The sequence below is a fragment of the Muscardinus avellanarius genome (genome assembly GCF_963383645.1).
Source record: "Muscardinus avellanarius genome assembly, chromosome: 12".
Taxonomy (NCBI): domain Eukaryota; kingdom Metazoa; phylum Chordata; class Mammalia; order Rodentia; family Gliridae; genus Muscardinus; species Muscardinus avellanarius.
In genome coordinates, this window is record NC_137798.1 from 80,748,137 (window position 1) to 80,890,516 (window position 142,380).

General features: G+C 50.1%; 1 protein-coding gene across 2 annotated transcripts; it reads left to right on the top strand.

Annotated features, from left to right (window-relative positions):
• Positions 1-5,053: 5,053 nt before the first annotated feature.
• Positions 5,054-114,661, top strand: ESRRB (estrogen related receptor beta; the record flags this gene model as incomplete). Of its 2 annotated transcripts, XM_080706889.1 has the most annotated exons (7): positions 5,054-5,136; positions 61,928-62,337; positions 85,644-85,760; positions 101,222-101,332; positions 101,783-101,944; positions 111,081-111,350; positions 114,417-114,661. In XM_080706889.1, 7 exons carry the CDS (start codon positions 5,087-5,089, stop codon positions 114,659-114,661), a joined length of 1,365 nt encoding a protein of 454 aa, XP_080563015.1. The 2 variants fall into 2 exon arrangements, with proteins under 2 accessions (XP_080563015.1, XP_080563014.1); XM_080706888.1 differs by lacking the exons at positions 5,054-5,136; positions 85,644-85,760 and having other exon boundaries at positions 61,941-62,337.
• Positions 114,662-142,380: the final 27,719 nt, after the last annotated feature.

A 142,380-nucleotide genomic window follows, 5' to 3' on the forward strand; every position in this document is an offset into this window, starting at 1 on the left:
CAAGTTAGGCTCACTGACTGGGCCAGGCCCACCTTAGTCATCGTGGACCGTCAATGGATGCCCTTCCTGGTCTCGCCTTCCCCGGCCCTCACAGCGGGGTGGAACAGAAACGAGCTTGGCGTAAGATTCAGACAATTCCACGGAGGCATCCTGCCCTCCCTGGGCCAGCGGTAAGAGTAGCCGCACACCTGGGGTATTTCCGAGGGCGTCCTCCTCCTCACCTGGACCTGGTTTCAGGGGAGGGGGGTATGAGGGAAGGACAGGGTGGCCTAATCAAACCGTGTTTCCATGTCTGCCAGACCTGGGGAGCAGAGAGGATGCCCCTAAAATTCCTGGTGTGTCTTATCATTTAGTGATGAGGCCAGCAAGTCCCCTCCTGGGGATCAAACTGGGCTCACCAGCTCCTGCTGAGCTGTCTGGCTTGAAAGATGTAGAAGGCCTCCTCTTATTGTCAGTCCTAGAGTCGAACATGGAAGGATGGAATTTGAGGACCTGAGGGACAGTGCTTGCTGCTGCCTTATTTGTGCAAAAGTGGCGGGTGGGAGGGGAGGTACAACCAGGAGCAGTCTCTGTGAAGAACAGAAGTTTTCACTGGACCTCTGGCAAGGGGTCATGGAGAGACCACTCTGGATCCAGGTGCAGGCACTAGGACTTTCGCTCTGAGGACTCGACCAGCCCGCTCTGGGAAATAGCCAGGGGTTGGTTAGTGTGTTGACCCGTGACCTACTTGGTGTTTTGTCTCTAGGAAAATACAGTGTGAGCTGTGCTGCCTGAGATTGCGCTCATGGCTGAACAACAGGTCATGAAATCGGTCTTTACCAGCTGGCACATCCTCTGCCTTCCTGAGACCATTTGGGGAGGGTGGGGCCACAGAAGCCTATGTCTGTGCTGTCCCCGTGGCGGCGTGCCTGGAGAAGGTAATGACACTGGGGCTGTTCTTGTTTAGCTTCATAGTCTTTAGAAAGGTGCTTGAACTCAGGGAAGAAGGAGGTAGGAAAAGGGCAGAGACCTGTCTACAGAGACTTGGAAGTTGAGTATGTAGGAATTCAGAGAATCCCACAGATGGCACACTTTGCTGGTTACTCTCTGAGTGACCTTGGTAGGACACTTGACCACACAGGGAAATGTACAAGTGTCTTGGTTTGTTAAACTTGATGACAATTCTAAATATAGATGCTGCTGGGCATGGTGGCGCATGCTTGTAATCCCAGCATTTGGGAGGCTGAGACAGGAGGATCATAGTTCAAGGACAGCCTCAGCCACTTAGTGAGGACCTTTGCAATTCAGTGAGATCCTGTTTCAAAATAAAGAATAAAAAAAAAAAAAATAGGGCAGGCATGTAGCTTGGAGGTAGAATGCCCCTGGGTTCCATCCCCAGTCTCTCTCTCTCTCTCTCTCTCTCTCTCTCTCTCTCTCTCTCTCTCTCTCTCACACACACACACACACACACACACACACACACACACACACACACAGCTGCTGGTCAGTTCACATCCCCATAAGCCTGTCATCAGTTTACAATGTTGAATACACCTAGCCTACTCAACCTCACAGCTCAGCAGCAGCACGCTGTGGGCTATGGTTTCCCCTCAGGAACCCATGGCCACCTGGGAGCTGCGGCCACATGCCACAGCCTGGCATCTCCGGGGAGTACTGTACTGCAACTCCCTAGCCCAGGAAAATCCAAATTCAAAATCTGAAGTAGGGTTTCTCTTCAGAATTTGTCTGCCTTTCACACCATCATAAAGTTGAAAATAAAAAGGCATGTTAGCTGAAGACCATCTATAAGTTCCCGAGCTCCTCCTAGCTATGAGGTTCTCGTTTAAAATATCTATTTAAATGAGTTTGTCACAAAAACAAAGTGAGTTGCTGTCACCTTGCATGCCTGGCAGATACTGTGCCCAATGACTTTTGTGGGCTGCCTTGCCCACCTGGGGCGCCAGTATTAGGGTGGAGGGTGGCAAAGGGGTGGCTTGGAGCTGTTGCTGGGGCTGGGTTACCAGCGGCGCCTGTTGTAGGTGAACAGAACACTTAGGAAACCACAATGGTTGGATGCAGGTCAGGCTTGCAAGAAGCCAAGCACTCTGCCCACCCACACTACCCTCCACGCTGCCTTTGTTTTCTGGATAAGAGATGACCTTGTCGAGGTTACACGGTAGAGTCAGGACCAGATCCCAGAGTCCTCTGCACAAGTCCACGCTGCAGCCTCGCCAGCCAGAGGCATGGGACCCAGCCTGGCGTGGGGAAGGGATCCAGGCCTCTGCGAGCTGGCTGAGGACCGGGCGGGGAGAGGCTGGTCCTGCGCGCACAGTATGACCCAGCCAGGTTTGCCTAGAGTGTCACAGGAGAAGCCGGGGCCTGCCAAATTACATCATGTCACCAGGGTGTCCCAGCCCGCTGGCCTGCATCTCTCCTCTAGCAGAGGGTTGAGGCTCACTCTTGCCTGGGAGGGAAAAGAGAAAGGCCTGGTGCCTGTGGCCGCAGGGGAGGAAGCTGGCCAGGCCACTGTGGGATCTCAAGGACCTCCTTGCTGACATGCAGGGCATGAGCTCACTCCCAGAGGCAAAGCCTTCAGGCCTGGGGGGCTAGGACACCTGTGTCACCCGCCCTTCTGCCTCATTTGCTCCTGGTGTGTGGGAATGCACTGTTCCTGCTGAGCTTCCATTCTGCTTTTCATGCTCTGGAGGGGCCTTAATCTCCCCTCTGTCGCCAGTTAAAAATGAGGCTCTGAACAATGCTTGGAGCCATCTGACTCACACAACCTGTCAGCCCCTTCCAGGGCAGCAACTGGCTGTGGCCCCAATTCCAAACTGCTACAGTTACGCAGTTCATTCAGCAGATTCCTTACTGAGCAACTGCTACACACCAGGCACTGTTAGGTGCTGGGGCTCTTCCTACAAATGGAATAGACAGGGTCCCTCCCTTCATGAGGCTTGCACGTCTAGTGAGGTAGGGATATCATGGCTCATGCCAGATCACTTGTGTGTGATTGCAAACTGCAACCAGCAACCTGAATCAAAGCGAACAAGAGAAGGTTCTAGGTGGCAGGTGCAAAGGAGAGTGAGACGGGAATAGAAGGATGCAGAGGGACCCACAGAAACTTTTCATGTGTGGACTTCCTTGTCCTCCAAAGGCTGCAGTTTTGTTCCTGATAGCAACAAGGGGATATTGGATGTGTAGTTTATAAAACACTGTCTGGCTGCTGTGTACGTGGACAACAGACTTCCAGGAGGCAGAAAGGACTCAGATAAACTATTCACTGACGTCTGGGCAAGAGACAGGGATTGTACAGAAGCCGGGCTGGAGGAAGGAAGGAATCTCTGCGTCCCTCTTTGTCTTTAACAAAGTACCTATGTGATTAAAAAAAAAAAAAAAAAAAAAAAAAAAAAAAAAGCTGAGGCTGCTGGGGGTCCACCACCGGAGCAGACGTCTTCATCCATCTCGCAGTAAGATGCCTTCCTGTGCCTCGAGCTCGGAGAATCCCACGCGTTCCTCCACTTCAGCACACATGAAAAATCTCAGCCCCGTCCCAGCCCGCGAGTGTGCATTTATCCAAGTCGAGCATCATCTGACACCGCTGCCCATTTCCCCAGCCCCTCCCCAGGAGCAAGAGCGCCCCTCCTGGGGCTTCCCACGCCCTCCCTCCGCGCTTTATTCCTGAAATGCCTGACACTGCCTGCAGTTACATTCCATTTAGACATTATTTTGATGATAAAATTATGTCTTCCCCCCTACTGCTCATTGTCTACTGTAGAATATAGGAGAATAAGGTGGTGGTCTCTCCTGAGGGGCTTTTTTCCCCCTTTTAAATAATTCTCTACCTACTTCCCTCCCCACACTCATTTGAATCATCAAATTGATTATTATCCCTGTGGCGGGCACATCTCAAAAGATAAAAAGCCCCACAAGAAGGGCAGGGGCTTGACTTACAGCTCATTTTGGTACAGTGGCAGCCCATAATATTCTGGCTCATGGAGGGAACGGCGGAGGGGGATGCAGGTGTGTTCCTAGCTGGGGATTCAGGTGTGTATTTGAGCATCTACTTGTGCCTCTGAGTGGATATGGCAGGTAAGGGGGGGGGGGTTGCCACAATCGAATTTTCCTGAGCTAAGATAGGAATTTATGTGCCCGATGCCTGTGTCCTGGGTACATCGCTGAGAGTTGCCAATGGCAGAGCCTCACTTTATTACCCATCTAGAGAGTATTTTATGGATGTACACTCTGCATCCAGCTATAGGCCAGTGGTTCCCAGCTGACGGGCTCAGGTGACAGCCAGGAAGGGAACCTGTTTCTCTTCTGCTTTCTGTGCCTCACCTGTTGGCCTGACCCGACCCTTGGCACATTTGGGCACCAGACCCAAGGTGTGAAGCTGTGAATTCCAGTGGTGCTGGCTGCTTCTCCTTGGTGCATGGGTGGAAAAATGCATGATTTTTAATTTGAAAAAAAATTACGAAAGGCTGAGAGGTGAGTTTGCTATGCCTGCCAGTCACAAGATGGGGGTGAGAGATATATAAGCAAAAAAAACAAAAACAAAAAAACAAAAAACTCCTCCCAGTCCCACCAGGCAGTTGATGGATACTCCCCCCCCCCCTTAACTTTGAGAGGGCAAAGCTTCGGGCTCTAAAACCCTGTCCTCCTACTCCTCGGGAGATGCGGACCTCGCGTCTGCCTGAGCGTCTTATTCCATTGAAGTCTCTCTGACTTGCCCCCCTCCCCCCACCCGGGCTCGATTCTGTCACTTTAAGTCCAGCCCCTGAGAGATAGCCAATAGGAGCCAAACCATACATCAGTCTCTCGGCCTTAAAGCTACAGTAGGGTTAGTGGGCTCCAAGTCCCAAGTCCCGGGTGCCCCGGCCTCCTCCACCGCTTCGCATCCCCTCTGCCCGCTCGGAGCGTGCGGATGAGCGGAGCGCGGGGCTGCGCCGCACGGCTCCCCGCCTCGCTGTCCGCCGCGGCTTCCTCCCCTCTCGTCTCCCGCTCATTGTGCCCCTGCCCGGACTCGCACCTCGCCGGTGCCCTTCACTCGTCTTCCGCGTGATTTCCCCGCCGCCTTTCTCGACCTACTGGGAATGCTAAAGCGGGACTGATGGACGTGTCCGAACTCTGCATCCCGGACCCCCTCGGCTACCACAACCAGTAGGTGCCCGGCTTTTCGGTCTGTCTGTCCGTCCGTCCGTCCGTCCACTCGCCCGTCCGGCTGTCCGTGTCCTGGGTGTCGCAGCTCCTCTTGGATACATTCGTGGAGTGACAGGGACCTGGGGTGCGCTCGGGGACGGGGGCGCAGGAGGGGGAAGCCGCACACTTTCTGGGTTTCTTGCTCCGGCTTACACCCGCCGCTAACTTTTCCCGCACCCCTCTTTAGAAAACCGTACTTTTGGCAGGAGTAGCGCTCTCTCGTCCACTCTGCGAGCTCGCTCCGTGCGGCGGCGGCGGAAGCCGGGAACAGGTGCAGGGAACGTGGCCCGAGGATGTTCTGTCCCGTCCGCGGAAGCCTCCCCGCCGGCGCTTGGAATTCATTTTACCCCCCCCCCCATCCCGTTTATCCAAAATGACTTCGGAAAAGAGAGAAAATCGGGCGGGCGGGCGGGGAGGCCTGGGCCCGGGTGCGCTCCCAGGGCGGCGGCGCGCCCCGCTCTGCACCGCCCGGCCTGCGCGGGGAGCCCTATCCCGGCTCCGCGCGGCGGCGGAGGGAAGTTAGCCGGAGGTGTGGGGCACGCGGGACCGGGGGTCAGGCCCCCAAGGCTCTCCCGTGCCACCAGCCCGGGTGGCCCGAGTAGTGTGGACGGCGGTCTCAGCGGCGGGGTGCGACTCCCACCAACTCGGGCCCCCCGGCCGCGTGGGAAGCGACCCCGGAGCGCGGAGGCCGCCGCGCCCCGCTGGGCTCCCGCCGCCCGCACCTGCGCCCCGCGCGCCCCAGGGCTCCCTCGCTCGTTTCCACGTAGAGATAAAAGCAATGCACCGGAACTCGAGATGCCCGCGAACAGCTTTCCCGCGAAACTTTGTGCCCTTCCTCCTTTGCCTCCCCTTTCCTTCCAGAAGCAAACTAAACTATCAAAGTCAGTGTTTCTCTCGTACCACCATCCTTTCATTTTTGCCCACTTGTCACCTCTCCCTCTCTCCCCACCCCGCTAAAGAACTACAGACAGCATCTCTTTGAAAAATACTCTGGACCTTGTAGGGTGCTAAGAGGCGCCAGTCCCCCCAACCTGGCAGAACAGGCTGCTTCCACGCCGGCAGGCCACCCGTGAGAGGACGCAGTTTCACAGCGGCCGCTGCGCCGATGACCGGACTGTCCCGGCCCCCACGCCCACCTTTGTGGCGCTAGTTTTAGGATTTCTACACGCAGAGGGCCCTTCCAGTGCCGCTAGAATTTTGACAGTGTCCGGGAAGAAGGGCTGGGACACGAGGGAATCCTTAACTAACATGGATTCCAATGTCCATCAGCTTGAAGAGTGGCTTTTCATTCTCTTTAAAGATTAAGATGGTCCTGTCTTGTCCAGCGTGTGTGTGTGTGTGTGTGTGTGTGTGTGTGTGTGTGTGTGTGTGTGTGTGAAGGAGGTTGTGCCTTGCAAAACTCCATCCTTAAAGAATGGGAGATGCCACCAAAACCTGGGGGGGGAGAGGGTGAGTCTGTGGACAATGTTTGATGTGTAGGGGGCATTTCCTCACATAAAATTACCAAGTATGACAAATATTGGACATTTAAATTATTTAGGTCTCCTCTCTCCAGAGGTGACTTCTTTAGTTGAGCTTGAAATATCTATGTGTTTGTCCCCGGCTCGAGTCTTAGTAAATCAATATGAAAATTTGTATGGGTGGGTTTGGGGTCTGGGAGACGGAGGGTTTAGCAAGAGGTACTTCCTGAAGTTGACAGAAACCTGGCTTGAGTTTGAGGAGAAATATGGGCAGAAGAGAGAACGCCCGGGAGGCTGCACTGGAGAAGAGGGTGCGGAGGTGCTGAGTGTCTGGGCAAGGTTGGAAGTATAGTCATTTATGAACTGCTCCAAATGATTTGAATTCCCCGCCCTTCCTGGTTTCTTTGCAAAATAATTAATAATAATAATAATAATAATAATAATAAGCTTCTCACTCCACGAGGCATAGGAAAAGTAAAAAATAGACCTGCTGCCTCCACTGAGAAGAGAAGCATCCCTGTGAGATGCGGTTTCTCAAAGCCCAGGACCTGCTGAGCCTGAGCCCCAGCCCCAGCCAGCCGGGCCCATGTACAGACGTGGGCCTCCCACGAAGACTTGGGTTTTCTATGGTATGGAGGTGCACCATTACCAAGGATGGGCTGCGAAGGTCAGAGCTGGCATCTGGGGGGGCATCTTTCTGACCTCCACCCCAGTGCTTCGTGGCAGGTAGCTTTAGAGCCATTAGTATCGAAGGAACAAACCAGGGGCCCCCATTCTTTGGTTTGTGAGAAAGACAGTAGGGTGAATACATTGATTATGGTGCAGCTGTTTCTCAGGGAAATTACACACGAGAAGGTGCATGTGCTCCATACATGCAGTTTGCCACAGGCAGATCGGTTGACATTCCCCTACTTGAGAAAACCCAAGGGCACGGCGACCAGAGTTCAGAGAGAAAGAACCCTGCGGCCCTCCTCTCTCCTGCTAACACACAGAGCACGTTTTGGAATGCTCTGACATCCTGCTCACCTTTCCAGGTGAGCAAAGAAGATGCACACACACCTTCCTGCCTTTCTCTCCGTCGTTTCATTTGCCCGTAGCCAGTCCTGTAGGTGACTCCGTTACCCTTTCTAATCAATATTTTATGTACATGTATAATCAGCCAGCGTGGGAGTGAGTGTGCTTGTCTGTGCGTGCCTGTGTACAGATGTGTCCGTGATGGGACGGGCTGGTGACTTGGGGCACAAAACCCCCAGGGGTGGGGGGGCTCACCGCCATCTGATGACCACTTTGCTGTTGTTAAGGAAACAAAGAACAAACTGTCCTGCAGGTAAAATATGTGGGTTCACACATAGGAAAAATGCCACATGGTAATTCAGAATCAGTGACCCAGGGAAAAACAAAGGGGGAAATTAATTTTTAATGGTACATTTAAAAATAAATCAGAGTAAGGACATTAGTCTTGGTTTCCAAGGGAAGGGCTCTAGGAAATAAACCTTTACATGCCTGCCACCCTTCTGGAGGAGTGGGCTTCTCTGGGAGGGGTGGGAGGCGGGAGCTGCTTAGCCGCAGGGCATTACATGGAGAAAACACTAGGCCAACATGGCAGGGCCAGCCCGTCCCCACCAAGGCCCTTTCCAGTTCAGTGAGATCCTGACATCCCTGGAAATTTCCTCTTGGACCTGATTATTTCCCCAACTCTTTTCATTTTAGAAACAATCCTCTATTTTATTAATGATTAGGATAAGTGAAAAGATGTTTCTTTACAAGAAAAAGTGGAAGGAGAAATAATCTGACCCACCAAACAGGAACCTTTCCATTCTATTGATTTGGAGTAATCAATAAATATTCCATTTAGTCCAAGAGAAAAGGAACAGAGGGGACTTTCGGAGAAAGCACTTGGAGGGAGGAGGCTGTGTTAGAGGCTCCGTGTGGGGGCCCTGCCTTCCCAGAGCCCCTGGCCCCGGCTCACGGGCTTTCGTGAACTTTGTCTCACATGCCCTATTCATGTTCCTCTAATCGGGAATTTTTTGGCAAATGATTTTTGGGGGGAAGATTTAAAGAAGTTTATTAAAAAGATAGAAATACAGAAGACAGTTACAGCCTCATGTACCCAAAGGTAACATGAGGGGGTGGTTCGAATAAATTCACCCTTGGCAAATGATTTTTTTAAAGATAATCTAAACTCATTGAAAAAGTTGCTCTCCTTCCGTGGTCCTCTGCAAAATGCCTTGCTTCTTTTGAGGAAAGGCCTGCATAACTCCAGCAGGCTAAAGGGAGCACGTCTGAGAGAGCCGGTGAGAGAGGGCGCAACTGAGGGGCAGGTGAGCACCACGTGCAGCATAGCTACAGAAGGAGAGCGAATTCGGCAGACAGACCCGAAACAGGATGCTCTGGACCTGGCTCCCCAGCCCCTCTTCCTAGGACTTGTCTCTCCAGGTACTTGAAGGAGTTTCCTCAAAATAATTAAAATTCTTTGTGGTTCCAAATTTAAGAGAAGAAACGGCAGAGACTTAGATTTACTTCCTCAAAGTTAAGTCCCACCCGTCGTGCCCTGAACACCCACCCTCTCGACAGGATTCCCTCAGAGTGCTTTTCCTTGGTGACCAGGGCGCCCGCAGGCCTCACAGGCCCCAGCGGCTTCTTGTGTTGGAGTCCGGTGGCCCTCGTGCCGCTGGAACGCTCAACCTCTGATGTCCTCCACAGTCACCGTGGACCCTAGAGGGTGCGTGAGCCTAAGCGGTGGGGTGAGTCAGGGTCTGTGGAATGTTCCACGGAAGCCGCGGAGGGCACCAGTTGAAGAAGGGCTGGAACCAGACAGATCTCAGCTTATAGGCTTCCTGAGCATGCTGCCTGCTTGCCCGGGAGGCCACTTGCTGATTTCTAGGGATCAATCAAAGATCTTTTTAGCATGTGCGTACCAGTGACCCCTGCCAGAGCTTGGCCTCTGGCGGGTTTCCCCTTTCTCAGTCCTGGCAAACTCAGGCCATTCCTTAGAGCAGGGGCTCGTAGCTTCTGCTGGCCCTGGCGTCAGGAGGTGCAGCGGGGGTGGCCTGGGGCGGGAGTGCGTCTGGTTGTCCCCTTGGCTGGTACGGCCTGGTCCCTGTACAGGGAGGTTGTGGTGTTTATAATTGCAAATGTAATTAGCAGACCAGCCATGGGGGACTGGGACGCTCAACTTCTCTGCACATCACGGTGACCCCTGTGATGGCTGGCCCTGAAGATTAACCCTCACAGGACCAGCCTGCCTCCTGCTGCAGGTGTGGCCGCTGACCTTTCCCTGAATGGCTGACCTGAGCTGGGACCTGACACCTTCCTGGAGTAACTGGGAGTGGTGGGGAGTCATGGTGGAGGGGGACTTCTTTCTTCCCTAGGGCATTGGGCAGTGACACTCACCTCTTTGACAGCATGACCTTAAGTAGCAGGCTCTGCTGGGGGATTTCCTCCCTCTCTTCCCCAGCCACACTGGGGAGACATGACCGGGAGACTCTGGGTGGCTGGGGCTCGGTTCTGTGGCTCTGGGGGTCCTGGTGGAGGACAGAGGATTTCAAAGGAGGCACGTGGTGATTTCTGCCTCATGCTCCTGGGGCTCAGTGGGCAGTGGCTTGTATTCACCCATCTCATCAGCCTCTTCCCAGAGCTAGCTTGTGTGTGTGTGTGTGTGTGTGTGTGTGTGTGTGTGTGTGTGTGTGTTGGGGGGAGGAGTGCTTGTGATGCCTGGACTCTGAGCCTCGTGTGTGGAGCCAGACAGCTTCGGGTGGTCCTTCTGGGAGATTTGCCGGGAGGCGGGAGAGCTCAGGCTCTGTTTCTGGGAGTAGAGATCCCAACTAACGATCCAGCAAAAAGATCTGAAATGCCAGGCAAGTGGGGACACACAGAGCCACAGGGTCTTTATTTCTCTTCCTCTGAGTACACCTGTATCTCTTTTGGGTACCTTTCTGTAACTGATGGGGATTAAAATCAGAAAGGCTCTTAACAGGACCTTTATTTATAAGCAATGGCTTAAAGGAGTGCCACACCTTTTCATGACACCAGGAAAGCCCCTGTTGTAAAGGATGTTTCTGAAACCTTGAACATCAAAAGCTATGTCAGTCCTTCTGAGGATCCCCCCCCCCCCGAGGGCCTGTGTGCCCCGGTGTGTGAGAGTGTGTTCCGTGGCTATTTCCCTTAGGAGAGGTGGCAGGGAGCAGAGGGCACTGCTCTTCTATGGTCTCTGCTGCCTGCTGGCCCCCTTGCCTGGCTGAGGTCAGGCTTAGCCTCATTCCAGGAGGGGCTGCTGGCCTCTGGGGTTCGCTGGACCACAGCATCAGAGGGAACGCTTAGGGACCTGATGGCTGGGTGTCCCCGCAACTTGGAGGATTTCAGTCGTATTAAAAGGATCTCTCGCTTCGGTTTTCTGGGCTGAGTAGGGCTGGGGCAGACCCCAGAGAAGGAGAAAAGAGAGTCCTGCCCTTCTGTGGAATGGCAAATGGCTTAAAGGAGCTTGGGGCCATTCTGATGCAGGCCCTCCACTTACCGTACTTTCCCTGGAAATAGCCACGGCCAGTTTGCAGTTTAAAGGGTCAAATGTTTTCTTAAATCAAGGAAAATCATACTGGCTAATCGGCCTGTGGGACTTTGGGTGTAGAATCAGATGAAGTGGGAGGTGGGAAATTACCAGTGAAATGTCTTAAAATCAGAATTGTGTGAGTTTGAGGTAAATTGATACACACCTAAAACTAGAGTTTCCCTGAGGGTTACAAAGGTAATTTTTTTTCATGTTCATTTCACTGTTTTTTTTTTTTAAACCTGTACATATTTTGGTCCTGAAAAAAAAAAACAACATTGGTTTTCTTTTCTTTTTAGAACATCTCCCCTCTGTTACTTAGGACTTTAAAATATTCTATTCGATATTGTCATTCAGCATTGCACAGGACTGAGCCTTTTTCTGGGAATGGTTTTCTGGAAAATGTTATTTTATTCCTCAATGTCATTTCATCCAGAGGTCAAAAGGCAGTTAAACAAACTCCGACAAGCTTTTGTTTTTATCTTCTGCTTTCAAACGTGATCAATTTTCATTTAAAACTGTATCAGGGTCCTCTCCGCCAATTACAGCTGTAGCCAGCCTGTGGCTGACCATCGGTGTTTACTAAAACACTGCATTTAAAACAGTATGCATGAGACGCCGATGAGAACGGGCTCTCCCAACACGAGAACTATGAGTTTCAAGCCTCAAATGCGGAGCGTGATTCTACCTTGGATCTTGTCATTTCAGTTGCTCGAATTAACTCAAGGTCATAAGTTAGTGGGGTTGGTTGGTTTGTCTGTTCATTTTATTCTTTTTGTTGATCCATGGTTTTGGTTTATTCACCTGGTTTGTGCTTTTAAAAAGATATCTGGAAAAGGTTTCTCACCATCACCAGCTTCTTCCTTTGCTCTCAGTTTCTGAAGGGCAGAGGACAAGGAGCAGCGGTCCTGAGGAAGAGCTGGGTGGGGGTGGAGGGAGGGAGGCTGGTGTTTTAGACGGGATTCTTTGCGTGTCTTACAATTCAGCGCTGCATTTTTTCATTTATTTCCCTTCCAACTTGCTGCTGTTCGCCCTTGTCCTATTATTCCTCCTCAATTTTATGTTTTCGAGAAATACATGTAGGTGTGTGGGTTTTCGTGTGTTTACAGGCATGCTTGTGTGTACATTAGTGTGTCAGAGCTGTTCGGAAGCGCTGAGCACAGTTAAAATAGGTGAAGTCCCAAGCTGGGTGTGTTGGCTCGCACCTATAACTCCAGTACTTGGGAGACTGAGACTGGAGGATCACAAGTTCAGAACCAGCCTCAGCAATATAGTGAGCCTCTCAGCAACCTAGAGAGAGACCCGCTTTAAAACAAAAAAATAAAAACAAAAAAATTAAAATGGCTGTGCTGTGGGTGTAGCTCGGAGGTTAAATTCAAACCAGAGGAACACACACATTAAAAAAAAAAAAAAAAAGATAAAGTCCCAAAGCCGAATGCCCAGGACTGTCTACCTGATTCGGATTCAACCACCCATGCCTTTATCCACTGTACTGACCCGCTCACATGTTTTGGTGGAGATAATAAGAAGAGTTAACGATCTATTGTTTACAGGCAAATTCCAGTTTGGCTGTGTCTGTTACTGGGGAAGGAGGTGACAGGGTTAGGGTGGGGGTAGCAGGAAGCCCTAAACTCTTTTCAAAACTAGTGTGTGTGTGTTGGGGGGGTGGGGTGCTGGGTGTTAAACCCCTGGGCATTCTACCTCTGAGCTCCACCCTCAGCCCTATTTGCATACTTTATTTTGAAACAGGGTCTTGTGAAGTTGCTGAGGCTGGCTTCAAACCTGTGAGCCTCCTGTGTCAGCCTCCTAAACACTGGGATTGCAGATGTCTGCCATCACGCCCAGCTCAAAACCAATTTTAAATCTTTTGCCCCATCCCACTGCCTAGTTCTGAGAGCCCGAGTTTGGGATCTCGGTGATTCCAAGTAAACCAACCAGCGTATGTTTTCAGTTTTGCCTTCCCAGTGATCAGCAGCAAACATCCTCTTGCTGGTGAAACAGCCCCTTCCACACGCAGAGTACAGTACCTGTCCTCTTCCCTTGAGCCTCACTCTTTGCCCTCTGTCCCTTGGTCGAGTTGACATTGTCCACCTAAACAGTCACGCTAACAAGCTTTGGCAGAAATAACACCACTTTTATACACATCATAGCAATAATGTGATGGTTATAATAATTATGGAAACAGTAATAGTTTGTATCTCCCCCCCCCAAAAAAATGTGAAAACATATGTGAAGCAATTCTCTTTGCTCATAGTAACTGATTTAGGGTGGCTGTGTCTTGCCTCCAAGTGTAAACACTCTTCGTGCAAGTGTAAACACACTGAAGCCTTAGTTTTCCACGGCTCTGTTCATCCAAGAACAAAAACTGCCTGGCCTCTGAATACAGCGGACAGACAGGTGGAAGAGAATACAGTGCGAGCCCCGTGGCCCCTCTGAGAAATGTTTCGCTAAAACGTTTCCACTACGTTTAGGGGAGAAGCGTTTCCACTAAAGGAGCTGGGTGAAGCATGACCCTGGGACCGCGAGCTGCCCGTGAGACATTCTGCCTGGCAGGTTCCTCTGTCCCTTGGGCTGTGTGCCTTCCTAGCAGAGTTTTGCAGACCAAAGGCACAGAGAGGCCGAGGGGGTTAGGACTGGCACGTAGGCGTCTCTGGGACGAGAGCTGTGTGGAGAGAAAGGCAAAGTCCCCTCTCCACCCTTGGCCATCTTCTTGGCCACTCAGCTCCCGTGAGGTCCCTGAGTAGCTGGACCTACAGTGGAGGCAGAGGCTAGAGGGAGGCCACCAGGCAGCCGGCCCCTCTGGATCCACGCGGCCCCTCCTCCTTGTAGCTCACACCTGGCGGTGCCTTTGGTAATCCCTCCCGGCTCCCTTTCCAGGTGCGAGGGCCTTGGAAACAGGAGGCTGCTCTGCTTCACCTCATGTCCCAGGGTCCCGTGGCTGTCTCTGCATTTTTTTTTAACACCTTAATATTCTTACTCATGTTCTTACTCAATTTTTTTTCCCTTGGGGGGGAAAAAAAGCTCAACGCTTTGGATTATTAATTGATTATTAACTGATTTAACAAACAAAACATTCCACCGAGGAATGCAAGCGAGAGTTTTGGCTGCGCGGCTCAGGTGGGGATCTGCCTTTTTCCTCCATTGGTGAGAAATTTTATAGCTTCAATTCCCCTGTTGGACCCAGAGTAAAAAATTAATTCATGAATAATAAAAACCAATCAGTCTTGTTGCATTTAAGAAGGATTAGGAGAAGGATGTTTTTTTTCTTACCGAGAACACTGGGCCTCCGTGTGTCGTTGTCCCCGAGTGGAGTGTTCAGGGGATGGCCTGAGCATGCCTTTATTCACGGCAAACGAGCTGTTCATTATCCCGGGGTGAAACACGTCTTCCCCAGTGGCAAGGCTGACTGCCTGAAGACTGTTAGGGGTTTCCCATCACTCGCCTCCCACAATCCCGCACAAGCCAAGCCAGTGATGATTCATTGATATGAAGGGTGTCCTGTGTATGTGGCACAGCCCAAAAGCCACAGAACTGCCATTGCATCTGGTGTGGGGGGTGGGTCCTGGGGATTGAACCCAGGGGTATTCTACCTCCGAGTTACATCCTCAGCCCTATTTTATTTTTTATTTTTTTATTATTACTTTTTTATTTTTTATTTTTTTTGGTGGTGGTGGTGGTGGTGCTGGGGGTTCCTATAAACCCTTCTACCTCCTGGCTATACTCCCAGACCTATTTTTATACTTTTTATTTGCAAACAGGGTCTCTTAAGCCAGCGAGGCTGGCTTCGAACCTGCGTGATCCTCCTGTCTCCGCCTCCCAAGCGCAGGGATTACAAGCGTGCGCCACCACGCCCAGCTTACTTTTTATTTTGAAATAGGGTCTCACTAAGTTCTGGAAGGCCTCACTAAATCGCTGAAGCTGGCTGTGAATCTGCCATCCTCCTGTCTCAGCCTCCCAAGTACTGGGATTTACAGGCCTGTGTTTGCTATTGCAGACTCTTTCTTTCACAGACAGTAATTAGTCAGAAAATGATATACCTTTGCAAGAACTATAGAAATTAGATTTGTAGATTTCTACAGAAATCAGATTCTTCCACAAATAAATTATATTTACCTCTCAGGTTTGTTATAAAGATAAAATGAAGCCAGGTGTGGTGGGGCACTCCTACAATACCAGCACTTCGGAGGCTGAGACAGGAGGAGCACAGGCTCAGAACTAGCCTCAGCAATGTAAGGAGGCGCTCAGCGACCTAATGAGACCCTTTTTCAAAAAAAAAAATAAATAAAAACAAAAGCCGGGCATGGTGCCAGACGCTTGTAATCCCCGTGCTTGGGAGGCAGAGACAGGAGGATGGTGCAGGTTCGAAGCCAGCCTCAGCTACTTGGTGAGGTGCTCAGTAACTTAATAAGACCCTGTTTCCAAATAAAATATAAAATAGGGCTGGGAGGATAGCCCGGAGGTAGAAAGCCTCTGGGTTCAACCCCCAGCACCACCAAAATAAATAAATAAATAAATAAAATAGGCTAGGAGTATAACTCAGAGGTAGAATGCCCCTGTGTTCAATCCCCAGTACAAAATATACACAAATAAATAAATAAATAACTCACAAGTGCCAGGCACACAGTAGATACACACTAAATGACCAGTGTCATTAATATTTTTTGATGTTTTCTTTCGGAAGTTGTTTTTTATGCCTCTGCCATAATGTTACAATGAACGTCCTCTCCAGCAGTGTGACTGGGGTACATGAACTGATTACTCTGTTTAATGCGATCAGTGTGGCTTGGGTTTCCATGTGTAACACAAGGGGATTAGAAAAGGAATTACAGTTTGGGATGGGGAAGATGAATAGGAAATTTTCCTCTGAATGAATTCTTGTGTTCTCAGGCTCCTGGGCAGAGTTGTCTGATGAAATACAGATGAACAATGAATAACTTAGTATAAGTAAATCCCACGCAATACTTGCTAAATCTGGTACCCGTATCTGTGACCATTTTTCTTAAATTGGTCTGCTTAAGAAGTATATTTCCTCTTTTATTTTTTCTTTTTGGTGGTACTGAGTAGTGAACCTGGGGGCTCTAAGCTATAATCCCAGTCCTATTTTATTTTTTATTTTTGAAACAGGATCTCACTAAGTTGCTGAGACTAGTCTTGAAACTGCAATCCTCCTGTCTCATCCTCCCAAGTACTGGTATTACAGGCAGGCACCACCATGATACCTAGCTTCCCTTCCTTTTCTCCACAAAGCCCAAAAGAAAAATGATACATTTACTTTAGTTTTGCAAATTATTTAAAAAATGTTCATCTTTAACTTTTTGCCAATGTTTACTTATTAGGCTGGTCATGTCCTTAGAAGTTAGTGGGTAAGCTGAGCGTGGTGGCTCATGCTTGTAATCCCAGCTCTTGGGAGGCTGAGACAGGAGGATTGCGTGGGTTCGAAGCCAGCCCCAGCTACTTAGTGAGGCTCTCAGCAACTTAGCGAGACCCTGTTTCCAAATAAATTATAAAACCAGGGGTGGGTGGGGGTGTAGTCCGGATGTAGAAAGCCTCTGGCTCCATCCCCAGTACCAAAAAAAAAAAAAAAAAAAAAAAAGCCGGGCGTGGTGGCGCATGCTTGTAATCTCCATGCTTGGGAGGCTGAGACAGGAGGATCGCACGGGTTCGAAGCCAGCCTCAGCTACTTAGTGAGGCTTTCAGCAACTTAGTGAGACCTGTTTCCAAATAAAATATACAAAAGGTTTGGGAGTATAGCCTGGAGGTAGAAAGCCTCTGGGTTCCACCCCCAGTACCACCAAATAAATAAATAAATAAATAAATAAATAAATAAAGTTATTGGGTAGAAGTGATTTCTGTCTTCCAGATAGATTGATGGAGCTGTAATTATAATCCATGGAAGGTCTCACAGCAGAGCACTCAGGACTACTGAACTGTGCCTTAGAGGGGTTCAGAGAGCCAGGTCTTTGGGGGAACCTCTCTGCATGGTGTTTCCCTGAGAAGCAGGTCAGAGGGCTAGACTCTGGGAAACTGAGGCTCAGCATTTGGAGGGTCCTCTTGCTCCACCTGGGAAGTCAAAGCATGGCTTTCCCTGCCTCCTTGGACAGAGGGCAGGAGGCTGACCCTGGAGGGTCTTAGGTGGTGGAGCGCAGAGAACCCGGGACCCAAGCTTGAAACAGAGGCAGCTGGGAGCATGAGTGAGCTGGGTCACAGGACGGGGGGGGGGGGGGGCAGCGATCCCCAGCTTCTCAACTCACCTTCCTCAGGGCGCATAGCCTCAGCAGTCCTGGGAAACACAGCCATTGTTTTAAGCGGAGACCCTCGCAGCCAGGGTGTGGGGAATGGAAGGGCTCTAGAGCCCCCTACAGGCTGTCTCTGGCACTGCACCCCTGGGTGCCGGTTCTGCAGGGGAGCCCTCCCACGCTGACAAGGACTGTTCAGAGCTTCAGAATCACAGCATCCAGGGGGAGTGAGCTCAGGCCTGGACTTCAGAAAGCAGCTCTGCTGTCAGATCCGCCCCTCGCTCCGGGCTCCGCAGCACCCTCCTGACGTAGGATGCCTCTCCCAACACAATCGCACACACACAATTCCCTGCCTCCGAAGCTGGCCGGACAGGCTGGAGGGGCGCAGGCCTCGATTGGTCTGAGGATGCCCCCCACCTCACCCCTGCTGCAGAACGGGCAGAAGCAACACAGCCTGCAACATATTCCAGATCCTGATTTCAGTTTCACATTCTTTCCAACAATGACAATAACAGACTAGAAGGTGAGACTATAATGTACCAATAAAAGTATAAAAAATTAGCTGAAAGGCTGAAAGTGGACGATGGTAATAAAAACAGTGCTCTTTGCAGCCACTGGCATTCCCTTGCTATGTGCTGGGCATCGTGCTAAGAACATCTCATGTCCTAACTCCTTGCATCTTCATAACAACCCTGGGAAGTGGGTACCGTTACCACCCCCATTTCACAGAGTCTTAGGATAATCTGGGCGTGTGTTAGTCAGAGGGCTGGCCCCAGAGAAAGGCCACTGGCCTTCGTGGGAAGGAGCTGCTTTCCTTTGGTGGTTAGCGTGTTAGAGCTGGCACTTGGGGCTGTGGTCAGTGCCTCGGAGGGAGCTCCAGAGGCCAGCGTCCTGTGTGTGCTCTGGGTACAGTGGAGAGGGAGTCGCCTTGGCCTGTATGGTGCCATGGCCGATAGCTAGCAGGCCTGGGTTTGGGTTTGGGTTTTTCTCTTCCTATGTCTTTTTAGCTCACTCAGCTCCATGCTTGACCAGCAGGGCAGTCCCAAGAGGAGACTCTGTAGGCTCGATGTGGGGCAACATTTGGGGACCTGATTGGTTCTCCCTAGACATCCCCCCCCCAGGGTTAGTAAGCTCCCATCATCCAGGGAAGTGCCCCCACCTTGGATCCAGGAGACACTTTTATGGGCAGGCTTGGCCATTGGCTCCTCCCAAGTCTTTGGTCCAGGCCAGCCACTTCTGCATGGTACTAATACTAATAAAAGTAATTATTACAGCCGTGCGTGGTGGCGCAGGCCCGTAATCCCAGTATTTGGAGACTAAAACAAGAGGATTGCAGGGTTGAGGACAGCATCAGCAACACAGTGACAGAGACTTTCAGCAACCTAGGGAGACTTGTTTCAGAACAAAAAATAAGAAATAGGGCTGGCTGAGGTTGTAGATTAGAGGTAAAATGCCTTGGGTTCAATCCTTAGTACCACAAAGAAGGAGGAGGAGGAGGAGGAGGAGGAGGAGGAGGAGGAGGAGGAGGAAGAGAAGGAGGAGGAGGAGAAGGAGGAGGAGAAGGAGAAGGAGAAGAAGAAGAAGAAGAAGAAGAAGAAGAAGAAGAAGAAGAAGAGAGATTATACAATGGATCTCTTTGTTTGGTCTATGAATGTACTTATCTAAAAAAATTTATATTTTATGTCATAGAAACATTGCATAAAATGCCTCTATTTAAAAAAGAATGTTACCTGGGATCAGAGCAGTCACTGGCAATCCGGAGCCCTGGCAGCCTTGCATGTCAACCCTCCATTCCCAGATTGAGGGCGTGGCCAGGCACGCAGCTGCTGATGGGGTCTTCCACAGTTTTTCCAGCAGGGGGCTGGGCCTGCAGTGGTGCAAATGTACCAAAGGCGTCAGTCCACTGGAATCCAAGGCCTGTCATTGAGAGTCGGAGCACCCAGGCTGCCCAGACAGACTCAGATAAGGGATTCCATGGTTGCAATCTTCTCAAAATCCTCTGGATTCTACTTTCCTCACTTATTCCAGCTCCGGGCTGCACAAACCAGCCCAGACATTGTACCCATGGCCGGCGGCCTTGGCCACCCCAGGATAAAGGAGCTTCTCTCTGATTCTGGGATTTCCCATCATCCTTTCCCTCTAGCCCTGCATTTCTGTCTCTTTTGTTCTCTGCCCATTTCACGATATGCTCTTCTTTCCTGCTGCTAACAACATCAGTAACAGCTGCTAACATCTGCCGAGTGCCTGCCATAAGCCAGGCGCTGTGCGCTGTGCTTACGGTGGCCACTCCTGCTGGGCCTTCTGTTCTGAAGACCCAGCTGGCATCCCGGGCCCCTGCACAGCTGGTAGGTGGACTTTCCAAAGGCAGAAAGCAGACCCTTGGGCTGGAGAGGACCTGCAAGGCTCATGGGCCCCAGCACCCTCAGTTTATACATAGAAGACTGAGGCCCTGAGCTGATGACAGTTCTGCAGCCCAGACCCTGCCTCTGGGGTCTGACCCAGACATTCCCTGTCTCTCTGGATGTAAATCCTACCTGCTCTCAGCTGCCGCGGGCCTCTTTAACCTGGTGATTCTGCGGGGGGTGTGGACAGTGGGTGCGACACGCATGCCAGGATCACACTGTCCCCACACCATGCTGGGCAAGGAGACTGCAGGCGCCGGACAGCCAGAGAAGGGCAGTACAGACTGACACAAACTACTCTCACTTAGGGAAATAACATGAGCAAAAAAAAGTTTTAATAAATCCCAATACTAGGGAGGCTAAGCCAAGGAGGGTCACAGGTTTGAGGCCAGCCTCAGCAACTTAGTGAGAGCCTGTTCAAAATAAAGAATAAAATAGGAGCTGGGCATGGTTGTAATCCCAGCATTTGGGAGGCTGAGACTGGAGGATCACAGTTTGTGAAGAGCCTTAGCTACTTAGTGAGGCCCTCTGCAAAATAAAAAATAAAAAACAGGGCAGGGGGTGTAGCTCAGAGGTCAAATGCTCCTGGGTTCCACCCCCAGACCTGAAAAAAAAAAAAAAAAGAATAATATAGGGCTGGAGACATAGCTCCACCCTGAGTTCAATCTCTAGTCTTGGGAGGGCTTGCGCACGCGCGCGCACACACACACACACACACACACACACACACGCGCACACACGCACATGCACACGCACACACACGTTTTAATAGATGGAAGCTGAGGAGTGGAAGATGAACTGTAACCCGGCCAGGCGGCCTCTCCGAGGGTTCCTCTGCCATCCAGTCCCTCTGGGTCGGCCTCACCTCCTCTCCCGGAGACCTCTGGCTCCATCTTGGTGGCCTGCCTCCTTTCTGGGTGTAAGGGGCTGGGGAGGAGCTAGGCCCAGGAGAATAAAGACCGTGTTCTTTGCCTGCCTCATGGCGGCCTTACTAGTACCTCATCCCTGCAGCTGGCACGGAAGTGGAACACGTCATCCCTGCTGCCAGCACCGAGACTGCTCCAGGCAGCATTGCGGTCACTGCAGCCCAGGTCCAAGGTCAGCGCCTAATGGCCATCCCAGGCCTGAGATCAGCATCAGGGTCAGCGGTATTTCCCTGTGTGGACCACAGCTGGCTGAGCTGGGATGCTTTGGAAGGGCTCTGTGGAGAAAGGAGCCTCCTGACCCACCACTGACGCTGGCGGGCTTTGCGAACTAGATGACCTGCCTGGTGTGGTAGAGAGGGTCAGACAGCTGTGCATTTGGCTGGCAACTCTGTCCCTTGATGTGAGGCCTTGGGCCAGTCCCCTAGCCCTCCTGAGCCAAACTAGCCTCAGCTGAAAAACAGGAATAACAAATAACACTCTTCTTTTCTGGGATCAAAGAAGATTTAATAAAATAATGCCTTTAAAATGCACACAGGAAGCTGGGCATGTTGGTGCACACCTGTAATCCCAGCATTTGGGAAGCTGAGACAGGAAGATAAGGGTTTGCGGCCAGCCTCAGCTACTTAGTGAGGCCCTCCGCAATTCAGTGAGACCCTGTTTCAAAATAAAGAATAAAAAATAAGGCTGGGGATATAGCCCAGAGGTAGAATAACCCCGGGTTCCATCCCTAGTACCGAAACACACACACACACACACACACACACACACACGCTATAGCCAGGCCTCAACAAATCAAACAGGACCTGAGTATCCACTCTAAACATGGCTGTGGTCACTAAAAAGAAAAACGGCAAGTCTTAAAGGACTACTGAGTTAAGAGTTTGTTATGCATTTTTTCCAACTAAGGAAGATCCAGTAGGTCCAGATTGTGGCATGCGGGATAAAAAGGTGTTTGGGCTGGGTGCAGGGATGTAAATCCCAGAACTCGAGAGGTTAAGTTAAGAGGATCACAGGTTTGAGGAAATCCTCAATACCTTAGTGAGATTCTATTTCAAAATAAAAATAAGAAGCGCTTGGGCTGTAACTAGAATGCCCAATACAAAAGAAAAAAAAAAAAAAAGGAGGCTGAGCAGCATCTCTGGTAAAGTCACATTTATAGTTTCTTCAGCTCTGAATGCTGGAAACTTCTAGAAAGAAATACAGAAAACTTACCTGTGTGGGCTTGGGAATCCTGGTGTTTGGGTGAGAGGTTCTAACTTTACCCCTTTGACCACACATGAGTAGGTGTTCTGCAATGAAAACCATTTTATTTTATTTTATTGCTGGTCTGGGGATGGAACCCAGAGGCTACACCCCCTGCCCTATTTTTTATTCTTTATTTTGAAACCGGGTCTCACTGAGTTGCAGAGGACCTCACTAAGTAGCTGAGGCTGTCCGCGAACCGCCATCCTCCAGGTCTCAGCCTCCCGAATGCTGGGATTACAAGAGTGCGCCACCACGCCCGGCTTGAAAACCATTTTAGTTTATAAGTTAAGGAAGCCAAGTATATTCAAGGCAGCAAGCAAGCCCTTCTAAGAAAAGCAAGGAAATAGTAGGAATCCTCATATGAACTTGGAATCAGTACCCCAGGCAAAGGGACCCCAGGGGCCGGGCTCTGTCCTCGCTCACGCGCTCTGCCCCCTGCTCCTGTCCTCTCTCCGAGTCTGGCTGCTAGTAGCAGCTACGCTCCTGATAGGGGCTTAGCCCGAAGGCTCAGCTCTTGGGGACAGTGTCACACTGGCCCGGCTCTGCCTGGAGGGCGAGGGCCGGCCTCTCTACAGAGCTCTTTCTACACTCCACGCCTCACAGAGCCAGCCAGGCCCAGGCAGCCGCAGAAGACGGAGGACAGAGACTGGCAGAGGGGGCGGCCGCTCACCTGCCTGGGAACCCATTAATCTTGTGTCTCCACGGGCTCTGTCCTCCTACGCCAGCCGCCCTGGCACGACTAACACAGGAAAGGACATGAAAGGGGCCCTGGGCTGCTCTCCACGGTGGACCATGACCCTGGAAAATGCCATCTGGCTTTTGTGTGTGTCTTCTGACACCAATTCCCCAGGCCGGGACACATCAGAGAGAGCTGTGCCTGGCAAATTTCTCACTGTTATTCCTTTGGCAGGACCTTGGGAGTCAAGGTCACAGACACACACCTCCTGCACCCCTGGAGGCTGCCTGTGGGGCTCAAGTCCTGTGGATGCCTGCCAGGGGGCAGAAGGTGACCCGGGACCGCCTAGAGGCCAACACCTCGCTCACTGTACCCCGCAGGCCGGTCCCTGCTTGTCTCGATTCCCTTCTCTGCAGCTCGACACCCTACACACGCACCACAGCCCTAGCGCCAGGCGCTCAGTCCAGGTATCAAGTTTGACCTTGACCCGAGGAATCTCGACTTTAGCCACAGATCTTTTAAATGAAAAAGGCTGGGTTTGCCAGCTTTTGGAGTAACTCCAAGGTAGAGAGTTATTGGGACAAAATAAACTGGGTGTTTGGTGCTCAAAATGGTCTGTCTGCTGAGGAATGAGTGAGTCACCCATCCACAGAGAGAGGTGAATGGCAAGGGGACCTGTCTGGGACGTCACTGAGAAAGGCCACACCAGCACCCGCCCAGCACATTCGCACCCTTAGAACAAGCCGCCTCGTTTTCTTTGGATGCGGAGCCCGTGGTGGGACCGTGCAGGGTCCCCTGGGACAGTCTCACTTCCCCTTCTGATCTTGCAAACACAGAGCAGCACCTCCCGAGCCGGAGTGCGCTTGTCGGATAATTGGTTCAATAACTAATGGGCAGCACGTGTCTAAAATTTACTACGTGCCAGCTACATTGCTCACGCTTTGCCTGCTGTCTCTTTTTGAGTCTCACGACTGCAGCAGTGTGGATGTACACATTTCCCTCTTGCAGATGACAAGGAGGGGTGGGGTGGTCAGAGAGATTAAGCGATGTCTCCAAAGACACGGAGCAACTTAAAAATCAGAGCTGAAGCCGGGCGTGGTGGCGCACACTTGCAATCCCAGCGCTGGGGAGGCTGAGACAAGAGGATCGCACAGGTTCGAAGCCAGCCTCAGCTACTTAGTGAGGCTCTCAGCAACTTAGTGAGACCCTGTTTCCAAATAAAGTATAAAATAGGTCTGGGAGTATAGCCCGGAGGTAGAAAAGCCCCTGGGTTCTACCCCCAGTACAAAAAAAAAAAAAAAAAATCAGAGCTTGGGCATGGTGGTATATGCTTGTAATACCAGTACTTGGGAGGCTGAGCAGCCAGCCTCAACTAAGGCTCTCCACAACTTAGTGAGACCCTGCTTCAAAATAAAGAAAAAAAAATAGGGCTGGGGGTGTAGCTTGGAGGTAGAATGCCCCTGGGTTCCATCCTCAGTACCACCAAAAAAAAAAAAAAAATCAAAGCTGGGATTTGAACACAGTTTTGCCTCCAGAGCCCTCTGTGCCAGAGGCTCCTGTGAATGGCACACGGTCCCCATATTCTTCCCTCTCTCTGTTGGGAGCCATTGGATTCTCCTTTGTGTCATATTTACCCCATTAGAGGCCGAAGGCAGTCAGGAACCCGGGTGCTCTCTGCTTCGCTGCTTATGGCCTTGTCCCATCTCACTAGTGTCCTAGAGCAGGGAGCAGTGCCCTTTCTTGGAAGGGTCTAGAGGGTGGGAGGTGGGGAGAAGGTAGGACTTTAAAAGAAGTGGTCAGCCAGGCATAGTGGCACATGTCTTTAATCCCAGTACTTGGGAGGCTGAGACAGGAGGATCACAGGTTCAAGACCAGCCTCAGCAACTTAGTGAGGCTCTCAGCAGCTTAGCGAGACCTTCTTTCATAATAAAACATAAAATAGGGCTAGGGTTTAGTTCAGAGGCAGAAGGCCCCTGGGTTCTGCCCCAGTACCAAAAGAAAAGAAAAGAAAAGAAAAAAGAAGAGAAAGAAAAGAAAATAAAAAAAGAAGAAAAATAAAAAGAAAAAAGGAGTCAGCCAGGTTGGTGGCACATGGTTGTAATTCTAGTACTTGGGAGGCTGAGACAGGAAGATCATAAGTTCAAGAGCAGCCTTAGCAACTTAGTGAGACCCTGCTTTAAAATAAGAAATAAATTAGGACTGGGGAGGGAGCTCAGAGACAAAATGCCCCTGGGTTCGATCCCCAATACCACAAAAAGGAAACACAGCAAAGAAGGGGACCTGAGTCTGACTCAGGCCTGGGTCTGTCTGAGTCTAGGTGCCAACGACGGCTGTGTCCATTTCAGTCAAGTCAGCCTCTGCTCTTTGTGAAGCAGAACTTGCGGGGAAAGGAAGGGTGCAGCATAGGAGGGTTGGGAATTACCTGACTTTCATTTTCTAGATGCAGACCCTAAGACCCGGGAGTCTTGTTGAAGTCAGCAAGGACACCAGACTCCCTGTGTCCCTGGCTTCAGTCCCTTTTTGCCGATGATCTAAAGAGCGGATGCTAACCCCTTGGGAGGGAATGGTTGCCGTGGCTCTGTGTAAAGGGAGGAGACAGGGGGTTGTTGGTGGGCGGGTGGTTCTTTAAATCAGTGCGCAGATTTGTTTTATGTATGTATGTATTTATTATTTATTTATTCATTCATTCAGTACTGGAGATGGAACCCAGGGGCATTCTACCTCTGAGCTACACCCCCAGCCTTATTATTTATTCTTTATTTTGGAACAGGGTCTCACTGAGTTGCAAAGGGCCTCGCTAAGTAGCTGAAGCTGTTTGTGAACCTCAATCCTCCTGTCTCAGCCTCCTAAATGCTGGGATTACAAGCATGCGCCACCATGCCTGGCTTTATTTGTTTGTTTGTTTGTTTATTTATTTATTTATTATTTACTATTTACTTACTTAGTTTATACTTGGTACTGGGGATTGAACCTATAGGCCTCTGAGCTATAACCCCAGCCCAATTTTATTTCTTATTTGAAACCTGTGGTCTCACTAGGTTGCTGAGAGCCTCGGTAAGTTGCTGAAGCTCTTTTTAACCCGCAATCCTTCTGTCTCAGACTCCCAAGTACTGAGATTACATGTGTGTGCCACCATACCCAACCAGGTCTTTATTTCTTTTTTCTTTTCTTTTCTTTCTTTCTTTCTTTTTTTTTTTTTCAATCCTAGGGATGGAACCCAGAGGCATTCTACCTCTGAGCTACACCCCAGCCCTGTTTTTTTATTTTTTATTTTGAAACAGGATCTCACTGAATTGCAAAGGTCCTCACTAAGTGGCTGAGGCTGTCCACGAACCTGGATCCTCCTGTCTCAGCCTCCCAAATACTGGGATTACAAGTGTGCACCACCACGCCCTGCCAGGTCTTTATTTAAACAGATGCATGTTTTGGCAATCCAACAGGAAGCTCCCATGGTGCAGTCTGAGGCCCTTCTGGTAGCTCTGTGATCTTAGGTCACTTACCTCTGACCCTTTGTGTCTCTTGGGCACAATGAGCACAATAGGACCCAGGGGGGAAAAGCCGGGCCAGGTGAGAGGCAGCACCCCCCAGGTGAGGTGTGCAGCGATGCCCTGTGGCCCCTCCTCACGTGGCCCCCGGGGGTCTGCAGCCTCTTTCTGAACGTGCTCGCTGGTGGTGAGGCGCTTGCTTTGGGGTTTAATTTTTAATGCAGCCAAGGTCATCTGGAGACAAGTCTTGGGAATTAGCTGGATGACTAAGCTGAGCAAAGCAATTTTTGATTACAAAGAAAATGAGGATGGGACTCTGTTTCTCAGATAATCTGGCTCCAAAGTCAATTCCCCAAAGGAGCTCCAGAAATGCTTTGACTAAAGGCAGCATGGCTGAGAACTGGGAAGGGATGGCCAAGGTGACCATGGTGGCGGGGACACCACTCTCTGGTGTATAAATATCAGTCGGTCACAATGGGTCTCCTGACTGCACAGTCACACCCGGCTGCTCCCGACCAGCTGTCCCTGCTTCATGGAGCAACCTGGTGGGAGTTCACGTAGGTGTCCGGGGGAACTTGGGTAATTGTGGCGGCCACCGGTCGGGCTCAGTCCCTGCTCCGTGCAGAATCAGTAATGGCCCAGCACGATGCCTATAACTTTCTCATCTTACCAGCCAAGCCTGCAAATTACCCCGCAGAACCCACGCTGGTTTGGCCCCAAAGAGCCAGAGCTGGCAAGAGTCTAGCTGGGGGCAGTCAGGAAGGACACGGACAGCCCCTCTGTGCCGGGCACATCATTTGTTCTCGAGAATTAACCTGGCCGTGGGAGTCCTAAGAGTGGGCAGATTATTCCCCTTTTCTGCTGGTTTCCTTCTGGAAAAACTTCTAGAGAGAGCATCTGGGAGAGACAGAGACTTAGAAGTTTTGAATAAGCACACAGCAAGAGCAGAACGTAACAGGATAAGGAGCAGGGGGCTGAGAACCGGGATGGTGGCCGATGGCCTCAAATGCCCTCCGAAGATTCCAGATGAGAACAGAAGGAGCAGCGCTGAGAACCTCCCAGAACTCACTTCTGTTAAAGAGTGCTCTTCCGTCAGAGATGGCGATGCTCCTCTTTCTGGGCATACACCTGGCCTTTCCTTTATGGGGTGCACTGGGCATCTTGTTTGCTTTCTCATGCTCTTCCTTGACAGGGATAGCCCTGTACTGGGTGATAGCGAGATGGGACGGGGTGTGTCCTGTGAGATTCAAAGACGGGGAACACCTGGCCTAGATCCAGAAACTAGAAGCCAGACATCCTCAAGCAAACCTCAAGGCTCTGTAGGGAACCTGGGGACAGAAAGCCAAGACGCAGCCGGGCGTGGTGGCACACGCTTGTGATCCCAGCATTCGGGAGGCTGAGGCCAGAGGATCATGGTTCACGGACAGCCTCAGCTATTTAGTGAGGCCCTCTGCAACTTAGTGAGACCCTGTTTCAAAATAAAGAATAAAAAAATAGGGCAGGGGGTATAGCTCAGAGGTCAAATGCCTCTGGGTTCAATCTCCAAACCTGCAAATAAATAAATAAATAAATAAATAAATAAATAAATAAATAAAAGAAAAGAAAGCCAAGACACAGAAATCGGTGTTTGTATTTGGTGCCCTTCAAGGGGCAGGCTCCTCTGGTGCAGCTCCCTCCAGCCCAGAACTTCTCCCTTTCCTGGGGTCTGCTCTTCTGCTCCCCACATGACATGACTCTTAAGTCCTGGAGATAGACCTCTAGTTTGGAGCATCACTGAACATGGTCCTGATCTATCCGGGTTCAGCACTGAGCTCTGGCTGCCTGCAGGGGGCCACCAGACACTTTGTGAAGGGGGAGAAAGGCCCTTTACCCTCCATCCCCATCACAGCTGGGGCCAGGCTTGGCTGATCCCAGTATTGCACAGCAGTATGCAGGTGGAGGGTGGAGAGGAAAAAGGTTCAAAGTCCTTGTTGTCACAGGATGGGGGAAACAAGCCAGGTGAGCACACTTGTAATCCCATTATTTGGGAAGTTGAGACAGGAGGACTGCGTGTTCAAGTCCAGCCTAGGAATTTAGTGAGGCTCTCTGCAACTTAGTGAGACCTTGTTTCAAAATCAAAGATAAAATAGGGCTGGGGGTGTAGCTCAGAAGTTGAATGTCTTGGTGTTCAATTCCTAGTACTGGGAGGGAAGGCAGGCAGGCAGGCAGGCAGGAGTGGTGGTGCACGCCTGAAATCCTAGTACTTGGTTGGCCGAAACAGGAGGATTGCAGGTTCACAGCCAGCCTCAGCTACTTGGTGAGACCTGTTTTTTTTTTTTTTCTCCTTCTTCTTTTTTTCTTTTTTGGCACTGGAGATGGAACCCAGGGGCATTCTACCTCCAAGCGATAGCCCCAGCCCTATTTTTTATTCTTTATTTAGAAACAGGGTCTCACTGATTTGCAAAGGGCCTCACTAAGTAGCCGAGGCGGTCTGCAAACCTGGATTCTCCTATCTCAGCCTCCCACATGCTGGGATTACAAGTGTGTGCCACCATACCCAGCGAAACCCTGTTTTAGAATAAAGAATAAAAGCCAGGTGTGGTGGTGCAGGCTTGTAATTCCAAACTTGGGAGGCGGAGACAGGAGAATGGCAGGTTCGAAGCCAGCCTCGGCTACTTAGGCCCTCTGCAACTTAGTGAGACCCTGTTTCAAAAATAAAGAACAAAAAGAACCGGGCTGGGGGTGTAGCTCAGAGGTAGAATGCCCCTGGGTTCAATCTCCAGAACCCTAGAGCAGATGGGACTGTCCTTTACAAAGAGCTTGGCTTCCTCCTCCCAGCCCTTCTTCTGAATCTGGAAGCTATCAGATGAAAGGGGCTTGGTGGGCAGGGACTGCAGGGATTGGTCTCCACAGGGAGCGACTTGGGTCTAAACTGGGGAGGGAGGCAAACAGGGACCTCAGCCCCTTGGGCCCCACCCAACTGCAGGCTCCTGGAAGCATTCATGGAACTTCAGCCCGCGGGGTGCTCTTCTGAGAAGAGGAGTTCTGTGGAGTTCTCCAGAGGAACAGACCAGCAGGAGGGATACAGATAGAGATGGAGATTCAGATGTGAGTGTTGTTGTATTTATTCATTTCATATCTTTACATAATAAGGAGATTTATTATAAGAAATTGGCTCACACGATCATGGAGGCTGACAGTTCCCAAGATCTGCATCGTGAGTCGGCAAGCTGGAGCCCTTGAAGAGCCGAGGCACAAGTTGTAGTCCAAACGCCGGTGGCTTGAGACCCAGGAAGAACCCATGCCTGGTTTAGGTCTGGCCGGGAGTGGTGATGACCCTGTGATCTCAGTACTCAGCCTGTGAGGCTGAGACAGGTGGAAGAGTCTGAAGGCAGAACAAAGCTGATGTTTCAGTGTGAAGGTGACTGGGCAAGAGAATTCTCTCTCTTGGGGGAAGGGCCACTTTTGCTTTTTTGTTCTATTCAAGCCTCCCACTGGTTGGATGAGGCCCACCCACATTAAGGAGGGCATTCTGCATGGGTTTGACAATTTAAATGTTAATCATATTCAATAAAGGTGGTGCATCCCCGTATCTCTGTAGGGTTGAGAGTGGGAGACTGAGACAGGAGGATTGTGGGTTTGAGGACAGCCTCATCAAGTAGTGAGACTCTCATCAACCTAGCAAGATCCTTCTTCAAACTAAAAATAAAATGGTGTTGGGAGGCAGGAATGGTGATACACACTTGTAATCCCAGTACTTGGGAGGCTGAGACAGGAGGATCCTGTAGGTTCAAAGCTAGCCTCAGCTTTTAGTGGGGCTCTTAGCAACTTAGTGAGACACTGTTTCTAAATAAAATATAAAACAGGTTGGATGTGTATCCCAGAGGTAGAAGGCCCCTGGGTTCCATCCCCAGTACCCCCCCATACACACTCAAATAGGGCTTGGGATTTATCTTGGAGGTAGAATGTCCCTGGGTTCAATACCTAGTACCACACACAAAATAATAATAATAATTAATAATAATAATAATAATAATAATAATAATAATTTCATCTTCATAAAATGTCCCAAATAATGTTTGGCCTAATATCTGGACCCAATCAAGATGGCAGATAAAATTAAACATCACACAGTAATCCAGTGAGTTTGGGAGCAAGGAGTGGTGGCGCATCCTGTAATCCCAGTAATCAAGCTGAAATAGGAGGATCACAGGGTCAAGGACAGCCTCAGCAACATAGAGAGACTCTGTTTCAAAACAAACAAAAAAAAAAAACCAGAAAGGATTGGGTTGTAGCTCAGAGGTAGAATGCCCCCTGAGTTCAATCCCTAGTACCCCCCCCAAAAAAAAAAAGTGTACTATAGCCTTCTCTTGAGCCTTACAGGGCCTATTATTATGTTAAAAGGTTCTGAGAAGTCCTACAGTAAAGAAATGTCTTTGACTTGCTCACCCAAATTTTTTATTTATTTGATCATACTTTTTGGAGAAAGGGGCATGATACTTGTTTCAAATCACATGAACCTGGATTCCAGGGAATAAGCCTTGGGAAAAACTGGCCACTCTGCTGAAAGCCTCCACCCCTGCACACACTTGGTTTTGGCCTTTTGGGCCTCTCTCCGCACTGCCCGCTGAGCTCGGGGCCAGTCCACGACCCAGACCAAGGGCAGGTGAGGATTCCACACACCGTCACAGTTAAGCAGGGAAAGCTTCCTGCGCATGCGTTCTTGCTTCTGCTGTCTATCACGCATGTGCGATGTCATTTCATCTTCCTAGCCAGCCTTTGAGTTGGGAACCAGTATGTCATTTTGCAGATACACAGGCACTGAGTGTGTGACTTCCTAGCAAGCGGAAAGTCAGGATTTGCACCGGGTCTGTGTGGCCCCAGAGCAGTGAGCGTCCCTAACCCTGTCCCGTCCTGAGTTCCGCTGTGTGGTTGGGAAACCTGGAGGGCTCTCCAAGCTTGTCATTTGCAATCCATCAGTTTATCCGAAAGCCCTAGCTGGCAGGATGCCTCTTGATGGCAGAGAGGAATTGGAGAGGTTAGGGAATGGGGGAACATAGCGCTGTGGGGTAGAGATCAGGCATATTGGCCAGATCTTCCCACTTCCGGAGGGAAGGCAGAAGAACTTGGGCTCAGGATATCCCCAGCCATCTTCTGCCTGCGTGACAGACAGAGCCTGCTCAGCCATTTCACCTGCCACGCCAGGGGCAGGGGTCCCTGCGAGTGCCAGACAGCTGGGCGTGATGCCAGGCAGCAAGACCTGGCTAATTGGGAGCAGGACCTGCTGATCCAGTGCTTAGTGTGACTTGGACAGGTGTGGGTGTTCTCAAATACCCAGCATGCTCTCTGCCTGTCTGCAAAGTGAACATGGTCACTGGATCCTAGGTTGCCTTAGGCTTTCTATAAAGGAAAACGTGTGTGTGTACATGGGAGTGCGCAGGGATTATGAGTGTGTGCCCCATCACTCCAGATAACCCTCAGCTCTGCCCTCTCATCGTTCAAGACTCTTCTCAAACAGCACCAGCACCAGAGTTAAAATGGTGCCTGTCCAATTCCAGATGTTGTACTGTTTAGAAGCCAATAATGCCTGGCGTAGTGGCACCTGCCTGTAATCCCAATACTTAGGAGGCTGAGACAGGAGGATCAAAAGTTTGAAGCCAGCCTCAGCAACTTAATGAGACTCTGTTTCAAAATAAAAAATAAGCCGGGCGTGGTGGCACACGCTTGTAATCCCAGCATTTGGGAGGCTGAGACCGGAGGATCCTGGTTTGTGGACAGCCTCAGCTACCTATTGAGGCCCTTCACAACTCAGTAAGACCCGGTTTCAAAATAAAGAATAAAAAATAGAAGCTGGGCATGGTGGCGCACACTTGCAATCCTAGAATTCAGGAGGCTGCCACTGGAGAATCGGAGAATCGTGGTTCAAGGCCAGCCTCAGCTATTTAGTGAGGCCCTCTGTAACTTAGTGAGACCCTGTTTCAAAATAAATAATACAAAATAGGGCAGGGAGTGTAGCTCAGAGGTCTAATGCCCCTGGGTTCCATCCCCAGTACTGCAAATAAATAAGTAAATAAATAAGCCAGTTGTGGTGGCACACATTTGTAATCCCAGTATTTGGGAGACTGAGACAGGAGGATCGTGGTTCGCAGACAGCCTCAGTTACTACTTAGTGAGGCCCTTTGCAACTCAGTGAGACCCTATTTCAAAAAATAAAGAATAAAAAATAGGGCTGGGGGTGTAGCTCAGAGGTACAATGCCGTGGGTTCCATCCCCAGTACTGCAAAATAAATAAATAAATAAATAAATAAATATTAAAAATAGGGTTGGGGGGTGTAGTTCAGAGGTAAAATGTCCCTGGGTTCAATTCCTAGCACCACAAACAAACAAAGCCATTAATTCTATATAGACAGATAAGCAGGCTAAGAAAATAGAGTGTTTTCTGTTATTTATTAGTGTGTTTCTTGCCAGCCACGCAGGCTCCTTAGTGCAAAAGCTGGGTCCTGTTGGGCCAGCAGGGCTGCGTGGCTGGTGCACACTCAGCCTGAAGCCCTCACCAGTGGGCACTGATGCTGTCTTGCAGGAGTGGGCCTGGAGGGCAGAGGTTCCACATCACTGCCTGATGACCTCGGGAGGGGGGTAGAGTTGCCAGCACTGAATCCCCAGTGGTTAAAGCCAGCTAAATCCACATGGGTGGAGGCAGCCAACTCTCTCGCTTTCCCCAGCAAAATCCATCTGCTGTGCCAAGTAGCCTGTAAATTCCTCTGGTCTGGGTACTGGATGGGTATCTCTTGGCACCGGACTGCAGGGGCCAGCATCCCAGTCCTTAGATAAACACTACAGGACGACCCAGCTTAAGGAAGACCGAGTGGGTAAATGACAGGGACCTCCATGGGACAGACTTGGGGTGGGGTTAAGTCTGAAGAAGTTGAGGCTGGCTCCTGGAATAGGGGTGCCATTGGCTGGCAGTGAACACTTGGCTGTGCCCCCACACTTCTCTGAGAGGAGGGACACCCTGGGGACAGGCTTCTGCCTTAATACAGTGTGTGCATTTTATCTCTGCAGACTTCTCGCAGAGTCGGTCTAAAGAGCCTAGCTCAATACCATTAGTGTGTATCTGCAGAGGGCCCTTTGGAAAATTGATTAGAAAGTGGGTTTTTGCATCGGGGCGGGGGTGGGGTGAGCCTAATCGGATTTGAGCATGAGATGGTATCTAATTCCCTGCATCTAGGAACTGGCGTGGGGACCTCCCTGGGAGGCAGGGCCCCCCTAATTTGGTTTGCGAATACATTAGCCAAAGAAGCTGAGGGGGCCTATTGGGGAGAGGGTTTGGGGGATGGGGCAGGGAGATAGAGGGGAGGCTGGGGACCTGAAGAAGATTAGCAGTTCTGCACAGGGCATGAGCACAGAGTGGGCACCACCCGGCCGGGGCATGTGTTCTGCTGCTTGCGTCCGACAGGAGAACGGAGCAGGCTCGTAAGGCAGCTTCTAACTGTATTGCTTGCCATTGATGGAGACCCTGCGTGCATATTTTTGCTTTTTTTTCAGTCTTTTTTCTTTCTTTTTTTTTCTTTCTTTGCGGGTCTGAGGATGGAACCCAGAGGCATTTGACCTCCTAACTACACCCCCTGCCCAATTTTTTTTTTTTTATTCTTTATTTTGAAACAGAGTTTCACTGAGTTGCAGAGAGCCTCACTAAGCAGCTGAGGCTGTCCGCGAACTGCCATCCTCTGGTCTCAGCCTCCCGAATGTTGGGATTACAAGCGTGTGCCACCACTCCCGGCTAGTCTTTTTTCTTAAGTGATACATTCACATGTCTAATAAAAAGTCAAGCCCAGGAGAGTGCAGGCAATGAGTTCGTCATCCTTTCTCCCCTAACCCCTGCTCCCCGCACAGCCTACCCAAGGGAGTCCCCGTTACCAAGTTTTGTGCAGAACCTGTCAGTTTTCCACGGGTTTTCCCTGTGCGTTCCTGCAGGGCTTTCTGTCTCTCCGGGAAGCCTGCAGGGGAAGCCGGTGTCCCCATTTTCTGGATGGAGAATTCTTATTTGACTCCAAGGTTCGTGAGGAGCCAGTTGGCTAGTGGCAGGGCCAGGAACCAAACTGTGGATGGGCTGACCTTAGACCCCGGGGTCTTTCTGTGGAATCACGTGCCCTCCCCAGAAAGAGAGAGGGTGCACACAGCCTGGCTGGAAACACTTGTGTTTTCCCTTCTACCCTTCCTGTCGGTGCATTTGCTATCATCTGTCCACTGATACGCAAGCATCCCGAATGTGGGGTACAGACTAGCGAGGGCCTCTTTCTTAGGGCCTCCTCCAGTTGGTCACCCTTTATGAGGGCGAGGGATGAGTGAGTCCTGCCTGCTCCATCTGGACCTCGTGGAGAACCCACAAGTCCTTTCCCTCCTGGGTACCGTGTGTGCGGAGGATGGCGTGGAGGGCTGGGGCGCGTGCTGGTGGCTGTGTCTGCTGGAAGAGGTCGTGACGTCAGAGCTCAGCATCCAGCCTCGCTCAGGACAATAACAGGCCCAACCTCCGAAGGTCCTTGGGAGTCTAAATGGCATGGCGGCCTAGTGCACCTCAATTTATATTAGTGCTTATCAGAACAGTTAGCTAGACAGCCTTTAATACAGTACTCATCCACCCTGAGCAAGTGGCTTCTACCAGGATAGAATTGTTCTTTCTTAGACAGGTATGGTGGCACATGCTTGTAATTCTAGTACTTGGGAAGCCGAGACAGGAGGATTACAGGTTTGAGGCCAACCTCAGCTCAATAAGAACATCAGCAACTTAGTGAAACTCTATTTTCAAATAAAAATTAAAATAGGGCTGGAGTGCAACCCAGGGCCCTAGACAAGCAAATAGTCAAATAGAGGAGACTGGCCAGCAGGGGGGCGTGTGGATTGCAGGCCGAGGGATGAAGTGGGTGGGAATGGGCGTGCCAGTGGGGACAGATTTTGTAGTTTCAGATTCTCCAGTGTCTCAGTTTCCCAGTTTGAGGAGTAGAGCTGTCTCCCTCTCTTGTTCCTAGTTATCTGGAAGATATAGAACAAGCAGGTGATGTGAATTAATTAATTAGTTAATGAATAGGGTATTCTATCTCTGAGCTACACTCCCAATTCATATATTTTTAATTTTTAAATATTATTTTTTAAATAAAAATATTTTTTTTATTTTGAAACAAGTTCTCACTAAGTTGCTGAGGCTGGCTTCGAACCTTGGATCCTCCTATCTCAGCATCCCAAGTACCAGGATTACAGGTGTGCACTAGCACACCTGGCCAGTGTGGTTTTAGTTCTGCCAGAGCATGAGGGCTGAGTTTCTTCCCTCTCACTCCCAAGCCATGAGGCTGGCTCATCTTCAGGGAGGCAGGAACAGAGCGTCCAGCCCCTCCTCCTGCAGGGCCTTCCACCCCACAGTGCCCCCAGCCCCTGTCACCCCTCCCCCTAAGGCCGCACCTTTTCACTCGACCTTTATCCCAACCCTGTCCTCCTCCGCAAAGAAGGTTTTGTAGGGACCAGAATATCTCAGCCCGATGCTATACTGTAAAACCGGAATTACATAACAGCTGGATTATGGGGCGATTATTAGCTTTACTTAAAGATTTTCCATTTATGCAAGGATTAGCTGTGGGGTTCCTTTAAATAGTTGGCTTTGCTAATGTGTTTGTATTGCAAAGAAAGGGTGGGTGGGAGAAAAAAAGGGCCAGACCTGTGAGACAGGAGGCCTGGACTGGGAGCCAGCTGTGTGAGCTCAGTTTCCCCGGTGGGGGCAGCGCACAGGCACCTTGTAGAGGGCATGTGTGTGCCGCAGCCTGGCCTGCAGAGGTGCCATGTCCAATCCCTGACTGGCCCGCCTGCCCTGCCACATACATCCCTCTGTCCAGACCGCCCGTAGCTCCCGTGCCCCTGGACTGCCTTCCTGCCTCTGTGGCTTGCACATGGCTGGTCCTGCTTCCCCAGATGCCATTCCCTCCTTCCCTTCCTTCCTTCCTTCCTTCCTTCCTTCCTTCCTTCCTTCCTTCCTTCCCAGAGGGGCTCTACCACTGAGTTACACCCCAGCCCTTTTTATTTTCAGACACGGTCTTACTAAGTTGCCCAGGCTGTCCTAGGACTTGCAATCCTCCTGCCTCGGCCTCCTGAGCTCTGCGGAGGGAGCCACTGGCCACCCTCTCCCCTTCTTGGCCAGCCTAACAACTACTTGTCAAGCTAGCCCAGACCTCTGCCTCCTCCAGGAAGCCTTTCTTGACTCAGTTCTCCTAAGGAGGGTTGCACAGCCCTGCTCAGTGCCCCAGGGGTCCTGTGTGCACACGTCTGTGTGTGAGCCCTTCAGAGCACATTGGGACACTTTCCTGCCTCTGGTCACATATTTATATCTGCCGTAGCACAGCACCTGGCCGGGAGCTTCTGAGCTGAGTAGCGGGGTTCCTGCCTTTGACTCGATAAATATGTGGTACATGAAATTAAATAGACAAACGGCCACTGACTCTGGAGGCTGAGGCAGGAGGGTTGCAAGTCTGAGGCCAGCCTGGGCGATTTGGAGACACCCTGTCTCAAAAAAAATAGAAAGGAGCCGGACGTGGTGGTGCACACTTGTAATCCCAGCGCTTGGGAGGCTGAGACAGGAGGATCGTGCAGGTTCGAAGCCAGCCTCAGCCACTTAGTGAGGCTCTCAGTAACTTAGTGAGACCCTGTTTCCAAGTAAAATATAAAATAGGTCAGGGTATATCCCAGAGGTAGAAGGCCCCTGAGTTCCATCCCTAGTACCACAAAAAATAAATAAATAAAATAGGGCTTGGGTGTGGCTCAGAGGTAGAACACCCTGGGTTCAATCCCCAGTACAAAAAAATAAAAAATTAGACAGGAAGCTGGGTGTGGTGGCACAGACCTGGAATCCCAGTATTTGGGAGGCTGGGACAGGAGGATTGCAGGATCAAGACCAGCCTCAGCAACTTAGCAAGACCCTCAGCAACCTAGAGAGACCCTGTTTCCAAATCTCTTGTGCTTCCATGTATGAAATAGGGTCAGGAGGGTCCTGAGTTACTGGGCTGCTGGGTTGGCAGGCACCATGGGGGTCGTGTGTACAGCCGCTCAGGACCTGGGCACTTCAGCGGGCTCTGGGCTCTGGGCTCTGGGCTCTGGTCTCTGGGCTCTGGGCTCTGGGCTCTGGGCTCAGCTCTGGGCTCAGCTCTGGGCTTGGCTCTGGGCTCTGGGCTCTGGGCTCAGCTCTGGGCTCTGGGCTCTGGGCTCTGGTCTCTGGGCTCTGGGCTCTGGGCTCGGCGCTCTGGGCTCTGGGCTCTGGGCTCTGGGCTCTGGGCTCTGGGCTCAGCTCTGGGCTCTGGGCTCTGGGCTCTGGGCTCTGGGCTCTGGGCTCAGCTCTGGGCTCTGGGCTCTGGGCTCAGCTCTGGGCTCTGGGCTCTGGGCTCTGGGCTCTGGGCTCAGCTCTGGGCTCTGGGCTCTGGGCTCTGGGCTCAGCTCTGGGCTCGGCTCTGGGCTCTGGGCTCTGGTCTCTGGGCTCTGGGCTCGGCGCTCTGGGCTCTGGGCTCTGGGCTCTGGGCTCTGGGCTCAGCTCTGGGCTCTGGGCTCTGGGCTCTGGGCTCAGCTCTGGGCTCTGGGCTCTGGGCTCTGGGCTCTGGGCCCTGGGCTCTGGGCTCTGGGCTCGGCCCTGGGCTCTGGACTGCCTGCAGAGCTCGGAGCTTGCTGTTCCCCTCCTCCCTCGCCCCACTGAACTCTCTCCCATTCACGCCAGCGAGTCAGTCAGCACAGAAATAATCCAATTTTACTTGATTATTAGTCATTACTTTCTGTTGTTGTTTTTATTTGTTCTTTTTAAACATTCTATATTTAATTGAGTTGATTGATCAGCACAATAACTGATCGGAGGCAGGTGCTTGGTAACCCTCCCCTCCCCAGCTTCCTCCTAGAGAGGCCCGAGCTGCCCGCAGCGCCGGGCTCAGCCTCCCTGGCCTGTGCCTCTACCCCAGCTGCCCGCAACACAGGGCTCAGCCTTCTTGGCCTCTGCCTCCACCCCGGCTACCCACAGCGTCGGGCTTGGCCTCCCTGACATGTGCTCCAGAGCTGCAGGGCTGGACTCCACGGGCTGGGGCCAGGTGCCCACCTTCCCTGACTTGGTGACTGGCGGCGAGTCCCGAGTCCTTGGCCTTCTCAGAGCCTCATCCACACAAAAGGGAACTGACCTAAAGGAGCAGTTACCCTGGTTACTTCCAGCCCTGAAATTCTCTGATGAGTCTACAGCTAACCTCCCCTCTCTTGGCTTATGAATCATTTATCTATCCCACCTCGAATCCACGCTGCGCCCAGAGCTTAGCCAGGTGTTATGGGACCTAGATGTGCCAGCCAGGCCAGCGCCATCCTAGGAGCCAGTGGGGCTGGCTTCGTGAGCGGGCCTCGGACTCTGGAAAGCCGTGTGTGTGTGTGTGTGTGTGTGTGTGTGTGTGTGTGGTGTGGGCATTTAGGTTCAGGCCAAAACAACCCTCAACAGACTGGAGGGTGGGGGTGATCTTTATGGAGGGACCTCTAGCACTGAGTACTGTAAGCACTCCTCTCTCTCTCTCTCTCTCTCTCTCTCTCTCTCTCTCTCTCTCTGCAGTACTGGGAATGGAACCCAGGGGCATTCTACCTCTGAGCTACACCCCCGGCCCTATTTTTATTCTTTATTTTGAAACAGAGTCTCACTGAGTTGCAAAGGGCCTCACTAAGTAGCTGAGGCTGGCTGTGAACCCCAACCTCCTGTCTCAGCCTCCCAAATGCTAGGATTGCAAGTGTGCGCCACCACGCCTGGCTTCCCTCTTCTCATTTCTAATACAGTGACCTTCTGAATAAAGGGCTGTGCTATCGTTTCACAGAGGAACACCTAAAGCCCAGAGAGGCCAGGCAGCTTGCTACCATCACACAGCAAGTGAACAAAAGAGGTACACTTTAACTGATGGTGGAATGATGCCAAACCTTGCCCTCTTTTTAAAATAATTACATTTTAATTTGTTTGTTTGTTGGTTGGTGCAAAGGGTTGAACCCAAGGGAAGTCTACCTCTGAGCTACACTCCCAGCCCTATTTTCTAATTTTTGTGTGTGTGGTACTGGGGGTGGAACCCAGGGGCTCTTCTACCTCCAGGCTATACTCCCAGACCTATTTTGTATTTGTTTTTTTGTTTTTTTTGGTGATACTGGGGGTGGAACCCAGAGGCTTTCTACCTCCAGGCTATACTCCCAGACCCTTTTTAAAAAATATTTTATTTAGAAACAGGATCTCACTAAGTTGCTGAGAGCCTCACTAAGTAGCTGAGGCTGGCTTCGAACCTGCGCGATCCTCCTATCTCAGCCTCCCAAGCACGGGGATTACAAGCGTGCGCCACCATACCTGGCTTATTCTTTATCTTGAGACAGGGTTTCATTAAGTTGCAGAGGGCCTGACTAAGTAGCTGAGGTGGGCTGTGAACCTGTGATCCTCCTGTCTCAGCCTCCCAAGTACTGGGATTACAAGCATGTGCCTGTCCTCTTTCTGCAGGGTGTCACTAAGCTGCTGAGGTCACCATACCTGTGATCCTCCTGTTTCAGCCTCCCACATACTGGGATTACAGGCGTGCACCACTGTGGTGATGAGGCTAATACTTTTCAAAGCTTTTGAAGATAATATCCCAATTTGATCCTCACAATAAAGCCATGGTGTAGTAAAATGGACTGGCCCTATTCTACAGATGGAAAAAACCAGGCTCAGAGTTTGAGAACCTGCTGAAGTTCGTGGAGGGAGGAAGGGGAGACCCAGGCGTCCGACCTGGGCCGGGGGTGCAGTATTGCTTTGATGGGCAGGTGCGTTGGGGGAAGAGTCTGGAGAGTTATGGATCCCCCTCTACATGTCATATTGACCTCAAGCCATTGCATGACAGCTAGTGGTTCATTTTGTAATGTGCATTTTCTCCCCTTTGAGTGCTTTCGTTTTTAACCCTTGAGTTACCTGTGAAACCAGCATGCGCCAATGAGCGAGAAGCCCAAGCCTGGCATCCAGGTCCCAGCGGCCATCCCTCCTGCGCGGTGCCCTCCTGGCCTCTCCAGCAGGTGGTCAGCACTGCCTCTGTCTTCTAGAAAGGGAAGCAGGATGGCAGCCCCGACAGGGGGAGTGCCTGCGTCCAGGACACACAGCCCTGGAGCCGGAGCCCAAGCCAGGTCAGCCTCTATGCTCGCTCCACCAGGCAGAGTTAGCACTCAGGAGAAAACTTGTTCTCTTTATCAATATACATACATACATACATACATACATACATACATACACACACACACACATACATACATGTACTGGGGATGGAACCCAGTAGCATTCTACTTCTAAGCTATACTCCTAGCCCTTTTTATTTTGAAATAGGGCCTTGCTAGTGATAGGTCAGGTCCCCTCACAGGACCCTGCAGCTGGGACAGGAGACCCCAGAGCTGGGGGAGCCAGAAGCAGAGACATGGCAGACCCCAGAAGTGGCCAGAGGACCGGCGTTCTCCCGCCTCTCCAGCCCCCACCCCCAGGCCCCGGCGACCTAAATGCTCACTCCCACTCTTGGGTGTGACTCCGCTGACCCATAGGCTGCTTGGTCGACAGACCTCACCCGGGAGCGCAGCGGAGTGCCTGGTTCCACGCTCCTTTGTTGGATTTTACCTCCCTTGTGACCCCCAGCTCAATTTCAGTGTTAAAGCTAGGTTGGAGAGTCTTGCTAAGCTGCCGAGGCTGTTTTTGAACCTGTGATCTTCCTCCCAAGTACTGGGATTACAGGTATGCGCCACCACATCCTGCTCAGTGACGTCCCTTCTGCCTGTCCTCTTTCACCAAGGTGTGCCCAGGCTGCCAGACTCTAAGGCCCGGGTCATCTGCACAGCAGCTCTTCCTTCGCCTGGGTCTTTGGACCCCATGGCTGGCCTTGGATACCTGTGGCTGTGGCTGTGCTTGGGTGGGCCAGGGAAGAGTCAGTCCTGGCCTCATCACTGGCTCTCTGGAGCCTCCACCCGCCAGGAGGAGGACCAAGGCCACTCTCTGCCCTCCTGTAAATTCCAGGAAAGCCTGGCAGGAGAGGGAAGGAGGATGGATGCTTCTCCAGAGATTACACCCATGAACATCAGTGCCAGGGTATTCTGGAGTTCAAGCCTCTGCCCTTCAGCGAGACACAGAAGCCATGTGGCCCACACGACATAACATCTGGGCACCTCTAGTTTTCCCATCTGTAACACAGAGTAGAAGCCGGGCGCAGTAGGACATGCTGGTAATCCTAGTACTTGGGGACTGAGGCAGGAGGATAGCAGGTTTGAGGCCAGCCTCAGCAATGTTGCTATTTATTTGTTTGTTTGTTTGTTTATGGTACTAGGGGTGGAACCCAGGGGCTTTTCTACCTCCAGGCTATACTCCCAGACCTATTTTATACTTTATTTGGAAAGTAAACTAAGTTGCTAAGAGCCTCACTCAGTAGCTGAGGCTGGCTTTGAGCCTGTGCGATCCTCCTGTCTCAGGCTCCAAAGCGCTGGGATTACAAGTGTACGCCACCATGCCCGGCTTGTAGCTATTTATTTTGAAATATTAAAACCCTATTTTTGAAATAAAAGATGAAAAGAGCTGGGGTGTGGCCTGGGTGTGGTCCTACATGCCTATAATCCCAGTACTTGGAATTCTGAGACAGGAGGATCCCAGGTTCATGACCAACTTCAGCAAGATAGCAAAGACTCTCAGCAACCTAGTGAGACCCTGTTTCTAAACAAACAAACAAACAAACAAACAAACAAATAAATAAACAAAGGCTGGGGGTGTAGCTTGGAGGTAGAATGCCCCAGGGTTCAATTCCTAGTACCCAAACAAACACCTCAAGGTAGAAACCCCAGGTCCTTATGAGGATGGTAGGCTTGTAAGTACTTATGAGAAGGGGAGCTTAGCATCTTTATTCGACTTCATTGCACAGCAGCATTTATTTTCTTTCTAAGAGCTTCCGGGTCCCTGTTCTCACAACAGCCCAGCGTAGTTTCCTTGGGTCCACTACAGATGAAGCAGCCTAGAGGCTGTGATGTGTGCCGACATCTCCAGGTCACTCAGCCAGGCAGGAAGGTGCTGGGGCTTGGTGCCCTGGTCCCAGGAGATCCCAGGAGGTCCTAGGTCGGCCTAGGCTTGACTATCCCAATACACCCGCATGCACCTGCAGCTGCAGGCCCTCGGGCAGGCAGGGCTCAGCTGGGAAGCCTGCGCCCCCAGTCCTCCCCTCCTCCTCCCTCCATCCCCAGCCGTGCCAGTGTGCCCTGTGGGGTCCTGACTTGGGTGGGCCGATCCCTCGGGAGCTGGTAGAGTGAGGCCCCACCTCCCCAGCCAGCGCAGGACTGGTGCCATGGCCAGCAGCATCTGGGCGGGATGAAGGTTGCATTAGTGAACAGTAATTGAAATGCAAAATCACATTTTAATCGAACTGGCCACCTGTTTATTTATCAGATCAATAGTCAAAACACTCTATCTAGAGATGTCCAAGGGCAACCCTTGCAACTCCAGTCCCCTTACCCAAAGGCCTAGATTAGGGGAGGCGGAGGGGCCTGGGAGGAGCCCCGCCTCCGCTACCCTTGAGGTGGTCCTTGCTGGGGCTGACAGGACCTTCACCCACAAGAACGGAGCGCGCATAACTGCTTGAGTTTATTGAGCACCTACTGTATGCAGGTGCCACAGTTGATATGTTCCATCTATTGTGCCATTTAATACTCAGAAAAATTCTATGAGTTGGATATTTTTATTCTACCTATTTTGCAAATGAGGCACAGAGAGGTTGAGCAACGGATTGGGTTTTGGCCCTATTGGACCTTTCAAGGGCGGGGAGCAGAAGTTTCACTTACACAGGGCTCTAGGGTCAGGCAACCTTTTTTCAGCCCCACTTCTCAAGGGTTTCATAAATCACATTGATTTTGGAGTTAATTTTTATAGCATATTTTTTTTTGGGGGGAGTACTGGGGATCAAACCCAAAGCATTCTACCTCCACCCCATCCCTTTTTATTTTCCCTTTTTTGAAACAGGGTCCTGCTCGGTTGCTGAGAATCTTGCTACACTGATGAGGCTGTCCTGGAACCTGCAATTCCCCTGTCTCTGCCTCTTGAGTACTGGGATTACCCGGAGTGTTTCACCAAACTGGCTTTTTTTTTTTTCTTTCTTTCTTTTCTTTCAGCATTTTGAGCTGGGCATGGCGGCCCACTCTTGTAATCCTTGTACTTGGGAGGATCACGGGTTCTTGGCCAAACTCAGTAACTTAGTGAGGCAATCCACAACTTATTGAGACCCTGTTTCAAAATAAAGAGTAAAGTAGAGGTGGGGTGTAGTTTGGAGGCAAAATACCCCTAGGTTCCATCCCTAGCAACACACACACACACACACACACACACACACACACAAGCTTTTTTTTTTTTTTTTTTTTTTTTTGCTGTTGGCAATTGAACCCAGAGACATTCTACCTCTGAGCTACACCCCCAGCCCTATTTTTTATTCTTTATTTTGAAACAAGGTTTCACTGAGTTGCAGAGGGCTTCACTAAGTAGAAGAGGCTGGCCATGAACCTGAGATCCTCTTGTCTCAGCCTCCCAAGTACTGAGATTACAAACTTGGCTCCCCCAAAGCATTTTTTTTTTCTTTTTGTGGCGCTGGGGATTGAACCCAGGGGCATTCCTCCTCAGAGCTAAACTCCCAGCCCTATTTTTCATTCTTTATTTTGAAACAGGGTCTCACTAAGTTGCAGAAGCCTCCCTCACTAAATAGTTGAGGCTGGTGGTGAACCTGCCATCCTCCTGTCTCAGCCTCCCCAAGCAAGTACTGGGATTACAAGCGTGTGCCACCATGTCTGGCTACAAAAAGCATTTTAAGACCAAATTTTCCCATAAGTCGTTCTTAGACTCTAGGCTTTCCGTGTTATTCACCAAACACATGGCATGGTTTGGGTGCTTTAAGAAAAAGAAAGAAGCCAGGTGTGGACCACCACACGCTGCGCACCACAGGCCTATAATCCCAGTACTTGGGAGGCTGAGGCGGTAGGATTACAGGTTCAAAGACAGCCTCAGCAAGTACTGAGACTCACCAACCTATCAAGACCCTCTTTTAAAATGAAAATAAAATAGGGCTGGGGGTGTAGCTCAGAGGTAGAAGGCTCCTGGTTTAATTTCCAATACCGCCCAAATAAAAACAAAGAAGGAAAAGATGGGAAGGCTTAGCTGGGCATGGATGTACATGCCTGTAATAAATCCCAGTACTTGAGAGGCTGAGACAAGAGGATTATAGGCTTGAGGCCAGCCTCAGCAACTTGGTGAGACCCTGTTTCCAAATAAAAAATAACAAAGGGCTGAGGTTGTAGCTAAGAGGTAGAATGTTCCTGAGTTCAGTTTCCAGGACCACAAAAAGAAAGGAAGAAGGAAGGAAGGAGAAGCCCAGTAACTAAGAAAAATTTATATATATCCTTCATAAGATATTTAAAGGAGGATTATTGGAATTCAGTGGTGGTTGATCACAAGGTCAATCCCGAAGGGGTACTTTCATGGGACATTTGAACCTGGCTCTCTGTGGGTTCTGCTACTGGGATGCTTCTGGCTGTCTTTCCCAGATCCTGGCCCTGTCCTGTTCCTCGGGCTGTGATTGTCATATCCTGAAAGGGTGTAGGCCTTGAGGGGTGTATGCCACAGGTTTGTACAGTGTTACCTTATAAGCTCCTAATTCATGTCTTCATTCAAGACTTACAGAGCATCTACTGTTATCCTGCTTGTGTTCTAGATACTGGTATAGAGAAGAGAAACTAGATTGAGCCCCTATGCCAGACAGAGACAGACAGACAGGGGGACACTTACACTTAACCTAGAGACGTGCGCCTAGTTCCCGTGCTCCTGTTTAGACAGAGCAGGTGCCGTATTCTCAGTGGTCCTGGGATGTCAGCCCTGGTGAGCAGGGTCCTCCCGGGAGCTGAAAGCTGTCTTCAGCCATCTAGAGGTCTGTGGAAAGGGGTTGGACTTCTTCTGTGGGTCACAAGGGATGGAGTTGCATAAACTAATCAGAAGTTTAGAGACGCTGAGCGTGGTGGCGCATGCCTGTAATCCCAATACTTGGGAGGCTGAGACGGGATCACAGGTTAGCAGACGGCCTCAACAATGTTGTGAGACTCTCAGTAACCTGGGAAGGCCTTGTTTCAGAACAAAAAATAAAAAAGGCTAGGGATGAAGCCCAGAGGTAGAATGGCCCTGGGTTCAATACTCAATTAAAAATAAATAAATAAAGAGCTGGGCGTGGTGGTGCACGCTTGTAATCCCCTCTCTTGGGAGGCTGAGAGAGGAGGATCGCATGGGTTCAAAGCCAGCCTCAGCTACTTAGTGAGGCTCTCAGCAACTTAGTGAGACCCTGTTTCCAAAAAAAAAAAAAAAAATATATATATATATATATGTGTGTGTGTGTGTGTGTGTGTGTGTGTGTGTGTGTGTGTCTGGGAGTATAGCCCAGAGGTAGAAAGCCTCTGGGTTCCACCCCCAGTACCACTAAAAATAAATAAATAAATAAATAAGAAAGAAGAAATACTTTAACTCTTTATAAAGTACTTTATTTTTTTAATTTTTATTTTTTGCAGCATCAGGAATTGAACCCAGGCATGCTAGGCAAATACTCTCTCTGCCACTGAGCTACATCCTCAGCCCACAAAGCACTTGAAAACAAACCCCAACAACCCAAGTGGTCGGAAGCTGTGGACAGCTGCTTCCTAACCAGTAAAGTGCAGCCTGGGGCCTTTCGGAGGCAGGAGCCACCTCCTGGGTGCAGTGACAGGGACTGGAGCAGGGGGGAAGATGGCTCCGAGGCCTGGAGGCCCCAGGCTGCATCGCCTGCCCACCTGCCCACCCTCTCCTTCCTCTCCCTGTCAGTGAACAGGCCCCTGTGCAAGGCTCTTCCCTCCTTGGCCAGGCCCTGCATACCTGCAGCTCCTCAGGCCTCCCTGTGGCCATTAGGGTCTCTCCCTGTTTCTCCGTGGCGTTCATCACTAGCAGAATTTATACTACTTGGTGTCTTACCTGTCACAGCCACTGTTCCATCTTCAGTGGCTTAGCACACTCTTAGCTCATCTTGGTCACATTACCTTTGTTTTTTTGGAAGGGGTACTGGGGCTTAAACTGAGGAGCATTCTACCTCCAAGCTTACACTGCCAGCCCTATTTGTGTGTGTGTGTGGGGGGGGTCTGGGAATGGAACCCAGGGGCATTCGACCTCCGAGATACACCCCCTGTCCTATTTTTTATTCTTTATTTTGAAACTGGGTCTCACTGAGTTGCAAAGGGCCTCACTAAGTAACTGAGGCTGGCCTCCAACCCAGATCCTCCTGTCTCAGCCTCCCAAGTACTGGGATTACAAGCGTGTACTCCCACACCTAGCTTTTTTTGACTCTAGACTGCATTTCTGTTCTCACATTTTGTCATCTTGACCCTCAAAATGCATCTGAAATTGGTGGCATGTCATAGTTTAATTAGTAGCTCCAAAAATAATGATGTCTTACAATAAACGAAGGGGTAAATTCAATGAAAAATGACCAGTAAGTGTAGCTGAGACAGCAGTGAATTGACCAAAGCCATTTTCTTCTCTTGCTAGACACCAGGGATACTGCATTTTCCAGGCAGCCTTGCAGTTACTGGACCATGTGACTGGGTTTTGGCCAATGGAATGTAGGCAGGGGGATTTTAAGCTGGTCCGTAAACATCTCCCATAGCACCCCTGCTCCTCCTCCTGTCCCTGTGTCCCCTTCTACCTCCTTTACCTCCTCCTACCCATCTGCAGAACCAGAAAGGAGACTCCAAGACAAATTCAAGGCCATCCTCAGCAATTTAGTGAGGCCCTCTACCACTTAGTAAGACCCTGTTTCCAAATAAAAAATGAAATAGGACTGGGTTTAACCCTGGGTTCAATCTCCAATGTCACACACATCAATACCTACACACACAGACACACACACACACAGACACACACACACACACACACACACACACACACACACACACGAGTCAATGAAATATGGTATCATCTCAAAAGCGGGGCGTGGTGGTGCACACTTGTAATCCCAGCATTTGGGAGGCTGAGGCAAAAGGATCAGGGTTCAAGGGCAGCCTTAGGTACTTAGCGAGGCCCTTTGCAACTCAGGGAGATCCTGTTTCAAAATAAATAATAATAAAAAATATAGGGCTGGAGGTATAGCTTGGAGGTAGAACGCCCCTGGGTTCCAATCCCAGTGCTGGGGGAAAAAGAAAGAAAGAAAGGAAGGAAGAAAGGAAGGAAGGAAGGAAGGAAGGAAGGAAGGAAAGAAAGAAAGAAAGAAAGAAAGAAAGAAAGAAAGAAAGTATCATTTCTCCCTGAAGGCCAGGACTTGTCCGCTCTGCTCCCCATGAATCCCCAGAGTTAGAATGGTGTGTGGGGTACAGGAGCTGTTCGCAGAATAGTAGCTGAGTGAATGACGGGAGCCTGAGGCATGCCCTTGGCTGGGTGTCAGAGGCCCCTGCTGTGAGCTAAGGCGTCAGGGAACCGGACCGTGCCCGCGCGGGCATCTGAGCACTGGTGGACTGTGGTGGCTGGGGCTCCCAGGGCGCTCTGACCCGCGCTGCCAGCCTGGTGTTCTTCTCTCTCACTGCACACTGGTGGGCATGGCCTTGCTCAGCGCTCCAGCTCTCTCTCTGTCTTGTTGCCTGGGTCCCTGGAGAGGCAGCCCTGTCACCTAAAGTCGCGTGGGGAGTCAGCGGGGCCAGGGAAGGGATGGCTGGAGGACGGGCAGTACCTGTGGGGGCTTCCTGCCCATTCATGCATCTAAGCAGAGGGATTGAATGCATGAATGGGCAGGTGCAGGGATGGATGGATGAGAGGACCAGAGACAGCCTTGCATGCTGCAAAACTGAACTTTTTTTTGGGGGGGGGTTTTGGGATACTGGGAATGAAACCCAGGAGCATTCTACCTCCAAGCTACACCCCCAGCCCTTTTTTAAAATTTTTATTTTTATACTTTTGGTGGTACTGGGGATGGAACCCAGGGGCCTTCTACCTCCAGGCTACACTCCCAGACCTATTTTTTATTTTATTTGGAAATAGGGTCTCTTAAGCCAGTGAGGCTGGCTTCGAACCTGCGCGATCCTCCTGTCTCCGCGAGGATTACAAGCGTGCGCCACCACGCCGGCTTTTTTTTTTTTTTTTTTTTTTTTTTTTGTACTGGGAATGAAACCCAGGGCTTTCCATCTCTGGGCTACACTCCCAGACCTATTTCATTTTATATTTTATTTGGAAACAAGGTCTCACTAGGGTGCTGACAGCCTCACTAAGTAGTTGAGGCTGGCTTCGAACCTGTGCAATCCTGTCTCAGCCTCCCAAATACTGGGATTACAAATGTGCACCACCACGCCCGCTAGGGAACTTTTTAGAAACTAAGCAGAAGCCGTGTGGGATGCTGGAAACAACTGTTAATATTTATCGAGTACTTCCTGTATCCTAGGTGCTATGCTAGGTTCTTTTCTGTGTTAACTCGCTAATCCTCAAGATCACCTCGTGAGATAAGTTTTAGAATTCTCACCCCCATTTACAGATGTGGAAACTGAGGAGCCTACCGGTTAAATAACCCAGTGTCAGTGCATAAGGGCTGGATCTGGCATCAGGCTGGGCATTCCAGCCCTAACACCGAGCTCTGCGGCCCTGCGCCATGGCTCTTATGAGACTCACACAACTCAGTGAGAGCCTGTTTCAAAAATAAAGAATAAAAAATAGGGAGCCCGGTGTGGTGGCACAGGCCTGTAATCGCAGTACTTGGGAGGCTGAGACAGAAGGATCGCAGGTTGGAGAACAGCCTCGGCAAGCAATGAGACTCTCATTAACCTAGTGAGACCCTGTTTCCAAATAAGAAAGTAAAATTAGGCTGGGGATGTGTAGCTTGAAGGTAGAATGCCTCTGGGTTCAATCCCTAGTACCACCACCACCAAACAGACACACACACACAAAAGCCAGCAGTGGTCATCAGCAGTTCCTAGACCGGGCCCTCCTGGGAGACACCCCAGCTCCGCGATCTCCTCCCGCTTCTGCGGAGCCTCTCTCTGCTCATGATGGATGCAGCCTGGAGAATCATGGATAAGAAGCTCTGATTGAAAGACGCTAATTACCCGTCATTATTTTCCGTGCCGTAATTTGTGTGGAACGAGATATCCATCAGTTGTCTGAGATCAGCCTGGTTTTTTTTTTTTTTGACTAATCTTCCTAATGACGAGATGCTTAATTACAGATTTTTGCCTGAGCTTCAGCGTGGGCAGAGGGCGACAGGCTCTCACTGAAGCCACAGTGCTGTTGGGTCATTTCGCAGCCTTGGGTACCAGCGGGCTGGGGTGGGGGTGGGGGTGGGAAGAAGGCATGTTAGGAAGAGAGTTCCAGGGCTGGGGTGGAGCTCCGTGGTTGAACGCTTCCTGCCTAGAATGGATGAGGCCCTGGGTTCCATCCCCTTCAGAGCAAACAAAACAAAATTGGGAGGCTGAAACAGGAGGATCTCGGTTTGTGGACAGCCTCAGCTACTCAGTGAGGCCCTCTGCAACTCAGTGAGACCCTGTTTCAAAATGAAGAATAAAAAAATAAGGCTGGGGATGTAGCTCGGACTGACAACAACAACCAAAAACCAGGAAAATCCAGGCAAGGTGGCACATGCCTGTAATCCCAGCTACTCTGGGGCTGAGGTAGAAGGATTGCAAGTTTGAGGCCAGCCTGGGCAACTTAGTGAGACCCTGTCAAAACGTAAAAACCTAAAAAGGGCTACGGGTTAAGCAGGACAAGGTAGTAATTCCAGTTCTTGGGAGGCTGAGATAGAATGATTTCAGGTTTGAGGACAACCTCAGCAATTTAGCAAGATCCTGTTTCTTAAATAAAAAAAAACAAATGCTGGGCGTGGTGGCGCACGCTTGTAGTCCCAGCGCTTGGGAGGCTGAGACAGGAGGATCCCACAGGTTCGAAGCCAGCCTCAGCTACTAAGTGAGGCTCTCAGCAACTTAGTGAGACCCTGTTTCTAATAAAATAAAAAAAATAGCTCTGGGAGTGTAGCCTGGAGGTAGAAAGCCCCTGGATTCCATCCCCAGTACCACCATAAATAAATAAATAAATAAATAATAAAAACTGCTGGAGGTAGAGCTGAAAGGTAAAAGGCCCCTCCCTGGGTTCAATCCTCAGTAACAACAACAGCAACAAAGACAGCCGGGGGTGTAGTTCAATAGTAAAGTGCCCTTGAGTTCAATCCCCATTACTGAAAAGCAATACAATAAAGAAAATATTCCCAAGAGGGCCATATAAAAATCAGCAGAAAAATTGGGTAGGGGTTAAATCGGTGATGTGTTTATGTATGTACACACAAGTTTTTTACCCCAATATGATGTATGAATATAATGCACCAATAAGAAATTTAAAAAAGAAAAGATAAAAACAAAAATAAATAAAAATGAAAAAATAAAAATGCTATTTTAACTGAGGGAAAAAAATATTAAAAAAAAATCAGCCAGCAGAAAAAAAGTGTGCTCGCAACACCATGAACACGGGGGTGGGGTGGGGGTGGGGTGGCAGGCGGGCTGCTCTGTGTCAGCACCCTCCTGGGTGGGCCCCCCAGATCTCCGTGTCTCTAACCCTGGGACCAACCCCCCCCCAAGAACCCCACCCCCAAGCAGCCTGGCCATCTAGTTAGTGAATTTGAGGAAGTCAGTTTCTCAGGGTTTCAGTTCCCCCATCTGAGTGTCGTTGGGGTAGGCAGATGGATCGCTGAGAATTTCGGATTCAGCCACTCCAGCCATAATGATGTGTCTGCCCAGGAAAAAAAAAAAATGTTATCTAGTGTGGAAAGTTGAGATATACATGTGCAAGATTTCAGTCGTACAGGAGTGATAAAAATTATTTATTAAAATAAGCAGTTCAGACTACTTAGAGGGAAGGTCAGTTGGAATGAATGAAATTTCTGAGTTTCAGAAAAAACACACATAGAATGACTGGACCCACAGGCACAGTGCAGGATCCATCACGGTCCTTGGTTCACACATGTCTCCCCGTCAGCCAGCTCCCCTCCCTCCCACGTAATAAGTGCCCATGAATACCACGTCCAACAGGAAAACTGGGCCCTTGACAAGAATCCACATCTGGCCATCCGGTCCTCCCCATCCCAGCCCCCTGTTGAAGCCGCTCTGTATTCTTTAATACTAGTTTTAAAAGAAGCATAGCTGTGTTATTTCTGGGGGCCTGAGGGGCTGATTTGTAACTAATGTAGCCTTGCTGGAGGCTCTGCTTTAATGAATGGCTCGATGGCCCCTGGTTAGCAAATTAATTATTGAGATGTACATAAGAATCTCTCAAGTGTTCAGAAACCATTTTTCTTCTGTGGAGTGGATTCCTGTTTCAGCCTGGTTTATCCTCTTAATTTTCCTAGTCAAACCCTTTCCATCCCTGTAAACGGCAAGTTCCTGGCAGGATTATCCTCAGTTCTTGATCTAAGGACCTCGGATGAGAAAAGGGATCCGCTGGTTTTAATTACAGTTCTGCCAACTGCTGAGTTTCCTGGAAAGGGGTGTCTTGGGAGATTCAAGACAGCAACCAATCCACTGAGCGCTGGCTCAGGCCCAGCACTAACGTGAACCTTCTGCCTTCGCTGGCTCAGAGAGGGTGACGTGGCTACTCAAAGTCAACAGTAATATGAGCAGAACACACACATCTGCCGCCAGCACGCAGGTGCTCCGTCATGAAGTGGCCCAGCTGCGTGTCCCTGTCCTCAAATCCCACGCCCGAGCAGAGAGCCACAGGAGGCTTCGCGACCGGTCATTCTGCACGACTCAGACCTTTGGTTTGGCGGAAAGACTCCGCCTCATAGAGGAGAGGGACCAGACCAGTCCACTCCTCGGTTCCACCACCCAGAGGGGATTACATTCCCAGAGATAGCTTGGAACTCTACAGCTATCTTGCCAGGTGCAGTGGGGCCTGTAATCTCCATGCTTAGGAGGCCAAGACATGAGGATCACAGGTCCGTGGCCAGCTTCAGCAACTTAGGAGGACTCTCAGCAACTTAGTGAGACCCTGTTTCAAAATAAGAAATAAAGCTGGGTGTGGTGGTGCACACTTGTAATCCCAGGATGTGGATGGCTGAGATCAGAGGATCATAGTTTCAAAGCCAGATCTCAGCAACCTAGTGAGATCCTGTTTCCAAATAAGAAATAAAGTTGGGCAGGGAGGGAGGGGTGTAGCTTGGAGGTAGAATGCCTCTGGGTTCAATCTCCAGTACCAAAAAAATACCAAAATCAAAACACCTCAAAGTAGCTGGGCAGGGTGGTGCATGCTTGTAATCCCAGCATTTGGAGGCAGAGACAGGAGGATCCAGGTTCCCAGACAGCCTCAGCTACTTAATGAGGCCCTTTGCAACTCAGTGAGACACTGTTTCAAAATAAAGAATTAAAAAAAAAAATAGGGCTGAGAGTGTAGCTCAGAGGCAGAATGTTCTTGGATTCCATCCCCAGTACCACCAAAAAAGAAAAAAAAAGAAAAACAAAACAAAAAAAAAAAAAAAATAGGGTTGGGCATGGGGGTGCACACTTGTAATCCCAGCATTCTGGAGGCTGAGACAGGAGGATCGGGGGTTCACAGATAGTCTCAGCTACTTAGTGAGGCCCTCCACAACTTAGCGAGACGCTGTTTCAAAATAAAGAATAAAAAATAGGGTAGAGGGTGTAGCTCAGAGGTCGAATGCCCCTGGGTTCCACCCCCAGACCCACAAAAATAAAAATAAAAAATAAAAAATAAATAAAATAAAATAAAATAGAGCCGGGCGTGGTGGTGCACGCTTGTAATCCCTATGCTTGGGAGGCGGAGACAGGATGATAGCGCAGGTTCGAAATTTGGACCCTGTTTCCAAATTTAAAAAAATATATAAAATAGGTCCGGGAGTGTAGCCCAGAGGTAGAAGGGTTTCCAGGAATCCCAGTACCACCAAAAAATAAAATTAAAAAAATAAGTAAAATAAAATGGGGCTGGAGTCTATAGCTCAGAGGTAGAATGTCCCTGGGTTCAATCTTCAGTACCACACACAAAAAAAGGAAATCTATGATTATTTCTTACTGATATCCAGGAGTCTGTCTTTCCCTGGAGGGCCCAGGTGAAATAGTTAAGCAGTTTTGGTTTCCTTCAGATTTGAGATTCTACTGGTCTCCCTGTCAGGAGACTCCAGCTCTTGGCCGGCAGGGTGATGTCCAGCAGGGACAGAGGCCCCCTGAGTAAGCTCAGGCATCCCCTGGCGTCTGTCTGCTCTGGGGAACAGGACCTCGCACTGGACATGGAGAAGGCCAGGACAGAGCCTGGGGCATAAGAGGGGGCTGCGCTTAATCAGACGCTGAAATTGAGGCCGGGGCGGCAGTTGCCGAGCTCCAGTTACCAGATGGAGCGAAGGGAAATGGTGCCTCGGGGGTGGGTCACCGGCAACTGCTCTCGGAGGCGGCTGAGATGGGGCGTCTGTCCCCTCCCCACAAAGAATCAATAGTCATCGATCCCGCCAGCTGCAGATGACCCACTGCACTGACTTCCTCCTCCCCCAGCACAAGGCCACGCTTTTCCTGGACCACCGTTCCATGGCCATCGCCAAAATCTAAAGTGCCAGATTCTCCGGCCCTGCCCAGTCCCCAGCCTTCCAGAGGTCTCTCCCTTTATTCCCCACTGTACCTGGGCTTCCACCCGTGGGAACCTCCACACTTGTGGCCCTCCGTCTCCTCCCAATCTGCCATGGCTCTGCCTTGTCCCAAACCGTGTAGTGGGTCCTCTGGCCAACCCTCAGCCCCTTGGGCGAGGCTGGAGAGGGTGTGGGTTGGAATATCTGGGCGGTGATTGCTACTGGCATCTAGGGAGAGACCAGAGATGTTCCAGAACATTCTATAGTGTAAAGGATAGCTGCCACACCAAAGAACTGCCTGGCCCAATGTCCACGGTGCTGAGACTGAGCAACCCAGGTCTCAGCTGCTGGGGGCCGTCCTGTTCCCGGGTGGCTGGCCCACAGAGCAAGTTGACAGCCTTCATGGCCCTGGCTTCCGGGCTCTTGTGGCAGTATCGTGAACGTTCTTATTTTCTTTATTTCCTCTTCCTCCTCCTGTTCCTCCCTCCTCCCCTTCTTTCTCTTCCTCCTCCTTCTTTTTTTTCTTTTTTTTTTTTTTTTTTGCGGGTCTGGGGATGGAACCCAGGGGCATTTGACCTCCAAACTACACCTCTTGCCCTATTTTTTATTCATCATTTTGAAACAGGGTCTCACTAAGTAGCGGAGGGCCTCACTAAATAGCTGAGGCTATCCGAGAACTGCGATCCTCCAGTCTCAGCCTCCTGAATGCTGGGATTACAAAGGTACGACACCACACCCGGCTTTTTCCTCCTCCTCCCTTCTCCTCCTTCTCTTCCTCTTCTTCCTCTTTCTGCACCTCCATCTTCTTCTTTCTGCTCCTCCTCCCTCCTCCTCCACCTCTTCTTCCTCCTGTTCCTCCTTCCTCCTCTTCCTTCTCCTGCTCCTCCCTCCTCCTCCTTCTTCTTGTTGCTCTAATTCTGAGCTACAACCCTAGCTTTAATTTATCTTTTGTTTTGAAAATGGTTCTTGCTGCTGAGCATGGTGACACATGCTTGGAATCCCAGCATTTGGAGGCTGAGACAGGATTCGCAAGTTCAAAGCCGGCCTCAGCTTAGTGAGGCCCTTTGCAACTCATTGAGACCCTGTTTCAAAATAAAGAATAAAAAATAGGGTTGGGGTATTGCTAGGAAGTAGAATGCCCCTGGGTTCCATCCCTAGTACTGTAAAAAAAAAAAAAAAAAAAAAAAGAAAAAGAACAAGAAAAATAGGGTCTTGCTAAGTTGTTGAGAGCCTTGCTAACATTGCTGAAGCTCAAAATAAAATAATAAAAAATAGGGCTGGGGATGTAGCTCAAAGGTAGAATGCCCCCTGGGTTCCATCCCCAGTACTGCAAATAAATAAATAAATAATTTTTAAAAATAAAAAATAAGCCAGGCATGGTGGCACATGCTTGTAATCTCAGTACTTGGAAGGCTGAGGATAGCAGGGTTGAGGACAGCCTCAGCAACTAGAAAGACCCTGTTTCCAAAATAAAAAATAAAAAGGAGTTGAGGGCATAGCCTGGAGGTAGAATGTCCCTGGGTTCAATCCTTAGTACTACTAAATAAATAAATAAATAAATAAATAAATAAATAAATGTAAATGGCAGGCAGTGTAGTTTAGAGACAGAAAGCCTCTGAGTTCAATCCTCAGTACCAAATATCTATATATTTGATCAGGGATGGGCTAGAGTAAGGCTCTGGATTTGATCCCCCGGCACTGGAAAAAAAAAAAAAAAGCCTTAGCCTCCATGTATAAGATACATATGTAACATAAATACAGTTTTTGTGTTTAGACGTGGGTCCCATCCCTGAGATATCTCATTATGTATATGCAAGTAATCCAACCCCTCCCCCCAAAAATCTGAAATCCAAAACACTTCTAGTTCCAAGCATTTCAGATAAGGAAGACTCAGCCTATAATTCCTTATCTGCTTTAAGGAGAGACAGGGGAGAGATGGGTAATGATACTGACTCAGTTAACTGGGACCAGGATAGCCCAAGGCTGACTGGATGGAGAACATGGATGCTGCCTTTATTAGCTATCTCAAATTCCTTCCATTCTCAACACCTCCCCTCCTCATGGAAGAAGCTAGCAATTACCAACAATAACAACAAAAACATTCCTTCCCCACACAGCGCCCAAGTCTTCTGTACAAGGGGCCGAATTAAGAATGCAGAAAGGCGCCCTCCCGCCGCCTCCTCCGCTACCTACGCGGCTAAACCTGGAAGAGTGGTCCAGGCTCCAGATCACCTCCAGTCACTGCAGCAGGTGTCTGTCCCCACCACACGGGGACCCGCTGAGGTGCCGCCGCCTCCTGGCTCTAAGTGCAGTGGACACTCGCCCCTTCCCTCTTCATCTGACCTTGTAGCCACACCTCACCTGGTGCCATCCCTCTTGTAGATGGCCCTCCTTTCTTTATCTTCCAACTCCTCCAGTGACTTTTCTATCTTTTTCTTGGACTTTTCTCCCTGTACTGCCTTTACATTTTGCTGTGAATGTATGGATGGATGGATGGATGGATGAATGGATGATGTCCCGGACGTTAAGGACAGATGGAAGGCAGGAGCTGTTTTCTCTCATGGGAAAGAGGGTCTGGAAACTTCTTTCTCCTGCCGGGTGCATGAGGTCAGGCAGTTCAGAAGGCCCTCTTGTTGGGCATGATGATGCATGCCGGTAACCCAAGTACTTGGGAAGCTGAGACAGGAGGATAGCAGGCTCAAGGCCAGCCTCGGAAACTTAGAACATAAGCAACTTAGCGAGACTGTGTTTTAAAGAAAAAACAAAAAAGGGCTGGGCTGGGGTGGTGTAGTTCAGAGATAAAATGGCCCTGGGTTTAATCCCTGGTACCCCCCTCAAAAAAAAGGCCCTCTCTCCCCTCTGCCTCCAGAGAGTTCTCTACCCTCTCTTACCCTCCATTGGTCAAGAAATGGTAGTGAGGACTTTGGAGCTCTCAGCATCAGGCAGACATTGTTAAATTTATGGGGGTTGTAGCAATAAGGTCTCTCCCGCAGGCCTGATGCCTGGGGGTACACTGAAGGGTCCCCAGCTACCCCTGCCAATCAGGTGAATGGAACCAGCTCTGAGCTTCAGGGTGTCTCTTCTGTAAAGCAGGGGTAATAGTGACTAGCAGACCTGTCATCAGGACTAAGGATGGTGCAGAAGGGAACCCAGCGTGCATGGGGATTGACGAATGGCAGCTGGCATCACCACGACTTGGAGCAGAGGAGTAGCCAGGTGGCTCCTGAGAGTGAAAGACACGAGCAGATGATCCTGGAAAAAGCCCTGGCCAGGGGGGCTCCTTCTTCTTCTTTCTCCTTCCTCCTTCTCCTCCTCCTTCTTTTCATCCTTGTCCTCTTCTTCCTCCTCCTCCTCCTCCTCCTCCTCCTCCTCTTCCTCCTTCTTCTTTCTTTCTTTCTTTTGTAATACTAGAGATTGAAACTAGGAACATTTTACCTCCAAGCTACATCCTCGCTAGATCACTGAGGATGGCTTTGAACCTATGATCCTCCTGTCTCAGCCTCCCCAGTACTGGAATCAAAGGAGGGCACCACCATGCCCAGCTGCTGGGGGTCTTCAGACTGTCTGTGAATATGAACAAGTGAGGAATGAATGAAATGAGACCAGAGAGATTCAGCTGGGCGTGGTAGCCCCTACCTGTGATCCCAGCAACTCGCTCACAAGTGAGCGATTTTTAGCCAGACCGTGTCTCAAAATAAAATTAAAAAGGTGTGTGTGGGGGGGTAGCTCAGTGGTAGAGCGCTTCCCTAGCACGCTTGAGGCCCTGGGTTCTGGCCTGTCCCTAACACCCCCTCCTCCACACACACGTAAGGAAAGGGGCAGTGGTGGGGAGCCACCAGCCCCGCTGGGTGTCTGGGCTGGCTGAGCCCTGAGGCTGGGGAGGCAGCTGGGGGAGGCTTCACGTGCTCTGTTTCCCTGGAGCCAAAGCTTCCTCGCACCCGCAGGGACAGTGAGCAGGGGCATGGCGTCCACGCTCACCATGCAGCAGCTGCCTTTTAACCACTGTCGAGTGCACCTCCAGAAACCTCCAGGGTCTTGGAGTCTCCCACCTGCCCTGAGAAAGTGCATCTGGAGAGGAGCCCAAAGGGGCAGCGCTGGCTGCTCAGATTCTCCTGGAGGACATCCTGCCTGCTGGTTGGCATTTCCTGGAGACACACCACTGATGGGCAGAGGGGTGGTGGGTGGCATTGCTTAGTGTGATGATGGATACTCTCCAGAGAGGCAAAGGGCCAGGAGACCCTCAGCTGGAGGACCTTCTGTGAATGCAAGGGAGACCAGGGATGTAGAGGACAGGGTACCAGAGGGCTCAGGGAACATGCCATTTGGAACGGAAGAGACTTCGGCCTCTTTCTTCATATACCACGTTCCACTTGAGAGCAGGAGGCTTTTATCTTGGGACCTGCAGCTCGAATCTTCTGTTCAGAACATGGATTAGGACGTGATGGGGGCCTGATTATGGGGGTTCCTGCCTGTAATCCAACAACTTGAGACTGAAGCAAGTGGATCACAAATTCAAGACCCCAGCCTGGAAGCTGGGCACAGCGGTGCACACTTGTAATCCTAGTACCTGGGAGGCTGAGGCAGAAGGATCGCAGCTTTGCAGCCAGCCTTGGCTACTTAATGAGGCCATCCACATTTAGTGAGATCCTGCTTCAAAATAAAATAATAGAATAGGGCTGAGGGTGTAGCTCAGAGATAGAATGCCTCTGGGTCAATCCCCAGTGAGACACACACACACACACACACACACACACACACACACACACACCCCAGCCTGGAAAAAATAGAAAGGATTAGGGATATAGTTCAGTGGTAGAGCACCCTTGGGTTCTATCCCTAGTACCACAAAACAAAAATTTTTTAAAAGTTCAGATGGAGGATAGTCCCTCAAATGGTGAGTATGTGGACCATGAATTCCTCAAGGGGACCAGGAACACCACAAGCCCATTGAACAGGCACCTGGGTGTGGTGGTAAACCCTGTAATCCCAGAATTTGAAAGATTAAGACAGAAGAATCTCAGGTTCAAGGCCATTTGGGGCATTTAGTGAGGCCGTCTTTGTCTTTTTTCCTCTTCTTCTTCCTCCTCTGTTCCTCCTCTTCCTTCTTCATACTGGGGGTTGAACCTAGGGGCATTCTATCTGTGAGCTACACCCCAACCCTATTTCATTTTTTATTTTGAAACTGGATCTTGCTAAATTGTGGAGGCTGACTTCGAACCTATAATCCTCCTATCTCAGCCTCCAAGTACCAGGATTACTGCCACACACCCAGCTGAGACTCTGTAACTCAGAGGCAGCAGAATACTGGGTTCAGTCCCCAGTGCAACACAAACACACAGACATGCACACACACATACACACGCACACACACATACAGTATCTCCAGGTGTGGTGGTACATGCCTATAATCCCAGTACTTGAGAGGCTAAAACAGGAGGATTGCAGGTTTGAGGCCAGCCTCAGCAATTTGTCAAGATCCTCTGCAACTCAGTGAGACCCTGTTAAAAAAAAAGGGGGTATACAGGTTCGAAGCCAGCCTTAGCTACTTAGTGAGGTTCTCAGCAACTTAGTGAGACCCTGTTTCTAATAAAATATAAAATAGGTCTGGTAGTATAGCCTGGAGGTAGAAAGCCTCTGGGTTTCACCCCCAGTACCACCAAAAAAAAAAAAAAAAAGGGGGGGGGTAGGGGTTAAGGGTGTAGCTTAGAGGTAGAATGCCCCTGGGTTCAATCCCCAGTACCAAAAGTGGGTTAATAAAGAAACGACTGCTCATGCAGACAGTGTGTTTTTAGCATGTGGCCAAGGACTGTAATGTGGGTGACTTACTTTGGGGTAATGAGGCAGCCTCTTCTCTAGGGAGTGACCTGCCTTTGCCAAGATGGGCTGCTCAGAAAAGAGGGGCTGCCAAGCAGAGTTTCCACTGCCTGAGTGAGTCTGGAGGGAGGACTCTGGCCACTCCCACGCCCTCCAGCACAGAGACCTTCCCAGTTTCACCTGGGCATCCCCTGGCTCAGTCTCTTTCCGCTGCCCCTCGGCATAAGCAGGGGCCTCCACTCTCCCTCCAGAAAGGCATCTCAGAGTGGGTCCGCAGGCCTAGATCACAGCTAAAACAGGAACAGAGGGACCCCACCCAGGACCTCTGGCTCAGATCCCAGTCCTGGCTGGGATGTGGGAGCAGCTGGGCTCCCCTGGACCTGTCTCCCAGTTATGAGCTCAGGGGCTTTCATGTCCTCCCAGAGAGAGGGGAGTCCAGGTTCCTTTCCTCCTCCTGGGAGCTGGAATGTGGGATGGTCAGTTTTTTTTTTTTTTTTTTTTTTTTTTTTTTTGGCACTGGGAACTGAACCCAGGGACTCTGTAAAAAAATATTTTACCTCCAAGTTACACCCCAGCCCTGTTTTATTTTTAATTTTGAAACCAGGCCTTATTAAGTTGCAGAGGGCCATCCTAAGGTGCTAAGGCTGGCCTTGAACCTTCGACCCTCTTGTCTCAGCCTCCCAAGTATTGGGATTACAGGCTTGGGCCAGCACGCCTGGCTTGGGAGGGTCATCCGTAGCCTAGCTTGAAGGAAGAGTTTTGGGTTGGGGGAATATGGGCAACCCAGCAGTAATCCCACCATCTGGGCTCCAGGGCTTTCCCGGGAAGCAGGAGGGAGGCTTGGAGGTTGAGAAACTAGGTTAAAGGCCAGGGTGTGGCTGGTTGTGGAGGGCTTGCTTAGCTGCCCCAGGTCCCAAGTTCCACCTCTAGCATGGAAGAACAAAACAAAACAAAGACACTTTAGGTTAAGAAACAGTTGTAGGCTGGGTGGGGCGGCCTGATTTCCTATAGTCTCAGCTACTTGGAAGGTGGAGGAGGTTTAAAGGATCACTTACTTGAGCCGGGATTTGGAGAGAATAAAGAAAGTTGTGTGATACGCAGGGCTGGAATTGAAGGGCCTTTTTTTTTTTTTTTTTTTTTTTGGTGGCACTGGGGATGGAACCCAGAGGCATTCTACCTCCAAGATCACCTCAGCCTGACTTTTTTTTTTTTCTTACTTGGAAACAGGGTCTCACTAGGTTGCTGAGGGCCTCACAAGGAGCTGAGGCTGATTGTGAACCTGCCATCCTCCTATCTCAGCCTCCCAAGTACTAGAATTACAAGTGTTTGCCATCACGCCTGGGTCTTATTTTTTATTTTGAAACAGGGTTTCTAATGATTTTGCAGAGGAGCTAAGTTGCTGAGATTGGCCACGGACCTGCAATCCTCCTGTCTCGGGCTCCTAAGTACTCCTAAGTACTTATAACTGGGGTTGTAAGTGTGAGCCACTATGCCCAGCTCTCTCCTGCTTTCTGATGGAAGCTGTCTCTTGGGGGAAGGGGTAGGCTTGGCAGAAGCCAGGCTGCTCAGGGGCTGGGAATGGAAGAGGGGTCAGGGAGCTGCCTTCCAGATGTGCCCTCCATTACCAGGAGTGGATTAGAGCAACGCCTGGAGGGCAGCCAATCTGGATGGGGCCCCTGCCTAGAACTGCCCTCGTTGCCCTGGCAAGATGATCTGGTACCCTTGGCTCCAGCCTAGGTGGAGGTAAGGTACTGACCAAAATGCCCATGAGCCTACCTCGTCTGCCGGCTGGGGCACCATCATGGACAGAGGATACAAGGAATGGGTACCCATTGTACTTAAGTGCACGATCCAGGGATTGGCACGCCGGGGCAGTTACACTGTAGCCACCATGTTTCTGTTTGTGTGTTGGTACTGGGGACTGAACCAAGTGTTGTTCTACCTCTGTGCTACACCCAGCCCTATCTTATATTTTTTGATTTTGAAATGGCGGCTCCCTAAGTTGCACAGGGCCTAAGTAGCTGAGGCTGGCGGTGAACCTGCCATCCTCCGGTCTCAGCCTCCCAAGTACTGGGGATTACAGACCTGTGCCACCACCCCGGCTTCTCCCATGTGTTTTGGCCAGGCAGGAAGGTTGACGGAGTACCCAGGCCAGGTAGTTAGCATCCTGGGCGGCCCTGGAGTTCTGCGGGGAGGTTCCTGATCCGAAGCTCATTGGTCAAAGCGGTTCCTTTGAGGACCGGGGGTGGGGGCGGCGATAGCAGAACCGGCTCTGGGCAGCGGCCCCGGCCCCGCCCCGCCCGCCCCAGCTGGCACTGACTCCGCTGTGTCCACAGGCTGCTGAACAGGATGTCCGCGGACGACCGGCACCTGGGCTCCAGCTGCGGCTCCTTCATCAAGACCGAGCCGTCCAGCCCGTCCTCGGGCATTGATGCCCTCAGCCACCACAGCCCCAGCGGCTCGTCGGACGCCAGCGGCGGCTTCGGCCTGGCCCTGGGCGCCCACGCCAACGGGCTGGACTCGCCGCCCATGTTCGCCGGCGCCGGGCTGGGGGGCACCCCGTGCCGCAAGAGCTACGAGGACTGCGGCGGCGGCATCATGGAGGACTCGGCCATCAAGTGCGAGTACATGCTCAACGCCATCCCCAAGCGCCTGTGCCTGGTGTGCGGGGACATCGCCTCCGGCTACCACTACGGCGTGGCCTCCTGCGAGGCCTGCAAGGCCTTCTTCAAGAGGACCATTCAAGGTGCGTGGGGCAGCCCGCCCGCAAGGTGTCCAGACAGACGTCACGTCTGCCCGGCCACCGGGGGTTCTGAAGGGCCCCTTTTTAATGGAATCCAGAGGCATTCCATCTCCGTTCTACATCCTCCACCTGATTTTATTTGTTATTTGTCAGGGTCTGGGTAGGTTGCTGAGAGCCTAAACTGCTCAGATTAGCTTTGAACTCGAGATCTCCCTGTCTGGATTATAAGTATATGCTATTATACCTGGCTCTGAAAGGTCATCTCTCTCTCTATCTTTATTTCTATCCTTCCTTTCTTCCTTCCTTCCTTCCTTCCTTCCTCTCCCTCCTCTCCCTCTTCCTTCCTTCCTTCCTTCTTTCCTTCCTTTCTTTCTTTCTTTCTTCTTTCTTTTTCTTCTGTCTTTTTTGGGCACTAGGGATTGAATCCACAGATGTTCAACCTCCATGCTATGCCCTATAGCTAGCTAGCCCTTTTATTTTTTGTTTTTTGAAACAGTGTCTTACTAGGTTGCTGAGTCTCACTACATCGCTGAGCCTACCCTCAAGCCAGCGATCTTGTCTCAGGCTCCCAAATACTTAGGATTACCAGCCCATACCCTGCCACTCGGCCGAAGGGCCCTTTTTCAGTAGCTCAGGGTTGCTCTTGTCTGGCGGGACTTGGACTCTCTGAGAGGGGCTCATTGAAGGAACATGAGGTGGTCCTTCCATACCCAAAGCCCCACACAAAATGCACAGGAATGCCAAACCATGGGTGCCTCTCACCAGTATGGGAACACTATCAAATGTGCACCCCTCAGAAAGCTTATTTTGCCTGTCATGGGGGCACATGCCTGTAATCCCAGTACTTAGAGGCTGAGACCAAAGGATTGAAGGTTCTAGGCTAGCTTCAGCAATTTAGCAAGGCCCTCAGCTACTTAAAATCTGTTCAAAAATAAAATAGGTCTGGGATTGTAGTTCAAAGGTAGAGTGCCCCTGGGGTTCAGTCCCCAGTGCCCTCCCTCTCCCACACAAAGCTTACTTTTTGATTGGGGATATAGCTCGGTGTTAGAGCAGCTACCTGGCCTTGGGTTCCATCCACCAGTAGCACAAAACAAAGACAAAAATAAGCTTATTTTTGTTTGTTTGGTATAGGGGATTGACCCCCAAGCCCTTGTGCATGCTAGGCAAGCACTCCACCACTGAGCTACAGCCCCAACCCTTTTGTGTGTGTGTTGATTTTCGGGGGAAGGGGTCCTGGGCATTTAACCCAGGGCTAGTGTACCTTGGAGTTGGCCACCAGCCCTTTTTTATTTTGAGGCAGCGTCTTGTAAGTTGCCCAGGCTGGCCTTGAATTTGGGATCCTCCTGCCTAAAGCTCCCAAGTAGCTGGGATTACAGGCCTGCGCCACTGCACCTGGCTGGTTTACTTTTAGCTTTTTTCAATTGCATCAAGTGACACATGACTGTCTTCCCATTGCAAAAGACTCAGGCCTGTCTGAAGGTGGGGGTCTTACCATGTGGGACCCTGATTTGGCCTGTCTTTAGGCCTTTTTAAATTCCTTTGCCTATCAGCTGAGTCCCGTTCCAGTTGCGGTAGGGATGGTCGGCCTCTCTTTGTGGGTACCAGAGGGGCATTCTGACAAAGGTGTGCAAGAGCCCTGGGGGTCCTTCTGTGGAGTCATGCACAGGTAAGTTGTGGCCATGGTGGGCCTGCTTTCACTGGGCTGTTACCAGGCCCTGGGCACCTAGATACCTAGGCCAGAGCGCTCACCTGTAGACAGTCAGTCCCGTTATCTCTTGAGCACCTACTAAGCTTCAGGCCTTACTGTAGGTGCTGGGGATAGGATAGATGAACAGATAGCACCTGTAGGTAATGGAGAAATGCCGATGCTACCCCGATGGACATTGCCAACCAGCTGGCCCAAACCCATCAGCTCCTTAACCCAGGGCCCTGCTTGTCTCAGGGTGTCCTTTCTGCCCATCCCCTCCCCTTCTGGAAGAAGCAGGCTGCACTTCCCTAGGATAATTCGTTTATTCAGTGGACAAATATTTGTTACAGTTCCTGCAGATGGCAATCTGTTAATCCATTTGAGGGCATCTGGATTAGACAAATTGCCAAATCTATGTATTAGTCGAGATGACGAGGAGCCTGGGCTAAGACAGACAGTGGATATTTGACACATATTTGAAATATTTAAAACTAAGTTACTGAAATAGCAACATTTCTTCCTAAACTGGAAAGGGGTCTTGGTTAGGTTGACTTTTTTTTTTTTTTTAGTAGTCCTGGGGTTTCAACCCAGGGGCATTCACTGAGCTACACCCCTGGACTTTACTTATTTATTATTTATTATTTATTAAAACCCAAACAACATTCTATATCTGAGTTACATCTCCAGTCCTATTTTTTATTCTTTTTTTTTTTTTTTTTTTTGAGATACTGGAGATGAACCCAGGGGCTTTCTACCTCCGAGTAATACCCCCTGCCCTATTTTTTATTCTTTATTTTGAAACAGGGTCTCACTGAGTTGCAGAGGGCTTCATGGGTTGGCTGTGGATCTGTGATCCTCCTGTCTCAGCCTCTCAAGAGTGCTCTACTATGCCCAGCATCTATTTTACGTTTTGAAACACGGTCTCTCACTAGGTTGCTGAGAATCTCAATACATTGCTGAGAATGTCCTTGAACCTGTGATCCTCCCATCTCAGCCTCTAGTACTGGAATACAGGTGTGTGCCCTTATGCCTGGCCGTCGTCATTATTTGACTCTTTGAGATTAGTTTGTGTACTCTTGCCTTTTAGGTGTGTGCGTGTGTGTGTGTGCATGTGTGTGTGAGTGTGTGTATGCATGTGTGTGTGTGTGTGTGTGTTGTGTGTATGGCACTGGGCATTGAACCCAGGGGCATTCTACCTCGGACCTACACCCCCAGCTCTATTTTTCATTCTTTATTTTGAGACAGGCTCCCACTAAGTCGTGGAGGGCCTCACTAAGTGGCTGACACTGTCTTGAATCTGCAATCCTCCATTCTCAGCCTCCCAGGTTCTGGGATGACAGCGTGCGTTCCAGGCCCACTGCCTTTTAGGAGACGTCGGTATTCTTCACTCCGTGTTCCTACGTGTGGCTGGAGTGTTCTGGGTCAGTTTTTCTGAGCACAGAGGCTGGTGTGTACAGCACGACACACACTGTCCTGTGCGGGGACACACACCCCTCCCTGTTATGCCCTCGCCAGAAGCCTGGGGATGTTCTCAGCAAGTCTGCAAGTCTACACAAAAGATTTACAAACACGCTTATTAATCCTTGGCTACTACGAACAGGATAGTAATCTCTTCGTAGAAGTCCAAAAGTAAACAGCAGCGATCCTGGGATCAGACTGAACTGCGGGCCCTCCCTCAGTCACAAGAGCCCCCCACCCCGCGAGTGCAGGACATCCGTCCAGAGCTGGCGAAAGTAAACCCAAGGCAGACGGCTTGCGCAGGTCATTGGATCAACTCTGGCTTTGTTCTAACAGAGATTTTTTATTTTGTCGTTTCTAGGCATAATAGTTGTAGAACATTTGGAAAATAGGAAAAGTATAAGGAAGAAAGAATTGGCCTATAATCAGACAACCACAGAAGTAAACTAAAAACTGAGTGAGTGTTTACTGAATATTCACTCTGTATAATAAACTTTTTTATCTTTATTTTTGTGGCCACAAAGATGCACCCAGGCCCCCCTTCTTAAAAGTTTTTTTTTTTTTTTTTTTTTTTTTGGAAATAAGGTCTCACTAGATTGCTGAAAGTCTTACTAAGTAGCTGAGGTTGCACTCGAACCTGTGGTCCTCCTGTCTCAGCTTCTCAAGTATTGGGATTATAGGTGTGTACCATCATGCCCAGCTGGAAGTGAACATTTATTGAATACCTACTGTATGTAAGACAGGAGAGGTAAGGACATATTTTCTGTCCCAAGAAGCTGGAATCCAATATTCTGGGCCTGTGGATCTGAAGATCTAGCACTTGGCTCCAATCCGGGGCATGGTCTCTTAAGCACCTACCTAATTAAAGAGGATATTTAGAAAGTTCTTCTTTTTTAATTTGAATTTTATTTATTTTTGCTATTAGGAATTGAGCCTAGGAGTAACCTGCCTCTGAGCTACAATTACAGCCCTATCATATTTTAAATTTTGAAACACAATATGTTGAGGCTAGTGGCAAACCTGTGATTTTCCTGTCTCAGCATTCCAAGTACTGGGATTACAGGACTGAACCAAGGCCCTTCTACCTTGGATCTATATCCTCAGCTCTATTTCATTTTTAATTAAATTAATTAACTAATTTATTTATTTATTTTGCAGTACTGAGGATGGAACCCAGAGACATTCAACCTCCAAGCCACACCCCCAGCCCTATTTTTCTTCTCTATTTTTGAAACAGGGTCTCACTGAGTTTCAAAGTCTGTCACTAAGTAGCAGAGGCTGTCCTTGAGCCTCAGTCCTCCCGTCTCAGCCTCCCAAATGCTGGGATTACAAGCATGTGCCACCACACCTGGCTGTTATTTTTTATTTTGAGACTGAGTTGCACTAAGTAGCTGAGTCCTGGCCTCGCACCTGTGATCCTCCTGTCTCAGTCTTCTAAGTACTGGGATTATAAGTGTGTGCCACCATACTTGGTTACACTCGGTTACTCCCAGCCCTTTTTCCTTTTTTTTTTTTTTTTTTTTTTTTTTTTTTGTGGTACTGGAGGTGGAACGCAGGGGCTTTTCTATCTCCGGGCTATACTCTCAGACTTATTTTAAACTTTATTTGGAAACAGGGTCTCACTAAATTGCTGAGAGCCTCACTAAGCAGCTGAGGCTGGCTTCGAACCTGTGCGATCCTCCTGTCTCAGCCTCCCAAGCACGGGGATTACAAGCATGCGCCACCACGACTGGCTCTTACTTTTTGTTTTGAAACAGGGTCTTTCTAGGTTGCTGAGAGTCTAGCTAAATTGCCAGAGGCTAGCTGCCAAACTGCTTGCTCTTTCTGTCTCAGCCTCCCAAGTGGTGGGATTCCAGGTGTGTGCTACCACACCCAGCTTTATTTTTTATTTTGAAACAGGGTCTCACTAAGTTGTGAAGGGTCTCACTAAGTAGCTGAGGCTGCCCAAGATCCATACACCATGTCCAGCTTCTCAGAAACATTTTTTTTTAAAGGCCAATCATGGGGTTAGGGGTGTAGCTTAGAAGTAGAGTGCTTCCCTAGGGTGTGTGAGGCCCTGGGTTTCGACCCTAGCACCATTTAAAAAAAAAAAAAAATTGTCAACCATTTACCTGGAGAGCTTTAGTCATGTGATGATCCATCCCAAGGATATAAAACCTCTTAGAAGGCTCTGGAGATCACGCCAGCTCCTACCTTGCACCACTGCAGTCTGCTCAATCCAGTTGGTTATACCAGCATGGGATGAAATTGTGCAGAAGCAAGGATGTCTTGGTAAACTTAGGGAGAAAGCCCTCAGAGGGTCCGGCCTCTACAGATATTTATTGAGTGCTCTTCTCTGAGCTGGGTGCTGTCGGAATGTGGGAAGGGAGGAAGGGGGATGGAAAAGGAGGGCCCTCGCTGCCTGCGGCTAGCCACCAGTGTTGTAAATCTAGTAGAGGTGGAACACAGCCACACCTGTTCATTTTACATACTGTCTGTTGCTGCTTGGAGCCCAAGTCAGAGCTGAGTGGTTGCAACTGAGATGTCAGGTCTAAGCCATGTACTAGCTGGTCCTTTACAGAAAAAGGTTGCGCTCCTCTGTTCTGCAGCATTGAGCTGGGCAGGCGCAGGCTGAGCTCTCCGGCTCATCGTCCGCCCTAGCAGTGCACGTGGTGTGTTTGTAAACCTTGTCTGCCAGCCTGTGCTGTGTGGTGCGTTCTGTTGTCAGGGCTGGGGACTGGGAGGCACTCGGGAGAGGAGATGAGTCCAGAGATAGACAAAGGCACCTGCCTGAAGGGACAGGGTGGCTCCAGGCACAGGAGAGGCCCTCAGTTTGATTGAATTTACCGGTCTATCTAAAGAAAAGCGCGTTCCAGCTCATTCCGGAGGATCAGCCAGCCCTCGAGGGAGAGAGAGGACAGGCTCAGGTGAAGGCGCCACTTTGGAAAAGGGAGTCTAAGCCTAGGGACAGCGTGATTCCATTACACATTCCATTGATCTGATGAAAATCTTTCTGATTATGACCTGGTTTCCTTTTGGTCTTCTGCAAGTTGTGAACTTGCTGGTGAGGCAGACAGATGGATTCCTGGGTCAGTGCCCTCCTTGTTCTGCACTGGTCACCCTGTGCTTAGACATTCAGGACCCTGCTTTTGGACAGTGAAAGTCTGGCCCTGAGAGGTGGGGCCCCTTCTGAGACTGGAAAGTCGGCCTTGTGCCTTTAGGGCAGAAACCAGATTGTGGGCTGATACTGAAGGCACTGATGGAAACCCCTTGACACCAGGCCCTAGTACTGGGGTAGCATGGGGAGCAGCCCCAGGGCCTTTTTCAAGTCTACCCCAAGCCTGCCCATCAATCTTTCTCTTTTAGTCTTGATTGTGTCTCTCATTTCATTTCCTTCCTTTTTATTTCTTTTACTAAGAATTGAACTCAGGGGCATTGTATCCCTAAGCTATACTCCCAGCCCTTTTATTTTGAAAAGAAGTCTCACTGAGTGATTGAGGCTGGCCTCGAACCTGTGACCCTCCTGGCTCAGACTCCCAAATAGTGGAATTATAGGCATACACGGCCATGTACACCATCATGTCCTGCTTACCTCTTGTTTCTTTGAGAAACCGGAAGCCCTCAGGAAGGACTTTTTTGGGCCTGTTGCCAGCAAACCTACCCCCAAACCTGTCCCCTGCCCCCCACAGGTGCTGTTCCTTCCATTCGCTGACTCCCAGTCGCTTTCAGCTGCCCACACACAGGGGGAAGCGAGATGCCTCCATCCCCGTGTAGTTCATTCCCGTCCTGACTGCCCCAGAGACAAGGCAGAAGGCTTTCTTGAGGGTGTTTTGCCTCTGAGCTAGACTCCCAGCCCTGTTTTATTTTGAAACAGGATCTTGCTAAGTTAGAAGCTGGCCTTGAATCTGAGATCCTCTTGCCTCGGCCTCCCAAGTACTGTGATTACAGGCATGCTTACGGGCATGCGCCCATTCCAGCCCTTTCTTTAGAGGAATTTGAGGCCAGCTAGGGCATAGCAAGACCCTCTCTTCCTCTTTTTTTTTTTTTCCTTTCAAAGTAGTGTGGGGGAGGCTGGAAGTGTACCTCAGTGGTCCAATGTGTGCTTAGCATGTGCAAAGCCCTGGGTTCAATCTCCAGCACCCTGAGAATAATAAATGGTTGTTATGGGCTACACTGAGAGCAAAGCCGATCTAACCTAGTGAGATTCTGTGCAGTGGGGCACTCCTGTAATCTCAGCACTTGGTATGCTGAGATAAAAGGATCACAGGTTCTAGCCCGGCGTGGTGGCGCACACTTGTAATCCCCGCGCTTGGGAGGCTGAGACAGGAGGATCGCATAGGTTCGAAGCCAGCCTCAGCTACTTAGGCCCTTAGTGAGGCCCTGTTTCCAAATAAAATATAAAAAATGGTATGGGAGTATAGCCTGGAGGTAGAAAGCCTCTGGATTCCATCCCCAGTACCACCAAAAAAGAAAAAGAAAGAAAAAAAAAAAAAAGGATCACAGGTTCTAGGCTGGCCTTAACAACTTAGCAAGACCCTCTTTCAAAATTAAAAAAAAAAAAAAAAATAGAGGGCTGGCTGTAGCTTGGAGGTGGAATGCCCCTGAGTTCAATCCCCTGTACCAAAAAAAAAAGAAAAAAAAATGGCGGGGAAAAGGGGAGGCCATGCAGACCCTCCCTGAGTTCCCACCCTCCCTCAATTTCCAGGAAAAGTGGCCGCTTCACAGGAAACTGGGAGGTTAGGAAGGGGCCTTGCACCGTGTTTGCGCTGTTCACTGGGGCCCAGATGCAGGATTAGAAGTGAAGTCCCCCAGGAGAGTGGTGGGCGTGATTGGTGGGTGTTCCTCCTTGGACCTGGAGAAGAGGGTCCCTGGAGGTGTGAGAAGGTGGTGGTGTGAGAGGAAGTCAGGGTTCGGAGCCAGAGCTGCGTGCAGGTCCCCGCCCAGCGGCCTGCCAGCTGCTGACCCAGGGCAGGGGCTTGGGTCCTCTGCCCCAATTTCCTTGAGGAGTCAAACCCACAAAATATTAGCTGTCTGCAGGGCCCTGGGAGGGCTACATACAGGAAAACCTGCTCACCATTCTTGTTTTGGATACACACAGCATGTAAGTCAGAATTTTTGGCTGATCCCAGGCTCAGATGCTCAGGTGATACAGTCCAGAGGGAGACTTTTTTTTTTTTTTTTTTTTTTTTTTTTTACTGGGAGTGGAACCCGGGGGCTTTTCTACCTTCAGGCTACACTCCCGACCTATTTTATACTTTATTTGGAAACAGGGTCTCACTAAGTTGCTGAAAGCCTCACTAAGTAGCTGAGGCTGGCTGGCTTTTTTTTTTTTTTTTTTTTTTTTTTTTTTTTTTTTGTAGTACTGGGAATGGAACCCAGGGGCTTTTCTACCTCCGGGCTATACTCCCAGACCTATTTTATATTTTATTTGGAAACAGGGTCTCACTAAATTGCTGAAAGCCTCACTAAGTAGCTGAGGCTGGCTTCGAACCTGTGCGATCCTCCTGTCTCAGCCTCCGAAGCGCAGGGATTACAAGCGTGCGCCACCACGCCCGGCTACAAGAATGGGTTTGTTGTTGTTGTTGTTGTGTTTTGAGGTGCTGGGGATTGAACCCAGGGGCATTCTACCTCTGAGCTATACCCCAGTCCTTTTATTTTTATTCTTTATTTGTAAACGGTCTCCCTAAGTTGAGGAATGCCTCACTCAGTAGCTGAGGCTGGCCATGAACCTGCTATCTTTATTTTTTAGCCTCCCAAATACTGGGGTTACAAGGGTGCACCACCACGCCCAGCTGTTTTATTTTTATTTTGAAACAGGGACTCGTTGGTTGATGAGCATCTCAGTACTTGCTGAGGCTGACCTCACACCTGTGAGTCTCCTGTCTCAGCCTCCCAAGTACTAAGATTACAGGTGTGCACCACCATGCCCAGTAACTGTTTAACCTTATTTATAATCCTAGCTTCACAATTTCTTAGTTATGTATCCCTGGGTAAGCAGCGTGTGTGTGTGTGTGTGTGTGTGTGTGTGTGTGTGTGTGTGTGTGTGTTGCTGGGAATTGATCCCAGGGCATTCTACCTCCAAGCTAAATCCCCAGCCCTATTTTGTTTTATTTATTTTAGTTTTTGTTTTGTTTTGTTTTTGCCACACTGGGGATGGAACCCAGGGGTATTCTACCTCCAAGCTACACTCCCAGCCATATTTTTTATTCTTTATTTTGAAACAGGGTCTCTTTTTTATTATTTATTTTGAAACAGGGTCTCATTGAATTGAAAGGGGCCTCACTAAGTAGCTGAGGCTGTCCTCGAACCACGATCCTCCTGTCTCAGCCTCCCAAGTACAGGGATTACAACCGAGTGCCACCACACCTGAAACAGAGTCTCACCCAGTTGCTGAAACCCTCACTTAATGACTGAGGCTGGCTTTGGATGTATGATCCTCTGGTCAGAGCCAAGTATGTGGATGATAAATTACTACAGGTGCCACCACGCCCAGCAAGTGACTTTTTCTGAGCCTTAATTTCCTTTTTAGTAAAATGGGGCTGATAAATGGTTCCTACCACTAGAGCAGTATTGCAAAAACTTAAGTGAGACATGCGTAAAGTGTAGCTTGGTGCCCTGCCTATAACAACCAGGAAGTAAATGGTAGTGGTTTTGAGCCAGGCGAGATGGCACACACCTATAATCCCTCCACTTGGGAGGTTGAGACTGGATTGCAGGGTCGAGGACAGCCTCAGAAACTAGCAGACCCTCTTACCGAATCACAAAAAAAGGGCTAGGAATGTAGCTTGGAAGTAGAATGCCCCGAGTTCAATTCCCAGCACCCCACCTCAAACACACAGATGGCAGTTGTTTTATTTATGCTTGGCCACCTGAAGCCATTGAAGGTTTTTACAGATAATTAATCAGCTCTTTTAGCAAGATAATTCTGGCACTGATACGAACGAGGGTCTGGAAACACGAGAGTCTGGGGGCAAGGAGACCAGTTAGAAGGTGATTATAATTTTCAGTTAAGAGATCTAGTTAGGTGGGTATGGTGATGTCTGCCTCATTTCCCAGCACTTGGGGAGGCTGGGACAGGAGGATCCCAGGTCTGAAACCAGCCTCAGCAACTTTGTGAGACCCTGTTTCAGAACAAAACATAAAAAGGGCTGGGGGCTTGTTTGTAGAATGCCTCTGTGTTCAATCCCCAGTAACAAACTATTTGTTATAGGCATGCATACCTGTACAGTGGCAGGGTTACAGTCCTTTAAAAATGGCTTCAGGGCTGCAGATGTTGCTCCAGGCTAGAGCACTTGCCTGGCTTACACGGGCGGCTCAGGGTTTGATCTCCAGTACACACACAAAGTGTATTCAGAGGGCTCACATTTCTAATTTAGCAAGGCAGTGATGCCATTAGGTTGGAAAAAATTAACAAAAACAAGGAAGAGCTGCCTGTGGGGGGTGGGTGGGGAGTGAGACAGTGGGTAAGCTTTGGACATGTGTTAGATCGGTTCACAGAGACCCTGAAGAGCTGGAAAGTAAAGCCTAGAGCCCAAGCATGGATCTGAGTGGGGTTTGAGATCTACAGAGAGCTTTTAGGCTAGTTCTCTAGTGTGGCCCCCAGGCCAGCATTAGTTTCTCTTGGGATTTATGGATTTATTTATTTATTTATTGTGTAGCTAGTGTTCTACCTCTGAGCCATACCCTGTTTCATCGTATCTTATTTTTAAATTTGGAAACAAGTTCTCACTAAGTTGCTGAGAGCCTTGCTAAATGGCTGAGGCTGGCTTTGTACTTGAGATCCTCCTGTCTCAGCCTAGTCACCTGCCCTGCTCTGGGAGCTCTTTAGAAATGCAAATTTTTTTGATGGCTGAGTAAAATTCCATTGTGTACATATCCCACAGTTTTGTAATCCATTCATCTGTTGATGGACATCTTGGCTGGTTCCATAGTTTGGCTATGGTGAATTGTGCAGCTATGAACATAGATACACATGCATTAGTTTGATAGTTTGGTTTCTTTTCTTTTGGGTAGATACCCAACAGTGGTATTGCTGGAATTTTACTCAGCCATCAAAAAAAACTCAATTACATCATTTTCAGGGAAATGGATGGAGCTGGAGGACATTATGCTAAGTGAGATTAGTCAGGCACAAAAAATAAGAAATCAGATGCTTTCCCTAATATGTGAGAGCTAGGGAGAAATGGGTCATAGGAGGAACTCTTGGAAAAGCATCAGTAACTTTTAACTCTGTTTACATTGTCTTTGGATATACAATATTTTTTTATTTTTTAAGGGAGTTTATTTACCCATTTGTTGCCTGTGCCATTGAAATCATATCCAAGAAATCACTTCCAATTTCAATGTTGTGAGGTTTTATGACCCAGATTTTCTTCTAAAAGCTGATAGTATTAAGATTTATATTTAGGTCCTTTATCTATTTTGAGTTAATATTTGTATATGTGTTAGGTAAGGGTCCAATTTTATTATTTTTCATTTATTATTATTTTTCAACAATATTTAGTTAAAAGACTAGTATTTCCTCCACCAAAAGTTCATGGAAACCTTGTCAAAAATAACTTGACAATGTATGGAAGAATTTATCTCTAGGCTTTTATTTAGCTCCAATGGTTTATATATCTGCCTTTAGAACAGTACTACACTGTTTCAATTATTGTAGCTTTATATGGTTTGAAATCAGAAAATATACATCTTCTAGCTTTGTTCTTCTTTGAGACTGTTTTGGGTATCTAGAGCCCATATTCCATATCAGGATAGATTTTTTTCTGAAAAATAAATAAATAAATGTATGATAGTTTCACCTAAAAAAAAAAAAAGAAAAAAAAATATTCTCTGGTAAGAAAGAAAGCAAAAAGAAATATTGAAATGTTATCTTTAAGTCATCAAAAGTTTGGTACCAGACAAATGAAACTGTTATGTGAGATTATCAATGTTAATATTGTATAAATTGCTATAATACTAGATGTCAACCACTAAGCCAAGCGTGGGAAGGAGGGATGGGGAGGGAATGGGGTGGGGATCGGGTAGGGGCTAACTGGGCGATGTGTGCATGTATGTCTACAAAAGTATCTTATTTATACCACTATGATGTATGAATACATTGCACCAATAAAAAATAAATTAAAAAAAAAAAAAAAAAAAAAAAAAAAAGAAATGCAAATTTTGAGTCCAGCTTGGTGGACCGCACCTGTAAACCCAATATTTGGGAGGCTGAGATGGGAAGATTGCAGATTTGAGACTAGCCTCAGCAACTCGGAGAAAGTCTCAGCAACCTAGTGAGACTCTGTTTCCAAATAAAAAGTAAAATAGGACTGGGGATGTATCTCAGAGGTAGAACATTCCTGTGTTCAGCTCCCAGTGCCACAAAACAGAGATATGCAGATTTGGGCCACTGCCTCCGACCTCCAGCCCAGGAGACTGTAGGGTGGGGTTTCTCAGCAACCTGGTTTAACTGTCCAGCTTCTCCTGTGAGCTCCAGCTTAGTGCTCGCTCAAATTTGAAAATAACAGTACTAGAGAAAGTTCTTGAGTAGGAGGGGGGAGAAAGGGTGGAGTGAATTCTATAAACAGAAGGCTGGGAGGAGGAATTCGAACAGAGACTAAGTACCATATTTTATCCATTACAAGATGCACGTCTCTCATTTGGGCAGCATGTTACTTTTGCCATTGACCAGGTGACAGATCTGCCGCGGTTGTTACCGACCTAACAAATGCACATCAAAACTCGTAGACTAAGAAGGAATCCTGAGACAACAGTGGACATCTCAAGACATTCAATAAATATGGAGGCTGGGCAAGAGGCGCACTCCTATAATCCCAGTACTTAGGCTGAGACAGGAGGATCACAGGTTTGAGGTCAGCCTCGGCAACTTAGTGAGACCCTTAGCAATATATGTAATAAGACCCTGTTTCAAAATGAAAAATAAAAAGGGCAGGGGTGTAGCTCAGAGGCAGAATGCCTCTTGGGTTCAATCCCTAGTAAAAGCAAGCAAGCATCGTTAGTAGAAAGGACGATTCTGTGGGAGAAAGTGAAAATGATGGTGTTGATAAAAAAGTTATTTGGAGCCGGGCGTGGTGGCGCACGCTTGTAATCCCAGCATTTGGGAGGCTGAGACCTGGAGGATCGCGGTTCGCGGGCAGCCTCAGCTACTTAGTGAGGCCCTCTGCAACTCAGTGAGACCCGGTTTCAAAATAAAGAACAAAAAATAGGGCAGGGGGTGTAGCTCAGAGGTCAAATGCCCCTGGGTTCCATCCTCAGACCCGCAAAAAAAAAAAAAAAAAAAAAAAAAAGTTATTTGGAAGAATCAACATATCTGAGAAGTTTTAGCAATATCTCTCCTAATTTATTTTTCTTACACTGAATGCTATGGGGTCAAATCTACATCTAGATCAGTCCAAAAGGCAGCGTAGTCATGGCTTAGTCAGTGGGTTCTTTTTTCTTCTTTTTTTTTGGTCATACATAAAATATTGGTGCATTTTACCACATCTTAGAGACCTGTGGAAGTGGTGAGCCCCGTTGCTGGAGCTCCTGCAGAGAGACGGAAGAGGAACACTAGCAATTAGTCTCTTTTAAAAGGGTGGCATTTAGCCGGGTGTGGTGGCGCACGCTTGTAATCCCCGCGCTTGGGAGGCTGAGACAGGAGGATCACACAGGTTCAAAGCCAGCCTCAGCTACTGAGTGAGGCTCTCAGCAACTTAGTGAGACCCTGTTTCCAAATAAAGTATAAAATAGGTCTGGGAGTATAGACCAGAGGTAGAAAGCTCCTGGGCTCCACCCCAGGCACCACAATAAATAAATAAACATTTTAAAATAAAAAGATTAAAAAATAAATAGGGCTGGGGGTGTAGCTTGGAAGTACAATGCCCTGGGTTCCATCCCTGGTACCACAAAAGAAAAAGGAAGGAAGGAAGAGAAAGACCAACCTCAGCAACTTAGCCAGACTCTCATCCATCTAGGACCCTGTTTCAAAAAAAAAAAAAAAAGTGGCATTGGTGTGTGCTGCCTTGGATGGAGGAGCTGGAGGAGGAAGAGGCAAGGGCCAGGGGACCATGGGGCTAGCAACTGGGAGACTCAGCGAAGTCCTTGCTTTCAATTCATTTACACTCATCCTCAAAAGATAGTTAATTCCTGAGGTGGTGGCACAGGCCTATAATCCTAGCCACACAGGAGGCTGGGGCAGGAGGATCACAAGTCAGAGGCCAGCCTGGGGAACCTTGCAAGACTCTCAAAATAAAAATAAGCTCAGTGCTTCAATCCCCAGAAACACACACACACACACACACACACACACACACACACACACACACAATCAGGTGCCAAGCAACATCTGAAACACAAAATTAAAAATAACAACCTCTGTCCTCAGTAAAGAGGGAGAACAACGTGGCAAAATCCTGATTATGATTCACTAAGCTAGCTGTGAAAATGTGGGAAGGAGTGTGTAAGCCTGCTTGGGACAGCGACCCAGGTCCCCTAGGAGATGCCGTGAGGGCTGACTCCAGGGAGTTGAGGAGCTGCCAGGAGGACGGACGGAGGGGCTCCAGGTAGGGGGAGCTGTAAGGGGCCCGGGTGCCACAGGACTCAGGAGCTGCCTTTTGGTAGCCCAGGTTCACTGGGACCCCATGGAGGGAGTTTAGGGTGCACTGGGGAAGGTGGGCAGAGCTAAAGGGCCTGCCTGGCAGACCTGGTCCTGGGATCTAGATTTCTTTTTCTTTTCTTTCATTCATTTCTTCTTTCTTCTTTTTCTTTTCTTTTTTTTTTTTTTTTTTTTTTTTGTGGCACTGGGATTGAACCCAGGGGCATTCTACCTCCAAGCTACACCTCCAGCCCTATTAACTTTTATTTGGAAACAGGTCTTGCTAGGTTGAGAGGCTCATTACATGCTGAGGTTGTCCTTGAACTTGTGATTCTCTTCTCAGCCTCCCAAGTACTGGGGTGATAGGCAGGTGCCACCACGATGCCCAGCTGGGACTTCATTCCCTTCGCCTTGGGGAGCCTTGGAGGCGCCCCCGTTTTGGAGGTGGGCACTGAGGGTCCCTGGAGCAACTCATGTATCATCACCGCCACTTCCTCCTCTGCCAGTGCGCTGACCCTGGCAGCCCCAGTCCAGTCTCCATCTCCATCGGTGTGTCTGGGCTCGCAGGGGGCGCCTGAGGTTTGAAAATGCAGAATCCTTGATCTTAGAAAGTTTCGTCTTTCTCTTCCTTTCTCCACTCCTCCCTCTCTCTTTTCTTTCTTTCTTTCTTTCTTTCTTTCTTTCTTTCCTTCTTCCTTCCTTCCTTCCTTCCTTTCTTCCTTCCTTTCTTTCGTGATAACTGAAGTTATTGAAAATGTTCTACATAGTTTTTTCTTTCAAAACCCCAAATGGTTGTTTGTTTGTTTGTTTGTTTGCAGGACCATCTCCTAATCTTTTGTGGCCTATTGTTCATCCCTTTGATTTGTGTTGAATTCTAGAGTAGCTCCTGAATTTTCCAATTTCTGTGAGCTCTGTTCCATACGCTTTTTTGCAGTACTGGGGATTGAACCTCCAGCTCTTCCTTTCCTTTCCTTCCTTCCTTCCTTCCTTTCCTTTCTTCTTTCTTTCTTCCTTCCTTCCTTCCTTCCTTCCTTCCTTCCTTCCTTTTCTTTCTTCCTTTTCTTTCTTCAGAACTGGGGGTTGAGTCCAGGGGCATTCTGCCTCTGAGCTATGCCTCCAAGCCCTATTTTTTTATTCTTATTTTGAAACAGGGCCTTACTAAGTACTGAGTCTGTCCGCAAATGGTGATCCTTCTGTTTCAGCCTCCTGAATGCTGGGATTATAAGCGTGCGCCAACATGCCAGGCACCCCAACCTTATTTATTTATTTATTTATTTTTGTGGTGCTGGGGATTGAACCTAGGGGCATTCTACCTCTGAGCTATACCCCCAGCCCGTTTTTTATTCTTGATTTTGAAACAGGGTCTCACTAAGTTTCAGAGGGCCTCTCCAAGTAGCTGAGGCTGGTTGCGAACCTGTGATCCTCCTGTCTCAGCCTCCTAAGAACTGGGATTACAAGTGTGAGGCATCATGCCCGGCTTCCCGGCCCTATTTTTTAATTTTTATTTTATTTTTATTTTTTGTGGGTCTGGAGATGGAACCCAGGGGCATACAACCTCCAAGCTACACCCCTGCCCTATTTTTTATTTTTTATTTTGAAACAGAATCTCACTAAGTTGCGGAGGGCCTCATTTAGTAGCTGAGTCTGGCGGTGAACTGCAATCCTTCTGTCTCAGCCTCCTGAATGCTGGGATTACAAGTGTGCGCCACCACACCCAGCTATTTTTTATTTTTTTATTTTGAAATAGGGTCTCACTAAGTTGCAGAGGCGTCACTAAGTAGCTGAGGCTGGCTGCGAACCTGTGATACTCTTGTTTCAGCCTCCCAATTACTGGGATTACAAGCGTGTGACACCAAGCCCGGATCCAGCCCTTTCTTTTAATTTTTTATTTTGATACAGGGTCTAAATAAGTTACTTAGGCTGTCCTCAAATGCGATTCTCTCTCAGTCTCCCAAGTACTGGAACTATAGGTGTGCTTTGTTTTGTCCAGCTCAGTGCTTTCTTTCTTTCTTTTTCTTTTCTTTCTTTTTTTTATTTTTGAGCCAGGATCTTGCTAAATTGCTTTGCAATTCTCCTGCCTCTGCTTCCAGGGCAGCTGGGATTACTGGCTTGTGCCACTATGCCTAGCTAATGTATTACTGCTTTTTGAGGTCTGTTTCTTTGGTCTTTCACCTTAAAGATTTTTCAGAATCCTATAGGTAATCCTTGACTCTCTCAAATGCAAATAGGGGTCAAGATTGTTGGAAGGTGAGTGTGTTTGTGTGTACACACACGTAACAGGGCAGGAGCTCTGACAGGTCTGGAAGGGTTGTTCATTGGCTTATTTAATAAGCTGGACTTCCTCTGCTGCTAGTCTTTGGGTTGGGGCATGCCGTGGTGGGCTTAGATGGGGCTGCGTGTTCTCAGGTCTCAGTCAGTGAGCAGGGCCAGTTTGTCCTGTGGTCAGCCTCTGCCTCCGGCTCCCTTCAGCTGAGCCTGGGCCCAGACTGTCACTGTCACGAGGGGATCCTTGGTGACCCCTGGAACAGGAGCGGTGGGCGGGGATGTGAGCGGCCTCCGTCTGTCTGAGGTCTGCAGTACCAATAGCGGCTTTCTGGGCTTTCTCATCTGGGTCCCATTTAGCTAATTAGGTTTTGACTTCCTCCATTCTTCTGAGATGGTTCCACTTCTGAGCTGCCCTTTAGCTTGTGGGATGGTGCTTGGACGAGTGAGTGTTCAGTGCGCCTTGGGGAACCAGAGGCCCAGCTGGGGGCTTTGCCCTGCAGGCTCCCAGAGCTCCCCACCCCCACCCCAGGGCAGCGGGAGGGACAGGAAGGGAAGTGTGGATGGTGGAAGCCAGGGCTTTAAGTTGCAGCCCGAGGGGGAGGGAAACACCAAAAAGGTGGGATAAAAAGACCCCAGGGTGCCACCTGACCTAGGAGGATAGTTGTCCCCTTGATGAGCAGGATGGGGAGGGTGAGTTCAGTTTGACAAAGTGTGGGAGCCAGGGAGCCTTCAGGTAGAAACGTGCAGCACGCAGGTGGATAAAGGGTGGGTACGGAGCACGGAGCACGGCCCACGTCCTGCTACAGGCAGGGCCAGGTGAAAGCCAGCAAGAGAATGAGCTCATCCGTTGTGGGTACGGAGGAGGGGAGGGCAGAGAGCGGAGGACATTGGGCCAAACCAAGTGAAAGAGGCGGTCTCTGCCCCCTAGGAATGAGGTAAGTAGGGCGAATCCCCGTGAACGCCAGCCCAGCCTGTCCACCGCTGCACTGAGGCTCTAAGTTGGCTGGAGGACTCAGCTCAGAGTGCCCGGGAACTGTTGTGTGTAGCCCATTCCTGAGCCCCAGGCAGGTCACCGGCTCCTCTCCAGCTGCTCAGGGACCGCTGCCTGCCAGGGATGCCCCAGGGATTCTGTTCCCAGGGCAGCCCCAGATCAAAGGCAGCTGGTGAGAGTGACTACTTACTTCTTGCCTTAGGGTCATGCAGAAGTCCAGGTTCTGGATGTGCCTGCCTGTCATCCAAAGGCATAATCCATCAACTCTGAGGGCCAGCTCTGGGAAGCAGATTTTATTTTATTATTTATTTATTTATTTATTTATTTATTTTTGGTATTGGGGATTGAACCTAGAGGCCTTTTACCATCAAGCTACACCCCCAGCCCGATTTTATTTCTTGTTTGGAAACATTCTTGCTAGGTTGATGTGCTACTTGCCAGGCTGTTCTCAAACCTGTGTTCCTCCTGTCTCAGCCTCCCAAGTACATGGATTCCAGGTGTGTGCCACCATGCCTGGCTTAGGTTTTATTATTATTATTATTATTATTAATTGTGGATCTGGGGATGGAACCCAGAGGCATTCGACCTCTGAGCTACACCCCCTGCCCTATTCTTTTTATTCTTTATTTTGAAACAGGGCCTCACTAAGTAGCTGAGCCTGGCCGTGAACCACGATCCTCTGGTCTCAGCCTCCCGAATGCTGGGATTACAAGTGTGTGCCACCACGCCCGGCTTAGATTTTAATATTTTTAAGTGTCAGAATCAGAGCTAGCCTTGGATCTGATTCATTTTATGGATGAGGCTCAGAGAAGTTAGGTGACTTGCTTGCTGGAGGGCTCTGCACCTGTCTGCTCTGCAGATGCTCCCAGGTTAGAACCCTGAGTGGATGTTTGTCATGGCCAGGTAGGTCCCTGTCCAGTGAGAGCCCACCCCCAAACTTGCTGCACCTCAGGTGGTGGTGGTGGTGGTGGTGGTGGGGTGTGTGTGTGTGTGTGTGTGTGTGTGTGTGTGTGTGTGTGTCATGCTGCCGATGTTCCCTCCCTGTTCAGAGCTCTCCCCTCGCTCCTGGAGACCACAGGAATTCTGATGACTTAATCGTATCACTTTATCAAGAAGGCACTTATAGAAATTACAAGGCAAGGCCACCAGCCTGGTTTTGCTGGCAGCCAGCCTCTGGGGCTATAAAAGAAATTGAAAGAAACAAAAATAAATAAGTAAAATTAGAACACACATACCTCCGTCCTCTTATCCTGGGAGGGCAGGAGGGCCAAACCCAAACGTGCTGTTTTTGCGCGTGTGTGTGGTACTGGGGATTGAACTCAGCGGCATTCTGAATAAAATAAACCCTGTTATTTTATTTTTATTTTGAAACAGGGTCTCACTAGGTCGGCGAGAGCTTTATTACTTGCTGAGGTTGTCTTCAAACCTGCAATCCTTCTGTCTCAGCCTCCCCAGTACTAGGATTACAGGTGTGCACCACCGTGCCCAGCTTCCACACAGGCTTTGACCCTGGATCTGAGCTACGACCTACTGTCCACCCTCCCTCAAGGGACTGTAAACCACCATGCATCTGGGAGTAGGACGCAGGGAAGGTCAGCGGCACGCTGGTGTGTCCCGAGGCGATACAAGTTGCCAGGCCTGTGAGGTCAGACTGACCACTGGGTTCACACCCCACTCCCCCTCAGCCTGCCCCGCTCGCCATTCTCACCTGTAGGTACAAGAATTGACATGTGAGCCGGGCGTGGTGGCACATGCTTGTAATCCCAGCATTTGGGAGGCCGAGACTGGATTATCGCGGTTCGCGGACAGCCTCAGCTACTTAGTTGAGGCCCTCTGCAACTCATTGAGACCCACTTTCAAAATAAAGAATATAAAAAAAAAATAGGGCAGGGGTGTAGCTCGGAGGTCGAATGCCCCTGGGTTCCATCCCCAGACCCGCAAAAAAAAGAAGCCTTGACATGTGACTCAGCTCTGTGGTTATATCATAATAAGCACTCATGGGGGTTACCTCTCAGCGTGTGTTGAGCACCTACTGAGTGCCAGGAGCTTGGACTGCAGGAGGGAGCCGTCCTGGGTGGCGGGGACAGGCAGTTAAAACAGAGGCAGTGGGGTCCTCAGTGGTGGTCTGCAGAGAGAAGGACACCTCCCTGTGGGGCAGGCAGAGGTGGCCAGGCCAGGCCTGGGGCCAGAGGGAGCTCAGTGGGCTTGTTCTCAGCCACAGGAGCAAAGGCCTGGAAGCCTTGGAGGTCGCCTTGGCATTCCAGGAACTGATCATTACGCAGAGCGACTGGGGAGTGGGAGAAATCCACTGGAGGAAAGCTCTGGTAAAGGCTGGGATGAAGGGAGGACCAGGGCAGGGGCGGGGCCAAGTTCTACAGAGCCTTCTAAGCTGAGATAAGACTTGAATGAATTAGTCCATGCAGATGTTTTTCACTTTTCTGTCTTTGTGTCTGGCTAGCTGGCTGTCTCTCTCTCACGCTGCTGGAAATTGAAACCAGGGACATTCTACCTCCAAGCTACACCCCCAGTCCTAGTTTTTATTCTTTATTTTGGAACAGGGTCTCACTGAGTTGCAAAGGGCCTCGCTAAGTACCTGAGGCTGTCCTCGAACCGCGATTCTCCTGTCTCAGCCTCCCAAATTTTGGGATTACAAGTGTGCGCCACCACGCCTGGCCTAGTTTCTCTTTTTAATGTTATTATGCTTATGTGAATATTGAAATTATTTCCCAAGAAGCTGCAAAAGTAGGTGCTGTAGGAAGTGGTTAGGGTTGCATAAAGAGGGCGAAGGGCACACAGTCTTCATCCCTTCCCACCCTATAGTAGAGGATGAACTCTGGTCCCCTCCCTGCTGCAGTGGGACCGGGAGAGAGGCGTCCTGCTGGACTTAGGAGAGAGCACAGCCTGGAGGACTCAGTTTCCTCACCAGGAAAAGTGGGGTGAGAACACCTGCTGCACCACAGTAGTGCTCCATACAACAGGGTGATGAAATTGGGGCCCAATAATGGCAGTGTGTGTGTGTGTGTGTGTGTGTGTGTGTGTGTGTGTGTGTGATTGAACCCTGTGGGGAAGCTGCAGCACAGGAATACCTGAGGACAGCACTCTTACCTCGTGGCCACCACACCAGCTCAGCTGCTGAAGTAGCAACAGGGGCTGGTCTTTGGGGAGGGTGGCACTTTCAATTTCTCCAAGTTCTGTGGGAGGTGCAGGGGTGGCCCAGCGGCTCTGGGGGCCCTGGGGTAACTCACTTCTGCTCCGAATCTCAGTGTCTTGGTCTGTGAAACGGGCACTGATGTGCCATCTGAGAGGGTGCGAGGACCGAGGGAGCGGATGCCCATCCTGCACAGGAAAGCTTAGGGGGCCTCCAGCTTCTCCCCGCTCCCTCCCGAGGTGGCTGGCCACGTTCTGCGCCATTGCCTTTCTTCCCAGCACCAGGCATGGCGTAGGTTCCTGCTGCGGATTTGTTGAATTCGTGTCGCAGGTGCGTGGGCAGGTAAGAGCGCGCTGTACCGTGTTGGAAAGGCAGCCGCAGCCCCTCGTGACTAGACAGTAAACCCTCCCTGAGGAGGCCCTGAGAGACACGGGGCCTCCCAGAGCCTTGAAGGTCAGCACAACCTTCAGACCTAGAGTCCCACTGTGCCTGTGGAACCGTCAGCCCCTCTTCACTGAAGGGCCGCGAGGCAGGGCTGGTTATATTCGTCACGGCGCCTGCGTGGAAGGGAGCGCAATGAACAGCCTCCTGGGAACACGAGGTCGGGTTCATTTAAGGAAGGCGTGACCTAGAAAATTAATCCAGTAGTTCCTCTGCCACAGTAAACTGCTTATAAATGACCACCTCAGCCCGGTGTGGTGGCGCACGCTTGTAATCCCAGTACGTGGGAGGCTGAGACAGGAGGATCCGGGTTCGCAGCCAGCCTCAGCTACTTAGGCCCTCCGCAACTTAGTGAGACCCTGTTTCAAAATCAAGAGTAAAAAATAGGGCTGAGGGTGTAGCTTGGAGGTGGAATGCCCAGGACCACAAAAACAAAATAAAGAAAAGAACCATCTCATGTTGACTAGCACTTTACATTTGTTTTTTGTTTGTTTGGTACTGGAAATGGCATACGCTCAACCCCTTTTATATGCTTTGTTTATTTGTGATAGAAGGATTTGAGCCACAGCCTAGGCTTTATTTATTTATTTGTTTTTGTGTGGTACTGGGGTGGAACTCAGGGGCTTTTTTCCTGCAGGCTTTACTCCAGACCTATTTTATACTTTATTTTAAACAGGGTCTCACTAAGTTGCTGAGAGCCTCACTAAGTAGCTGAGGCTGGCTTCTGTGCGATCCTCCTGTCTCAGCCTCCCAACCGCGGGGATTACAAGCGTACACCACCACGCCTGGTTTATTTTTTATTTTATTTATTTATTTATTTATTTATTTATTTATTTAGTGGTACTGGGGGTGGAACCCAGAGGCTTTCTACCTCCGGGCTATACTCCCAGACCTTTTTTATATTTTATTTGGAAACAGGGTCTCACTAAGTTGCTGAGAGCCTCACTAAGTAGCTGAGGCTGGCTTTGAACCCGTGTGATCCTCCTGTATCAGCCTCCCAAGTGCTGGGATTACAAGCTTGTGCCACCACGCCCGGCTTATTTTTTATTTTAAAAAAGGGTCTTTCCGAGTTGCTGAGGGCCTCATGAAATTGCAGTGGCTTTGTTTTGTTTTGAGACGAGGTCTTGCTGAGTTGCTGAAAGTCTTGCTAAGTTGCTGAGGCTGGTCTTGAACCTGAGATCCTCCTGTCTCAGCCTCTCAAGTACTGAGATTTCAGTCGTGTGCCATGCTTTACAATCGTTCAAGGCAACTTTCTGGTCAGGGTCTTTTTGATCCTTTGGCTAGGGGCTCACACACTGTTTTGCCAACGAGGACAGCTGAGACCGAAAGGAAGGTGCCTTTCTGACGGTCAGCCAGGCTGGTGGCCGTGCCTCCGAGGGGGAGGCGGACCCTGGGCCCTGATACACGTGGGCTCATAGTGTCCAAGAGGCTTTTCCTAGCATGGGGCTCAGACCAGAGGCCCAGAGAGCCGATGGTGGTGGTGGTCTGCATCCACGCTCTGGTCAGCACCCGAGGGGCCGTTCTCTTCCTGGGGTGAAATGTCTCAGTGAACACTGATGGCTGGACTGACTGGTGGTAGCTTCAAGAGTGGGATGACCATTTTCTGGAGAGTGATTTTCCAAGTTGGCTGCCTGGCCCATCCAGAATCTGCATGGAATCATTTGAGATGCCCCAAGCACCTGCTTGGACAAGGGCTGCCCTAGGGAGCCAGGGTGGGGGCCTCTGGACCCCGGGCGCCCGGCAACCCTCTCTGTGTGCCTTGCAGGAAACATCGAGTACAGCTGCCCGGCCACCAACGAGTGTGAGATCACGAAACGGAGGCGCAAGTCCTGCCAGGCCTGCCGCTTCATGAAATGCCTCAAAGTGGGGATGCTGAAGGAAGGTAAGAGGCCCGGGGCGCCGAGGTCCCGGCGAGGCCGTACTTCTCCACACGGGTTTCAGGCCCCCGTGAGAAACCCCGTAGCCACGGGCCTTCCCAGGGCACACACGCGCACATGTATCCTACAAAGCCATCCTGCATCCGGGTGCCCGTGTGCCCCACACACTGGCCTCCAGCCCACCGCCCGTGCGGCTCTCCTGGGCTGGGGAAGGTTGGCTTGGCACCCAGGAAGGCCCTCCTGGGCAGGCAGGCTGGGGGGCTTTCCACCCCCTAGGGCTTAGGGGTGGACAGGCCCAGAAAGACAGATGCTGCAGGCTTTGCCTGTGAAGAAGCGTGTGGTGTTCCAGCGGGAGGCGGGTGTGGCTCTAGCCTGGTGAGTGCCTCTGCTGCCCGGCTCCCTCTCTTGCCCTCTGCTGCCTCTCCCTGCACCTCTTTCTGCTACAGAGATGCAGCTTCTGCTATGGAAACCTTGAGCCTTGAGCCCAGATGGTTGCTGAGCACTAGTCTGATTTAAGGGCTAAGTATAAGATATATATCTTACACTTTTTGTGGTATTGGATGGGGATGGAACCCAGGGTAATTCTACCTCTGAGCTACACCCCCTGCCCTATTTTTTATCCTATATTTTGAAACAGTCTCACTGAGTTGCAAAGAGCCTCACTAAGTAGCCGAGGCTGTCCGCGAACCGTGATCCTCCGGTCTCAGCCTCCCGAATGCTGGGATTACAAGCGTGCGCCACCATGTCCGGCTAGATATATGCCATTTTTGAAGACTTAGGATCATAAAAAGCAGTGCAAAATGTGGTAGTCATCATTTTAAAAAAATGAGTCATATGCAGAAATGATAACATTCAGGACACATTGGATTAAATAAGATGCGTGCACACGTGTGTGTGTGTGTGTGTGTGTGTGTGTGTGTGTGCATGCGCGCCCTCTGCAGCTTCCAATGGGAGCCAGTAGAGATTCTTATAGATAGCTTCTGGCCTAGAAGTAGGAAGAGGCGGTAAAAGAGGCGAGATGAGCAGAGGGGCTGGCAAAGCAGGGACGTGCCGGGAGGGCGGGACAGCGGCCTGCTGGCCTGGGGCTCCCATTCCCTCTCCCGGTGCCCCTGGAGAAGAGGCTTGAATTTAAGACACATCCCCAGGGAGACAACTTGGACCTTGATGTGCTGTGGACATTCGGACCCCGCCCCCTTCACTAGGCTCAGCCAGCGCCTGCACCTGTAAATCAGCTTTTGAAGCAGCTCCTCCTTACCCTTTTGTCTACACTGCATCTGGTCTTTAAAATGCCTGGTTGTGTTAGCCCCTGCATTGAACCCTTTGTGAGCGGGAGGGCCACCCACCTCTCAGATGCGTGCCCACTGCTGCCTTGGCTTTGTGGAGGAAGCATGGCCGTGTCTCTGTAGGGAGAACAGGCTGTGTTGGACCTGTTGAAAGACATCATTTTGTCTCTGCACAGTTTTGGGTTTTCTGGGTGCAGAATGCGGCCAAGCTCGTGCCTGGACTGGGTTTCCCTGGCTCTTACAGCAGCTCGCAGTGCTCCTGGGAGCCCCCCAGTGTCCCCAGGAGAGGAGGCGAAGGCCCACGCTCCCCTCTTGGGCTCTGGGAACCCGAGGAGCCTTTGAGAGGCTCCTTCTTCTAATGTTGGAGCTGCCAGCCCGACCTGTGTCCTCATACCCTGCTCTGACTGGAGCCAGCAGCCTCTCTGCTCCCTTTACTACCCAAAAAACGGCAACAGGAGGCTTCCTCCTCACCAGTATGCTCTGAATTTGAGGGTGACAGAATGGGGCCCTGCAGGCGTGGGGATGAAGTGCCCTGGGGGGCCCATGCTGTCTGCCCCCATGGCAGAGGTCAGGATGGGAGAGGGAACCACCACTCTAGGTCTCTGTTGCAATGCATCTCAGTCTCTCAGGGGCTATCCAGTGCTGGGGGGGGGCAGGGGACACTTTCCAGTGGCCCCCAGTAAAATGGAAGTGGTGCAGGGGCATCCACCCATGGCAGGGAAGGAGGTGGCCAGGCATGCAAATGATGGGCAGCAGCACTGGATGCCTGGACAGGTGAGCAGCTGAGGAGGGTGTGTGTGTGTGTGTGTGTGTGTGTGTGTGTGTGTGTGTGTGTGCGCGTGCAGGACCTGCCTGCGAGCCCCAGCGACGGTGCTTCCTGGCCACAGAGACCTGCGCCCTGGCCTCTGCCCAGGTCTCAGCAGTGCCCTAGACAGGTGTGCTGAGCTGAGGACGCCTGTTCAGGATTCTGCCAGAGGAGGAAGGGACAATCACGGGAACGCTCACCTCCCCCGCCCAAATCCAGAAGGGGGAGATGACACAAAAGCTCCCGAGCGTGGCGGGAGCGCGTGTCCCTGCGGAGCCTTGGCCAGATCCTGGGATCTGAAGCTCCGCGGGGACCGGCCCCCCTAGGAGGAGCGGGCCTCATTCAGGAGCCTGGGTCCCTGCCAGGCAGAGGCTCTTGGCAGCCGCCCTGGCGTCTGCTTTTGTTTGGGTGTTCCTCCGGGCTCTGTGTATAGGGGCTGCCCCGGGGACCAGCTCGGGCTCCCGCCTCCCGCTCTTCTCTCAGTCCCTGACTTTTCCCCAGGGCTGCCCTCTGCTTTCAGGGACTCCAGTCCATGGATGCTGGGGGTCCCTAAGTGTTAGAGGAGCTGAGTGTGAAGGATACACCTGAACCTCAGTCTTCACTCATCTACCCAGCAGCTCAATATTAAAGATAAAGTCATCTGAGTGCTTCATGATTAGGGGTCCAGCAGTGACCCAGGAAGAGAGCTGTCACGGGCCCTGAACTTATCAGAGTCCTCACCTTGTTGGGGACTGGTTCTGGGTCCTGTGTGGCTTTGTGCTGCCCCCTGCACTGCCCGGCACATCTGGAGCAGGCTGTGGAGTGCAGGTGACATCCAGAGGTCTGTCTTTAAGCAAATCCAGTATGCAAAAATCTGTATTTTCAGAGAAAAAAGTAATCTTTGTCTTTTTTTTTTCTTTTTGTACTGGGGATTGAACCCAGGGGTGTTTTTTTTGTTTGTTTGTTTGTTTGTTTGTTTTTAACCTTTGAGCTACATCCCTAGTTCTGTATCTTTTAGTTTGAAATGAGGTGTCGCTAAGTTGCTGAGGCTGGCCTTGAACTAGTGATTCTCCTGCCTGTCTCCCAAGAGCTGGGATTACAGGTGTGTACCACCAAGCCTGGCTTTTTGTCTTTTTTTTTTTTTTTAATTTTGTGTGTGTGTGTGTGTGTATGTGTGGCACTGGGCCTCGCTAAGTTGTCCAGGCTGGCCTCCAACCGCAATCCTCCTGTGTCAGCCTCCCAAGTACAGGGATTGCAAACATGTGCCATGCAAACATGCAAACATGGCTTTCTGTCTTTATCTACAAACTTGAGTACGAAATGTGAACTGGAGTTGTAGGAGCTGGCCTGTACTCTGTTTCCGGTTCTCAGGTTCTTGCTGAGTAATTTCTCACCCATGTGCCTGTTTCTTTGTGTATACAGCAGAGACACTGCTATTTACTCCATCACCTGGTAAAGGCGAGGATCAGATGGGACTAGTCCTCTGGGCAGAATCACCGTGGCATTATTTTGACATGTCAGCTCCTTGGGAACATTCAAGAGTGAGTGTGTGTGTGTGTGTGTGTGTATGTGTGTGTGCGCGCACACTTGAGACTTAATGCAGAGGTGCTCTGTGCCTGAGCTTCATACCCCTAGCTCTGTTTTTGTTCTTGTAGTGATGGAGGGCCTTGCACATGCTGGGCAAGTGCTCTACCACTGAGCTACACCCCCAGCCCTTTATTTTTTATTTTGAAACAGGGTCTTCCTAAGTTACTGTGTGCTGGCCTTGAACCTTGATCCTCCTGTCTCAGCTTCCCAAGTACTAGGATTACAGCTGTGGGCCCTGTCTTCAAATAGTGTTTGGTTCCAAGGTGGCCCATTCAGGCTGAGCTTTGCAGCAGCCTGTCCATCATACCCAGTGACCACACTGGTGTCCAGCTGCCCTGATTTTCTACCTGGATCCGCCGCTGAGAACCTTAGAGGGTAGCACTGCCTTGGGCTGACCCCCATCTGTGATCTAGAATCAGGCGGGGGGAGGGGCTCCTGATACTTGGGTTGCTTCGCAGCCTGGCTGTGGCGTGGACATCCCAGACGCCTTCAGTCCTGAAAGCCTGTCTGCTACTTTTCGTAGGGTGCTCGCACGACTTCAGTAAATTTCGGCAGCTCTGCAGTCAGCCGGTCCCTGCAAACTTCACCTTCTCCTCTCCTGACTTCGCCGTCCTCCCTCCAGCTCTGGCCGCCAGCCTCCCATGGCTCCTTCCCTCCCCCCCGCTCAGCCCCTGCCTGCCTGCCTTCGTTCCCCAAGTGTTTTCTAAAAGATATTTGATTTCAGGGAGAGCTGGGCTGACGTCCATGCAATATGCTCCGGCTCTCTCTTTGTGCTTGTTGGGAAGGCGGAGGGCTCCTCCGGGGATTCTGGGTAATTGGGTTAGTGGCCAGCTCATGTCAGGAAATTAAAAGGAGGCCCTGATCAGGTTCCTGCTGCATGGGCTTTAATGGCTTTGTATTTATAGAGTATTCTGCCTCAAGCCCATGCCAGAAATACCACTTTTCTGGCCCTGTGAATGAAGAAAGAGAATGAGAGATGACTAGCCTTTAAAAATTCTTTTTCTTTAATGTTTTGAAACACACCAAGTCTCCAGAACTTTAGACAGTAGTACTGAACCACAGCCAGAGAATTCTGATACAGTTTGTATCCCCGGGAATAACGTCCCATCCTGCACACGAGCGCCCCCCGGCCCCAGCCCCTCCATAGTATTCAGCAGGTCACAGGTTTGTGTGTCTGGCAGCCTCGGGCCGCGGCAGAGCCTCTGGTGGAGGAGGATTGACGCAGCGAAGACACGGGAGCCGCTTCTGTGCCGAATCCGTGTTTGTGCTCAGGCAGGGCGTTTGGTGTTGGACAACGGGCTCACTGGTTGTTGAGACCTGGTAAAACCAGCTTCACACTTACAGCTCCTTGGGTGAGGTGCTCAACCCCGCTTGCCTTCTTCCTCCTCTGCGGAAGGGGAAGAACAGTGGCTGTTTCCGTCTTATTCCCCATCTTCAGAAGTCCTAGGGTTGTGCCGTGGAGCCTGATGTTGATGTTTTGAGATAGAGGTTCTTTATCCTGTTATAACATGGACTTTATTTTAGCTTTAATTGACAGCTGTGTGTCAGTTGTAGTTGTGGGGTACAGTGTAGCATGCTGGTCTTACTATCAAATCCACAAACCTACCAGTTGGTGGGTCTGTGTCTCCTGCCTTCATTCCTCTTGGAGATTCTGCTCCTCGCAAAAACCAGTCTCCCTCCTGTGCCCTGAAGGGCCTACTGCATCCCTCCTTCCTTCCCTCCCTCCCTCCCTTTTCTTCTTTCTCTTTCTTCCTTCCTTCCCTTCTGTCTTACTCTTTCTCTTTTTCTTTCTCTCTTTTGTCATACTAGAGATTGAACCTAGCAGTGTTTTACTTTTAAGCTATACCCAGCTCTTTTTCTATTTTTATTTTGAATAGCTCTTGCTAAGTTGCTGAGACTGGCCTCGAACCTGTGATCCTCCTATCTCAGCCTCCAAGTACTGGTATTATAGGCATGTGCCTCTGCGCCTGGTGGCCCTCTTCTCTATGAAGAACCTCACTCCTGTGGTATCTTCTTTTCTAGCTCCCTATTGGATCATTTTCATCAAAATACCAACATGGAAGTTAAATGAAAAACCCTTCATTCAGATACGTCTATCCCACCCCACTTCTTTTCTCAACAAAACTTCCCGGAGGAGTCCCAGCACTGCCATCCTCAGCCTCTGGCTTCTGCTTGTGGATCCCAGTTCTTTCCATCTCACAGCCAGGAGAAAGAGCCTCTGCCAGGTCATTTGAAGGGCATATGGTCCATCATTCACAGCCCATTGGTGGACCCTTGTCACATGGCCACACCTCTTCGAAGGAGTCCGGGAATTAGAGTCTTAGTTGCAACTCCACATGCCCACTAAAACTCCATAGGTGTGGAAGAAGGGAATAACATCCTTTAGAGGACAGGCATTGCTGTTGTCCAAAATAAATGTCCAACATGCAAAATACTGATTCTTCCACCCATGAAGGACAGAGGAAAGCATCTGACTTTTTACATTCCCTTTAGGCCTTTCCCCATTTTGATTCCCTTTTCTGTACCTTTAAAGTCACCACACTCCTGGATTTTATGGTTTTTTTTTTTTCTTTAACAGTTTTATCTACTTGTATCTCTGACAATACTGTGTTTTTATTTATTTTTTTGTGGTACTGAGGATGGAACCCAGGGGCATTATACCTCCAAGCTACACTCCCCAGCCCTATTTTTTTAATTCTTTTATTTTTGAAACAGCATCTCACTGAGTTGCAGAGGGCCTCACTAAGTAGCTGGGGCTGTCCAAGAACTGTGTTCCTCCGGTCTCCGCCCCCAAATGCTGAGATTACAACGTGCACTGCCATGCCCGGCTCTGTTGTTTTTAGTTTGAAATGAAGTTTACTTCATATTCTTCTGTGTCTTGATTGTGTGTGTGTGTGTGTGGGGGGGGGGTTACTGGGAAGGAACCCAGGGGTTTTCTACCTCCAGGCTATCATCTCAGACCTGTTTTATTCTTATTTGGAAATAGGGTCTTGCTAAGTTGTAGAGGGCCTCACTGAGTTGCTGAGGCTGGCCACAAACCTGCGATCCTCCTGTCTCAGCCTCCCAATTTCTGGGATTACAGGTGTGCCCCACCAGGCCCAGCGATTGTCTGTATTTCTTAGAGGAGTGCCCATTGTTGCATAGAGCTGTGATTCGTTTATTTTCATCTGTCTCCCAGAAGGCAGTAAAGATTGCAGGCTGTAGGTCCTCCCCAAGTCCTCCATCTGCTGTTGAAGATATGTCCCTAGCAAGCAGGGCTGTGTTCAGGGCTTCTTGGGGCCCACAGCCATGGCTTGCTAACTCGCTGTGTGGTATCATGAGCTTAGTAGAGTTTATTTGTCATTTCTGCTGGTGGTGGGCGTTTGGCTCGTGGTTTTGTGACTGCGGACACTGCTCTGCAAGTGTCCTGGTTGCACATGGCGAGGGCTCAGGGTCTGGAAGTAGGAGATCCAGGAACACGAGTCCCCAGTGCCTGAGGAGAGGCTGCGCTGTCCCCCATACGACTTACGTCTCCTGACATACACGTGCAACCTGTCCCCCAGGTTCTGGTTGCTCCGTAGTCTCTCTAACACTTTGTCGTTTTTGCTAGTGTAGATAAAGTGGCGTCTTCTGGTCGCTTTAATACATATTTTCTTGTCCACTAGATAAGCATATTTCATATGTTAACCAGCCCCTTGGGATTCCTTTACTGTGATGGGGTACTTATCTGAACGTTTTCTCTACATTTTTACTTCGGTGTTTCTACTAGTTGTAGGAATCCCCCCACCCCGCCCATGGTGTTGGGATTAACTCATCAGGGCCTCATGCTGGAGAGCGCTCTACCCCTGAGTACACCTCCAGCTCTTTTTATTGTACTTTGAGATAGGATCCTGCTAAGTTGCCCAGGCGGGATCAGCAGGCAACAGTGCCATGATCTATAGAGTGTTGGGCACAGGTTAGGAGACAAGGGCCTGGCCAGGTGACGGGTACTTACCCTGCTTTGTCTGCCGCGCTGAGCCCAGGTGGTTTTCCCAGAGCTGGGTGGAACGTAGTCCCTTGGTCACGCTGAGCTTCCCATTCTGGACCTCGGGGCGGATGCCAGGCCAGGAGTAAAGCTCTCAGGAGGAGAGGAAGGGACACGGAGGGCGGGCTGGGCGGATCCTGCTTAGCCCCGTTGGGGGCGCAGTCTCTTTCTTTCTTTCTTTCTTTCTTTCTTTCTTTCTTTCTTTCTTTCTTTCTTTCTTTCTTTCTTTTGTGGTACTGGGGTTTCTGGAAGCCCTTCTACCTCCGGGCTACACTCCCAGAACTATTTTATACTTTTTATTTGGAAAAAGGGTCTCTTAAGCCAGCAAGGCTAGCTCCAAACCAGCTTGATCCTCCTGTCTCCACCTCCCAAGTGCGGCAATTACAAGCATGCGCCACCATGCCCGTTGGGGGCGCAGTTTCTAACATGTCTTGGTAGTGGGATGCAGGGATGACACAGCTTGTGGAAATGCTCTAGGGGACGTGCCAGGTCCACCGGACAGCTCCGAGTGAGAGTAGCTGCTTCAACAGGCAGAATGCTGGGGCGGCGTGTGCCCACCACGGCGCCCACAGAGCAGTTCGGGAGCCCCGAATGTCATGTGTCTCATTACCCACTGGCCCCTTACTTTGGTGGGGAGTCTGCTGTGAGAGGTGTCACCAGGGTAAGAGTCAGCCCCCAAGCCCCTGGGAGAGACACTGGTCAGATAAAAGTATTGTGTGAAGGCCAGGCTGGGCACAGGTGGACCACAGGAGGCACTTTGTGACAGTGCCATTCCTGGACATCGCCCCGGACTCGCTGGCTCGGAACCTCGGGGAGCTAGGTAGGTCCCGAGTCCGTGCTATCCCAAGGCTTCCCAGGGCATTCTGGGGATGGCGCGGGGTTAGAAGCTACATCAGAGGTTCACATCCTCCCTCGGGCATTTGCTAGCACTTTGCACCCTGGGCAAGTCACATGACCCTCAGTTTTTTTCCTGGAACTAATGAAAATCCTGTATTCTCAGTATTATTGTGCAGCTCACATGAGAGATGGCTGTGAACTAGCTTTGTACGCGGAAGCACTGCACACCCGTGAGGCCGTTGACTGTCGTGGTGGGGGGAGAAAGGTCTGGACACTCAGCAAGGTCAGCAGGGGCCCCGCCGCCCTTAGCCTGGGACAGTCGCCCTGGATGAAGGACATGGCCTTTTCTCGCCCTTTCCAACCGCCCTGTGGGAAGAGACATGAAGGGAGGGGTGCACGGGGCGAGCTCGGGGCCAGGCGCAGGGCTCCGCTTGGGGCAGCTGTAGCCAGCTATTTTTAGTGCCTAGGTATAAAAGAAAAATCTTAAACTGGCCTGCGCTACGGCTGTGACTGCACATTTGGCTATTTTTACTTCCGAAAGCCTGGGCTCTGGTCCAGCTTAGTTAGGGAAAGCGTGAAGAAAGGAGGGAGCTGGAGGGAAGCAGGAATTATTTTACTTCCATTAAGAAAAAGCCCACGGCCTGATCTGATAAGGTCAGCAGGTGCACCTGATCCCTGGTGCTCTGAGGAGCTGCTGTGGACTGGGTCCAGCAGACGGCAAGGCCTGGAGAAGCCCTGAGCTACTCCCCAGAGCACCCCGAAGCATCCTGGCTCTTTCCTGTGCCCTGAGCTGGGATGCCATGGCACAGGCACCAGGGCCCAGCCTAGGGATGAGGCTGGTGGGGGGCAGGTCCAGCTGCAGCCGAGGGCAGAACCTCTGTGCTCCAGCGGGTCAGAGGCAGCAACCCGGCTCCTGTGGCGTGTGCAGCAGAGCGCCTGTGTTGGGCTGTGTGCCCCGCCCATGGCGGCTAACCTCGCAGAACCTTTGTTTCTTGAGGGTTCTGGTTTACTGCATCTGACCAGTGGTAGTTATAGCTGTGGGCACGTGTGTTTCTCTCTTGCCATGTGGATAGCAGTTGATGTGGACTCTTTCAGCAGGTAGATGAAAGTACCAAGAATTTTGCAAGTTTCACACATCTTACATTGTTTAAATCACTGGAGAAAGGTGAAGTATTTTAAAAATTTATAACAGCTTTATTGAGATACAGTTCACCAATTGAATATGTAAAAAAATTTTTTTAACCCTTTTTATTTTTATTTTGGAAGAGGGTCTTACTAAGTGGCTGAGGCCGGCTTGGAACCTGCGATCCTCCTGTCTCCACCTCCCAAGCTGGGACTACGGGTATGTGTCACCATGCCTGGTGAATGTGTAAAATCTGATGGGCTTTGGTATACTGTTCCTTTTTAAATTATGGCAAGATATATATCAAGTACAATTTGCTGTTTATATATTTTAATATTAAGTTTACACTTCAGTGGCACTAAGCGCACTCACAGTGTTTTACAGACCCCCAAAACTTTTACAATTTTTTTTTTTTTTGGTGGTACTGGGGGTGGAGCCCAGGAGCTTTCTACTTCCAGGCTATACTCCCAGACCTTTTTTTAAATATATATTTTATTTGGAGACAGGGTCTCACTCAGTTGCTGAGAGCCTCACTCAGTAGCTGAGGCTGGCTTCGAACCTCTGCAATCCTCCTGTCTCAGCCTCCCAAGCACGGGGATTACAAGTGTGCGCCACCACACCCAGCCTTTTATTCTTTATTTTGAAACAGGGTCTCACTGAGTTGCAAAGGGCCTCGCGAAGTAGTAGCCGAGGCTGTCGGTGAATCGCAGTTTTCCTGTCCTAGCTTCCCAAATGCTGGGATTACAAGTGTGTGCCACCACGCCCAGCTGTTCAATAGCATTTTAATTGTGCTTCCTGAATCTACTTTTTAGATAATTTGCTAATACAAGGACAAAGAAAAAAACAATAAGGCAACTCTCACTTCAAATTCAAGACTCCTAGCTGGGTGTGGTGGTGCACACCTGTAATCCCAGTATTTGGGAGGCTGAGACAGGAGGGTTGCAGGTTCAGGGCCGATCTCAGCAATTTAGTGAGGCCCTCAGTAACTTAGCAAGACCCTGTTTAAAACATAAAATAGAACTGGGGTAGCTCTAAGGTAGAATGCTCCCGAGGGAGCCCAAGAATGTTCAGACCCTAAAGGAGCAGCTTGTGGAAGGGGGCGCCCTCTCTTGGAAGGGATGGAGGTCAGGACTTGCTGAGCGCGTGGAATTCAGCTCCACACAAGGTGAAACTGTCAGAGCAATGGGCGGCCTCCAGAGGGTGGATTTCTGAGGCTGCAGGATAAAGGCAGGCTGGGAAAGGAGCAGGCCCTGAAATTCACAGAGTGCCCGGCTGCCCTGTCGCGGCTGCTTCACCATCTACTGTGAAGTCCCTCAGTTGTCACCAAAGCCACGGGCCGAGCACAGTTTACCACCTCGCCTCCTCCCCACATCTGAGGCCACAAGGGCCGAGCTGGCTCGTCCAAGGCGCCATCGGCCAAGCTGACCTTGGACTTGCTCGTGGGCTTCCTGAGCAGGAGGGATCGTGGGCTCGTGCCTAGGCTGGGATCCCAAGGCAGTCGGGGAGGGGCAAGAAGAGCAGGCACGATTCACACCGGGGGTTGTGCACCATCAAAGCCAACAGTCAGTCAGTCTCTCTCTCTCTCTCTCTCTCTCTCTCTCTCTCTCTCTCTCTCACTCTCTCTCTCTCTACCTCTCTCTCTCTTTAAAGAAAATAAGCTGGTAATTGATACATGAATTGATTGGAGCCATTGACCACTAGGCTGTAAAGATCTGGAGGAGAAGCTTAGAGGAGAGTGTGTCTTTGCTGTGCCTGGGAGGTCGCATTTTGCCAGGGCTAGGAGCTTGGATGCTGGCTCTTTTATTGGGCAAATTGTGGAATCTTCTGGAGTCTGTTCTTCTTACTTATAAAATGAGAATAGCACAAAGCACCTGCTTTGTATCTTGTGGGTTGAATAGGGTCATAGTTACGGAGTAGCCTCCATGAATAGGCTGCTGTCGTTATCACTGTTACCGTGACTTACGCAGTGCTGGGGATGGTATAAGAATAGGAATAACTCTCACTGCCTCAGTGCCCGTCGAGTGGCAGCCCCTGTGGGCAGGGAGCCCTGTGGGCTCCTGAAGAAGTACCAGCCTGGTGTGGGGCAGGGAGGAAGGAGGCGCAGTCAGCGGTTCTGAACACCCACCCAATATCAGGCCCTGTTCGGAGAACATTCTGGAAGGAGATGCTGGCAGCGGTGGCAACTGCTCATGTCCTTGCCTTGCCAAAGGATGGGAGCTGCTTTTCATTGTGTGTGTGTGTGTGTGTGTGTGTGTGTGTGTGTGTGTGTGTGTGTCTGGCACTAGGGATTGAACTCAGGGGGATTCTACCTCTGAGCCACACCCTTAGCCCTATTTTATATTTTAAATCTTGAAACAGGGTCTCACTAGGTTGCATCTCAGCCTCCCAAGTACCAAGACAGCAGGTGTGCCTCGCCACGCCCAGATCCCTTTTTGTTTATTTATTTATTTATTTATTTATTTGAGCAGTTCTCTCTGGCTGGTGGCTGGCTGGGGAGAGGCAGGCTGGAGGGTGAGGAGTCAGGCCTGCTCGTAGGAGAGAAGACCAGAAAAGGAGGGAGAGAGTGCCCGTCAGGCCCTGGCAGGTGCCCAGTGCCGGGTCCTCACCGTCCTTTATGAGTGAAGTTTGGATTTCCGCTCTGAGCCTTGTCAGCCTCTCAAGGGGAGCGGAGCTTAGTTAGGGTGGGGGCTGAGATCTCTCTGGGGGTCTGCTGTGTCCATGTGCCAAAGGACAGGGTCAGGACTCTCCTAACCTGAGACCACTTCCTTTCTGTGTCTGTGTGTCCGTCCGCCTTCGTTGAAGGGGCTGGCGAAGGTGAGGGGAGTACGGTGAGCCTCAGTCCTGCGGCACCAGGTTAGGTCTGCGCTGGGCAGATTCAGTGGCCCCGATGGTCCAGGTGCTGACGGAAGTTGAGTCTACAGTTTCTGCTGCTACAATGCCCAGAGCAGTGCTCCTCAGTCTCTACGGGGCTTGGGGACACCGGCCAATTCCTTAAAATGCTTATTAGGCTCCTCTGCAGGGTTCTGCACTTATGACAAACCCTGACAGTGCTGACGCTGCTGGCCCCGGCTGCACTTTGAGAAGGCAGCAGACTGTCCCTGCCGCACCCTACCCATGCGTGCGTGCGTGCGTGCCTAACACCATGACTGCAGTTCTGCCCCAAGGCTTTCTTTGACTTCCAACCAGCTCAGACTGGATCGGACAGAGGGGAAGTGATTGGACCATGGCCTGACCTGCGCTGACTCCCAGGGCCCTTAGGATGGAGCCCCGGCTCCCTATGCAGGAACACATTCGTTATTGGCTCCTTTCCTCTTTCCAAACCGCCTGTGTGCACATCCCATCTCAGATTTTGCTCCTAGAGAAACCAGCTTCAGATATGCTCACTTACAACCATTTCTGACCCACTGAGCAGAAGGGGTTTATTGGAGACCTGTCAGGAGGTTCAAAGATCACGCTGAGAAGAAGCCAGGCATGGTGGCGCAGGTCTGTAATCCTAGTATCTGGGAGGCTGAGACCGGAGGATTGCAAATTTGAGGATAGCCTCAGCAACTTAGAGCCTCAGCAACTTAGTGAGACTCTGTTTCAAAACGAAAAATAAAAAGGGCTGAGACTATAACTCGAAGGTAGAATGCCCCCAGGTCCAAGCCTCAGTGCCACGGAGAGAGAAAGAGAGAGAGAGAGAGACAGAAAGGGAAGAAAAGGGAAGGGGAGAAGAACCAGGAGTGCCTAGGAGCAGGGAGTGCAGTGACCAGGGTGGTGGCTGAGCTGCCCACACCCTACTGAAGAGCCCCCCCCCCCCCGCACTGGTCATGTCTCCTTCTCCCTCGGTCTCACCACGTCCTGAGTCTGCTCTTGAACCTGCCATCCTCCTGTCTCAGCGTCCCAAGTCCTGGGATTACAAACATGTACCATGCCTGGCTTAAGGGAGTTAACCTTGAAGTAGAAATCAGGTGCAGCTGACTACACTTCCCTTCCCCGAACCAAACCAAACTTGACACTGTAGCCACGCGCTGCACCAGTGCAAGATACCGGGCTGTAGGGTACGAAGGGTGTCGCTGATAACGCTGGTCCCAGAGGCGGTTCCTTCAGGTCATGGGGGACGAGGTATGCTCTGTGCCCTGGGGTGGGGTGGAGGTGGACTGGAGCCTTAACTGGGAACTGAGATGGCTGGTGTGTCCCCCATCCCAGGGGTCTCTCAGGCCTTTAAAAGAATACCTCTGCTTATGCCACAGAGGTATTTTGCTTCCAATTCCTCTCCCTACCATGGGAAAGTCCTCTTGTCCCGGGGACTTAATGTTGTGGCCTAGATCCTGGCAGAGAAAGAGCCAGAATATCACCCCCGTGCGCGAGACTTAAGTCGGCGCTCCGCGGGTTACAGCTGTTCGGCTGCCGCTCTCCCCTCCTGGAGAGAGGCCTGGCTGGCCCTCCTCAGGCTGGGTGAAGGGGCGCTCACAGCTTCGCTCTGGGTCCTGCTGCTTCCCCAGACTGCTGGAAGTTCTGAGTTCATTGGAAGAGGAGCACTGTTCTTTGAAAGTGTTCTTTGAGTACTGTTCGTTGGAAGAGGGACTGTTTTCCCCAGAGGGAAAAGAACATCTGGGCCCGTTACTTGGCAGCAGCCGCACCTTCTCCTGGTGCAGATGCTGGTCTCTGCGTTCCATTTTTTATGTTTTTGTTTTTGCTTTTGCCGAGCTACACCCCCAGCCCTATTTTTTATTCTTTATTTTGAAACAGGGTCTCACTGAGTTGCAAAGGGCTTCACTAAGTAGCTGAGGCTGTACGTGATCCGCGATCCTCCCCTCTCAGCCTCCCGAATGCTGGGATGACAAGCTTGCGCCACCACGCCCGGCTCATACTTTTTATGTTTTAGTCAGGCCCATTTCACAGTCCAGAAGAGAGCTGTTCACCTCAGCTCATTATCAAGGAATCACAAGGGAGAGCCTGCCGGAAGGCAGAGGTGGAAGGTACCTCAGGCCTCCTGGTGGCCCTCGGGCCGCGCTGCCTGCCCTGCCTCAGTCCTGTATTGAAACTCACTGTGGCGGCTCATACTCAGAGCCCATGTGCTGGGTTTCACATGATTGGGGCCATTCTGAGCTTGTGTGCCCTTGGATGAGGTAGCCATCCAAAGCCCTGTGTCCTTCATCTCAAGTGCAGGGGCTGTTGGTACCAGGTATCCCGACAGCAGGAGCCCTGGCAGTGTGGCCACATGGGCGGTACAGGGAAGGCTAGTTAGACCCTCACTCCTAGAAATAGATGTCAGCAGAGTAGGCCCAGCGGCTTTTGTATCTGCCACCACTATATTCTAGGTGATGATTTTCCAGAGGTGGCCAGGTCCGCTTATGTCCTCAGCCAGGGGGGACTCTGCAAAGACAGATTCTAGAGCTCCATTGTGGGATTGCAGAGAGTGGGATCCAGAATCGACGATGGTAATGCGTCCCCACTCAGCTGCTTATTCTGGGAGAAGCCTGGAGATCCCCGCTGGGCTCTTTGGCAGTGTCTGCCATGCACGGGGCTCCTTCCCCATCTTGGCAAGTGAGCGCTCCCTAGCTGCGGCACAGATGGATCTTCTTCCTCCGATGCTGGGTGGAGGACTTTGCTGCATTTTCCCTTTTCATTTTCCATTTTGGAGACATAGACTGAAGAGGTAGCTTGGGATGGGTTTTAGGAGGAATCCAGAGAGGCAGGACCAGACTCTGGCCAGTTCGTGGGAGCCCTACTGTTACACAGCTGTCCAGCTGTCCAGTCTGAGGCTGGCCGCCTGCTGAGCCTAGCCGGTGGGAATTCCAGAGCCGGTGCTGTCCCCGGCCGGCCGTGCTGCAGCTCCTGACCCGCGCTCTCTCTTCCTCCCACAGGTGTGCGCCTCGACCGCGTGCGGGGAGGCCGCCAGAAGTACAAGCGGCGGCTGGACGCGGAGAGCAGCCCATACTTGAGCCTACAGATCTCTCCACCCGCTAAGAAGCCACGTGCGTACCCGACTAGGCTGCCCACGCCCCCTCCAGCATCTGCACCTGGAACACTGGGCGTCCTTGGGGACGCCTCCCTACCACTGGATCTTGGGGAGGGGCCTCTGTCACTGGATCCACAGCACAGGGCTTTCATATGGGATGGCACAGATCGAGGCTCCAGATGAGGCCAGGTCCTAAGAAGCCATGGGTCCAAGCACCTAGAACCTGCCCCCCCCCCAGCTCCCCAGTTACTCCATAGGCTCCCCTCGGGACAATTCATCAGAATTTCCTCGAAAGATATTTCTCTACAGCCCCAGTCACTGCCGGCAGCAACATTGCTGGCATCAGAATGGGTAAAGAGATCACAACCCCAGTCTAGGGCCCCTAGAAAACAGTTTTTCTTGCCATCCATCAAGGCCCCATCCACCTGTTCCCAGGCCCTCACCTCTCCCTCTTTGGTCCTTGCAGTGACAAAGATTGTCTCATATTTGCTGGTGGCTGAGCCGGACAAGCTGTACGCCATGCCTCCCCCTGGCATGCCCGAGGGCGACATCAAGGCCCTGACCACTCTCTGTGACCTGGCAGACCGGGAGCTGGTGGTCATTATTGGCTGGGCCAAGCACATCCCAGGTGAGTCGGGGGCATCGGGGTTGGGAGAGGGGTGTGGCCTGCTCTTGGGCATCCATGGCACCCAGAGGTTGCGGGAGGGCTTGGCTCCCAGGAAGCCTGTACTTCCCTGAGGTTCTTTTCTCTCCTGTGGGGCTAGAGGGTTCGGTAGTGTTCATGGACTGTTAGGGACTCTTCAGAGCCTCTTATCTGGTGCAGTGGGCACGCAGTCTGAGGCAGGAGGATGGCAGGTGTGTGAGGCCAGGCTGGGCAACTTAGTGAGATCCTGTCTCGAAATTAAAAATAAAAAGGACTGGAGATTTAGCTAATCAGTATTGGAAAGAAGGAAGGAAGGGAGGGAAGGAGGGAGGGAGGGAGGAAGGACCACTCATTCTTCTGGAAGGGGCTATGATTGGACCTATAATTGGTAATATTCAAAGAACAAGTTCCTTGGACCCTTAAAGGACAAAGACCAGGGTTTTCTTATAGACCTTCCTGGAATTATGCTGAAACACAACTCACAAGAGGGGCTGATTGTCTTTCTTTACCTTAGAGACCGGCAGAGAGCAGCAGTTAATTTCTTGAGCTGGGAATCAGAGCAGGATTCGAATTCTAGTCTGTAACTTCTGTGCAGCCGGGCAGCTCACCCCGGGACACTGGAGCTCAGACGCGAGGGTGGAGCGTGCTCCAGCGTGGGGCGCGGCGCGGTGCCTGGCCCTCGTGGGCGTCAGCCGCTGCTCCCTCAGCTCTCACAGGGTCGCCTTCTTACTTGGACGCCATGGTTTTAAGGGCTTTGCTGGTGCTGGAAGCAGGTGGAGTGTTTCAGGCTGTGTGGACTTCTCTTCACTCGGTGCATATCCACACCCTCTTTCAGCCTCTCTTGTCTAGTCTAATAGGGTGAGCTGATTTTTGGCAGTTTTCTTTTTGTACACAGCGATGCTCGCATCACTGTACATGCCACACACACTGGAAACCTTTCTCTGGTGCTCTCTATCCTTAACTCTTTTTTTTTTTTTTTGGTGTGTGTGTGTGTGGTACTGGGGTGGAACCCAGGGGCTTTTCTACCTCCGAGCTATACTCCCAGACCTATTTTATACTTTATTTGGAAACAGGGTCTCACTAAGTCCCTGAGAGCCTCACTAAGTAGCTGAGGCTGGCTTCGAACCTGTGTGATCCTCCTGTCTCAGCCTCCGAAGCGCTGGGATTACAAGTGTGCGCCACCACGCCCGGCTTATCCTCCACTCTTTTGCCTCCTCAACTTGGCCCGGAGTGTGGTGGAGACGTCCTGGTGCCCTCTGCCACTGGTCCCCACACATGGACTCTAGTTCTAGCTAAGTGACACGGGACAGTTCATCTTGCTGTCTGCAGAGCGTCCCTTGCTTGTCACAGCCCTGAGAGGTGAAGACAGGTGCATGATGGTATAGCAAGGGTGTCCTAGACTTTTTTAATGCCAAGGCCCGCAGCTGATGGGAATGGAGTCCAAAGTCCCATGGGAAGCTGGGCATGGTGGTGCACACTTGTATCCCAGCATTTGGGAGGCTGAGACAGAGGATCAGGGTTTGAGGACAGCCTCAGCTACTACTTAGTGAGGTCTTTTGCAACTCAGTGAGACCCAGTTTCAAAATAAAGAACTGAAGCCAGGCATGGTGGCACATGCTTGTAATCCCCGCGCTTGGGAGGCGGAGACAGGAGGATCACGCAGGTTCGTAGTCAGCCTCGCTGGCTTAAGAGACCCTGTTTCCAAATAAATAAAAAAATATAAAATAGGTCTGGGAGTGTAGCCCAGAGGTAGAAGGGCTTTCAGGAATCCCAGTACCACCAAAAAATTTATATTAAATTAAATTTAAAAATAAAGAATTAAAAAAATAGGTCTAGGGGTATAGCTCAGATGTAGAATGCCCATGGCTCCACCCCCAGTACTTCAAAAGTCCCATGTGAGCCCCTGTAAGCGCAACTCACAGGAAGGAGTGCTTTTAGATGGGGGCTTGAGGAGAGACTGAGTGGCCCAGAGGTGCTACTGGCTGGTACCCCACAGGCAGGCAGCCTCGGGGATTCCCTGGTGGCCGCTGGGGATTCCCACGCAGGGGTGTGTTTGCAGGACCCGGCTGGTGTGTCCTTGCTAAGGAGCTCAGGCTCTTGGGGATTACACACTCAGTAGTTTTTGAATCTGCACAGTGCTGGCTCAGCACAGATGTGAGGTCGGCCACTGCTTAAGACACCTCAGCCTGGATTGCTCCACTAACCTAGGGCCAAATTGGGCACAGCTACCCTGCCCCACCCTCACTCCTATCCTGGTCAAATGGATACCGCATCCTACCGATGGCTCAGGAGTGGCGCTTGGCGGTGCCCTGGGTCACTCTTTCTCCCTCCCATCACCACACCCCAGAGAAGTGGAGTAGGACCAGGAGACTCCTTTTTTCTCCCATCCCTGTCCAAATAAGAGGGAGACGCAGAGGAGAGAGGTCTTTAGAGTCAGGCAACCTGAGCTCTCATCCCAGCTCTGGCCTTACCGGCCTTGTGCGAGACACTTAGTTTCTCTTTGCTTCAGTGCCCTTGCCTGTGAAGCGGGACTCCTCGTGGATTCCCTGGTGGAGTCCCTGTCATGGGCTTGCTGGGAGGACGTAGCTCACTCAGTGGGCACATGAGAAACTGCGGGCACCGATTGTCGTGCCTTCATCCGAAGGTGAATTCCTTGGGATTAAAAAATAAAACAAATGTAGGGAGGAATTCATTTGTCTGTCTCAAATACTAATTTTTCACTGGGCCTGGTGGCACACACTCATAATCCCAGCATTTGGGAGGCTGAGACAGAAGGATCGCAGTTCATGGAAAGCGTCAGCTATTTAGTGAGGTCCTTTGTAACTTGGTGAGACCCCGTTTCAAAATAAAGAATAAAAAATAGGACTGGGAATGTAGCTAGACCGCAAAAACAAACAAACAAAACTTCTAGTTTGCATAAACTTGCACACTGAATTATTTGGGCCTGATCTTCCAATGTTTAAGGTAAAATTAATTAAGTCTCCTGCCACTGTATGTAAGCCCCCCCCCCTTTTTTTTTGCGGGTCTGGGGATGAAACCCAGGGTCATTCACCCTCTGAGCTACGCCCCCTGCCGTATTTTTTTATTCTTTATTTTGAAACAGGGCCTCACTAAGTAGCTGAGGCTGTCCGCGAACCGCAATCCTCCGGTCTCAGGCTCCTGAATGCTGGGATTACAAGCGTGCACCTTCATGCCCGGCTTGTAAACCCCTTCTTAAGGGCAGTGACACATTAGATGCCCAGTATTCTTAAACGAATTGACTTAATCCCATCTCTTAGGTGGCAAACTCATTTTAAGAGAGGCTCACTAGCTGAAGGGGGTGTGTGGCCAGGCGTGGTGGTGCACGCTGGTAATCCCAGTACTCAGGAGGCTGAGACAGGAGGATTGCAGGTTCACAGCCAGCCTCAGCTTAGTGAGGTCATCTGCAACTTAGTGAGACCCTGTTTCAAAATAAAATAATAAAATAGGGCTGGAAGTGTACCTTGGAAGTAGAATGCCCCTGGCTTCTATCCCCAGTACCCTCCCCCTTTACACACACACAAATAAAAAAGGTAGAGAAACTGGAGCCCATCTCGAGACCCATGTTAGTTTCTGGCCATTCTGGTTCTAGGATAGACAGAAGGACTGGTCCCTTCAGACTGCTCAGGACAGGGTCTCTGAGGAGGCTGCTGTCCTTAGACACAGGGCCAGGTCTCATGCGTCAGTCTTTCAGCCTCTGGTCCACAGTCCAGCAGGCAAAGGGTGCTGCCTTCTTAGCCTTCGTGTACTGAAGGTACTGAAGTCCTCTTGCTAGGGTTTCATCCCTCTTCGTGTTTTATGCTCTGGTGCCTCCTTCTATCACTACTCTCAGGCTTTGGGGCCATTATTTAGTTAAAACCAGCATTTCTTGAACACATGCAGGACAGTGCCATGACAGTTGCCTGGATTACTAAGGCGTCTGCTATGTGCTGAATGGGTGGGTAGTGTATACAGTGTGGATACGCTGGACAGAAGGATGATGATTCATGTCCTGAGTAGAATGGAGCAGGAAGGCCTGAGATTTCATCACACTTCTCAGAACATTGTTCCATTTAAACTTAGGAATTGTTTATTTCTGGAATTTTCCACCTAATACTTTCTGACTGCAGTTGACCTTGGATAACTAAAACTTTAGAAAGTAAAACCTCAGAGAGGGGAGGGTTCGCGGTAGATTAATTTCTGCCCCAAGGATCCCACTGAAACGAGGATGAATTCCATAGGAAACGTGGGACTGATTGTGATTTGCTCAGAATAGCAGCCATTGTTTGGGTCATCTGAGGTTGCCTTATTCCCAACGCAGGTTTTTACCCTGAGTTGAATTTGTCACGTATTGGGCTGCCCAGAGGGCAAGCCTGTCTTTAGAGTGTCTGCTTCTTATTCCCTGTTCACAAAAGATGAGAGCAGGAGCCAGTGCCTTTAACAGACCATGGGTAGCACTTAATGAACTACAGCCTCTATACTTTATTAGCCGGCTGTCCACTCTCCGCAGGCAGCCCGGAGTCCACCCCAGGGGTGCCTTCCTGGGGACTCTGCAGGGGCATGTGCAGGGGCCCCCCGGGGACCTCCTCACGATGGTCCCTGGCGGCCTGCTCCCAGGTAGCTGCCGTCTGGCTGGATGAAGGATGAGCTGCCGAGTGACAGCAGCTGTGTCTGAAGTGGCCCCAGATCCTATAATTACATCTCCCTTTATTACCTCTCTAATGGCCCTCCAGGTCGGCAGAGACGATCATAAATTAACAGATTATGAACTCCACTTGCCACAAATTATGTGCGCTCTCTCTCTTTTTTTTAAATTCTAGGAGCTCATGGTGCCATATCACTGGGGGATGGGCAGAACCTGAATGTTATTAGATCCCAGGGTGCAGATGAAGCAGTTTTTCTGGGGTAGCAGAGCTCTTGGCGGGAGGCCTGGGACCCCCAGGTCTCCACAGTAGCTTCCTGCTAGCCAGGGGCCCCGACCATACCCAGCCTCTCCTAGCCCTGCTCTTCGGGATTTTCTGACCCGGAATCCTTGATTACTCCATGGTCTGACTCATCCAGAGGAGGGCGCGGGGGTAGTGGGGGTACCTCGGTTCCTTTGGGGGCCACTGTCTTATACCACTTATTTTAGTGAATTAAAGTAGTAGCATTCACCAGGTAAGCAGAGGTTTGGATGTCTTCTCTGATTCACACAGACAGACAGTAATGCGCCATTCCTTTAACTAAAGGCTGCATCTAAATAATAATACATGTATCACTTAGTTATATTTAGGTTGCTTTCTGCTTTGTGTCAGTACTGGGAATTGAACCCAGGGCCTTACACATGCTAGGCAAATCCTCTACCACTGAGCCACATCCCCAGTTCCTTTTATACTTATCTTTGTGTGTTTATAACTACTTATATTTCTAGGAGACATTGCTAGCCGTGGAACCGCTAAATTGAAGAGAACATGCCCACTATTTAACTTTTCATTGCATTATATTTATGATTTAATTTTATTTTTGAACACCTCACACATGAACAGAATTCAGAAGCCAAAGGTAGATAAAAATGCATACACAGATATCTTGCCTCCCTCCCTTGTCTTCTCCCAGGGGTGACCATGTTTGTTTCCCTTTTTTTCCTTGTAGTATTTTCTGTTTTTTTTTTTCAAATATTAGGGGGAAAAATGACTTATTTCAATGATTAGGAGCGAGCAAACATCTCTTCCCTTCCTTACAGAAAACAGCAGTCCGTGTACACTGGTCAGCACTTTGGGGTGTCCACTTGGACTTTCAGAATTCCTTTGTGGATACTTGGGGGAGGGGAGAAATCAGGGGCTGCGTCCACTGCTCAGACCAGCCTGGCGGAGGACTGGGACAGGCCTGGCTATGCCCTCCCACGGTGGCACAGACCCATGTGAGGGGCACAGGCCCTTGTGAGGGGCAGGCCGCAGGCTACTTCTGACCTATGTAAACGTAGCCAGGGATAGCTGAATCTGAACTTGAGGCCAAGGCTCTAAGCAAGTGCTTTGGTTCCATTTTCTTGTCCGCAGGCCTATGGTATTTATCCATTCCCACCTCTGCTGTAATGCTTGTTGAGCCTCTCTCTGTCCCAGGCCAGGCAGCGGGTAGGGTGGGAAGGTGAACAGCCCAGACCCTGCGCTCCCTGGGACTCGGAGCTACAGCCAGGCAGCAGGTCATCAGATCAGTGCGTCTCCATGTCGGGGTGCCCTGCTACCCTCCTACAGAGCCCAGCCCCAAGGCTCCTTTTCTGCAGAGCCTCCCTGGGCTCTCCTTCAGAACATGGTCCCTTTGCATATTCTCAGAGCCTACCATTCGCCATAGCTCTTCTTCCGGCCACGCACTCGGCGACCATCCGTCCTCCTTACTGTGCGTGCATGAGCTTTTGAAGGCAGGGGCCAGTTGTGGCTGGAGCGCACCGCCGGTCTCCAGCACCTGGCCTGGCACTGAGCGGGTGCTTGTGAGTGCTGGTTGACTGGCTAAAGGCAGACGCGTGCCGCTCATGTTCTAGTAAGCAACGTCCAGCGAGATGGCCTCTCGGTGGCTTCCTCCCGCGCTCCCAGAGCCGGGCTCTTGATCACCCTCCTCCTCTGCCTCCTTCCAGCTGCGTGGTCTGTTACTCGCCCTCTTCTGCCGCCTTCCCCACCAGTCTGTCCGCTTTCAGGCCACCCTCGCAGCCTGATGCAGCCCCACGTCTTGCCACACACCCTCCCAGGCTGGCTGATTGGTATCTGTTAATTAATGTCACCCAAGGCCTCTCTCCTACAGAGACCTGATAAAGGAAATTGGATGTCCATTTCTATCTATCTTTTATTACCTCCTTACCCCCCCCCCCACACACACACACGTAGTGGCCCTCGGGGTCCCAGCCTGTCTCCAGGAGACACATCAACCCAAACTTGCCCTGCATGGGTAGGAGTAGTCCTTTCCGCTCTATGGTTGATCCCTTCAGCAGCCAAGTTGGTGATCTGAGGCCCAGGCTGTACAAAGGACCAGGAACCATGATGATTGGACTTAGAAAATAGGGGAAGGAAGGGGGCCTGCCCAGTGACAGGGCCATCAGCCCCAGGAGTGGGCTGGAGTCGCACCAGTCCAAAGAGAAGCGTGTGGTGCCAGCCATTGCCAGCCCCCAGTGAGGGCTGCCATGTGCTGGGAGCAGGGCATCGTCACGGTGCCCCCGCATCTGCAGGTGGCAGCCAGGCAGGGCGAGCTCCTGCGCCTGCAGATTCCTCCATAGGCCAGAACTGCCCAGAAGAATGCCGTCATCTCAGCGGCCCGCAGTGCGTGGCGCACTGGCTTCCTTCACAGACTCTCCGCTTTCTTTTAATTAGTCCAGCACGGTCTGCCTCGGAAGCAGTCATCCAGTTTCTGGGTGAGACTCCAGGGAAGGTACCGCCTCACATTTGGTGGTTAAGATGTTGGAAAATCAGTGCACTTGCTTATTTTTTTCTCTCTCTTTCTCTTGTAAATAAAGATGTTAATTGACTTTTCCCAGGTTAAGTGCATGCCTCAGGCAATTCAAGTATGTCACACTCCAGTGGCAGAGGCAGGGGTGCGTCTCCTCATTAATGAGAGCTCCATGAACACTGTATGTCCAACCCCATCGTCTCCTTCACACCTCCTGGAGACTGAAGTGGGCCTACTGGGTGTCCACTCCACAGGCGAGGAGGCTCGAGTTCCGAGGCACAGCCCTGCTGCTGGGGAGTTGGGGTTCAGGCCAGGCAAAGGCCAGAGAACATTGGTCAAGGAGGTGTTGTGGTTCTGGAACCTTCCCATCCTCATCAACCTCCTGGCTGGCAGGGAGGGGAACCCCCAGTGAGTTCCCACTCCCAGAGCAGACTGCTAGGTTGCCATCAAGGGAGAGCCACGCACTTGGGAGGGCAAGGTGTGAGGATCACAAGTTCAAGACCAGCCCGAACAGCCTAGACCCTATGGAAGGGCTAAAAAGGGCTGGGGTGTACCTCTGGGGTAGAGTGTCCTTGGGCTCGATACCCAGTAAGAGTTATGCCCAGGTAGTGGGGCTCTGAGCCCGGCTGGAGTCACTGGGACTCAGTAAGTAACAAGGCACTCCAAAACTTAGTGAGACTCTGTTTCAAAATAAAAACTAAAGTTAAGGCTGGGGAGTATAGTTCAGAGGTAGACCTGTAAATTCAATCCCCAGCACCACTGAGTGCCTGAGGCTGGGAACAGCTGTGTTCTCCTTACTGTTGGGGATCTGGGTCTCAGCACAGTGGAGACCTCACAGCCGATCAAGTGTCTTTCTTTCTTTCTTTCTTTCTTTCTTTCTTTCTTTCTTTCTTTTTTTTTTTTTTTTTTTTTGGTGCTGGGGATTGAATTTAAAGGTCTACCTCTGAACTATACTCCCCAGCCTTAACTTTAGTTTTTATTTTGAAACAGGGTCTCACTAAGTTGTGGAGTGCCTTGTTACTTACTGAGGCTGCTCATAAACCTCTGATCCTCCTGTCTCAGCCTCCCAAGTACTGGAATTACAGGCAAGTGCCACTATACTCAGCTTTAGGGTTTTTTTGTTTTTTTCAGTACTGGGGATTGAATCCAGGGGCATTCTGCCTCTGAGCTATACCCCCAGCCCTATTTTTTTTTTATTATTCTTTATCTTAAAACAGGGTCTCACTGGGTTGCAAAGGGCCTAAGTAGCTGAGGCTGCCCTTGAACTGTAATCCTCCAGTCTCAGCTTCCCGAATGCTGGGATTACAAGCACGCGCCACCATGCCCACCTGTAGGTATCATCCTAAAGTACAAAACTCCCCTGATTTGAGCAGGGAGAGGAGGCTGAAAATCTTAAGTGGAAGAGACCCTGTTCTGCACCATTGGGTTCTACTGTGAATTTAATTAACCCCTTAAATTACAGGTGCATTTAATTCATCAAAACTCCAGCTATTTGAAAGCACCCTAAACTAACAGTCACAATGATAGCAACTGTCAACATTGACTGAGCACTTATGTAAGTCTTTTCCACGAATCCCAAGTCTGGCGCATTCACCACGGGAAGGACACCGAGGCCTTCAGCTAGGGATGTGGCGCCCCTGGACGCCCACCCCACCCTCTGCTCTCAGGGAGCCCCAGGGAGGCCCGTCCTGATCCGCCCTGTCCTGCCCCACAGGCTTCTCCAGTCTCTCTCTGGGGGACCAGATGAGCCTGCTGCAGAGCGCCTGGATGGAGATTCTCATCCTGGGGATTGTGTACCGCTCGCTGCCCTATGACGACAAGCTGGTGTACGCCGAGGACTACATCATGGACGAGGAGCACTCGCGCCTGGCGGGGCTGCTGGAGCTGTACCGGGCCATCCTGCAGCTGGTGCGCAGGTACAAGAAGCTCAAGGTGGAGAAGGAGGAGTTTGTGACGCTCAAGGCCCTGGCTCTGGCCAACTCCGGTAAGGACGGTGCGGCGGGCGGGAGTGTCAAGCTCATCTCTGGCTGTGGTCAGGGCTTCTGCGAGGGGTGGGGACGATGGAAACCACTTCGAAAATTATATTCTTTACTTTATTTATTTATTTATTTTTATTTTTTTGGTGGTACTAGGGGTGGAACCCAGAGGCCTTCTACCTCCGGGCTATACTCCTAGACCTTTTTTTTTATATTTTATTTGGAAACAGGGTCTCACTAAGTTGCTGAGAGCCTCACTAAGTAGCTGAGGCTGGCTTCGAACCCGTGCGATCCTCCTGTCTCAGCCTCCCAAGCGCGGGGATTACAAGCGTGCGCCACCACGCCTGGCTTCACTTCGAAAATTATAAAAGGGGAGGCGTGGAGTTAAGATATGGTGACAAAGGCTAGCACTGTTGTTTCCTAAGCCGTTGACATCCAGACCAGCACACTCTGAAGCAAGGTCGCTAAGGGGCAAAGCCTGCTCCTACCACTTGAACTAACTGATTTCCCCTGAGCCTCAGTTTCATCAGTGCAATGGGGACAGTAAATGGTCCTTACCCGCAAGACTATTGAAGGGGTTTACTTATACAGGATTATACTAACAACATACAAAGCATATGAGTATTGTTTGGCTTGTTAAATTGGTTATGCGCTTTAGGGTGTGTGTGTGTGTGTGTGTGTGTGTGTGTGTATGTGTGTGTCTGTTATGAGAGTGTGAACCCAGGGGCATTCTACCTCTGAGCTACACCAGAGCCCTATTTTTTACTTTATTAATTTTGAAACAGGGTCTTACTTAGTTGTGGAAGGCCTCGCCAAGTTACTGAGGCTGACTGAAACCTGTCATCCTCCTGAATCAGCCTCCCAAGTACTGAGATTACAAGCATGTACCACCACTTTCTTTCTTTCTTTTTATCCTGAGGCTGGTCAAGAACCTGCTATGCTGGAGATCGAACCCAAGGACATTCTTTTTTTTTTTTTTTTTTTTCCAGTACTGGGGATAGAACCCAGGGACATTCCACCTCAAGCTATACCCTCAGCCCTACTTTTTCATTCTTGATTTTGAAATAGATTCTCATTGAGTTGCAGAGGGTCTCACTAAGTAGCTGAGGCTGTCCGCAAACCTCGATCCTCCTGTCTCAGCCTCCCAAATGCTGGGATTACAAGTGTGCGCCACCACGCCCAGCTTAACCCAAGGGTATTATACCCGGTGGCCGCACTGAGGGCTGGTGTGGGGGCCACTGCTAAGGTCGGGTAAACAGGACACTGGGTGCAGATCTGGTGGCACGGGGGTTGAAACCAGACAGAAGAGCAGCTACAGACTGTGGACCCAGCCCCAGCCCCTTGGGAGCCTGCTGGCCACCGATTGCCCAGCGCCCGGCCATCTCCAGGGCTCTCTGACAGAAAAATTCATAGCCATTGATTTTGTAATTAACAGTTTATCAATGCCATCGATACAGCCGTGCTGATGGATTGGGAAGAAATTAATCTTGCAATGTTATTTTATTTCATTTTTGGTCGAAGGCACCTGCCAATTTCGGCCTCCTTGGGGAGGGTAGAGGAAGGGAGAGGGAGCTGGCCAGCGGGGGTCTGGGTGGCCGGAGGCCCAGTCTCACAGGGGCGAAGCATTTTGAGCACCTGCTGTAAAAGGCCAAGCACTTTACAAAAGTGCCGAGCTCATCTCCCAATTGGCAAAGGGGTCCTCACTGGCTTGGTGACGGGGGTTTCTGCGGAGAGGACTTGGGTGGATCACTAGGATCTCCCCACCCCACACTGAGCTCCCTCAGTAATCACAGTAGCCAACGTTTCCTAAGTGCCCATCGAGTGCCTGGTGACGTGCTATTTCCTTTAACTCTCACCACCAGCTTCTAAGCATGCATCCCTGTTTGCTCCATTTTGCAGATGAAGAAACAGTCTCAGGGAGGCTAAGTAACCTGGCCAGAGTCACACAGCTCTAAGACTCTGAAGTATCTTCTAAGTCATTGCCTGCTGCCCACCCAGAGGGCCAGGGGAGTCACTGGGATCAGCCAGTTGGTGCTGCTGCCCTTGGTAGTCTAGTGTCCAAATCAACCGAGCATGCAAAGGAATTGTCCTGCTCTTTTGAGGAATTCAGGAAATTCACCAGCTTTTCCTTCGATCTGGCCAGAGCCTGCAGCTCGATCCCTGCACGTACAGCCCTGTGTTCCAGCATGGCACACCTCGGGCACTGCGGCCCAGGCTGGTAGTGCAGGGTCATGAAGAAAGGGTAGGAGCAGGCTGGTTATCCTCTCCCAGGCAGTGGGTTCTCAGACAGACCTGGTGTCGGCTGGGCCTCCATGCTCTCCTGGGACTTAGGTCAATTTTGTTCAACCCCCCAATTCATGGCCTAAGTTCAATGCCCTCCCCCACCTTCCCCGTTTTTATATACTGCTGAGTATGGAACCCAGGGCCACTCACATGCTAAGCCAGCCCTCTACTGCTGAGCTACACCCTCAGCTCCCTCCCCAAGCGTCTAAAGACCGTCCACCAAGCTTCCCCAATGCCATGGGGCACCCTGGCTCAGCTGCTTTATCTGTCTGTGACCAGAATTCTGCAGGGTTAGCGACTGCACTGCAGGCTGGAGAAGCTGGCGCCTGGTGGCAGCCCAGCGCAGAGGGGCCAATGACAGTAGTGAAGTGGGGTTATCCTGCTGCCCAGGCACCTGCCGCTCTACACCCTTGCCCTGCAAGGTAGGGATGGCTCCCATCCCATTTCACAGCAAGGAAAGTGAAACAGAGATAAGTGACCTGTGTGAAGTCACACAACCAGCAAGTGAGGGACCCAGGACTCCAACGCTGCCAGTGAAGCCCCAGGGCACCCAATGGATTCACTTGGGGTCAACTGCTCCAGGGTCTGCCGCCAGCTTCTGATCTCAAGAATATTCTTCCCAGGATAACCAGGTCTCCCCGGGCCTGAGCCCCAGCTCAGTTAGCCTCTGACCTCAGACCAGCCACTCTCTGTAGAGCCAGGGTTTTGAAGGTGATGCTGCCTGCCTGCCTTCTGGACCCCGGGGACAGTGTTTCCCTGCCGGGCGCTCATGCTTACCCCTGTGCCCGCAGATTCCATGTACATCGAGGATCTGGAAGCCGTGCAGAAGCTGCAGGACCTGCTGCACGAGGCGCTGCAGGACTACGAGCTGAACCAGCGCCACGAGGAGCCCCGGAGGACCGGCAAGCTGCTGCTGACGCTGCCCCTGCTGCGGCAGACGGCGGCCAAGGCCGTGCAGCATTTCTACAGCGTCAAACTGCAGGGCAAGGTGCCCATGCACAAACTCTTCCTGGAGATGCTGGAGGCCAAGGTCTGAGGGCCCAGCACATGGACCGGAAAATGGACAGACCCGGCATGGAGACCGCCACAGCCACCAGCCTCGACCTCCGACCCCTGTATCGTGGCTCTGAGCCTGTCCCACAGGGAAGGGGCTTCCCGACTCTTGGCTGTGTGTGGAGACTCCTGGCGCAGCGGGGTGGGGGGACAGGGATGGGAGGGCAGGGGGCTCATCTGTCACTCGCTTTTTCTTTGGTATGTTTTTCCTTCTCCATGAGCAGCCCCGAGGCCTGGGCCAAGGCTGACGTCCTGGAACTGGAGACCACTGAGGAAGTGCCCACCTTCGTCCACCCAGCCTCCCACGGGGCAACAAATAGTTTCCTGACCCCTCCCCAGTGGGTGGCTGCTGCTGGGGTCTTCCTTTTGCAGAGGGCAGGTCCTCCAGTGGCCCTGCCCACACCGAGGTCCTCTGGGTCCTAATGCTCTTTTGATTAACTGACTCTTTAACATTAAGAAATATCACTTTTAAGGCAGGCCTAGGGGCACCTACCTTTAATCCCAGTACTTGGGAGGTGGAGACAGGAAGAATGCAGATTGGCCCAGGAGGAGTGTAGCCCCAGGCTCCCAGCTCTCACACCCACGGGGGAGCCCAGAGGAGAGTGGCTAGAGTCCATCTGCCTGCCCCACCCTCCTCTCCTCCCCAGGACCCTCTTCCCCAAGTCTTGCCCCAACCTCCAAGCTGACTTAGCACGCTGGCTCAGAGAAGAACAGGGTCCAGGTTGTACTCCCTGAAGCCCCTTCTGTTTCCTTCCCTCCTCTTCCAGGGTAGGAGGGGGTTGTTCACGGCAAGATGGGAAGAGGCCCAGCCAACCTGTGTCCAGCACAGCTGCAGAGAGATGTGAGGAGCCTGGATAGGGTGGTCAGTGGGGTCTGGCCTCCAGGACACTTTATCCAGAGGTGCCTCGTGTGTTCTAAAGGGAGGGGCAGCAGGATCGAGGGGCTTGGTGGTAGCTCTCTTGGGCCAGCTCTGGCAGGGTCCCTGTGGTGTCTGGCTCCTGTGTAGGGTGACCCGCCAGTCTGTTTTGCCCAGGACTTTCCCAGTTTTAACACAGTGTTCTGTGTCCTAGGAAAGCTCTGGGCATGCGGGGATATTGGTCACCCTTTCTGTGGGTGGTTATGAAAGTTTTCTTCCCCACAAGGAGCAGCCCTGACTCCCTGTTGGTGCTTCTGGGTTGGCTAAGGACTGAGTGGAGGATCTCCTGGAGATGAGGGAATCAATATGTGACAGAAGGTGCCCCTGCCAGTCAGCACCCTTTTAAAGCAGGGGTCCAAGCAGCCCCACCTGGAATGCTGGAATCCCCAGTCGCACCCTTCTGGCACAGCCATCCCGTGCTGGGAGAGGACACCAGGCGACTCTTCGTCCACAAGACGCAGCTGCTTCGAGTCCTGCCTTCCTGGACTAGCAACCTTGGAACCCACTGAGCTTCTGCACTGGGATATCCTGAGGCCATCCAGACAGGGCTGCCCAACCCAGCAGCTGCCCAGTGGCTCCACCTAGGAAAAACCAAGGATTCCCAGAGGCCCCCCTCTTCCTGTCTGCCTGGGCGGAGTTCAAGGTCTGTGTCCCAGGGAATCCACCCTGAAGTTACCAAGCCCTGTTAGAGCCCCTCCCAGAAGAGAGGTGCTGCGGGCATGAAGGTTTGGTGAGAGTACTGAATCCTAACCACTAGACTACCAGGGAAGTTTTGCATGGAGGTTTGGTTCCCCCAGGTGGAAGCTGTTTTTGCACCAACAGGAAATGTGCTCATGAGGAGGGAGGCTCAGTGCGAAGCCCTGGGCATCCAGAGAAGGGTAGAGGCCTGGCCAGCTGTGGGGCCTCTCAGGGGAGGCGCTAACTTGGTGGGAGCTGGGGAAGGGGGAGTTTAGGAGGCCCTGTGCCCCCAAGCAACAGAACCCAAACTTACCCGCAAATCTGCCATTTCTGGAAATTCTGTAAAAAGGAAACTGCCCTTCTCAGTTGTATGCTCATGATACAGGTCCTTTGAACCGAACCAAGAAATAAAACATAAAAATCCAACTGCGGAGAGGTGGTACTGGCTGGGTTTTGTGTGGTCCCCTTGTCCCTGTCCTTTCTAAAGGTTCCAGATGGCCGGGTCACATGTTAGCTTGATAGCATCTCCCAGGTTTTGCCTAAGTCAACAGTGATTGCCCAGGCTAGGACTTGAGGACCAGCCTACTCCGCCTGGGCCGGGGTTCCCCTTCGACTCTCCCTTCCCTTCCCCGGGCCGGGTAGAAGTGGGGGACGGTGACCAACATGTGACAAGACCACCAAGGGCCCAGAGTCTGTGCCCGTGAACAGCACCAAAGAAAAGCACTATGTGGAAAGATTGCTTTATTTTCTAATAATGATAATGCAGCTGGAATGGCTTCTTGAGATGTATATGTTTTTTAAATGGCCATCACTTGTCACCTCACCCCCTGTACGTATCCCCACTCCTGTATATGTTCTCCCAAAGTCCCCATGTAAATCACATACCCTAGGATCCTTCCACCCTGGCCCCATGTATCCGGAATCTAATAAATAAGGAAAGGCCTGTTGGAGTTTCTTCACACGTCATCTTTCCAGACTTGCTGTCTTCCGGACAGCACGGGCCTCGGGGCTCAGGCTGATGCAGGAAAGGCCTCCGTAGCCACCTCAGCCTCAGAGGTGTCTGAGGGGACACACGGATATTTTAAAGGGATGATCAGTGCTGGCCTGGCACGTGGGAGGCTCCGGTTCAATCCCCAGCACCACAAATAAGTTAAAAAAAATATACGTATAATCATGATCTGCAGCAAGACTCAGGAGTGCAACTGAAGTGTACAGGCCTAAAGGCGTTTGCTCGTATGAGTGAGCAGAAGTGGGATGTAAGATGCTCCCAAGCCACGTTGTCTTGGGTTTTCAAATGCTTCTTTGTGTGTGCACACATAACACTGGACAACATAGCTCACATACGATTCCAGGACACGCTGGGGACCGGTCAGAGGCAGAGGGAAGGACCAGAAAGAGATGTTTTTTTTGCAAGTAAAAGACCCCAGCATATACCGGCTGGTAATTCAGAAGTGGAGCAAACATCAGGGTTTGCTCAAGAGGTTTGCAAAGTCCCTACAATTACAGCTTAGCTTTTCTGATTCAGTTCTGTCCTCTTGTTTGCTTTACCCCCAATCCAGCCTCTTTCATGGTAGTGAGAAGGTTGCCTGTTTTTTATTTCATACACTGGTGAGAGAACATATTTTTCTGCAGCCGTGGAAAATATCTGAGCTTTATTTTGAGTCCCAGTGGTTTGGGGGCCCACCCTTTAATGAGTCACTGCGACCAGCGTGGGGTGGATCCAGTCCCACTCGACAGCCTCACTGCTGAGTGACAGGAAAGGGGTGTGCTGGGGATCCAGGAGGTCCAATGTCCATGGACAGCTCAGTCTGGTCAGCTTTCCCCGAGCTTTGAAACCTACCAAGATAGGGCCCAGACGGTGGTGCGCACTCAACACCCAACACACCTGCCACGTGAACTGTATCCGTGCCTGTAGGAACGAGGTATCCAGTTTGTGGATTATTTTAAAGTTATTTCCCAATTCACCCTCATGGATTCATTCATCTGATGGGCCTGGTGTGCATGGGAGCACACACACACGCACACACACAGCTGGTATTCAGGCTGCTTCCTGAATTAGGAAGGAGAATCGGCTATAACATTCATATATCCTTGATATATATATATATATATATATGATAAAATTGAATTATATATACTAAGTACATAATATATATAAAATAGAAATATTTGGGGGTTACTTTGTTTTAGGATTTTCTGTGCTAATTATTCCATTTGTACATAGAATTGTGAATGTGTGTGTGTATGTGTGTGTGTTGCACTGTAGATTGAACCCAGGGGCATTCAACCTCTGAGCTACACTCCTAGCCCTAGTTTACTTTAAAAAAATTTTTTTATTAAGGGTCTTGCTAAGTTGCTGACGGTCTCCACTGGCCTTGATCCTCCTGTCTCAGCCTCCCAAGCACTAGGATGACAGGCATGCGCCACCACACCGAGCCCCTAGTTTACTATTATTTGGAAGCAGGGTCTCTCTAGGTTGATGAGAGTGTCACTACTTGCTGAGATCGCCCTCAAACCTGCTAACCCTGTTGTCTCAGCCTTCCAAGTATCAGGATTACAGGCATGCGCTACCATATATGCTTGGCTTAGAATTGTGATTTAGCTAGCCGGGCATGGTGGCGCATGCTTGTAATCCCCGCGCTTGGGAGGCAGAGACAGGAGGATCGCGCAGGTTCGAAGCCAGCCGCTCGCTGGCTTAGGAGACCCTGTTTCCAAATTAAAATGTAAAAATAGGTCTGGGAGTGTAGCCTGGAGGTAGAAGGGCTTTCAGGAACCCCAGTACCACCAAAAAAAAAAAAAAAGAATTGTGATTTAGCTAGCGAATAACTTGTATTTTCAAAGGCTTAACCTTCATCCATAACTTTATCTCTACTTATTCTCCAAACATTTTTTCCTGTTGTTTCTTTTTCAAAGAAAGGGGAAAAAATTTAATGATCAACTTTTTTTTTTTTTTTTTTTTTTTTTGCGGGTCTGGGGATGGAACCCAGGGGCATTCTACCTCTAAGCTATACCCCCTGCCCTATTTTTATTCTTTATTTTGAAACCGGGTCTCACTGAGTTGCAGAGGGCCTCACTAAGTAGCTGAGGCTGTCCGCGAACCGCGATCCTCCAGTCTCAGCCTCCAGAATGCTGGGATTACCGGCGTGTACCACCAGGCCTGGCTACCAGACCTATTTTTATACCTTTTTTTTTTTTAATTTGGAAACAGGGTCTCTTAAACCAGCAAGGCTGGTTTGAACCTGCGTGATCCTCCTGTCTCCGCCTCCCAAAAGTGCAGGGATTACAAGGTGTCCACCACGCCCGGCAAGGACCATCTTTTCATTCAGCAACTATGTACTGAAAGTCTACTCAGTTCTAGGAGCTGTCAAGCAGAATCTGTTGTGGAGCACGAGTCTGTTGGGAAGAAGAGATGGCACATGCTGTAAATAACCAAATGACATAGTTTGTTAGAATGTGATAGGTTCTATACAGAGAAAAGCAAGCAGTGGGGATGGAAGTCATTTTTAAAGGGGCAGTCAGGGCAGCCTCACTGAGAATGTTACATTGAACTCTGACATGAAGGAAGTGAACGTGTGGTGTCTGAAGGAAAAGCTTTCTAGGCAGCCAGTGCAAAGGTCCTGAGGTAGGCGCGTTTAGAACGTCAAGGAAGCAAGTGTGGTAAAGCAGGTTGGGTGAGCAAGGGATCGAAGGTCACAGGCTGTGGTGAGTGTGGCTTTTACTCTAAGATATTAAATGAGGCACGAGTGGAAGGTTCTGGATGCAGGACTGACATGCTCATATATCTCAGCAGGAGCCTTTGGCTGCAGGAGGACAAGAGTAGGAGACCAGGAGAGCACAGCAAGGCCGCTGTGGCTTGGAGGAGGGTTGTAGCAGAGCAGGTGTTAAAAAGCCTAGAGAGAGAGGGCTGGGGATATAGCTCAGTGGTAGGGCACCCCTGGATTCAATCCTCAGTATTGAAATACACACACACGCGCGCGCGCGCACACACACCTGAAGCCACCAGGACTTGCAGACAGGTTGGATGTCGAATGTGGGAGGAAGAGGCGACTTGGAGGCTTGAGCTCCAGCGTCCTGCCCAGCAGGTTGTCCCCAGGGCGTTGGGGAGCAGTCTGGGAGAGTACGCTGGGGCCTTGTGGGAGCATCCACCTATGGGGTTTGAGAGGCCACTGCGTCTAGGGGGGCAGTAAGGCAGGAGGCAGGAGGTCAGCTAAACAGGGCACAGGGAACGCCCCTCTCCACCAACGGAAGCTGCACTGCCGCCTGGCCTCACCCTCCGCCCTTCCTTAAGGGGCCTCAGCAGTGCCTCCCCGCCCCCTCCTTACCCCCGTGGCGCTTTCTGCGCCTTCAGTTACCTGTGATCAAGCACAGTCCAAAAGTATTACCTGGGCCGGGCGTGGTGGCGCACACTTGTAATCTCAGCGCTTGGGAGGCCCAGACAGGAGGATCGCACAGGTTCGAAGCCAGCCTCATCTACTGAGTGAGGCTCTCAGCAAACTTAGTGAGGCTGTTTCCAAACAAATTATAAAATAAATAGGGCTGGGGATGTAGCTCAGAGTTATAAAGCCCCTGGGTTCCACCCCCCAGTACCACACACACACACACACACACACACACACACACATTACCTGGAGAATTTCAGAAATAAGGACTTCTGCTGGGCATGGTGGCGCATGTTTGTAATCCTAGTATTTGGGAGGCTGAGAAAGGAGGATCACATAGGCTCAAACCAGCCTTAGCAATTTGTGGGGACTTCTGCAACTTAGTGAAACCGTGCTTCAAAATGAAGAATAAAATAAGACTAGCAGTGTAGTTCAGTGGTAGAATGGCCCTGGGTTCAGTTTCCAGTACCACCAAAAAAAAAAAAAAAAAAAAAAAAAAACTAAAGAAAGGAAGGAAGGAAGGAAGGAAGGACTTGTACACATTCCCTGTGGATAAAGGGGAGACTATAAGTTAAATTCATCTTCCAAACAAGATCTGTGTTTGGAGAAGAGCGTCTATGGAAGGGACTCAGCGCTATGGCAGGTGAGAGACATAAGTCAGGAGGAATCTCGGGGAAGATGGATGGAGGTTTTTGAGCTATGGCCTCCCTGTGGCTCTCAGGAAGCTCGCAGGACTGGGACGGACCCAACCGGCTGGCTAGGTTTAGGCCAGTATTCACAATGTGCCCGCAGGACGCATCTGGTGATGTCTGAGATGTCGTGTGTGACCACAGTGAGGAGCGCTCCTGGCACCCAGCAAGTAGAGGCAGTCATATGTATGTATTTTATATGTATGTGTATGTATTTTGTATGTATGTGTATGTATGTATGTATATATTGCAGTACTGGGGAATGACCTGGGGAGTTCTACCTCTGAACTTAACCTCCAGTCTTATTTTACTTTTTATTTGAAAGGGGGCCCTCACTAAGTTACTGAGGCTGTCCATGAACCTACAATTCTCCTGTCTCAGCCTCCCAAGTACTGGGTTTACAGACGTGCGCCACCACACCTAGCTGGCTTATTTACCTACTTACTTATTTGCTTAATTACTTTATTTATTTATTTATGTATATATGTATTTATTTATTTATTGTGGTACTAGAGGTTGAACCCAGGAATGAGCTGCCTCTGAGCTCTATCCTCCATCCTTGTTTTATTTCTTATTTTGAAACAGGGTCATGCTAAGTTGCCAAGGCTGGCCTTGAACCTGTAAACGTCCTGTCTCAGCTTCCCAAGACCTGGGATCACTGGCATGTACCACCATGCCCTGCAGCAGGGGGTCCTCTGAGACTACTTTCCCTGCTTACCTCTCCCAGGAAACTGTCTCACTTCTGTCCATAGCCCTCCCAAGCCTAAACACCCAGCCCACCCGCAGAGTCCCACTGGCAGCTGTCCCAAGACGCAGGGTCTCTCACTTGGGTACTGAGGAGTCTTTCTGGATTTCCCCAAGAAGAAGGGGGCCAGCCAGAGCCTCCGTCCCGCAACAGATATGACAATCCTGGACTGGGAAGATTTGAGAATGGCCCAGCTGTGAGATGGACTGTACTGTACCTGGTACCCTTCGATCAAGACCCGCCATGAACACATGTTCCTATAATGCCCCAGTACCATCTACCAGGTCCAGGCAATTACTTTCAAAGAAACCACAGCTCAGCCACCCACAAAACAGTTGAAAGTGACTCAAGTCTAACCCTGGGCATTGTTGACACCACCTATGAGATATTAAATTCTTAATATACAGCAAAACCTTATCAGAAACATCTTTCTTTTTTAATTTTTAATTTTTAAAAATTTTTAATTTTTTAAAGTTTTTAATTATTTTGCAGGTCTGGGGATAGAACCCAGGGGCATTCAACCTCCAAGCTACACCCCCTGCCCTATTTTTTTATTCTTTTTTTCTTTCTTTCTTTCTTTCCATTATTTATTTATTTATTTATCATGGTACTAGAGGTGAAACCCAGGGGCTTTTCTACTTCCAGGCTATACTCCCAGACCTATTTTATACTTTATTTGGAAACAGGGTCTTACTAAGTTGCTGAGAGCCTAAGTAGCCGAGGCTGGCTTAGAACCTGTGTGATCCTTCTGTCTCAGCCTCCCAAGCGTGGGGATTACAAGCGTGCGCCAACATGCCTGGCAGAAACATCTTTCTTAATGTCTCTCATCCAGGCGGCGGTTGCTCCTAAAACCCTCTGTGTGGGTCTCCAAACTGCCCCAACCCTCGCCGACAGCCTCCTCAGGCTGGCCTCCACTTCCACCCTCCCCGCCCTGATTCCCTGCCCCAGCCCTGGGATCAAGGCTTAGCCTCTCTAGCTTCTGCCCATGTCCCGGTAGAGGGCTAGAGATGGATCCGCGAGCAGCGTCTCTCCTTTCGTAGGGGCTGTGGGGTGAGCGGCAGAGGAAGACTGAACCCTCTCCACCTCCTGTGTTTTATTTTGTCCTCATTGCAAATTTACTTCACCCCCAAAGAATAGAAACCACCTAGAATTCAATCCACCTGCCCCGAGGCTCTGCCATGCACACTGGTCCTCCAGAACCAGCTGGGTCCTCCAGGGGCCCACCTCTGGCTCAGAGGCTGTGACAGTTACTTCAAGTCCTGCTTCAGCAAAGCCTCAGCCAGATCCACCCCCCCCCGGGGGTCCCCTCGGCGGGGGAGCCGAGTTGTTCCCTGTTCCTCTGGCCTGGCCTCTTGCTCCCATTCATTCACCACCTGGCACGGGGCCAGGTCTGAGGAGTGGGCTGAGAGCTCATAGGAACTCAGCAGAGGAGAAAGAAGTCCACCTAGGGGTTTAAGAGGACATCCTACACAGGAGACTCTGAAACCAAGGGCTTTAGTGGTGGGGACGCGGGGGAACAGCTGTCCAGGGGCATCGGCCCTGGGGAAGCGAGTTGAGGCTGAGGATTTGGCCAAGTGAGGAAAGAGACGGCTGGAAATCTGAGGCGTCATATGAGCCTTGCCAGCCGTGTTGGAGGTGCTGCTCAACAATGGGAAGAACCCTGGGAAGCCCTGCAGGGTTGTAAGCAGGGTGACTGACGCAGTCAGATCTGCCCCCGCTGGGGTGAAGCTGAGCGTGGGGTGCAGACTGGCCTGCGCTCAGGAGTCTCTGCTCTCTGGGCTCCTCCCCTCCCACCCTGCAGCTGGAGCGGATCACCCCGGGCACAGAGGCTCATCGCAGCCTCATGGGACGCTCCGTGTCCAGGAAGTCACACCTCATTGGGAGGGATGCGAACACCACTTTATGATTCCTTCATTTTATGGGAGGCTAACGCTCTAGGAGCTTATCCAACTAGCTTAATGTTACAAGAGACCAGATCTGAATCCAGACCTGCACAAGTTCAGTTAAGATCTTTCTTTCTTTTCTTTTCTTCTTCTTTTTTTTTTTCTTTGCAGTACTGGGGATGGAACCCAGGGGCTTTCTACCTCTGAGCTACACCCCCCTCAGCCCTAGTTTTTATTCTTTATTTTGAAACAGGGTCTCACTTAGTTGCAAAAAGGGCCTCACTAAGTAGTTGAGGCTTTCCGTGAACTGTGATCTTCTTGTCCCAGCCTCCCAAAAGCTGGGATTACAAGTGTGCACCACCACACCTGGCACAATTCAGTTAAAATCTCTCTCTCTCTCTCTCTCTCTCTCTCTCTCTCTCTCTCTCCTCTCCCTCTCTCCCTCTCTCTCTCTGGATTGAACCCAGGGACATTCTACCTTTGAGTTACACTCTAGCCCTTTTCTATTTTCTATTTTATTTTATTTATTTATTTATTTATTTTTGCGGGTCTGGAGATGGAACCTGGGGCATTTGACCTCCGAGTTACACCCCCTGCCCAATTTTTTATTCTTTATTTTGAAACCGGGTCTCACTGAGTTGCAGAGGGCCTCACTAAGTAGCTGAGGCTGTCCACGAACTGCAATCCTCCAGTCTCAGGCTCCCAAATGCTGGGATTACAAGCATGCGCCACCACACCCGGCTTCTATTTTCTATTTTGAAACAGGGTCTCACTAGGTTGGTGAGAGTCTTGGTGAGTTGCTGAGGTGGCCTTGAATCTAAAATCCTCCTGTCACAGCCTCCCAAATACTGGAATTGCAAACATGTGCCACTGCACCCCGCTAAAGTCTCTTAACCCCCATGCCACATTTAGGGTAGACATCTACAGGGCCAGTGTTAGTAGCCACTTGACAATATCTGTTCCTTCTTCCCATTCTCTGCCTACAAGGAAGGCCATGACTTCACAGGGCCCACCTCCAGCACAGACGTCAGCTCTCATTCCTGGCTAGGGTCAGCTTATGAACATTCATCCAGGCAGGAAGACAGGAGGAAGGGAATGTGAACACACACCTGTGAGAGGCTTCCTCGGGGCCTGATAGCTTTCTGGGCACCATGGTGATGGGGCTAGAGATTTTCTTTTTCAGATAGGAGCATTCTATCTTCGAGCTATACCCCCAGCCCTACTTTTCATTCTTTATTTTGAATCAGGGTCTTACTGAGTTGCAGAGGGCCCCACTAAGTAGCTGAGGCTGTCTACGAACCACAATTGTCCTGTCTCAGCCCCAAATGTGGGATTATAAGCGTGCGCACCACCACGCCCGGCAGGAGATGTTGCTATGCCAGTTTGGTGGTAAATTAACAGCTGAAATTACACTTCTGGCCTTTAGAACACATTACTGGGGACAAAAATTCAGGGACTCACAACTTGATCCCTTCCTGTTTATATTTTATTTGGAAACTGATTCTCACTGAGTTGCTGAGAGCCTCACTAAGTAGCTGAGGCTGGCTTCGAACCTGTGAGATCCTCCTGTTTCAGCCTCCCAAGTGCGGGGATCACAAGTGTGTGCCACCACGCCTGGCCCTGCTTTAGAGGGGAAAAAAAATTCAGCCTACTGTGTGGGTCAATATCATGGTGATGAGAGAAGGGGCGCCAGTGTCAATTATGGGGAGGGCTGGGGTGTTCCTTGCCTGGCCCTGAAACCCCCTGCTCCACACCGAGGTCACTGCGGTGTGGTGGGGGCAGGTGACCCAAACAGGAGAAGGACCTGGGACAGACTTGGAAGGTGCCCGCCAAAAGGAAAACGAATTTGTCTCAGAGGAACCGTTCCTGGAAGGAGACAAAGCTCCCTCGGCTTCCTCTGGAAATTGCTTTGTTTAATATGCAAAGTGCAGGTGTGTTTAGATGACATCTGGACATCCATCACCCTATGCAAATGCCGACCCTGGGGAAGAGGAGCCCTGTAAGTCAGGAGATCCCCTAATCAGGTGTGTGTGGGTGACGGCAGGGCAGGGAAGCAGCACAGGGCGGGTGACAGTGCACCACACCAGGGCTAGATGGGGCGGTGGGGAGGGAGCCCGGCCTGTGTGGGCCCACGTTTGTGTGCAAGGGAAGGGGCAGCTCTGCCACTTGTGCCCCCCTCCCTGGCAGGATGGCTGCTCTTAGGTATAGCGTACCACTGCTGAAGGACAGAGTGTGACTGAAAGACAGAGCTCCAAATAAGTTGCTGCTGGGCTCAGGGGCAGTCAGTGAAAAGCCTCCTGGAGAAGCGCAAAGGATGCCCTTACCCTGGGGGAAAAGGTGAAATGGACTGTGTGGCTGGAGACAGGCAGCCTCTTAGGCTCCAGCCCGCCAGTGGGTAGCTCAGGCCTCCCCACGCTACGGATGGCCATCAGGGACAAAAACCCGTCATCCTGGGAGCTTTTTCCAGGTCTAATACAAGATGCTAGTTAATTTTGGGTTTCAGATAAAGGATCTTTTTTTTTTTTTTTAGTATAAGTACATCCCACATGCTCTATGGGATTATTTGTTGATGGTCTGAAATTCAAATTTCAGCCTTTATTATCACTTGGTTCATGTAGCAGTCCCACACCCCGGGCAACCCATTCCACTCCCGGCACCTAATTATGGAATCCTGAGTGGAGCCCCATTCTCTGCCTTCCTTTCCTTTCCACCCACCGTGCCCCGCCCCTTCCTGGGCCGCCTTTTGGGCCACACCTAGCAAGCCTACCCTCCTGCCTGGCCCCGCAGGAGTGCAGCTGCTCTCCGGCTTTGAGTCTCAGCTCGCAGGCTGCGCTTCCCGAGTGTCCCCGCCAGGCTGGACTCAGGTGCCATCAGCCAGCCTGCCTCGCTGTCTTCCTGGGCACGTCTCTGGGAGGCTATGTCAGCGGTGATGCTTCTCGGTGGTGATGGTGGTGAGGTCTTTAAATACAATACAGTATGTTCGCATACAATGACTCTTAATAAAAAAGACCTCAATGTTCCAGAACTTGATTGGAAAATGCTAGAAGCTGGTCCAGTTAGCAAAATCTTTTCTTAAGCGGTGGGTGTGGGGCAATGGAGGAAGACTGAACACTCACCGCCTTTGGAAATCGACTTCCCGCTCTAACCACAGAAGCCACCTGGAACCCAAGAGCGCCGCCTCGTCTGCTTTGTCATACACACTGTGGTTCTACAGAACCAGGATGTGCCGGGAAATGTCCAGAAACATAGAAAATAGCAACTCAGGGGAGTTCACTTGCGCACGAGCGCCAGGAACAACAGGTAAGCCCTGCGCCGATCCGCAGGACAGGTGAGCGCAGTCCTTCTAATTTTCAGGTAGCCAGTAGCATCTTCCCCACAGCTCCGTCAGCCATCGCTGTAGGACCAGGTGTGGATGAGCGCCTTCAGAGGCACAGTGCGGACACAGGTGCGGCTCTAGAGACCCGGGAAGCCGTCGATAGTGACTTACGGGGAAATCACTACCTATTGTCCGTAATGAGTTAATAACCCACCGATAGGGCGAAAACACTTGCCAAGCAATTCTGAGTTGTGGATACAGGTTCTGGGAACTCTGTCCTTTTATAAAATCGGTGACTTCACACATCAAAATATATGAAATGCGAAATACAAATGTGATAAGGAAAGTTGCTTGTTAGAATTCACTTATCTTAGCTGGGCGTGGTGGCACACTCCTGTAATCCCTGTGATTAGGAGGCTGAGACAGGAGGATGGCTGGTTCCAGGCCAGCCTCATCAACTTAATGAGACCCTCAGCAATCCAGTAAGAGCCTGTTTCAAACTAAAAACAGTTAAAAAGGGCTAGTGATGTAGCTCGGAGTTAGAACGCCTCTGGGCTCTGGGATCAGCCTCTAGTACCAGAAGGACAAAGAATTAACATCTTTCAGGTCTGGGTCCTGCCTTCCCAGGGATAGTTCTGATAACCCAGCAGCTAGTCTAGGGCATAACAGGCCCCCAAGTCCCCGAGGACATCCAAAGATGAGACTTCATTCATCAGTTTCCTTTATTCGGATCTCTAATCGCGTCTTTACAAGTTGCACACTTCTGGCACATGTTCATTGGTGAGGGCGATGGCCTCCGACAAAAGGCCTGCTTCTCTCTGAGGGTCACAGAGGGAAAGAGCCCAGAAGAGGGCAGCCGTGGTTCCTTGTGACCTCCCAAGGAGAGCACCAGGCCCAGTCCAGATTGTCCTCTGGAGGAGTCCATGCCGGTGGCCCCTTCCTCACTGGCCCACTTGGGCCCTTACAGCAGAGCCCCCCGGGTCCTTACAGTAGAGACCTCCCGAGTTCCTATAGCAGAGCCCCCCAGTCCCCACAGCAAAGACCTCCTGAGGCCAGGTGTAGCGGTGCACGCTTGTAATCCCAGCGCTTGGGAGGCTGAGACAGAAGGATCGCACAGGTTCAAATTCAGCCTCAGCTACTTAGTGAGGCTCTTAGCAACTTAGTGAGACCCTGTTTCCAAATAAAGTATAAAATAGGTCTGGGAGTATAGCCCGGAGGTAGAAAAGCCTCTGGGTTCCACCCCCAGTACCACACACATACAAAAAAGAGACATCCTGGGTTTCTACAGCAGAGCATCCCAGGTCCCCATATCAAACTCCCCCAGGCTCCTACAGCAGACCCCCCTGGTCCCTCTAGGTCCCCACAGCAGATCCCCCTCAGGCCTGACTTCCAAGATGGCAACTGTGGACTTACTAATGGCAGTAAGTGGACAGACAGGTCAACTTCTTTTTTTTTTCCATCTCTCAGCCAGGCCAACCTCAGGGGATGCGCCCTTGTTCCCACAATGGGTCTATTAAGGGTCCTCTGGGAGGTAGGGGCTGAAATGAAACTAGAAATCGAGAGGGGAGTATGGCGGGCTGATGGAGCGCCCCCAGATTCGTGTCCACCGAGACACTCATAAAGTGACCTTATCTGGAAATAGGGGCCTTTCCCAATGTAATGACTTAAGGTTCTCAAGATGAAATCATCCTGATGGAGGGTGGCCCTAAATCCCTAGGTCCCTTAGAGGAAGAGGCGCAGACACAGAGACTGCGGAGGAGAAGGCGAGGTGGAGGCCGAGTCCTATCAAGGACTGCGGCCACCCCTGCTGGGAGGGAGGCCCAGAGAACCTGCAGCTCTGAGCTCCACAAGCAACCAACTGTGTCCACACCATGATTTTGGGCATCCTGAACTGCAGGAGAATCGATTTCTGTTGGTGGGGCCTCCCTGGTTTGTGATAATTTGCTCACAATATAGATGTTAGGGGAAACAGCTCTGAATGATAAACAGGGGTGGGGTGGGGTGGGGCAGAGGTGGCCTGGGCAAGCTTAGCCAGTCCAGTCGTTCCTGCCCAGTTCTGCTTCCTCCCGCGGCTCCCAGGGGTCACCTCCTACCCCTCCCACCCCGTGCCCCAGGGAGATTCTTTTTTTTTTTTTGTCATTATGATCCCATGTTTTAATTTCTTATGAAAATAATTATGTCACCTTAGGGCAAGTAATGCTAGCTGATGTAGTGAGTCCATCTTGTAAAGTAAAACAATGACACATGGAAGCGGGGACTGGGGATGATCTGCTTCTACTCCGTCAGTCTGGGACCCAGGCTCCTTCCCTCTTGTGATTCTGCGTTTGCCATACGTGGCCTTCACTTAGGGAAAAAAGGAACTGAGTTGGGAATGCACATCTGCTCTCAAAAGCCTGGCCTGGAAGGACCACATCCACTCTGCTCTCATTCCATGGGCCACGACTAGCCATGTGCCCTTGCCCCCAGCAGATAGGGCGACTGGAAAGAGTAGCTCAGAGATGTATGGCTACAATGCGCCAATAAAAATTTATTAAAAAAATGAACAATAGCCGGGCGTGGTGGCGCACGCTTGTAATCCCCGAGCTTGGGAGGCGGAAACAGGAGGATCACGCTTGGCTTAGGAGACCCTGTTTCCAAATAAAAATATAAAATAGGTCTGGGAGTGTAGCCCGGAGGTAGAAGGGCTTCCAGGAACCCCAGTACCACCCCCCAAAAATGAATAAATTTAAGAGAGGGGAAGGACAAGTTGGAGAATACATGCAGTATATGTGGTATAGACTGATCGTGGTTGCCAGACTTGCTATTCCCTCCTGCGCGTGTCACTGAGCTACTCTTCACAGTGAGATTCTTGCACGCCTAGCTCCATGTCAGCCTCTGATAGCTGGAAAATCTCCATGACAAACTCTTGGCCACCCCAGCAAGGAGCTTTAGAGCAAAGACTGTCCCCTGGGGAAGTCCCACGTTGGCCTGCTCAGTCATTGGCTAGGGCCTCCCAGGAGACCGTGGCCTTGACTCAGATTAGCAGTGGATCCCAAAGGGGCTGCAGTGGGGGGCTGTCAGCTGGCCACACCTTGAAGACGGGCAGGAAGCTGGGCTTGGTGGAGCATGCCTGCCCTCCCAGTACTTGGGAGGCTGAGACAGGGGGATCGCAGTGCAAGGCCAGCCTCAGCAGCTTCTGAGAGCCTCAACAACCTAGTGAGATCCTGTTTCAGAATAAAAAATTAAGTGAGGCTAGGGTGTAGCTCAGAGGTAGGATGCCCCAATTTCCCAATTTCAATCCCCAGAACAACAACAAAAAAGACATTAGCAAGCACAGACTTGAATAAAGAGAGGAGCAGTGTGCCTCCCAGCCTGCTGCAGCCAGCATGCCCGTCCTCACCAGCTTTTCCTCCAGCTCCCTCTTTATCAAGCGTTTCAGTGATTTCCCCTGAGACTCTGGGCTTCAATATGGCGCTCTTGTGTTGAAGACTGCAGTCCCCAGTCCCGGGGGGCACCTGCTAAGCCTAGCCAATTAACTCCACAAGGGGCACGCCTCCTCAGTACTCATTCCTGCACCCAACAAGCTTCCATTGCGTCCCCACTGTGCGCTGGATAAGTGCTAGACATGGAAGGTATAGAAGTAAATGATACAGACATAGTCCCAGGACCCCGGCGGCTCCATCCTTGTTAAGTAAGATAAAAAAAAAAAAAAAAAAAAAAAGCCAGGCGTGGTGGTGCACACTTGTAATCCCAGGAGGCTTGCACAGGTTCAAAGCCAGCCTCAGCTACTGAGTGAGGCTCTCAGCAACTTAGTGAGACCGTGTTTCAAAATAAAATATAAAATAGGTCTGGGACGCCGGGCGTGGTGGCGCACGCTTGTAATCCCCGCGTTTGGGAGGCGGAGACTGGAGGATCGCGCAGGTTTGAAGCTGTTTCCAAATAAAAATATGAAAAAAAAGTGGCCGGGCGTGGTGGCGCACGCTTGTAATCCCCGCGCTTGGGAGGCTGAGACAGGAGGATCGCGCAGGTTCGAAGCCAGCCACGCGCGCTGGCTTAGGAGACCCTGTTTCCAAATATAAAAATGTAAAAATAGGTCTGGGAGTGTAGCCTGGAGGTAGAAGGGCTTCCAGGAACCCCAGTACCACCAAAATAATAATAATAATAATAATAATAATAATAATAATAATAATAATAAGTCTGGGATTGTAGCCCAGAGGTAGAAGGGTTTCAAGGAACCCCAGTAGCACACACACAAAAAAAAAGTCTGGGAGTATAGCCCAGAGGTAGAAGAGCCTCTGGGTTCTACCCCCAGTACCACAAAAAAAAAAAAAAAAAAGAAAAGAAAAAAGAGGTGGAGAAAGGGAGAAGAGGGGGAAGAATAAGCAAAACAAAGAAATGATCAAACAGAGTAATTAGAAGTATAAATGCTACACAGGGGTAAAGAAGGGTCATGGCAGATACAGGAGGGGACCTACCTAGGATGGAATTATGGGAGAAGGCCAAACTGAAGAGGTGAAATATAAGTCAAGATCTGAAAGACAAGAAAATGCAAAGACCAGGTGGCGGTATGTTTTAAACAGCGAAGGTAGAATGTGCAAAGGCCCTGTGGTGAGAGTGAATCTATTACCTCAATGGTCCACAGCTCTTTACCTCTCAGTAGTTAAAGTCCTAAGCCCCCTGCAACCCTCAGCAGGTGCCCTCTCCTCCTGAGTGACAGAAAATGCAGACAGCTGGGTTTGCTTTTATTACAAAATCCCTCCCACCACAACCACATACCAATTTCTGCCTTTCCTGTATTTATTTTTATTTTTTGTGGTACTGAGGATTGAACTCAGGGATGATTTACCTCTGAGTTACACCAACAGCCCTTTTATTTCCTATTTTGAAGCAGGGCCTTGCTAAGTTGCAAGCCTTGCTAATATGCCATATTCCCGTCTCAGCCTCCCGAATACTGGGATCATAGGTGTGCGCCTCCGTGCGAGTTCCCTGAGGGCAGGGGCTTGTCTTGACTGATGTTTCAAGCCGCAAGCCCGGTACTTTGCCCCAGGAATGGCTCAGCAAATGTTTACAAGTTGAATTCAGTAGGAGCATCTCTCCCGCTTTGGGGCGGAGGTCAGAGGGTTTCCTCTCTGGTAAGCACAGGAGGGCTCCCCTCAGCGGCAGGGGAGCAGTAGCAAAGGGAGGGCCTTGGGGAGAGAGAAGGCAGGGGCCGGCAGAGCGGGCCAGCTCTTACAACCGGGTGACAAATGGTAACAGCACTGGGAACAAAACCAAACATCCTTCATGTTGTCGGCTGCCGAGACCAGCACGCTGCCAGACTCACACACGGCTACCTGGCTCTCGGAGGGGCCGAGGTTCTGTGTCCCTTCCCGCTCTGAGCCAGCAGCTCCATTCATCTTCCCTGCGTGTCTTCCGAGGCTGCCATAGCCGCCAGAGGGAGGGGAGTCAACCGGAGCCAGCCTCCTTCTCAGTGGCCCCTCCCGGGCAAGAGCGGCCCTCCCATACTGGGGCCAGTCGGATGGGGGGGACTTTCATGTGTGTGGTGCGGGTTCTGTCATGGATCATTAAATCGCTAAAGTAAGGATGCTCCAGGACTAAGCAAACTCAGGCAGACCAGCTGGAGGTGCAGGGGCCAGCGGGGCTTGCTGATGCCGGTTCTCTTGCTCTGGAAGCAGATAGATTATGAAGTAGAAGAAGCCCTGCTGTGAGCCGGGGACCTGCCTGAACTGGGGGCTCAGCTTTGTCACTGAGGAGCCAGTGACGCCAGGAAGTTAACTTTTCTAGGGGTGTGTGTGTGTGTGTGTGTGTGTGTGTGTGTGTGTGTGTGTCACTGGGGATTGAACCAGGGGCATTTTACTTTTGAGCTATACCCCCACCCTATTTTATTTATATTTAGAAACAGGGCCTCATTAGGTTGGTGAGAGTCATTGTTGAATACCCGAGACCTTGAGAAACTAGAAGGAAAATGATTTGAGCAAGATAGGGCTGCTCACATGCCCATGTTCATAGCAGCCAATTCACAGCAGCCAAAATATGGCACCAACACAGGTGCCCGGCCATCGATGAGTGGATAAAGAAAATGTGGGATAGCCACACAAAGGAGTTTTACTCAGCCATAAAGAAGACGAAAATGATGTCATTTGTAGGAAAATGGACGGAAGTGGATAATATGCTAAGTGAGATAATAAGTCTGAGAAAGTCAAGGGTGGTATGTGGGGAAACCTAGAAAACATAAGGGATTCTAATGCAGAGAGAGACCTGTAGGGGGTCAAGGGAGAGGATTAGGGAGGGGATGAGGGGAGTCTGGGGAAGGAGGCAGTTCAAATACTACGGTGATATGTGAAGGTGTCACTACCCATATCGCTAACTCATGTGTAGGGGGAGCAGGTGGATGTGTAGGGAAATGTACAAAGAGCTGTGGGCACAAATGTTTTAACACATTGAACCTCACTAACATGTATAATTGCAAAGCACCAATAATTTCTTTTTGCAGTACTAGGAGTGGAACCCAGGGGCATTCTACCTCCACGCTACACCCCCTGCCCTATTTTTTTATTTTTTATTTTGAAACAGGGTCTCACTGAGCTGCAAAGGGCCTTGCTAAGTAGCTGAGGCTGTCTGTGAATCGTGATCCTCCAGTCTCAGCCTTCCAAATACTGGAATTACAAGCGTACGCCACCATGGCTGGCCCTATTTATTTTTTAAAAGAGCTTGGGCAAGCTGGGCGTGGTGGCGCACGCTTGTAATCCCAGCATTTGGGAGGCTGAGACTGGAGGATTGCGGTTCTCGGACAGCCTCAGCTACTTAGTGAGGCCCTCTGCAACTCAGTGAGACCCTGTTTCAAAATAAAGAATAAAAAACAAGGCAGGGGGTGTAGCTTGGAGGTTGAATGCCCCTGGATTCCATCTCCAGACCCCCCCCAAAAAAAAAAGAGCTTGAGCAAGAGAGTAGGTCATGGGCTTCACCTTTGCTGAGTGGGTTTGGATTTGAAAATGGTGGAGGTAAGCCAGGTGTGGTGGTGCACACTTGTAATCCCAGCATTTGGGAGGCTGAGACAGGAGGATCGCAGTTTGAAGACAGCCTCAGCTACTATTTAGTGAAGCCCTTTGCAACTCAGTGAGACCCTGTTTCAAAATAAAGAATAAAAATAGGGCTGAGGGTGTAGTTCGGAGGTAGAATGCCCCTGGGTTCCATCCCTGGTACCTAAAAAAAAAAAAAAGAAAAGAAAAGAAAATGGTGGAGGGAAGGCATCCGGGCTGGCTAGGGAGTGAGCCTGAAGAGGAACTCAGTTTGGGACTTCTTCTCCAAACCCTTCTTACAGGACAGTGTCTCCCAAAGTGTGGTTGCACGATATTTCAGAGTGACCCTTGGACATTTAAAAATTCATTTTGCTTTATTTTATGTGCACTAGAAAACTATCACTAACAGTGCTGGGCATGGTGGCACACACTTGTAATCCCAGTATTTGGGAGGCAGAGATGGGAGGATCGCAGTTCTTGGCCAGCCTCAGCTACTTAGTGAGGCCCTCTACAACTTAGTGAGACCCTGTTTTAAAATAAAGAATTAAAATAGGGCCGGGAGTGTAGCTTAGAGGTAGAATATCCCTAGGTCTGTCCCCAGTACCACAAAAAAAGAAAAAGAAAGAAAGAAAAAATATCATTAACATATCCTACTGTATGATCTTAGGAAAAGACTAAAGTAGGTTCATAAGTCTAAAGTGTAAGTTGGTTTAAGTCAAGATGTTAATAATGACATGGGTTTGGTGACTTTTTGTGATCGATGGTTCTGGGGACTGAACTCAGGGGCTTTCTACCTCTGAGCTATACCACCAACCCTATTTTATATTTTATTTTGAAACAGGGTCTCGCTAAGTGGCAGAGGGCCTCAGACTGCAGAGGCTGGCTTCAAACCTAATCCTCCTGACTCAGCCTCTCAAGTACTGGGATTACAGGTGTGCACCACTTGCCTAGCAGATCTGGCAAAATTTCGAAGTGGGGCTGAAATAAAACTGGGCAGCACCTGTGCAAGAGAAGTCTATTCCCTTCCCCACGTGCACCCTGTCTGGAGACGGCCGCTCCTTCAGGTGTGGGCTGGCTTCATTTACCTTGAATCCTCTGTCTACCGCAGAGCCAGCAAATAGGAAATACAGACAGTTTGAATGATAGTTTTCTGCCCTGTGTTCTAGAAAATACCACAAGCAGCCAGCATGGGGCAAACCGAAGAGAAACCAAGCATGAGACCTCGCTCGTCTTCCAAACATGCTCACCCAAGCCAACCAGTCCTTCAGTCCCGCAAGAGAGGGAGCCTAACACCAGCCCTGTGTGTGCCCGTCCGCCCCCATCATCACGACCTGGTCAGGCCGCCGATCCCTGTCTGCCACAAGCTCCTAACTGGTCTCCCTGCTTCCAGTCTTGCCCCATCTAGGCATCCCTCCCCCCAACACAAAAGCAAATAAGGGTTTCCAAAATGTGAGCCAAGTACCTGATGGCTTCCTGCTGCTCCCGAGATGACCTTTGGCGACCTTGCCGCACCCACCCCTCTCTAGTGACATCTCCTAGCAATTGCCTTCCATACTTTACCCGCCAGTCATATTTTGTTCTTTCCCAGAAACCTCTTGCTTCTGGGCCTTTGCACACACTACTCCCTCTGCTTGGAGCGCCTTTCCCTTTCTTATTCCGCCTCCCTCCTCCTCCTCCTCCTCCTCCTCCTCCTCCTCCTCCTCCTCCTTGTCCTCCTTCTATGCCTTTTTTCCTCCCCTCTCCCTCTTCTGTTCCTCCTCCTCCTTTTCTTCCTCCTCCTCCATTCAAGCATTACTTCCTTTAAGAAGCCCTCCTTCAGAAAACAAAGGGAGCCGGACATAGTGGCACATGCCTGTAATCCCAATACTTGGGAGGCTGAGATCAGAAGATCACAGGTTCAAGGCCAGCCCCAGAAATTTAGTGAGACTCTATTTCAAAATAAAAAATCAAAAGGGCTGGGGTATAACTCAAGGATAGAATGCTCCAGGTTCAATCCCCAGCACCAAAGAACAAAACAAAACAGAAAACAAGGAGAGCTGGGCCATCTTCCTCTCTGTCTTCTGAATATAGCCAGTTATTTGGGACCCCTAAAGTTTGTAGGGCATTTGACCACTAACTCTAAGCCCTCCTGTCCCTTGCTCCATTCCTAACTGCTGTGTATTCATGTATGTGCTGGGGTGCACTGTATGGGTAGGTCTACACATCCCACAGAGAGGGATCGCATCTCACACAAGCACGCTCTGCCACCTCCCGGCTCGCCTTCCCAGCCAGGGCCCATGCCATTCACAGTTCACATGTGCCCTCTGCATGTCCCCTCCACTGCCTGCCAGGGGTGTCTGTCTGGCAGGTTCCCAGACCATCTTATTAGACATGTGTATCAAGAGTCATGGTTGGATACCAACCAGCTGGTCCGGGTTAACCTCTCTCCCACCTCTGAGCCCTGGGGCTTTGATGTGGGGTCCTTGTGCTGCCTTGCTCGAGGGGTACACATACCACATAAAACTACGTTTCAGGTCTTCTATACCTATTACTCTTCATTAAGCCCAATTAGAAAGCCACGGAATAATCATATTATTCTAATGCACCATGCGATGATTAGGAATAATGGTGATTTCCATTTCTCTTTCCCGCTCACCACACCTCCTTTTTCTCTTTTCCTGCAGAGAAGCACATTTTTGCTTCCTCAAGGAGTTTGCCTGACTTGGTGCCTCCCTCTGGGGACTGGGGAGACCTTGGCTGGGGAACGGCCATGATGGGCACCCCCCCCCGGCACTTGGCATTCTGTCATTGGATTCTCAGTGGCAGTTCTGAATATGGCATGTAGTGTTGCCAGTGCGCATGGGGACGGGACAGAGGAAGGGAGCAAACTTTTTGTGGTGCACGCATCAAGGGGCACACTTCAAACATTTGCTGGTCTCATTTTCATTGTGACTGTGCAGGGCTAATGATGCTATCGCTATAGGCATTGTTTTATAGGCAAGGAAATTAGGGTCTGTTTCTCTGTTGCATGAGATCATGTAAGAAAATGATTTTTGTTGAAAAATCATCACATACATGTAAAGGGCAATATGCATGATTAGGAGATGGGGAGGGGGGTCTCAAGGAGATTGTGGCAGTTTCCAGGAGTGGGGCTTGATTTCCTCCATCACCCTGTGAGCTGTGAGCATGGCGATCCTGTTCTCCTCCTCCCTTTTCCTCACCTCTCCTCTCTCTATCTTTCTTTCTCTCTCCCCTTCCCTTCTCCTTCTTTTCCTGTCTCTTCAGCTTATATTTGGTCCAGCATGGCAACTATCTCCAACTTGGACTTATCATTTCCAGCATCTACCACCAAGCATGCTCAGTTCCAAAACTCCATCCCATTCCAAAACTTTCAAAGAGGAACCTGGCTGTCTCAGTCTGTTTCACATTTGATCACCAAGTCATAGCTCACTGGCCAGGCAATGAACTGGCATCAGGAGCCCATTCCTGGTTTGCTTGGGGGATGGGTAGGATGGGGGACAGGCTGAGTGACGGGCAGGTCTGTCCCTTCCAGGACCGCAGCCTTTGTAGATAGCACAAACCATGTGCGGTATAGGGGCATTCTGAAGCTCAGCTACTGCTCTGAAGTTGCTGTCAAGAGATGGAGAATGGGCAGAGAGACTTGAGGGTAAGACAAGACCGTAAGAAGCCAAAGAGAAAGAAGAAGAGACTGGGGTCCCACCATCCCTTTAAGGCCACTCCCCCAAATCACCTGAAGGCCTCCCATTAGGTGTTACATCCTAAGGGCTCCGCTACCTCCCAGCCCCACCATGTCTTCAGCACAGTGACCTCAAGGTGCACGTATCCAGGTCACATGAGGAGCCGCACTCAGTCTTCTCTTGCTATTCTTTTGAGGTCTGCAGCATCATCAGTGGTGCTAGCTCTTATTTCAACCCTGGTATCAGTAATTTGCATTTTCTTTCATTTTTTCTTTGCTAGTCTTGCTAGATGTTTGTCAGTTTTATTGATATTTTTAAAGAACCAGCTCTTGTTTCATTGATTTAAAATCATGTTTTCAATTTCACTGATCTCTGTTCCTTATTGTTTTCTTCCTTCTGCTTTCTTTAGGTTTATTTTGATTTAATTTTTCTAGGATCTTGAGGGACAAGATTAGATTATTGATTTAAGACTTTCCTTCTCAGTATGGCTATATGTACAAATCACATTTTTTGTATGTGGTACTGGGGATGAAACCCAAAGGTTTTCTACATCCAGGCTACACTCCCAGACCTATTTTATATATATATATTATATAATATATAAAAATATATTATATATAATAATATATAATATATAGTAATACATTGTATATATATATATATATATATATATATATATATATATGTTGGTGGTACTGGGGTCCCTGGAAACCCTTCTACCTCTGGGCTGTACTCCCAGACACCTATTTTTTATATTTTTATTTGGAAACAGGGTCTCTTAAGCCAGTGAGGCTGGCTTCAAACCTGTGTGATCCTCCTGTCTCTGCCTCCCAAGGGCGGAATGACAAGCGTACGCCACCACTTCCAGCGACCTATTTTATACTTTTATTTGGAAACAGGGTCTCACTAAGTCACTAAGTTGCAGAGGGCCTCACTAAGTAGCTGAGGCTGGCTTTGAAACCGTGGTCCTCCTGGCTCGACCTCGCAAGTACTGGGATTACAAGCGTGTATCGCTACACCCGGCTTCACAAATCACAAATTTTAATATGATGAATTTTAATTTTTATCTGTTATTCTCCTTTAGACTTTCCTCTTTGATCCATGGATTATATAGATGTATATTATTGAGATTCCCTACAGTTGGAGATTTTCCTACTATGTATCTTTGACTTCTAGTTTTATTCTGGTTAAGTCAGGTAATAACACTCTTTAATTCTTAAATTTGTTGCTATTTATTTTATGCTTCAGGATAGAGTCAATCTTGGTATATGTTCCATGGACACTTGAAAAGAATGTATATTCTATTTGGTGGGAGTTGGTGTTCTAAAATGTTGAAGAGATTTTGTTGATTTGTGATATTGTTGAGTTCTTTCTTCCTTTGTTTCTTTGTTTGATTCTTTCTTTTCTTCTTTGCAGTACTAAGGATTAAACCTAGGGGCATCCTACCTCTGAGTTGTACCTCCAGCCCTATTTTTTATTCTTTATTTGAAACAGGGTCTCAACAAGTTGCAGAGGGTCTCACTCAGTAGCTGAGGCTGGCCTCAAACTTGCGATCTTCCTGTCTCAGTCTCCAAGTACTGAGAATACAAACATTCGCCACTACTCCCAGCTTGTTGAGTTCTTATATAACCTCGCCGGCTTTATGTTTAGTTATCCTATCAACTCTGTTGAGAAGCAGTTCTAAAGTTTACAATTATAACTGTGGACTTGTCTATTCCTCTTTGCAGTTTTATCAGCTTTTGCTTTACATATTTTGCAGCTCTGTTGTTTGGTTCACATCCCTTTAGGATTGCTATATTCTTGATGGAATAACCTTTCCATCATTAGATATTATATCTCTTTGTCTTTGCTAATTTTTTTGCTCTAAAATCTACTTCACTTGATATTAATATAGACACTTCTGTTTTATTTAGATTAGTATTAGAAGGCATAGCTCGCCCATTCTTTTATTTATTGTCAAAATTTGGTAGTACTAAAGATTGAACCCAGAGGCATTCTACTTCTGAGCTACACCTTCAGCCCTATTTTATTTTTTTATTTTGAAACAGGGTCTCACTAAGTTGCAGGGGCCTCACAAGATTGCTAAGGATGACCGTGAACCTGCGATCCTCCTGCTGAAACCTCACAAGTACTGGGATTACAGGTGTGTGTCACCACACCCAGCCTTGTTTTTATATATTTTTAAAATTTTTTATTGGTACATTGTAGTCATACATCTTAATGGGATACAAGATGGTGGAGGCATACATGCACACATCACCCAATTAGTCCTTCCCCAATTCCCACCCCATTCCCTCCCCTCCCTCCTCATGTTCGGCTTAGTGATTGACATTGATATGTTTGTTAATGTCATCATCTATATTAGAGAATTTCCCTCTTCCCCCTCCCCTCAGTTAGGTCGCCTTATTTGCTCATCTATAGAGTCTCCTTCTTTGTCTAGAGTTCCTCCTATGACCCACTTTCTTCCTAGCTTCCGCATTTTAGGGAGAACATCTGATTTCTTATTTTTGTGACTGACTAATCTCACTTAGCAGAATGTTCTCCAGTTCCATCCATTTCCCTGTAAATGATATAATTGTGTTTTTCTTTATGGCTGAGTAAAATTCCATTGTGTACATATCCCGCAGTTTTGTAATCTATTCATCTGTTGACATCTTGGCTGGTTCTGTAGTTTGGCTATGGTGAATTGTGCAGCTATGAACATAGATACCCATGCATTAGTTTGGTAGTTTGGTTTGCTTTCTTTTGGGTAGATACCCAGAAGTGGTATTACTGGATCGAATGGTATATTTGCTCCCATTCTTCTGAGGATCCTCCATACTGTTTTCCAAAGTGGTTGCACTAATTTGCAATCCCACCAACAATGTAGAGAGTTCCCACTTCTCTACATTCTCGCCAGCATTTGTTGTTTGTGTTTTGAATGATTGCCAATCTAGTTGGAGTTAGGTGAAATCTCAGGGTAGTTTTGATTTGCATCTTTCTGATTGCTAAAGATGTTGAGCATTTTTTCATGCTTTTATTGGCTATTTGAATTTCTTCTCTCATGAAGTGTCTATTTAGCTCATGTGCCCATTTTTTTGATTGGGTTACTTATTTTCTTAGTGCTGAGTTTCTTGAGTTCTCTGTATATTCTAAATATTAGTCCTCTATTGGAGGAGTAGGTGGGAAAAGTCTTCTCCCATTCTGTTGACTCTTGGTTGAGGTTCTTGATAGTTCCCTTTGCTGTACAGAAGCTCTTCAGTTTAATGCGATCCCATGTATTGATTCATCTTTTAGTTTCTTGTGCCTTTGGGGTCTTGATGAGAAAGTTTCTACCTGTCTATGTGTTGTGGTGATGGACCTATGCCCTCTTCAAGGAGCATTAAGGTCTCTGGTCTAATTTCTAAGTGTTTGATCCATTTTGAATCGACTCTTATGCAGGGTGAGAAAGTGTGGTTTATTTCCATTTTCTGCATATGGTTAACCAGTTTTGCCAACACCATTTGTTGAATAGGCTGTCTTTTTTCCCGTGTATGTTTTTGGCCTCTTTGTCAAAAATCAATTGGCTATAAATGTGTGGATTTGTTTCTGAGTCTTCTACTCTGCATTGGTTTGTTTTCATACTTGAAAGAGGGTCTTACCAGGTTGAGACTCTCAATTTAGAGTCTCTCTAAATTGCTGAGACTGGTCTTGAACCTGCAATCCACCTGTCTCAGCCTTCTAAGTACTAGGATTGCAGGTATGTTCCACAATACCCAGTTCCATCCTCTTCTATATTTCTATATGTAAGGTGACTGTCTTATCTATAAGATATACTTGGGTCATGTTTTCTTATCTATCAGTGATATCTTTAGGCCATTTACATTTAATATAATTCTTAATATCTAAAGAGTTAAGTTTGTTTTCTTTTTTTATTTTTATTTTTCAGTACTAGGGATTGAAACCAGGGACATTTTACATCCAAGCCGCACCCCAGCCCTATTTTTTATTCTTTATTTTGAAACAGGTTCTCACTAGATTGTGGAGGGCCTCACTAAGTAGTTGAGGTCCTCAGCTACCTGTCTCAGTCTTCCAAGTACTGGGATTACAAGTGTGCCCTACCATGCTGCCTAAGGATTAAGTTTTTGTTTTCTGTTTGTTCTCTTTTATTTTTCCTATTTTCCTCTTAGTTACTTGAACATTTAAAAAATACTTTTTATCTATCTATAATGTTTTTAAGTAAATCTTCTGGATAGCGTTTTAGTGTTTGCTGTGTTATATTATGTATTTATAGCTTATCATAGTCTTCATTGTATCAGTTCAAATGAAGTATAAAAATTATACTCCCTTTAGGTTTTTTTACTCTGTTTATGATATAATTGATTTACATATTTCCTCTATGTAGATCTAAAGCTACATTAGATAGTATAATTTTTGATTAAATTCTAAAACATAATTTAGAA